This window comes from Pristiophorus japonicus, chromosome 7 (assembly GCF_044704955.1).
Source record: "Pristiophorus japonicus isolate sPriJap1 chromosome 7, sPriJap1.hap1, whole genome shotgun sequence".
Lineage (NCBI taxonomy): Eukaryota > Metazoa > Chordata > Chondrichthyes > Pristiophoridae > Pristiophorus > Pristiophorus japonicus.
This window is the reverse complement of record NC_091983.1, coordinates 209,463,699-209,607,877: the sequence shown is the minus strand read 5'-3', so window position 1 is coordinate 209,607,877 and position 144,179 is coordinate 209,463,699. Positions and strand designations below refer to the sequence as shown.

At 44.8% G+C, this 144,179-nt stretch overlaps 1 protein-coding gene across 2 annotated transcripts; it reads left to right on the top strand.

The window, feature by feature from the left end:
- The first annotated feature begins 24,290 nt into the window (after window positions 1-24,290).
- On the top strand, window positions 24,291-119,936 carry tmem87b (transmembrane protein 87B). 2 transcript variants are annotated; one of them, XM_070885749.1, is made up of 21 exons: window positions 24,291-24,702; window positions 40,410-40,470; window positions 48,311-48,402; window positions 49,143-49,283; window positions 49,379-49,432; window positions 59,860-59,928; window positions 60,133-60,174; window positions 60,726-60,825; window positions 71,222-71,283; window positions 73,176-73,359; window positions 74,681-74,780; window positions 82,372-82,465; window positions 83,779-83,854; window positions 98,219-98,323; window positions 98,418-98,476; window positions 99,468-99,571; window positions 101,696-101,763; window positions 102,182-102,249; window positions 116,574-116,623; window positions 117,185-117,215; window positions 117,807-119,936. In XM_070885749.1, the coding sequence occupies exons 1-21, from the start codon at window positions 24,562-24,564 to the stop codon at window positions 117,846-117,848; spliced, it is 1,743 nt and encodes a 580-aa protein (XP_070741850.1). In that variant the 5' UTR covers window positions 24,291-24,561; the 3' UTR covers window positions 117,849-119,936. The 2 variants fall into 2 exon arrangements, with proteins under 2 accessions (XP_070741850.1, XP_070741851.1); XM_070885750.1 differs by lacking the exon at window positions 60,133-60,174.
- The last annotated feature ends 24,243 nt before the right edge of the window (window positions 119,937-144,179 follow it).

Genomic DNA, 144,179 nt, shown 5'->3' with positions numbered 1-144,179 from the left:
AAACGTGGAACACGGACTCTTCCAGACCGCAGAAATTGCAGGCGGCCTGGGAGCCTGTGAACCGGCTTAAAAATTTGTTGCACCACCCTCCAGACCAAGTCCCCGATAAATAGTGGGAGGACTCCCACGTAGAGTGCCCTCTATCGGGGACCCCCGCCTCGTCCGGACGGCAAGATGGTACGCCATGGCGTGTCCGGATGGCAGACGAGGATGGCAAAGTTGAGAGTGTGCAGGAGCAGCCTGTACAGGAAACCCCTCCACGCAGAACTGAAAGGCACGGAGGGGATTTCCCCGAGGCGGCTCAAGTTGTGAGGTGCCGGCTCCCGAGGCAGGTTCCGGGGTTTGGCGCCAATGAGGAATTCCATCCGGACGGGGGTCAGTTCGGACAGGATCTCCCCACGTGCTTGAGCCTCCTCGACACACCTAACGGAGTCAGGGCCCAGAGCTGTTTTTAGCGACTCGATGGCATCGGCCGCCATCCAGCCCGCTCCTCCGCCATCGAGCAGGTCCCTGACCCTGGTCACCTCACCAGCCACAGCCCTCTCGTCCGACTGCCACCTAAAACCTCGGTCGTGGAGGTACGGATTCCCAAGCAGCGGCTCCTGCAGGACGGCCGCCACTCCAGCCGGTGGAGAGCTGCGCTTGGTGGAGACTTTGTTTCAGACCCTGGTGAGTTCCTTGTAAAAGACAGGCAGCTCCTGGATGGCGGTCCTGACGCCCCCCAAGCTCACAAACAGGAGCTGCGTGTCATAGTTGAGGCCGTGCTGCTGGCGGAAGAAATACCTCGCCAGCGCACGCCACCTAGGAAGGGGCTCAACATAAAGGTATATCTGCAGGGTCTGAAGACGGAAAGTCGCGAGCTGGGTGCTGACGCACACCAACGACTGACCGCCCTCCCCAAGCGGGAGACTCAAGACCGCGGCAGAGACCCAGTGCTTCCTGTTGTTCCAGAAGAAGTCCACCAGCTTCTTCTGTATCTTGGCGACAAACGCAGGGGGAGGGGTCAAAGTGACCAGCCGGTATCACAGCATAGCGGCCACCAGCTGGTTTATGACTAGCGCTCGACCCCTGTAGGACAGCACTCGGAGCAGTCCTGTCCAGCGCCCTTGGTGAGCGGAGACCTTGGCCTCCAGCTCTTGCCAGTTCGCCGGCCAGGCTTCCTCGTCAGGGCTAAGGTAGACTCCCAGATAGAGGAGATGGGTCGTGCTCCAGGCAAAAGGCCTGAGCTCCTCCGGCAGGGAGTCCACCCGCCACTGACCCACCAGGAGTCCGGAACATTTCTCCCAGTTGATCCTGGCAGAGGATGCGGCCGAGTAAATCTCCTGGCACTCACGCATCCTCCGCAGGTCAATGGGATCCTCTACCGTGAGGAGCACGTCATCGGCGTAAGCCGAGAGGACAACCTCCACGCCCTGCCCTTGCAGAGCCAGTCCCGTCAACCTCGTCCGCAGGAAATGCTCCACGCAGATGGCATATAACTGGCCGGACATGGGGCATCCCTGGCGCACACCTCTCCTGAAGCGAAGGGGCGCCGTCAAGGACCCGTTAACCTTAATCAGACACTCCGCGGCAGCATACAAAAGTCGGATCCGGGCGACGAAATGCGTCCCGAACCCGAAAGCGCGCAGAGTTCCGAACAGATAATCGTGATCCACCCTGTCGAACGCCTTCTCTTGGTCGAGGGATAGGAAGGCGACCGACAGACCAGCCTCCTGGGAGTGATGGATGAGGTCCCGGACCAGATGGATGTTATCGTGGATTGTCTGGCCCGGGACCGTGTAGGACTGGTCGGGATGGATCATGTGGTCCAGCACGGCGCCAAGGCGAGCAGACATCGCCCTGGCGAGGATTTTGTAGTCCGTGCTGAAGAGGGAGACTGGGCGCCAGTTCTTAAGTAGGAGGAGATCGCCCTTCTTAGGCAGCAGGACGATGACTGCCCTGCGCCAAGAGAGGGGCATGTCCCCGGTCGCCAGACTTTCCCCCAGGACCCGCGCATGACGTCCCAGAACGCCCTGTGAAACTCCACGGTCAGCCCGTCCAGCCCCGGGGCTTTTCCCCTAGAGAGCCGGTCGAGGGCGCCGGTCAACTCTGCCAGGCGACCTTCAGCAGGTCCTCCCACAAAACTCTACGCGCTTCCTCACTGGACGGCTCCGGAGAGAAAAGAGCCCCGTAATATTCTTGGGACCTGTTGTTGACGCCCTCCGGATCCGAGATGAGAGAGCCATCGTCGGCCAGCAGCGTCAAGAGCTGCTTACGGACACCCTGTCTTTTTTCCAGCGAGTAGAAGAAGGGGGAGCCGCAGTCCAGATCCCGCAGGAACCGAATCCGCGACCTCACGAACGCGCCTCGGGACCCGACGAACTGCAGGTCCTTCAGCGCGGCCTTCTTCGCTTCGTACAGCGTCCGCAGGGCCGGGTCCTCGACGACTTGACCGAGACGGGATTTCAGGTCGAGCACCTCTTTTTCTAGGTGCCCGACCCTGGCCACCCGCCTCTTGGTCGACCCCCTCGCATACTCTTGACAGAAGACGCGGACGTGAGCCTTGCCCACGTCCCACCATAGCCTCAAGGAGGGGAAGCTCTCCTGCTTCCTTCTCCAGTCGGCCCAGAAACGACGGAACGAGTCCTGGAACCGCACGTCCTCCAGCAGCTGGTTGTTAAAATGCCAGTACGCGGACCCCGTCCTCGAGCGAAGCGAGCTCCACCCACACCAGGTGGTGGTCCGAACACAGCACCAGCCGCATGGAGGCCGCCAGGACGCAGGAAACGTACGCCTGAGACACGTAAAGACGGTCGATTCTGGACCATCCTACTCCAAGCCTCACCCAAGTAAAGGCGCTGGAGTCGGGATGGAGATTTCGTCAGATGTCCACCAAGTCGAAGGACCCGACTAGGTCCCTCAACTTCTCGATCGCCGTCATGCTCTGCGGGGCACAGGAGCGGTCCCTCGCCTCGAGGGTGCAGTTAAAATCCCCCCCCCCCCCCCCCCGAGGACAATGCAGTCGCCGACGTCGACGGAGCCAAGAAGAGCGGACACTTCTTCGAAGAAGAAGCGCGTTTGCTGCGGGCCGGGCTGAGGGGCGTACACGTTCACGAGATGGAGCGGCACGTCCCCCAGGCGAACCGTGATGTGCAGCAAGTGGTCTGGCACGGGCTCCTTGACCCCCAAGATCTCCGGCTGAAAATGCGGAGCCAGCAAGATGGCCACCCCACAATAAGTGGCGGTGAGGTGGCTCATGCGGACCTCTCCTTGCCATTCCAGGAGCCACGTGGCTTCGTCTCCCAGAACCGTGTGGGTTTCTTGCAGGAATAACACCGCATATTTCCCCTCCTGCAGGAGCGAAAAATTGTTAAATCTACGGCGTGCCCCTCTGCCGCCGTTGATGTTGAGGCTGGCTATGGTTATCTTCATGACAAAAGCATAGTGCAACCTCTACTTAACCTATTGTGGGGAGCGTGGCGTGGAGTCGTTTGTTGACCTCCACTCCCTCAGCAGCCCAGCGAGGAACGCCTTGAGCCGGCGCAGCTCAAGGCTTTGCGCCTTTTGATAAGGGCCCACCCGCGGCCATGGTTTTAGCGGCGGCGCGGTCGGACGTGATGAGCAGTGCCGGCTCGGACCATTTTTCCAGGGCCAGATGGGCTCGGTTGCGGCGACCCTGGCTCTGGACCATAAAGTCCCGGAGTTCCTTTACGGGAATGAGGGGGGACTCAGCGGCGGGCACGAGGAGATCCACCGCCTCACTGGCGATGGACTCCAGATCTTCTCCCGCGTCCTCCACTGAGTCCCCGTCCCCCACTGGGAGGTCGCCGCCAGCAGCCGGTCCGTCAACCGCATGAGGTACGGCAAACGGCTCGGCCGCTCCATCCGGCCCGAGCTCTGCCCCGATCCCACCCCCAGGATTGTCGGCAGAGGAGTCCCCACTGGGCTCTTTTACTTGTGGTGCTGGGTCAGGAAGCGGCAGCGGAAGGGGTTCATCCTCCGCCCCAGGAACCGGGGATCTTGGAGAGACCTGGTCAAAGAAATGCTCCAGGTCCTCAAATTCCCCCAGCTCCAAAGTTGGGGCGAGGGTTGGTGTTCTTCCCCCTCCCCGCCGCCACCCCCCGGCCCAGCGTGTGCAGATTCATTAAAATCAATAAAATGTTCATTATCTGTCGGATCGAGCAAGTCCCGGGGGAAGTTGGATAATGGCTGGCCGGGCTCAGGTTTGCCCTTTTTGGCCCCGCCCGCCTCAGTCCCCGGGACGCTCGACCCAGCGGCAACGCATTCCTCCGCCGGCCCCACGCACCCCACAACAGGCAGATCTTCCTCGCCATCCCTGGGAGGCAGAGGCTGGGCAGCCTCGACTGTCTGACCCTCCCCGGGGACAGACTCCCCCCACCTGCGGCGCAGTTTGGGGGTGCTGGTGCGGGACGCGGGACACGTGACGGGCACCGACTCCTCCACGGAGGGATGTTGTTCCCCCTCCGCCTCATTGGAGCGGCGCCTCCTTTTTTTCCTGAGGGGGCGTGGAGGCAGGAAGACCTCCATGTCTGCCGAGGCCTCCTGCTCCACTCCCCCCTTTTGCTTTTCTAGCCCACGCCCGAGCCCCTCTGCGGTATTGGTCGAGGGCTCGGGCACGGGCTCAGGGCACCCCGCGCTCGCCGGTGACAGGGTTGGGCCGAGCACTGTGATGGGACTGTCCGGTGCACTGAGGGGACCCGCCTCGAGGTGTTTCGCCTTCCTCCGCGCCTTCCTTCCGCCCGGACGCTCTCCCTCCCCCCCGCTGGAGGCCGTGAAGACAAATGCCTCCGACGATGCCCGCGCACCTACGGCTCCCGGTACGCGGACGCTACTCGGGGGAGGGGTGGCGGCGGCGCCAGCCTCGGCCGCCTTTGGTGGTTTTGCGGCCTTGGAGGCAGGGCAGTTCTTGCGGACGTGCCCCACCTCCCTACAGGCATGGCACCGCACGCCGTCCGACGTCCAGAAGACGCGGTAGGCAGTCCCCTCGTGCACCACGCTAAAGGTGCCCTCCGTCGTCTCCTCCTGTGCCAGCTGGACAAAGAGCTGGCGGCGGAAGGAGAACACGTGACGCAGGCTGTTCTCCCTGAGGCCGAGCGGTATCGGGTTAATCCCTGACCTTGCCTCCTCCAGTTGATGTAGGTGAGGGAGGAGGATGTTCCGGCCCTCGAGAAAATCTTCTTTTCTCCCCCCACCGATAAAACAAAGTCTTTTCAGGGAGTGCACCAAAATACACCCAGCTGTAGAATATTAGTGGCTCTCCCTCCTTCCACACTGGATGTTGTTCTTTTCCCCCTCTCTCCAACTCTCTAGTAGTATTAAAGATGAATTCTGCTCTCCTCCTCTCCCTCTGGATGTTGTAGAGTAGTAAGCCCCTTCCTCCTCTTTCTGGGGTGTTGTACAGGGTGTTCTCCAGGCCTCAGGCAGGAGCTAAAGCAGGGAGCTCCTTCCCTCACTGCACCAAGCTCCAAATGATTAGGCCACGCCTCCAACAGTTCATCAAACCTGTGAGCACACTCAGGTGCATATATTGCAGATGTCAAGATGTTAAAAATTGGCAGAGGACCTAGCTAATTACCCCTGTGGTAAGTGCACATCTCTCCCTGACTGCCTATGCATCATCATCATCATAGGCAGTCCCTCGGAATCGAGGACAACTTGCTTCCACTCTAAAAATGAGTCTGTAAAGTCCTGTCCTCTCAGTACAGATTCGCACGAGGCATGTAGTGAAAATGTGAATGTTTAAAAATGTATAGAGACATTGAAGTTGAGAACGTGGGAATTGTATAGGGACAGTATAAGCTAACAAAGAATTCATGGAGGAATAGCCATGACATCTCAGACTCAAGACTGCGAAATGTTACAACACTAACACATATTGAAACAAAACCCACAGCTTGCAGAAAAACCTCAAGGTCTTATTAAATCATGTTACTAACCTGAAACATTAACAGAAGGTCTTTGTTTAAAATCAGACCATACTTAGGTCGGCTTATGAGTGGACAAAGGGAAAGAGGGATCAAAAGGGATAGGCTGGACTAGGATGTCACTCTAGCCCTATCTTGTTACCTTTTGCCGAAAATGTATAACCGTCGTCCCTTTACAATGTAACGTCACTTTGTCCGTAGGAAGTGGGTGCGTTCTATCAGAGTTGCATTCCTTCTGTCTGATAAGGTCCCCGATCGGGATTTGCTTTTTAAATAAAAGCTTGCTTTGTTTAAAGCACAAACGGTATTCGACTCAGTAATTTTGCTGAACCAGATTGAGGTAAAAGAATCCAGAAATCAACAAAGTCAAGGTCACTCTGGATCTGCACCTTTATTTCACAGCTCTGGAATGCTGCACTTGCCTGAGACCTGTCCTGATATACCTGTCTCTTGCAAGTGCACCCCTGGTGGTAAGGTATGCTGGTGGTTACAGGTCATATCTTATTACAGTCATGTATAGTATGTTAGGATATAGTTATATATAATAATGTAAGATACATGACAGAGTCCTTAGGTGGCTGAACAGTCCAATACGAGAACCACAGTCCCTGTCACAGGTGGGACAGGTGGCACAGGTGCAGCATGCAAGTAGGTCTGGTGGCAGTGCAAGTTATTTATATGCTGTATAAAAATTGAGTTCTGTCTTTTTTCTGCAATTGTCTCGAAAATAGGAAAGCTTGTTTGGATGCTCTGCATGTTTCCTCCTAGTGTTCTATGCTCCAATATTAATAAAGTATGCACTTACTTTGTATTAAACATCTTCCTCATTTGTATCCAGGTCTTAAGGATATGTGAGATTCAATTCACTCTCTACTTCCATCCGTTCAGCTTGCCCCTCTGCTTTCACTGGAGGATGACCATATCCATTGTAGAGTTAACTGTCCTCACAGCTCTACTTTCTAACAAAATATTGTGGTGTCTTAGAATCTGTTGGGTATCGGCGTTTCGAAAATCCAACATTTCTGATAACTATTATACGATCTCTTCAAACATCATCCTTTACAGTAGAGGACACTAACAATATTCCAATAGTGGATAGTCAAGGGGCTATAGGGGGGGAGGAACTTAACACAATCACAATCACTAAGGAGGTGGTACTTGTCATGTATTCAACCAGCATTGTAACCCATGTGCAAGGGTCAATGCGGCCAGTAATGGGGCCATCAACACCTGTTAATGGTGCACTCAAGGACAATAACAAGGGCAGTCAGGGTCGATCGACTGGCAAGGGACTTTTTGTTTCAAACCGCAACTCATGCTGGAGGCGTGGAGGCATACACTCAGCCGGAGTTTGCAGAGATGAGCAAAATACCTGCAGAAATTGCAGAAATGGACACTGGGGGAAATCGCTGGAAGCTGAAGTTCAGCGAGTTCATGTGGAGCACGTATACAGTTCATACACCAGGATGCCACTGATAATGATGAAAGTGCTCCTCAATGGCATCCCAGTATCAATGGAGTTAGACACGGGTGCCAGCCAGTCCCTGATGGGTATCAAACAGTTCGAAAAGTTGTGGGCATCCAAGGCCAGGAGGCCAAAATTATCGCCGATTGACGCACAGCTACGGACTTACACAAAGCAGATCATTCCGGTGCTTGGCAGCGCCACGGTAGTCATGATCCACAAAGATTCGGAGAACAGACTGCCACTCTGGATTGTCCCAGGGGACGGTCCCGCACTACTGGGGAGGAGTTGGCTTGCTGTCATGAACTGGAAATGGAGCGATGTCAATGCAATTTCCTCTGTGGAGCGAGTATCATGCTCACAGATCCTGGAGAAATTTGACTCATTATTTCAACCCGGCATTGGCACTTTCATGGGGGCCAAGGTAGTGATTCACATAAACCCGGACGCCAGGCCAGTACACCACAGGGCCAGAGTGGTGCCGTACGTGATGCGGGAAAAGATAGAAAGCGAATTGGACCGCCTGCTGAGGGAAGGCATCATCTCGCCAGTCGAATTCAGTGACTGGACGAGCCCGATTGTGCCGGTGCTCAAGGCGGATGGGTCGGTCAGGATATGTGCCGATTACAAGGCCACCATCAATCGGTGTCACTCCAAGACCAATACCCGCTACCGAGAGCGGATGACCTCTTTGCGACGCTATCCGGTGGAAAACTTTTTTCAAAATTGGACTGACCTCAGCTTACATGACCCAGGAGCTGGCGAGTGAGTCGAAGAAGCTGACCACCATCACGACACACAAGGGGTTGTTTGAGTACAACAGATGTCCGTTCGGGATTCGCCCGGCCGCCACGATCTTCCAACGAAATATGGAAAGCCTCCTCAAGTCGATTCCAGAGACGGTGGTTTTTCAGGACGACATCCTCATCACGGGTTATGATACTGAAGAACACCTCCACAACCTGGAGGAGGTACTACGCAGACTGGACCGGGTAGGTCTACGACTGAAAAAGGCGAAGTGCGTCTTCCTAGCTCCAGAGGTAGAATTCCTGGGGATGAGGGTAGCAGCAGACGGGATCAGCCCTACTGCGTCCATAACGGAAGCGATCCAGAGAGCACCCAGACCCCGTAACACGACGGAGCTGCGTTCGTTCCTGGGGCTCCTGAACTATTTTGGTAACTTTCTTCCCAAATTGAGCACGCTGCTAGAGCCGCTACACGTGCTCCTACGCAAAGGTCGTGAATGGGTCTGGGGGAACAGCCAGGAAAGGACTTTTAATACAGCACGCAATTTGTTATGTTCCAACAATCTGTTAACGCTATGTGACCAATGTAAGAAACTTGTGTTAACGTGCAATGCGTCGTCCTATGATGTCGGGTGTGTGTTGCAGCATGTGAATGCCAAGGGTCAGTTACAGCCGGTAGCTTATGCCTCCAGAAGTTTGTCCCAGGCAGAAAGGGGCTACGGGATGGTAGAAAAGGAGGCGCTTGCATGTGTATATGTGGTAAAGAAAATGCACCAGTACCTGTTTGGCAGGAAATTTGAACTGGAGACAGATCACAAACCCCTAACGTCCCTTTTGGCAGACAACAAGGCCATAAATGCATCGGCCCGCATACAGAGGTGGGCACTCACGTTAGCCGCCTATGACTACACAATTCGGCACAGACCAAGCACCAAAAACTGCGCCTATCCACTCAGCAGGCTCCCACCAGCCACCACTGAGGGGGCTACCGAGCATGCTGCTGAGATGGTCATGGCTGTTGAAGCTTTCGGAAGCGAAGGCTCACCCGTGACAGCCTGTCAGATTAAAGTCTCGACAAATAGAGACCCGCTATTGTCTCTAGTCAAGAAATGTGTCCTGAATGGGGACTGGGCAGCCACGTACAGGGCATGCTCTGAGAAATTTAAACCATTTCACAGGCGCAAGGATGAACTCTCGATTCAGGCCGATTGCCTACTGTGGGGAAACCGCGTAGTCATGCCCCAGATGGGCAGAGAGGTGTTCATCAGAGAACTCCACAATGGGCACCCGGGCATTGTCACGATGAAGGCAATTGCCAGGTCACACGTTTGGTGGCCAGGGATAGACGCAGATCTGGAACTTTGTGTTTGCAGGTGCAACACGTGTGCCCAGCTGGGCAATGCGCCCAGGGAAGCCCCCCTTAGCCCCTGGCCATGGCCCGCCAAGCCTTGGTCACGCATCCATGTGGACTACGCAGGTCCTTTCATGGGGAAAATGTTTTTGGTTGTAGTAGACGCCTACTCCAAATGGATCGAGTGTGACATTTTAAATTCAAGCACATCCTCTGCCACGGTGGAAAGTCTACGGGCAATGTTCGCCACCCACGGTTTACCAGACATCTTGGTCAGCGACAATGGCCCGTGCTTCACAAGCACTGAATTCGAGGGCTTCATGGCAGGCAATGGAATTAACCATGTTAGAACGGCACCGTTCAAGCCGGCCTTAAACGGCCAGGCAGAACGAGCAGTGCAGATAATCAAACAGGGGATGCTCAGAATCAAAAAGGGGTTCCCTACAAACCCGCTTATCACGCCTCCTGTTGGCCTATAGATCCCGACCACACTCGCTCACAGGGGTTCCACCCGCAGAGCTACTAATGAAAAGGACTCTCAAAACCCGGTTATCCCTTATACACCCCACCATGAAAGAAACTGTCGAGAGCAGGCGCCAATCACAATATGACTACCATGACAGGAATGCGAGGGCGCGATGTATTGATGTAAATGATCCTGTTTTTGTCCTCAACTACGCTGCAGGGCCCAAATGGCTCGCAGGCACTGTGGTTGCCAAAGAAGGAAATAGGATTCTGGTAGTTAAACTTACCAATGGACAAATCTGCTGCAAACATGTGGATCAAACAAAAAGAAGGTTCAGCAACCCCATAGAAGAAGCAGAGGAAGAACACGATATAGAGTTCACTCCACCACAGGTAACCGAACACCGGAACCAAAGGGAGGAGACCCCAGTCACTGTGGGAAATCCGGACAGGCCTGAGGCACCGCAAACAGCAGACACTCAGGCCAGCGCCCAACAACCGGAGCCCCAACTCAGGCACTCTACAAGGGAGCGTAAACCACCAGAGAGACTCAACCTGTGATCCCAATAAGACTTTGGGGGGGAGGTGATGTCATGTATTCAACCAGCATTGTAACCAATGTATAAACTGACCTAAGTTGTACACCGTGAGAACACTGACCACTAGGTAGGAGACACTCCTAACCTGGACCTTCAGTTATAAAAGGGGAAGCTCCACCCACCTTCATCACTTGAGTGCTATGGAATAAAGGACAGGTCACAGACTGACCTTCTCTCAAGCATGGGCCTCGTGTGCATTTATACTGTATAGTAAGGACGTATCAGTACTCAGTAAGATAATGGGACTAAAGGCAGATAAATCCCCTGGACCTGGTGGCTTGCATCCTAGGCTCTTAAGAGAAGTAGCGGCAGAGATTGTGGATGCATTGGTTGTAATTTACCAAAATTCCCTGGATTTTGGGGAGTGACAGCAGATTGGAAAACTGCAAATGTAATGCCCCTATTCAAAAAAGGCGGCAGACAAAAAGCAGGAAATTATAGACCAGTTAGCCTAACATCTGTGGTTGGGAAAATGTTGGAGTCCATTATTAAAGAAGCAGTAACAGGACGTTTGGAAAAGCAAAATTCGATCAGGCAGAGTCAGCATGGATTTGTGAAGGGGAAGTCATGTTTGACAAATTTGCTGGAATTATTTGAGGATGTAACGAACAGGGTGGATAAAGGGGAACCAGTGGATGTGGTGTATTTGGACTTCCAGAAGGCATTTGACAAGGTGCCGCATAAAAGATTACTGCACAAGATAAAAGTTCACGGGGTTGGGGGTAATATATTAGCATGGATAGAGGATTGGCTAATGAACAGAAAACAGAGAGTCAGGATAACTGGTTCATTCTCTGGTTGGCTACCAGTAACTAGTGGGGTGCTGCAGGGATCAGTGATGGGACCTCAACTATTTACAATCTATATTAACGACTTGGAAGAAGGGACTGAGTGTAACGTAGCCAAGTTTGCTGACGATACAAAGATGGGAGGAAAAGCAATGTGTGAGGAGGTTACAAAAAATTTGCAAAAGGACATAGATAGGCTAAGTGAGTGGGCAAAAATTTGGCAGATGGAATATAATATTGGAAAGTGTGAGGTCATTCACTTTGGCAGAAAAAAAATCAAAGAGCAAGTTATTATTTAAATGGGGAAAGATTGCAAAATGCTGCAGTAGAGCTGGACCTGGGGGTACTTGTGCATGAAACACAAAAGGATAGTATGCAGGTACAGCAAGTGATCAGGAAGGCCAATGGAATCTTGACCTTTATTGCAAAGGGGATGGAGTATAAAAGCAGAGAAGTCTTGCTACAGCTATACAGGGTATTGGTGAGGCCACACCTGGACTACTGTGTGCAGTTTTGGTTTCCATATTTACAAAAGGATATACTTGCTTTGGAGACAGTTCAGAGAAGGATCACTTGGTTGATTCCAGAGATGAGGGGGTTGACTTATGAGGAAAGGTTGAGTAGGTTGGGTCTCTACTCATTGGAATTCAGAAGAATGAGAGGTGATCTTAGAAACATAGAAACATAGAAATTTACAGCGCAGAAGGAGGCCATTCCGGCCCATCGTGTCCACGCTGGCCGACAATCAGCTGCACGGCCCTTGGTCAGCAGCCCTAAAAGTTACATGTAAACCTATCAACAATGACGGAAAGGCAAAGAGCACCCAGTCCAACCAGTCCGCCTCATACAACTGCGAAACATTCTACACGCCACTCCAACCGGAGCCATGTGATCTCCTGGGAGAGGCAAAAACCAGAAAAAACCCCAGGCCAATTTAGGGAGAAAAAACCTGGGAAAATTCCTCTCCGACCCATCCAGGCAATCAAAACTAGTCCAGGAGATCACCCTGGCTGTATTCTATTCCCTGCAGTACTTACCATTTTATCTGCGCCGTCCAACAAAAGGTCATCCAGGCTAATCCCAATTATCAGCTCAAAGTCCGTAACCCTGCAGGTTACTGCACTTTAAATGCCCATCCAACCATCTCTGAAGCATAGTGAGGATTTCTGCATCCACCTCTTTTCCAGGCAGCGAATTCCAAATCCCCACAACCCTCTGCGTAAAGAACCCCCCCCCCCCGTCAAATCCCCTCTAAACCTTCCACTATGCCCCCTCATAATAGACGCCTCCACCAATAGAAATAGGCCCTTACTATCCACTATGTCCAGGCCCCTCAATATTTTGTACACCTCAATGAGGACTCCTCTCAACCTCCTCTGTTCCAATGAGATCAAACCCAGCTTATCCAATCTGTCCTCATAACTAAGATTCTCCATTGCAGGCAGCATCCTAGTAAATCTCCTCTGCACCCTCTCTCGTGCAATCACATCTTTCTATAATTCGGCGACCAGAAATGCACGCAGTACTCCAGTATTATACAATTTAAGCATAACCTCCCTGCTCTTATATTCTGTGCCTCGGCCAATAAAGGCAAGCGTTCCGTATGCCTTCTTAACCACCTTATCCACCTAGCCTGCTACTTTCAGGGATCTGTGAACAAGCACTCCAAGGTCCTTTTGTTCATCTACACTATTAAGTGGACTACTGCTTAATGTGTATACACTTTCCTTATTAGCCTTCCCTCACACTGTTCTGAATTAAATTCCATTTGCCACTGCTCTGCCCACCTGACCAGTAGATTGATATCCTCCTGCAACCCATGACTTTCCTCTTCATTATCAACCACACAGCCAATTTTAGTGTCATCTACAAACTTCTTAATCATATTCCCTATATTCAAATCTAAATCGTTGATATATACCACAAGAAGCAAGGGACCCAGTACTGAACCCTGCGGAATCCCACTGGAAACATCCTTCCAGTCACAAAAACATCTATCAATCATTACACTTTGCTTCCTACCTCCAAGCCAATTTTGGATCCAACTTGCCACTTTGCCCTGTATCCCATGGGCTTTAATCTTCATGACCAGTCTACCATGTGGGACCTTATCAAAAGCCTTGCTAAAGTCCATATATACTACATCGTAAGCACCACCCTCATCAGCCCACTTGGTTATCTCCTCAAAAATGTAATCAGGTTAGTCATCTTATCGAAATGTATAAGATTATGAGGGGGCTTGACAAGGTGGATGCAGAGAGAATGTTTCCACTGATGGGGGAGACTAGAACTAGAGGGCATGATCTTAGAATAAGATGCCGCCCATTTAAAAGTGAGATGAGGAGAAATTTCTTCTCTCAGAGGGTTGTAAATCTGTGGAATTCGCTGCCTCAGAGAGCTGTGGAAGCTAGGACATTGAATAAATTTAAGGCAGAAATAGAGTTTCTTAAACGATAAGGGGATAAGGGGCTATGGGGAGCAGACAGGGAAGTAGAGCCGAGTCCATGATCAGATCAGCCATGATCTTATTGAATGGTGGAGCAGGCTCGAGGGGCCAAATGGTCTATTCCTGTTCCTATTTCTTATGTTCTTATCATTAGCAGAACTGAGATCGCTGTTCTTTTCTTGCTTTTCAAAATATTATTACGGCAGTTCGGTGGCTTTATGTAAATGTGTGTCTGGGCAAATAAACTAGCAGAACCATTTTTTTCCTTCCAACCTTTGAGTGTGTGATTCTAAACCTCTGTAGATCACTAGTGAAGTCACATTTGGAATGTATTAAATTTTAGGCATATTACCTTCAAAAAGACATTGCTGTATTAGAGTTCAGAGAACAACTTGAGGCTCTAAGTTATGAGTTGCAAGGTCGAATTTTTTTTTTTATTGGGCCAAAAACCGATGGCGGGGGAGAGGGGGAAACATGATCCAGATTTTTTAAATGCTGAGAGGCATAAATAATGTTGATTCAAGTGCAGAACTAGGGACAGAGCTTGAAAGTCAACACTTTTTCTGCACTGCAGCATCAGAGGACTGAGTTATGAGGAACGGCTGGAGCCACTTGGGCTTTTCAGTCCTGAAAGGAGGTGTCTGAGAGGTGATGGAAGCAGATCCTATTGTAAGTTTCAAAAGGGAATTGGATATATACTTGAAAAGGAGAAATTTGCAGGGCTACGAGGAAAGAACTGGAAAGTGGGACTAATTGGATAGCTTTTTTGAAGAGCTGGCATAGGCACGATGGGCCAAATGACCTCCTTCTGTACAGTTTGATTCTATCCTACAGCGATGTACAATGGGTAAATCCAGAAAATTACTTTAAATTAAACTACAACAGTTAGACAAGAGGTCAGTGGTTCAGACTAGTAAAAGGTGAATTTACGTCGGATGGATATCAGGAAGTTCTTCTTTACAAAAAGAGTAATCAATACATAGAATGATCTCTGTTTAGAGTAATGGAGATGAAAACCTTCACAGAATCATTTAAGAATGAATTGGGGTGGGCAAGAAAGGGTTTCAGGGTCATTATAGATGAATAAATTAAAGATAGGTTGAATAAACTTCCTCATCAGCAAGTATCTTGTGATCAGATTCTCAGCAAGAGCAGTTGACACTTTGTATTCCTTTAAAAAAAGGGAGTAAATTTCTGAATGGGAATTAAAAGTTTCAGAGATAGTAAAGGTTTTATAAGTGAGACAAAAATGAGTTTTCTTAATCTCTCTCATTGCTGTTCTCTTGGTTCTTTTGTTTATTGATTCCCGTGATGTGGGCATCACTAGCAAGACCAGCATTTACTGCCGATCCCTAATTGCCCTCGAGTAGGGGCTGGTGAGCCGCCTTCTTTAACCGCTGCAGTCCATGTGGTGAAGGTGCTCCAACAATGCTGATAGGTATGGAGTTCCAGGAATTTGACCCAGCGACAATGAACGAATGGTGATATATGTCCAAATCTGGATGGTGTGTGACTTGAAGGAGAACCTGGAGTTGAGATGGTGTTCCCATTCACCTGCTGGCCCCATGGCATTATTTTGAAGAAGAGCAGGGGCATTCTCCCCAGTGTCCTGGCCAATATTTATCTCTCAATCAATATCACTAAAACAGATTATCTTGTTATTATCATATTGCTGTTTGTGGGACCTTGCTGTGCGTAAATTGGCTGTTGCATTTCCTACATTACACTTCAAAAGGTACTTCATTGGCAGTAAAGTGATTTGGGCTATCCTGAGGTCATTTGGCCCATTGTGCCTACGCCAGCTCTGCATATAGATTGGGCTAACCAAACTGGTAGCAATACAGTGGAGCAGGATTTCCTGGAGTGTATAAGGGATGATTTTCTCGACCAATACGTCGAGGAACCAACGAGAGAGCTGGCCATCCTAGACTGGGTGTTGAGTAACGAGAGGATTAATTAGCAATCTTGTTGTGTGAGGCCCCTTGGGGAAGAGTGACCATAATATGGTAGAATTCTTTATTAAGATGGAGAGTGACACAGTTAATTCAGAGACTAGCGTCCTGAACTTAAAGAAAGATAACTTCGAGTGTATGAAACGTGAATTGGTTCGGATAGACTGGCGAATGATACTTAAAGGGTTGATGGTGGATATGCAATGGCAGACATTTAAAGATCACATAGATGAACTTCAACAATTGTACATCCCTGTCTGGCGTAAAAATAAAACGGGGAAGGTGGCTCAACCGTGGTTAACAAGAGAAATTAGGGAAAGTGTTAAATCCATGGAAGAGGCATATAAATTGGCCAGAAAAAGCAGCAAACCTAAGGACTGGGAGAAATGTAGAATTCAGCAGAGGAGGACAAAGGGTTTAATTAGGAGGGGGAAAATAGAGTATGAGAGTAAGCTTGCAGGGAACATAAAAACTACTGCAAAAGCTTCTATAGATATGTGAAGAGAAAAAGATTAGTGAAGACAAATGTAGAAATGTAGGTCCCTTGCAGTTAGAATCAAGTGAATTTATAATGGGGAACAAAGAAATGGCAGACCAATTGAACAAATACTTTGGTTCTGTCTTCACTAAGGAAGACACAAATAACCTTCTGGAAATACTAGGGGACCGAGGGTCTAGCGAGAAGGAGGAACTGAAGGAAATCCTTATTAGTCAGGAAATTGTGTTAGGGAAATTGATGGGACTGAAGGCTGCTAAATCCCCAGGGCCTGATAGTCTGCATCCCAGAGTACTTAAGGAAGTGGCCCTAGAAATAGTAGATGCATTGGTGGTCATTTTTCAACATTCTATAGACTCTGGATCAGTTCCTATGAATTGGAGGGTAGCCAATGTAACCCCATTTTTTAAAAAAAGGAGGGAGAGAAACCAGGGAATTATTGGCCAGTTAGCCTGACATCAGTAGTGGAGAAAATGTTGAAATCAATTATTAAAGATGTAATAGCAGTGCATTTGGAAAGCAGTGACAGGATCGGTCCAAGTCAGCATGGATTTATGAAAGGGAAATCATGCTTGACAAATCTTCAAGAATTTTTTGAGGCTGTAACTAGTAGAGTGGACAAGGTAGAACCAGTGGTTGTGGTGTATTTGGACTTTCAAAAAGGTATTTGACAAGGTGCCACACAAGAGATTAGTGTTCAAAATTAAAGCACATGGTATTGGGGGTAATGTATTCACATGGATAGACAAGTGGTTGGCAGACATGATGCATAGAGTAGGAATAAACGGGTCCTTTTCAGAATGGCAGGCAGTGACTAGTGGGGTACTGCAAGATTCAGTGCTGGGACCCCAGCTATTTACAATATACATTAATGATTTAGATGAAGGAATTGAATGTAATATCTCCAAGTTTGCAGATGACACTAAGCTGGGTGGCAGTATGAGCTGTGAGGAGGATGCAAAGAGGCTGCAGGGTGACTTGGACAGTTTAGGTGAGTGGGCAAATGCATGGCAGATGCAGCATAATGTAGATAGGCAGAACCAGAACCAATGTCCTAGGGAGAGTGTTTGCTAGTGCTGTTGGGGAGGAGTTAAACTAATATGGCAGGGGGATAGGAACCAATGCAGGGAGACAGAGGGAAACAAAATGGAGACAGAAGCAAAAGACAGAAAGGAGATGAGTAAAAGTGGAGGGCAGAGAAACCCAAGTCAAAAAACAAAAAGGGCCACTGTACAGCAAAATTCTAAAGGGTCAAAGTGTAATAAAAAGGCAAGCCTGAAAGCTCTGTGCCTCAATGCGAGGAGTATTCGGAACCCAGGAGAGGGCTCTGAGCTAGTTAGAGTGGGTGAGAGCTCAGATGAACAGGACCCCAAGAAAGAATGCAAAAGGCAGAGGGCAACAGAGCAGAGTAGCACTGGAGTAAGTGTAAACCACAAGGTGATAGGAAGGGACAATATGTATGAATATAAAGGGGCTGCAGGAGGGGTAAAAACTAAAAATCATGGTTTTAAAAACTAGTATTAAAAAACTCTACCTAAATGCACACAGCATTCAAAATAAAGTAAATGAGTTGACGGCACAAATCATTACAAATGGGTATGATTTGGTGGCCATTACTGAAACGTGGTTGCATGGTGGCCAAGACTGGGAATTAAACATACAGGGGTGTCTGACAATTCAGAAAGATAGACAAGAGGGGAAGGGAGGTGGGCTGGCTCTGTTAATGAAGGATGATATCAAGGCAGTTGAGAGAGATGATATTGGCTCTAATGAACAAAATGTTGAATCATTGTGGGTGGAGATTAGAGATAGTAAGGGGAAAAAGTCACTGGTGGGTGTAGTTTATAGGCCCCCAAATAATAACTTCACGGTGGGGTGGTCAATAATCAAGGGAATAATGGAGGCACGTGAAAAAGGAATGGCAGTAATCGTGGGGGATTTTAACCTACATATCGATTGGTCAAATCAAATCGCACGGGGTAGCCTTGAGGAGGAATTCATAGAATGCATACGGGATTGTTTCTTAGAACAGTATGTTACAGAATCTACAAGGGAGCAAGCTATCTTCGATCTGGTCCTGTGTAATGAGACAGGAATAATAAACGATCTCCTAGTAAAAGATCCTCTTGGAATGAGTGATCACAGTATGGTTGAATTTGTAATACAGATTGAAGGTGAGGAATAGTGTCTCAAACGAGCGTACTATGCTTAAACAAAGGGGACTACAGTGGGATGAGGGCAGAGTTGGCTAAAGTAGACTGGGAACACAGACTAAACGGTGGCACAATTGAGAAACAGTGGAGGACATTTAAGGAGCTCTTTCATAGTGCTCAACAAAAATATATTCCAGTGAAAAAGAAGGGCGGTAAGAGAAGGGATAACCAGCCGTGGATAACCAAGGAAATAAAGGAGAGTATCAAATTAAAAACCAATGCGTATAAGGTGGCCAAGGTTAGTTGGAAACTAGAAGATTGAGAAAATTTTAAACGACAGCAAAGAATGACTAAGAAAACAATAAAGAAAGGAAAGATAGATTACGAAAGTAAACGTGCGCAAAACATAACAACAGATAGTAAAAGCTTTTACCGATATATAAAACGGAAAAGAGTGACTAAAGTAAATGTTGGTCCCTTAGAAGATGAGAAGGGGGATTTAATAATGGGAAATGTGGAAATGGCTGAGACCTTATACAATTATTTTGCTTCGGTCTTCACAGTGAAAGACACAAAAACCATGCCACAAATTGCTGGTCACGGGATTGTGGGAAAGGAGGACCTTCAGACAATCACTATGACTACGGGGGTAGTTCTGGACAGGCTAATGGGATTCAAGGTAGACAAGTCCCCTGGTCCTGATGAAATGCATCCCAGGGTATTAAAAGAGTCGCGGAAGTTATAGCAGATGCATTCGTTATAATCTACCAAAATCCTCTGGACTCTGGTGAGGTACCATCGGATTGGAAAACAGCTAATGTAATGCCTCTGTTTAAAAAAAGGGGGCAGACAAAAGGCAGGTAACTATAGGCCGGTTAGTTTAACATTTGTAGTGGGGAAAATGCTTGAAGCTATCATTAAGGAAGAAATAGCAGGACATCTAGATAGGAATAGTGCAATCAAGCAGACGCAACATGGATTCATGAAGGGGAAATCATGTTTAACTAATTTACTGGAATTCTTTGAGGATATAACGAGCATGGTGGATAGAGGTGTACCGATGGATGTGGTGTATTTAGGTTTCCAAAAGGCATTCGATAAAGTGCCACACAAAAGGCTACTGCAGAAGATAAAGGTACGCGGAGTCAGAGGAAATGTATTAGCATGGATCGAGAATTGGCTGGCTAACAGAAAGCAGAGAGTCAGGATAAATGCGTCCTTTTCCGGTTGGAAATCGGTAGTTAGTGGTGTGCCACAGGGATCGGTGCTGGGACCACAACTGTTTACAATATACATAGATGACCTGGAAGAGGGGACTGAGTGTAGTGTAACAAAATTTGCAGATGACACAAAGATTAGTGGGAAAGCGGGTTGTGTAGAGGACACAGAGAGGCTGCAAAGAGATTTGGATAGGTTAAGCGAATGGGCTACGGTTTGGCAGATGGAATACAATGTTGGAAAATGTGAGGTCATCCACCTTGGAAAAAAAACAGTAAAAGGGAATATTATTTGAATGGGGAGAAATTACAACATGCTGCGGTGCAGAGGGAGCTGGGGGTCCTTGTGCATGAATCCCAAAAAGTTAGTTTGCAGGTACAGCAGGTAATCAGGAAGGTGAATGGAATGTTGGCCTTCATTGCGAGAGGGATGGAGTACAAAAGCAGGGAGGTCCTGCTACAACTGTACAGGGTATTGGTGAGGCTGCACCTGGAGTACTGTGTGCAGTTTTGGTCACCTTACTTAAGGAAGGATATACTAGCTTTGGAGGGGGTACAGAGAAGATTCACTAGGCTGATTCCGGAGATGAGGGGGATACCTTATGATGATAGATTGAGTAGACTGGGTCTTTACTCGTTGGAGTTCAGAAGGATGAGGGGTGATCTTATAGAAACATTTAAAATAATGAAAGGGATGGATAAGATAGAGGCAGAGAGGTTGTTTCCACTGGTCAGAGAGACTAGAACTAGGGGGCACAGCCTCAAAATACAGGGGAGCCAATTTAATACCGAGTTGAGAAGGAATTTCTTCTCCCTGAGGGTTGTGAATCTGTGGAATTCTCTGCCCAAGGAAGCAGTTGAGGCTAGCTCATTGAATGTATTCAAATCACAGATAGATAGATTTTTAACCAATAAGGGAATTAAGGGTTACGGGGAGCGGGCGGGTAAGTGGAGCTGAGTCCACAGCCAGGTCAGCCATGACCTTGTTGAATGGCGGAGCAGGCTCGAGGGGCTAGGTGGCCTACTCCTGTTCCTAATTCTTATGTTCTTATGTTCTTATTATAAATGTGAGGTTATCCACTTTGGTGACAAAAACGGGAAGGTAGAATATTATCTGAATGGTGACAGATTAGGAAAAGGGGAGGTGCAATGAGACCTGGGTGTCATGGTACATCAGTCATTGAAAGTTGGCATGCAGGTACAGCAGGCGGTGAAGAAGGCAAATGGCATGTTGGTCTTCATAGCGAGAGGATTTGAGTATAGGAGCAGGGAGGTCTTACTGCAGTTGTACAGGGCCTTGGTGAGGCCACACCATGAATATTGTGTACAGTTTTGGTCTCCTAATCTGAGGAAGGACATGCTTGCTATTGAGGGAGTGCAGCAAAGGTTCACCAGACGATTCCTGGGATGGCAGGACTGACATATGAAGAAAGACTGGATCGAGTTGGCTTATATTCACTGGAATTTAGGGGATCTCATCGAAACATATAAAATTCTGATGGGACTAGACAGGTTAGATGCAGGAAGAATGTTACCGATGTTGGGGAAGTAGATGAGGAGACACTTCTTCACTCAGAGAATTGTGAACATGTGGAATTCTCTACCACAGAAAGTTGTTGAGGCCAGTTCGTTAGATATATTCAAAAGGGAGTTAGATGTGGCCCTTATGGCTAAAGGGATTAAGGGGTATGGAGAGAAAGCAGGAATGGGGTACTAAAGTTGCAAAAATTATCAGCCATGATCATATTGAATGGTGGTGCAGGCTTGAAGGGCCAAATGGCCTACTCCTGCACCTATTTTCTATGTTTCTATGAAAGGCGCTTTATAATTACAAGCCTTTCTTTTAATGTTTCCTCAACAACAACTTGCATTTATATAGTGCCTTCAATATAATAAGACGTAAAAAGGTGCTTCACAGGAATTTATCAGACAAGATTTGACACTGAGCCACGAAAGAGATATTAGGACAAGTGACCAAAAGGTTGGTCAAAGAGGTAGGTTTTAAGGAGCAACTTATGGGAGGTTGAGATGTTGAGGCAGAGAGGTTTAGGGAGGGAATTCCAGAGCTTGGGCTGCGAAGGCATGGCCGCCAATGATGGAGCGATGCAAATGAAGGATGTGGAAATGGCCAGATTTGCTGTATTTCTCTCTCATTGCTGTTTCTCTCGCAGCTCCCTGCCGTTGTTTCTCACACTTTCCTTGTTGCTGCAGTTTCTCAAATCTGTGTCATCATTAATTTCTTGATCTCTGATAAGGAAGAAATGAAATTATTTTCCACCAATACTGCACTTGACTGAGGCTGTGAATATTTTATTATTGGAGATAGGTTTAATATGGTACAACATAAACATGCTAAATACAGCATCCTATTTTAAATGCTCGACATATAAAGGGTAAATACCAATATATTTCTTACACAATTTGTGGACAGTATTCTCCAATTCTCCCTCTCTTAACGTATGCCTGGGTTCAAAAATTTGACATTTCAATGTTAACAGGGTGTTCACATTAATCAATCCTGCAGTATGTTATGTGGGATATCTGCAATTTGGAGCTCAAGATGGTATGAACAGTCAAAAATAAGTGTCCCAAATCTCTCTCTTTTTTCCATTTTTGCAGGCTGTGTCTCCTATAGCTTGGTTCAGACAAGTCCCCAACAAGTAGTGGGTGCAGAGCGGGGAATCGAACCGGCAACAGCTGCTCCTTGTTTCTCACGCTACTGCTCTTCAGTGGGAAGAAGATTTGCAATGATATAGCGCCTTTCATAACCACCCAACATCCCAAAGCGCTTTACAGCCAATGAAGTACTTTTTGAAGTGTAGTCGCTGTTGTAATGTAGGAAACGCCAGCAGCCAATTTACTGACAGCAAGCTCCCACAAACAGCAATGAGATAATGATCAGATCATCTGGATTTTTTTGTGATGTTGATTCGAGGGATAAATACTGGCTTCAGGACACCCGGGAAAAAACTCCCTTTGTTCCAACTCGCAATAGTGGCCGTGGGATCTTTGATGTCCACCTGAGAGGGCAGACGGGGCCTAAGGTTTAACATCTCACCCGAAATCATAGGCAGTCCCTTGAAATCAAGGAAGACTTGCTTCCACTCTAAAATTGAGTTCTCAGGTGACTGAACAGTCCAATACTGGAATTATAGAGCCCAAGTTTCCACATGATTTGCGCCTGATTTTTAGGAGCAACTGGTGGAGAACGGACTATCTTAGAAATCACAATTCTCCACATTTTTCTTTCTGCAGTTCTAGTCAGGTAGAACAGTTCCACTTTGGAACAGAATTTTTTCTTCAAAAGGGGGCGTGTCCGGCCACTGACACCTGATTTCAAAGTTTCCACAGTGAAAATGTACTCCAAACTAACTTAGAATGGAGCAAGTGAAGATTTTTGTAGAACTGAAAAAACCTGTTCTACACATTAAAAAATCAGGCGCAGGTTACAAATTAGGCGTCTAGAACGAGGTGGGGGGGAAGTCTATAAATTCTATAATAAATCCTTATTTATACTTCTACAAATAAATCCAATCTGAATAAACATTTATAAGCAAAGAAAAGATTAAATAAACCATCTTCCTACCTGTGTGAAAGTGCTTCAGCCATTGTTCGTTCCGCGGAGGGGGGGGGGTGGGCGGGGAGAGCCATTCCATTCGTTCCCGCGGGGGGGGGGGGGGGCGGGGAGAGCCATTCCATTCGTTCCCGCCGGGGGGGGGGGGGGGGAAGCCGTTCCGTTCGTTCCCGCGGGGGGGGGGGGGGGTGTGGGGTGGTGGGGGGAGCCGTTCCGTTTGTTCCCGCTGGGGGGGGGGGGGAGCCGTTCCATTCATTCCCGCGGGAGAGGGAGGGGGGTGGGGAGCCGTTCCGTTCGTTCCCGACGGCCGGCGGGGGTGGGGAGGGAAACGGCTGCCTCAACTTTGAGGCTTCCTGCACCTTCTCACTGCTGCAAGAAGCCTCAGTGCTGATCATGGAAGGGCAATGTGCTTTTATTAAAAAAATTTTCAAAAATTAAACAGCTACAAAGAACTACAAAAATGGCCGAGTGACAATGTTTCCTTCACACTGCGCGTGCGCGAACGCTCCAACGCGCACGCGCAGCGTTGCCGGCAGGAAAAAAAACTAATTTAAACGGTACCCGCCCCCTCCCACTTACAAAATCAGCGCGAGTGTAGGCTCCGCCCCCCCTGGGCGCCGCACCAAACAGACAAGGAGCTGCAGGGCGCTCCAGAATAGCGCGTTTTTTTTTTTAGGCGCCGTTTTAGGCGCGAAAAACGGGCGCCCAGCTCGGAGGGGCGCCCGTTTTTTATCGTGTGGAAAATTGGGCCCATAGTCTCTGTCACAGGTGGGACAGACAGTGGTTGCAGGAAAGGGTGGATGGGGAGTCTGGTTTGCCGCACGCTCCTTCCGCTGCCTGCGCTTGATTTCTGCATGCTCTCGGCGACGAGACTCGAGGTGCTCAGCGCCCTCCAAGATGCACTTCCTCCACTTAGGGCAGTCTTTGACCAGGGACTCCCAGGTGTTGGTGGGGATGTTGCATTTTATCAAGGAGGCTTTCACCCGAAAGTGCACCTGACGAGTCTCCAGCAACCAATCGCGGGAGTTAAAAAAAAATCGAGACGTGGACGCGCGTGCGCACACGCAGCCGGGCCGGCAGTTACTCTTTTTTTTTAAAAAAAACCTCAAACAAACCCCATTGTGAGCACGAGAGAGGCTGGTGCGCCGGGGCGGGACTGAGCTCGAGGCCAGGCAGCGCCGCGCGCCGCTCTCTCTCTGTCTCTCTCTGTGTCTCCGCCCCCTTCCATCCAAGAGCCCCGCCTCCCCGTCCCGTCTGGTGCAGGCAGGTAAAGCGTATGACGTCACTGGGTGACAGGTGAGCAGCAGCGAGCGAGCCCGCCGCCCCTGCCCCCGCCCTCGCCCTCGCCCTCGCCCGGGAGTCGCAGTCCGCTCTCGGCGGAAATAATGGCTTCAGGCGGGCGGCCGGGACTCGGAGAGGCACTGCAGGCCCGGCTCCTCTCGGCTTTTTACTTTTACGCCTTCTCTCTTGTCCGCGGCGTCGAGGCGGTACCGGAGCCCGGTTTGTGGAGCCAGACGGTGGGGCCGGTGAGTGTTGACCGATTATGATCGTCATAAATATTTAATGTGGTGTTGCTGATGTGTTCACTCCCCAGTGCCGGCGGCGGCGGCGAGTCAGTGGCTTGCTGTGCTCAGACTCGGACTTATCCCCAGCCTGGCGGTCCGAGCCGGCCTGCGACGCAGAGAGAGAGAGAATGTGTGTATGTGTGTTGGCACAGCCTAAACCCAGGACTGGCCGCAATGATTCCTGAAACAACGTTGAGGATGGTGCAGACAGTTGGTCTGGGGTTATTCGGGGTGATGAACTGGAAGGGCTGTCTGCAGCTAATCAATCACATGCACAAGAGTCACAACCAAAACACTTCCCATCAATGTTGTCCTGACCATTTAAATCATGCATTTTAAATATAAGTATATGAATGTGTGTGAGTGCAAAATAGACGTCCATAAGTAGGAACAACTTCCTCAAGATGAGAAACCATGGCGAAAAGCCATCCAAGAAGGTGCCTTCAACGATGAGGCCTGTCAAACCCCAGATGAGGAAATCGCACTTTAAAAATCAAGATCTTCAACTTGATGTATCCAGCATCCGCTGTTCAATCTGCAGAAGCTCATTTCAAGAAAAAATGGGTCTCATCAGTCACCAGAGAACTTGGCTGCACAAAGTAATATCCTGGTTGTCTTTGATATATAACTCAAACCAGACACTGTCGTGTTCAGTAGCTGTTGGATAATATTTTGGAGTGCCATTCGATTTTGAGACGTTTTAAGTAGTGTTGCGATGTAGTTCAGAAGCATTGGTAGGAGTGAATTGATTGCTGAGTTTAATTCCAGGAATGTGCTCGACTTGTAATTTGTGAGTGGCAGACATGGGTGAAGATTGTAGCGATCTTTCTCGAGTGAAATTATCCTAATTGTGCATTGGTAATGGTATTATGTGGTATTATGCCAGGCAACCCAATTGTGCCCCCCCCCCCCAAAATTGTTTCTCCTGGTCAATTCATATAATGGATATAGTATCATACAATACAGAAGCAGGCCATTTGGCCCATCGTGCCTGTGTCAGCTCTTTGAAAGAGCTATTCAATTAGCCCCAGTCCCCTTCCCTTTTCCCATAGCCCTGCAAATGTTTCCTTTTTTGAATCTTATTATTGAATCCTTGTATTAATATTTCAGAAACCTTTGTATGTCATTTAACAAGCGTGGAAAAAGTAGGATGTCATTGGCAGGGTGGTATAGGTTTTATCTTTGTGGTCACATAGGTACATACCATGTAGCCTGAAGGACACAAAGATTAAATCAATTTTCCCGTTCAATTCAATATATATCCCTGCCTGACACTAACAGATCTTGGTGTCCAGATTTAATATCTATCCATTACGGAAAAATGGTGCTAAAAACTGCCCTCTTCAATTTCTTGGATCATAAAATTCAAACGGGGCAACCAGAAAATAATAAATATAAATGTAAATAGGACTGAGTTGCCTGGGCTTTGAGAGACAGATTGCTAGGAATGGAAGGCTGCACATTTGACACTCGTGACGCAGGGCAGGGGAATTGAATTTCAGCGTGCCTAAATCATTAATGGCATTGGCCATAATCTTCGAAGTTCACAGCACAGCAGATGGCCATTTGGTCTATTATGTCTGCTAGAGCATTCCAACCATTCCCTATGACAAAGATTTTTGTGCTCCAACAACTCTTTGTAAAATAATTTTATTCTAACCTCTCATCATTCTCTTAGTGACAAATTTAAAGTGACGACACTTCATCACTGGCTTCCAAGCAGAGGAAATAGTTTTCCCCTGTTCATTCTGTCAAAACTCTTCATTACTTTTAAAACTGCTATTAAACCCTCTTCGTCTTTTCTATACCAGTGGAAATAGTCCCAGTATCTCAAGGTTCTACTCATGACTATAGTTTACAGTTTTGGTAAATTTGCGCTGTACACTCTCTTGGGCTTTCTACTTCCACCTCTTACACTGTGCACCTTCACTCCTGCCTCAGCCCATCTGGAACATAGGAACAGGAGTAAGAAAGACATTCAGGTCTGCTCTGCTATTCAGTTAGATCATGGCTGATCTGTACCTCAGCTCCATTTTCCTGCCTTTGCTGCACATCCTTTGATGCCTTAACCTAACAAATTTCTATTGATCTCAGTCTTGCAAGCTCTAATTGATCCAGCATCCACTGCTTTTTGGAGGAGAGTGTTCCAAATTTCTAATGCACTTTGTATGAAAAAGTGTTTCCTGAGTGACCTAGTTCTACTTTCTCCCACCAGAGGGAAATAGTTTCTTTGTATTTACCCTATCAAATCCTTTTAACATTTTAAACAACTTGATCAAATCACCCCTCAATCTCCTAGACTCAAGAAATACAAGCCGCGTTTATGGATCCTGAATTCATTTAATCCTCTAAGCCCTGGTATTTTTTTAATTTATTCATTTACGGGCTGTGGGTGTCACTGGCAAGACCAGCATTTATTGCCCATCTCTAATTGCCCTTGAGTGGCATGCTAGGCTATTTCAGAGGGCAGTTAAGAGCCAACCACATTGCTGTGGGTCAGGAGTCACATATAGGCCCGACCAGGTAAGGACAGCAGATTTACTTCCCTGAAGGACATTAGTGAACCAGATGGCTTTTTATGACAATCCAATAGTTTTATGGTCACCATTACTGATACTAGCTCTTTATTCCAGATTTATTTAATTCATTGAATTTAAATTCCACAGCTGCCATGGTGGGATTTGAACTCGCGTCTCTGGATTATTAGTTCCAGGCCTCTGGATTACGAGTCCAGTAACATGACTGTGTGCTGCACCCCCTCCAAGGCTAATAAATCTTTCCTGAGGTGCGGTGTCCAAAACTACAGAAGGCATCTAACCAAGGGTCTATATAACTGAAGCATAACTCCCCCACCCCCATCAATTGAAATAGCTAACATTCCATTCGTCCTTTTTGTTTGCTTTTTGTATCTGTTTATTGACTTTTAATTTGTGTACTTGGACTCCCAAATTTCTTTACTCCGACAATTCCTAGTTTCTCACCGTCTGCTGCTGAAATTCTCATCCTTTGTCACTTCCAGACTTGACTGCTGTCCAGGCCGGCTTCAAATCCTCCATGCTCTGCAGACTTCTGATAATTCAAAACTCTAATTCAAAACTCTGTTGCCTATATATTATCCCATATTAAGTCCTTCTCGCCCATCACTCCTGTCCTCGCTGAGCTACAATGGCTACGGACCCGCAGCACTTCTAGTTTAAAATTCTCATCCTCATGTTTAGATCTTTAATGGCCTTGCCCATGCCTATCTCTAAGCTCCTCCATCCCTACAACCCTGCCCAGAACTGTTTGTCTGACATATGCCTCCTTGCATCCCCCCCCCCCCCCATTGCCCCGCCATTGGTGGCTGTGCAATGCTCATGCTCTGGAATTTCCCCCCTCAAATACTTTGCCTCTCCGCCTCCCTCTACTCCTTTAAGATTCTTTGTACGTCCCGTCTCTTTAACCAAGCTTTTTGTCACCACCTCCTTTTAAGACGTTTCTTTCGAGTTACCTCTTTGACTAGCCTTTTGGTCACCAGGTCTAACATCTCCTAATGTGGCTCGATGACAGACTTTTTCTGATAACGCTCTTTTGAAGTGCTTTGGGACATTTTACTATGTTAAAGGTGCTATATAAATGCAAGTTGTTATAATGGGGCACCCAGAACTGTGCATGGTACTCTTAACTGTGACATAAACATTTTTCTGTAAAAATTATTACTTTACTCTTGGCCCCATTTATAAAACCCAGAATTCTATTGGCCTTTATGACTTTTATCTATCTGCATGTCTTTTCAGGAAATTATACAGTTGAACTCCCAAGGTGTCTTAGTTCATCCCATATCCTTCATTCTCTTTCCATTAAGTGTATACTCCCATTTCTTGTCTTTCCTCCCAAAACATATGACCTCCTACTTAGAATCCTGCAGTACAGAAGGCCATTCGGGCCATCATGCTTATACCAGCTCTTTGAAAGAGCTATCCAATTCGTCTCACTCCTCTGCCCTTTCCCCATAGCCCTGCAATTTTTTCCATTCAGGTGTTTATCCAATTCCGTTTTGAAAGTTATTATTGAATCTGCTTCCACCACCCTTTCAGGCAGTGCATTCCAGATCGTGGCAACTCATGTTTAAAAACAAAAATCCTGATCTCGCCTCTGGTTTTTTAGCCAATTACAGTACATCCATGTCTTCTGGTTGCCAACCCTTCTGCCATTGGAAACAATTTCTTCTTATTTCCTCTATCAAAACCCTTCATGATTTTGAACACCTCTATTAAACCTTCTCTGTTCAAAGCAGAACAGTCCCACAATATCTACATTAAATTGCACCTGCCACTTTCTGTGCCCATCTACTTTTGTGTCATCAACACATTTTGAGACTGTTTGCTGACGCAAGTCCTGATCATCTATATGTACCAATAACAAAAGTGCACCCGGCACTTTCAGCCTTTCTTCAGTCCGAGCAACACCTATTTACCCGAACTTTTTCTTTCCTGTCTGTCAACCAACCTTTTATCCATACTGCTATATTTCCTCTTAGACCTTATGCCTGCACTTTTCAAACAAGCCTCTTGAGACATCTTATCGAATGCCTTCTGAAAATCCTTATACACTATGTCTATTATTTCCATGATCTATCCAGTCACTTCTGAAGAAAAAACGCTTACATTTGTCAAACAGACTTTGCCTTTGAGAAATCTGCTGATTGTCCTTGATTTACTCATGGCTTTCTTTAAATGGTTACTAACTTTATCTTGAATTTTGGATTTTAAGACTTTGCCCATAACTGATGTTAGACTCACTGGTCTAGTTACCCAGTTTATCCTTTTATCTCTGCGAACAAGGATCTTGCATTGGATAGGCATGGTTTACATATTTTAGGAGGATTGCAAATTGATGTCCATCTGCTATCTCCTCTCTGACTTCTTTCAATAGCTGATGATGAATCAAGGCACGGTGATTTTGTTTCCACCTTGAGTTTTGCTGCATCTTTCAGAACCAATTTATTTTCTACACATGGCTCTATCAGTTGTTTTACATCCTCCTCTTTGATAAAGTGCCACTTACCAGCAAAGTTGAAGCCCACGGAATAAAAGGGACAGTGGCAGTATGGATACAAAATTGAGTAAGTGACAGGAAACAGAGTAGTGGTGAGGCAAGTATACAGTGGTGTTCCCCAGGGGTTGGTTCTAGGACATATATTAATGCCTTGGACTTGGGTGTACAGGGCACAATTCCAAAATTTGCACATGATACAAAACTTAGAAGTACAGTGAACAGTGAGGAGGATAGTGATAGACCTCAAGAAGACATAGATAGGCTGGAGAAATGGGCAAACACATGGCAGCTGAAATTTAATGCAGAAAAGTGCGAAGTGATACATTTTGGTAGAAAGAATGAGGAGAGGCAATATCATTGTTGGTGGAAGCAGATTCAATAATAACAGAGCAGAGTAGCACTGGTGTAAGTGTAAACCACAAGGTGATAGGAAGGGACAATATGTATGAATATAAAGAGGCTGCAGGAATTCCTAAAAATCATGGTTTAAAAACTAGTATTAAAATACTTTACCTAAACGCACGCAGCATTCGAAACAAAGTAAATGAGTTGACCGCGCAAATTATTACAAATGGGTATGATTTGGTGGCCATTACTGAAACGTCATTGCAGGGTGGCCAAGACTGGGAATTAAACATATATGGGTATCTGACAATTCGGAAAGATAGACAAGAGGGGAAGGGAGGTGGGGTAGCTCCGTTAATGAAGGATGATATCAGGGCAGTTGTGAGAGACGATATTGGCTCTAATGAACAAAATGTTGAATCATTGTGGGTGGAGATTAGAGATAGTAAGGGGAAAAAGTCACTGGTGGGCGTAGTTTATAGGCCCCCAAATAATAACGTCACGATGGGGCGGACAATAATCGGGAATAATGGAGACATGTGAAAAAGGAACGGCAGTCATCATGGGGGATTTTAACCTACATATCGATTGGTCAAATCAAATCGCACGGGGTAGCCTTGAGGAGGAATTCATAGAATGCATACGGGATTGTTTCTTAGAACAGTATGTTACAGAACCTACAAGGGAGCAAGCTATCATAGATCTGGTCCTGTGTAATGAGACAGGAATAATAAACGATCTCCTAGTAAAAGATCCTCTTGGAATGAGTGATCACAGTATGGTTGAATTTGTAATGCAGATTGAAGGTGAGGAAGTAGTGTCTCAAACGAGCGTACTATGCTTAAACAAAGGGGACTACAGTGGGATGAGGGCAGAATTGGCTAAAGTAGACTGGGAACACAGATTAAATGGTGGCACAATTGAGGAACAGTAGAGGACTTTTAAGGAGCTCTTTCATAGTGCTCAACAAAAATATATTCCAGTGAAAAAGAAGGGCGGTAAGAGAAGGGATAATCAGCTGTGGATAACCAGGGAAATAAAGGAGAATATCATTAATTAAAAACCAATGCGTATAAGGTGGCCAAGGTTAGTGGGAAACTACAAGATTGGGAAAATTTTAAACGACAGCAAAGAATGACTAAGAAAGCAATAAAGAAAGGAAAGATAGATTACGAAAGTAAACGTGCGCAAAACATAAAAACAGATAGTAATAGCTTTTACCTATTTTATATATAACGGAAAAGAGTGACTAAAGTAAATGTTGGTCCCTCAGAAGATGAGAAGGGGGATTTAATAATGGGAAATGTGGAAATGGCTGAGACCTTAAACAATTATTTTGCTTCGGTCTTCACAGTGGAAGACACAAAAACCATGCCAAAAATTGCTGGTCACGGGAATGTGGGAAAGGAGGACCTTGAGACAATCACTATCACTAGTGGGGTAGTGCTGGACAGGCTAATGGGACTCAAGGTAGACAAGTCCCCTGGTCCTGATGAAATGCATCCCAGGATATTAAAAGAGATGGCGGAAGTTATAGCAGATGCATTCGTTATAATCTACCAAAATTCTCTTGACTCTGGGGAGGTACCGCAGATTGGAAAGCAGCTAATGTAACGTCTCTGTTTTTTTAAAAAAAAAAAGGGGGCAGACAAAAGGCAGGTAACTATAGGCCAGTTAGTTTAACATCTGTAGTGGGGAAAATGCTTGAAGCTATCATTAAGGAAGAAATAGCAGGACATCTAGATAGGAATAGTGCAATCAAGCAGATGCAACATGGATTCATGAAGGGGAAATCAAGTTTAACTAATTTACTGGAATTCTTTGCGGATATAATGGGCATGGTGGATAGAGGTTTACTGATGGATGTGGTATATTTAGATTTCCAAAAGGCATTCGATAAGGTGCCACACAAAAGGCTACTGCAGAAGATAAAGGTACGTGGAGTCAGAGGAAATGTATTAGCATGGATCGAGAATTGGCTGGCTGGCAGAAAGCAGAGAGTCGGGATAAATGGGTCCTTTTCGGGTTGGAAATCGGTGGTTAGTGGTGTGCCGCAGGGATCGGTGCTGGGACCACAACTGTTTACAATATACATAGATGACCTGGAAGAGGGGACAGAGTGTAGTGTAACAAAATTTGCAGATGACACACACATTAGTGGGAAAGCGGGTTGTGTAGAGGACACAGAGAGGCTGTAGAGAGATTTGGATAGGTTAAGCGAATGGGCTACGGTTTGGCAGATGGAATAAAATGTTGAAAAAATGTGAGGTCATCCACCTTGGAAAGAAAAACAGTAAAAGGGAATATTATTTGAATGGGGAGAAATTACAACATGCTGCAGTGCAGAGGGACCTGGGGGTCCTTGTGCATGAATCCCAAAAAGTTAGTTTGCAGGTGCAGCAGGTAATCAGGAAGGCGCATGGAATGTTGGCCTTCATTGTGAGAGGGATGGAGTACAAAAGCAAGGAGGTCATGCTGCAACTGTACAGGGTATTGATGAGGCCGCACCTGGAATTCTGCATGCAGTTTTGGTCACCTGACTGAAGGAAGGATATACTAGCTTTGGAGGGGGTACAGAGACGATTCATTAGGCTGATTCTGGAGATGAGGGGGTTACCTTATGATGATAGATTGAGTAGACTGGGTCTTTACTCGTTGGAATTCAGAAGGATGAGGGGTGATCTTATAGAAACATTTAAAATAATGAAAGGGATAGACAGGATAGAGGCAGAGAGGTTGTTTCCACTGGTCGGGGAGACTCGAACTCGGGGGCACAGCCTCAAAATATGGGGGAGCCAATTTAAAACCAAGTTGAGAAGGAATTTCTTCTCCCAGAGGGTTGTGAATCTGTGGAATTCTCTGCCCAAGGAAGCAGTTGAGGCTAGCTCATGAAATATATTCAAATCACAGATAGATAGATTTTTAACCAATAAGGGAATTAAGGGTTATGGGGAGCGGGCGGGTAAGTGGAGCTGAGTCCACTGCCAGATCAGCCATTGGATAAATACCTGAAGGAATAAAAATTGCAGGGCCACGGGGAAAGGACGGACGTGTGACTAACTGAAATGTTCGCAGAGAGCCAACATGGGCTCGATGGGCTGAATGACTTCTTTCTGTGCTGTAACCATTCTATGATTCTAGTCCACTTCTCCCATAATTTATAAAAACGGATGTAACATACTTATTTAATATCTCTGCCATGCATATATCCTCCACAATTATAATCTCTTTCTTCCCTAAATAGTCCTACCCTCTCTAACTATATTTGTCAGGAGGATCATTATTACCGTGCATCCCATGCAACTTCATATGGCCTCATGCGGATCCATAGAAACATTGAAAATAGGTGCAGGAGTAGGCCATTTGGCCCTTCGAGCCTGCACCGCCATTCAATGAGTTCATGGCTGAATATGCAACTTCAGTATCCCATACCTGCTTTCTCGCCATTCCCCTTGATCCCCCTAGTAGTAAGGACTATATCTAACTCCTTTTTGAATATATTTAGTGAATTGGCCTCAACAACTTTCTGTGGTAGAGAATTCCACAGGTTCACCACTCTCTGGGTGAAGAAGTTTCTCCTCATCTCGGTCCTAAATGGCTTACCCCTTATCCTTAGACTGTGACCCCTGGTTCTGGACTTCCCCAACATTGGGAACATTCTTCCCGCATCTAACCTGTCTGAACCCGTCAGAATTTTAAACGTTTCTATGAGATCCCCTCTCATTCTTCTGAACTCCAGTGAATACAAGCCCAGTTGATTCAGGCTTTCTTGATATGTCAGTCCCGCCATCCCGGGAATCAGTCTAGTGAACCTTCGCTGCACTCCCTCAATAGCAAGAATGTCCTTCCTCAAGTTAGGAGACCAAAATTGTACACAATACTCCAGGTGTGGCCTCACCAAGGCCCTGTACAACTGTAGTAACACCTCCTTGCCCCTGTACTCAAATCCCCTCGCTATGAAGGCCAGCATGCCATTTGCTTTCTTAACTGCCTGCTGTACCTGCATGCCAACCTTCAAATGAAAGGATCCAGTGAAAGGGCACCAATGCAATGGGAATAGCTGATTGCTGATCAATTTATCAGGTGTCAGTCTTAGTTCATTGAGTTAGAAGGTCGTGGGTTCAAGGCCCTCTCCAGAAACTTGAGGTCATAATTTAGTGCAGTATAGAGGGAGTGCTGCACTGTTGGAGGTGCTGTCTTCCAGATGTGATGTTAAACTGAGACCCTGTCTGCCCTCTTAGGTGGTTGCAGAAAATCACATGGTTCTATTTGAAGAAAAGCAAGGGAGTTCTCCTGATGTCCTGACCAATATTTATCCCTCAACCAACATCACTAAAAAAGAACAATCTTATTGCTCATTGTGGGATCTTGCTCCTTGCAAATTGGCTGCTGCACTTCCCTACATTACAATAGTGACTACACCTAAAAAGTACTTCATTGGCTGTAAAGTGCTTGGGACATTCTGTAGTCACAAAAGGCATAGTATAAATGCAAGTTAATTTTTCTTGTCAACTTTTTATATAACCTACTGCAACCATGCCTTTTCATGATCGTACTTGTGCCGTATTGACACCAGATTAAGTAGGTAGCATTTAATATCTGTCGAATATAATGCACAGGGCTCAACAGTCTTTTCATGGCCCATGTAAGACAAATGTCGTTCCTGATTCTTGTCCATTTCACATGTTTACAAAAACACTTACTATTTCAGTTTCACATTGTCTACAAAGGTCCAGATGTATTTACATAGAAAGTACAGGATGAAGACTTAAAAAAGACTAACCTGTAAGCTAATCTAGTTCACTGCCATTAATGATTATGTAGATGTGCTTCAAGGAGATCCTTTTGCACTGTTATCCTAGTGCACCTGCTGTTGTGAAGTGGGTGTCCATGCAACTCAAAAGCCTTGTCAATATCTAAAATTGAACTGATTGAAACTGATTTTTAGAGATATCTGGGACAGGTTCTTGCTCTGGATGTTCTTGTATTTCTTTAAATGTATAAAAAGATAATCCTGTACATTTAAAACAAAATTAAACTATCAACAGGAGCATTGATTTCAAATTGCTCAAATTTCTGTATCTAACTTGCTGCCTAGGTAAATACAGGAAATTGTGAATTGAATTATGTGAAGTGAGATGATGGTAAATAGAGTTAGTAGTGTGCTATTTGGCTTTAGGTGAGTGATGTAAGTTTTAGAATTGCTAATCCCGAAATTCTGTTGCATTCTACAAATCCAAATACCCTGTTTCATGGTGGTGCTGCACACTGGAGCACAATATGGCTTCTTATTACAGCCACATGGGTTGCAGGCTTAACTTTTCCACCCTATGGAACAGAGGGAGAGTTTTCCCCACTTCCCAAGCTTCCTGACAGTAGTTGAGAACAACAGAATGAAATAGTGGGGAGAAAATTGCAGTCGGAGACTTCCTTTGTACGAACGCCTCCAACCCCCAAAAAAATCTACGAAAGTACCTAGTGGTCCCGGAGGAACATAGGATTCCGGTTGGAGGCCTAGATTTGCTGTGCATGCAACGGGAAGATGTCTTTCATGTACGTACGCTGGAATCACATGGGCCTGGACCACCAGTCACTATGCAGTATTGATAAAAATGGGAACTCTTGTTTGTACGAGTTCCCATTACTATCAATGAGAATAACTCACTAAAACACCGAAACACAGCGTAATAAATAAATAAAACACCTTACATATTTAAAATTAATTGAAATTAAATGTTTTAGAAAAAATATTTATTTGGGGGAATTTTTTTGTGTGTTTTAATAGTGTTAAAAATCAACTTGCCTTAATGGACAGGGTTTTTAATATAAAAATGAGTGATTCAATTTAATTTTTATATGTTTTAAAACTCTTATGCTGGTAAAAGTAAGCTTTGCGCTTGCTTTTACCAGGCGTAAAAGTTTGAAGGACATTCGCTGGGCAAACAGCCCAATCTCTCCTGTGCGAATGTCCTTCTCCCGGGGATGCGGAGGATCTGTCTAGATAAATCTTGACAGATCGGAAAAGCTGGTTGACGGCGCATGTGCATCAGGCCCCGAAAACTGGCTTTTGTGAGGCCCCGCCGGGTCCATGCGCACTTCGTACGGCTGAATATTTAGCCTTATGATTAAAAATGAAAGTTCAGTAGGTTGAAGTCTGGATGAGAAGTGTTCAGGGATAATCTTTAATGCTTCTTGTATTGGTAGAGAATTTGTGATAAACTACAAGAATTGGAAGTAAACGTGGCTAATAAAAATGTTGAAGTAATTGAAATCGGTTCGAGCCGTACTTGGAAACGGTGTTGAATGTTATGCAAAGCTGGATCTTGAGATAAACGGAGAAGTGATATTATTGGAGGATGACAAAATAGTCATCAACAGGGAATATGGGACAAGAGAAGCAGTATTGGTAAAATAAATAATTGGGACACCAAAGTAAAAATTGTCAATTGATATCAACTGCCAGTTTAAGATAAATAAGTCCGGTGGAGAGAGGTTCTCAGGAAAGTAATAAAAACTACAGGGAAATAATCGTGGGATTTTGGTATCCCAGAGGTATATTTAGAAAGACCAGGAATTAAAGAGAGGAGTAAAACCGTGATCAATTTCATAGTGTTACTGTGCAACAGCTTCCTAACACTGCGCGTGAAGCAGAGTATTATAATGGATTAAGTTTGCCATTTAACAATCCACTAAAAATGATCAACTAGGAAGTGCGAGAACATTTGTATTGAAACGATCATTGTGGAGTTAGTTAAGTTTAACGTTGCTGAGGCTCATGCTAAAAACAGCAGCCTATTAAACTAATCGTTGAAATTAATAAAGCTACTTTTGACAAAATTACAATGTCGTTTTGAATAATATGTTCCAGAAAAATTCTGTGCCTAGGTGTGTACGGTGGACATTTATCTGCATCAGTTGATAATTCTAGTTTTTAAATTGGCTCATACAAACCATCTGCAAAATTGTGTTTTTTTTCAAAATTGTAATGCTGCCATTTATATATGAAGAAGTCACGAGAAATTAAAAAATTTTTTTTGATAACCCTCGCATATTTTCCAGGTATGTCAAAACTCTTGCAAATTTTCCAAGTATGTGGAAAAAGTGATCTCTTTTAACCTGCTGAATAGATTTAGATCAATAAGATCTTCAGCGTTTATTCACTCGTCAAGAAACAATGAACGAATTTTACCATAAGCAAAAATCCACGATTTCTGTAGCAAACCTCAAAACATTTTTGGGTATTATGTACAAAGAGGAAACTGAGACAATTTTGACACATTTCACTACTTTACACCAAGGAATTTGAAGAGCTCAACTAAGGCTGCTAAAGGGATACAATTGTCAGTAAAATATAATTGGTTCATTACTTTTTCTGTGTTTGCCAATAAACTAATGCTACTGTAAGGTTTGTACCTGTACATGACTTTATTTTGTTGCAAAATCATGGGCATCTTTTCTGTACTGTTTCTCTCCCTGAAATGCAAACAAACATAGAAACATAGGCCCCAAGTTTCGCCATGATTTGCTCCTGATTTTTAGGAGCAACTGGTGTAGAACGGAGTATCTTAGAAATCGGAATTCTCGCCATTTAGTTTGCTCCAGTTCTAGTCAGTTAGAACAGTTTCACTTTGGAACAGAATTTCTTTTTCAAAAGGGGGTGTGTCCGGCCACTTACGTCTGTTTTCAAAGTTTTGTCAGTGAAAACTTACTTCAAACTAACTTAGAATGGAGTAAGTGAAGATTTTTGTACGCTCGAAAAAACCTTGACTACACTTTAGAAAATCAGGCGTAGGTTACAAATTAGGCGTAGGGAATGGCAGGGGGCGGGGGGGAGGGGGGGAAGGGAAGTCATTAAATTCTACAATCAATCCTTAGTTATACTTATACAAATATGATACAAATAAATCAAACTTGAATAAAAATTTATAAGCAAAGAAAATATTAAATAAACCATCTTCCTACTTGTGTGAAACAGCAGCAGCATTCGAGCTGCTGTGCTTCAGGCAGGCCTTTCATGTTGGAGACAGGCAGGGGTGTGGCGTCATTGTCTCGACGGCAGCGGTAGGCGGGAAGCAGCCTTCGAGCTGAGCTGCGGTGCTTGAGGCAGGCCATCCTTCATCTAAATCATTGATGTATATTGTAAATAGCTGGGGTCCCAGCACTGAACACTGCGGCACACCACTGGTCACTGCCTGCCATTCTGAAAAGGACCCGTTTATTCCGACTCTCTGCTTCCTTTCTGCCAATCAGTTCTCTATCCACATCAATACATTACTCCCAATACCATGTGCTTTAATTTTGCACACCAATCTCTTGTGTGGACCTTGTCAAAAGCCTTTTAAAAGTCCAAGTACACCACAGCCACTGGTTCTCCCTTGGTCACTCTACTAGTTACATCCTCAAAAAATTCCAGGAGGTTTGTCAAGCATGATTTCCCTTTCATAAATCCATGCTGACTTGGACCGATCCTGTCGCTGCTTTCCAAATGCACTGCTATTTCATCTTTAACAATTGATTCCAACATTTTACCCACCACCAATGTCAGGCTAACCGGTCAATAATTCCCTGTTTTCTCTCTCCCTCCTTTTTTAAAAAGTGGTGTTACATTCGCTACCCTCCAGTCCATAGGAACTGATACAGAGCCAATAGACTGTTGGAAAATGATCACCAATGCTTTCACTATTTCTAGGGCCACTTCCTTAAGTACTCTGGGATGCACACTATCAGTCCCTGGGGATTTATCGGCCTTCAATCCCATCAATTTCCCTAACACAATTTCCTGACTAATAAGGATTTCTTTCAGTTCCTCCTTTTCGCTAGACCTTCAAACTCCTAGTATTTCCGGAAGGTTATTTGTGTCTTCCTTAGTGAAGACAGATCCAACCTCCTTGTAGATCAATAAATTCTACTACCTGGAGTTTAGAAGAATGAGAGGTGATCGAATTGAAACATACAAGATTCTTGAAGGGGATTTACAGGGTAGATGCTGAGAGGTTGTTTCTCCTGGCTGGAGTGTCTAGAACTAGGGGGCACAGTCTCCGGATTAGGGGTAGGCCATTTAAGACAGATGAGGAAGAATTTCTTCACTCGGAGAGTTGTAAATCTTTGGAATTCTCTGCACCAGAGGGCTGTGGATGCTGAATCTTTGAATATACTCAAGGTAGATAGATAGATTTTTGGAGTTTAGGGGAATCGAGGGATTTGGAGATCGGACGTAAAGTGAAATTGAGGTTGATGATCAGCTATGATCTTATTGAATGGCGGAGCAGGCTCGAGGGGCCATAGGGCCTAGTCTTGCTCATATTTCTTATGTCTTAATTGCTAATTTTAAATCAGAGATTTACATTTTTGTTAAAGATATTGAGGGATATGGGACAAAGGCAGTTGTAACAATAACTTGTATTTATATACCGCTTTTTAATGTAGCGAAACGTCCCACGGCACGTCACAGGAGTGTTAGGAGATTTTTAAAAAATTGACACGAGTTGCATCAGTAGAAATTAGCGCAGATGACCAAGAGCTTGGTCAAAGAGATATGTTTTATGGATCGTCTTGAAGGAGGAAAAAGAGGTAGAGAGGCGGGAAAGTTTAGGCAGGGAGTTCCAGAGCTTGGGGCCTAGGCAACAAAAGGCACGGCCACCAGTGGATGAGTGATTATAATTGGGGATGCTCAAGAGGGCAGAATTAGAGGAGCGCAGATATCTCGGTGGTGTGGTGGAAGGGGGCTGGGGCTGAAGGACATTAGAGATAGGGAGGGGCGAAGCTATGGAGGGATTGGAAAATAAGGATGAGAATTTTGAAATCAAGGCGTTTCTTAACCAGAAGCCAATGTAGGTCAGCGAGCGCAGAGGTGATGGGTGAGTGGGACTAGGTGCGAGTTAGGGCGTGGGCAGCCGACTTTTGGATCACCTCTAGTTTCCGTCGGGTAGAATGTGGGAGGCTCTTGAGTGTTGTGGAAGCTGCATTCAAACAGGCAAGTGGAGGCTATTCTATCACACTCCTGACTTGTGCCTTGTAGATGGTGGAAAGTCTTTGGGGAGTCAGAAGGTGAGACACTCGCTGCAGAATACCCAGCCTCTGACCTCTTGTAGCCTCCACTTATATTTATGTGGCTGGTCCAGTTAAATTTCAGGTCAATGGTGACCTCCAGGATGTTGATGGCAGGGGATTTGACAATTGTACTCTTGTTGAAGACCTAGATATATATTGTGTGCTTGTGTAAGATGCTTTTTCTTTCCTGTCTTGGTATTTTTGACCAATGCTTATGATTCAATTTTTCCTTTCAGAACCATAAACCACTGGTGTTTACAAAAACAATGTTTAACGAAACAGAAATAGCACTTCAAGGTAAGTTAGGTTTAACTTGAACCTAGCTTGTGCTTTTTTTTCCAACGGATAGTTAGTGTGTATACAGCAGTTAAGTAGTCAACAATAATAAGTTGCATGTGCAGACATGGCAGCAGGCAAATGTTGTTTTAAGCCTTTTTTGGTTTCTTTGTAATTTTGCAATGAAGACCTAAAATCCTGTTTAGTCATGCAAATCGTAACTTCTGTGAAAGGACTTGATATTTTTTGCATTCCCTTTTTAGCTGTCTCTCTTGGCTTCTTCAGCTGCTCGATGTGAAACAAGTCTTTCTAAGCCTGGTAGTTTTGAACCTGCAATCTACCATTAGTGAGAACTTGAATTCTAGAAAGAAAATTCAACATCTAACTATTTTATTCAGCTTGTATAGTTTCTTTTTAATTATAATTTTGTGTTTCAAAAGAAACTACTCTCAGTGATAGCTAAAGTACTCGAGTCCACCAGTTTAGAATTTTTATAAGATTAATTGAGAGAGAGAAGATATTTTTCTTAAATTTTAATTATTTTGGTGAAGTTTATGATTAAAGTGAAAGATGTCTACACTGGGAAAGTTGAGTCGAGAACTCTATTGAGGTATAGATTATAGCTCAGTCTTGCTGTGGGAATACTTTGTGCCTGTGCTACTTCCCGCTTTTTCTTGAATTACCTGAAAAATATGGCACTCTTTAGCTGAGAGGAGGGCACAGATGACCTGCTCCCATCTCTGCTAATGACACTCTAACCAGTCAATAGGTATGCGAGAATGACTTGCGATGATTTGCTTCCTTTTCTCCATCGTGTGACAGTATCGTCCTCATCCTCCTCAACATCTCTGCAGCTTTTGACACGGTTGACAGCACTAAACTCTTATAATATCTTTCCTACGTTGTCCAGCTCAGTGGGACTGCCCTTCCTCTGTTCCATTATTACCTTTCCAACCGTAATTGAAGTATCTCTACCAGTGGCTTCTCTACCCACCTCCTGTATTGTTGCCTCAGGAGTCACCAAGTCTGTATCCTTAGCCCCCACCTCTTCCTCATCTGCATGTTACCTCTTGGCAACATAATCTACATACGGTCAACTTCCACATAAGAACATAGCAGGCCATATGGCCCCTTGATCCAGCTCTGCCATTTAATACGATTATGGCTGATCCGATCATGGATTCGGGTCCAATTTCCTACCCGCTCCCCATTACCCTTTATTCCCTTATCGGTTAAGAAACTGTCTCTCTCTGTCTTACATTTATTCAATGTCCCAGCTTCCACAGCTCTCTGAGGCAGCAAATTCCACAGATTTACAACCCTCTGAGGAAATAAATTGCTTCATATCTTGGTTTTAAATGGGCGGCCCCTTATTCTAAGATTATGCTCTCTAGTTCTAGTCTCCCCCATCAGTGGAAACATTCTCACTGCATCCATCTTGTCAAGCCCCCTCATAATCTTATATGTTTCAATAAGATCACCTCTCAATCTTCTGAATTCCAATGAGTAGAGGCCCAACCTACTCGACGTTTCCTCATAAGTCAACCCCCCTCATCTCCGGAATCAACCTAGTGAACCTTCTCTGAACTGTCTCCAAAGTAAATACAGAAACCCAAAACTGCACGCCGTATTCCAGGTGTGGCCTCACCAAAACCTGTATAACTGTAGCAAGACTTCTCTGTTTTTATACTCCATCCCCTTTGCAATAAAGGCCATTGTTGTTAATTTAAGGGTATCTAAGGGTTAAGTCATAGCAGGAGAGCTCGGTCACGTGATATGCTCCTCCTCTACCATGTGGGAACTCGGGGACACTTCCGGTGTCCCTGACGACTACATCCGCCTCCAGCTCCTGACGGACCGCATTGTGGAGTTGGAGCTGAGGGTGGATTCACTCTGGAGCATCCACGATGCTGAGAATGACGTGAGTAGCACGTGTAGCGAGTTGGTCTTATCGCAGGTGAAGGGTCCACAGCCAGATAGGGAATGGAAGACCAGCAGGAAGAGCAGTGCAAGGACAGATACACCGTTTTGAGTACTGTTGAGGGGGATGACTCATCAGGGGAGGGCAGCAGCAGCCAAGTTCATGGCACCGTGGCTGGCTCTGTTGCACAGGAGGGCAGGAAAAAGAGTGGGAGAGCGATAGTGATAGGGGATTCAATTGTGAGGGGAATAGATAGGCGTTTCTGCGGCCACAACCGAGACTCCAGGATGGTATGTTGCCTCCCTGGTGCAAAGGTCAAGGATGTCTCGGAGCGGGTGCAGGACATTCTAAAAAGGGAGGGAGAACAGCCAGTTGTCATGGTGCACATTGGTACCAACGACATAGGTAAAAAAAGGGTTGAGGTCCTACAAAACGAATTTAAGGAGCTAAATTAAAAAGTAGGACCTCAAAAGTAGTAATCTCGGGATTGCTACCAGTGCCACTTGCTAGTCAGAGTAGGAATCGCAGGATAGCGCAGATGAATACGTGGCTTGAGCAGTGGTGCAGCAGGGAGGGATTCAAATTCCTGGGGCATTGGAACCGGTTCTGGGGGAGGTGGGACCAGTACAAACCGGATGGTGTGCACCTGGGCAGGACTGGAACCAATGTCCTAGGGGGAGTGTTTGCTAGTGCTGTTGGGGAGGAGTTAAACTAATATGGCAGGGGGATGGGAACCAATTCAGGGAGACAGAGGGAAACAAAAAGGAGACAAAAGCAAAAGACAGAAAGGAGATGAGGAAAAGTGGAGGGCAGAGAAACCCAAGGCAAAGAACAAAAAGGGCCACTGAACAGCAAAATTCTAAAAGGACGAAGGGTGTTAAAAAAACAAGCCTGAAGGCTTTGTGTCTTAATGCAAGGAGTATCTGTAATAAGGTGGATGAATTAACTGTGCAAATAGATGTTAACAAATATGATGTGATCGGGATTACGGAGACGTGGCTCCAGGATGATCAGGGCTGGGAACTCAACATCCAGGGGTATTCAACATTCAGGAAGGATAGAATAAAATGAAAAGGAGGTGGGGTAGCATTGCTGGTTAAAGAGGAGATTAATGCAATAGTTAGGAAGGACATTAGCCTGGATGATGTGGAATCTATATGGGTAGAGCTGCAGAACACCAAAGGGCAAATAACGTTAGTGGGAGTTGTGTACAGACCTCCAAACAGTAGTAGTGATGTTGAGGAGGGCATTAAACAGGAAATTAGGGGTGCATGCAATAAAGGTGCAGCAGTTATAATGGGTGACTTTAATATGCACATAGATTGGGCTAGCCAAACTGGAAGCAATACGGTAGAAGAGGATTTCCTGGAGTGCATAAGGGATGGTTTTTTTAGACCAATATGTCGAGGAACCAACTAGGGGGGAGGCCATCTTAGACTGGGTGTTGTGCAATGAGAGAGGATTAATTAGCAATCTCGTTGTGCGAGACCCCTTGGGGAAGAGTGACTATAATATGGTGGAATTCTGCATTAGGATGGAGAATGAAACAGTGAATTCAGAGACCATGGTCCAGAACTTAAAGAAGGGTAACTTTGAAGGTATGAGGCGTGAATTGGCTAGGATAGATTGGCGAATGATACTTAAGGGGTTGACTGTGGATGGGCAATGGCAGACATTTAGAGACCGCATGGATGAAATACAACAATTGTACATTCTTGTCTGGCGTAAAAATAAAAAAGGGAAGGTGGCTCAACCGTGGCTATCAAGGGAAATCAGGGATAGTATTAAAGCCAAGGAAGTGGTATACAAATTGGCCAGAAATAGCAGCGAGCCCGGGGACTGGGAGAAATTTAGAACTCAGCAGAGGAGGACAAAGGGTTTGATTAGGGCAGGGAAAATGGAGTATGAGAAGAAGCTTGCAGGGAACATTAAGACGGATTGCAAAAGTTTCTATAGATATGTAAAGAGAAAAAGGTTAGTAAAGACAAACGTAGGTCCCCTGCAGTCAGAATCAGGGGAAGTCAGAACGGGGAACAAAGAAATGGCAGACCAATTGAACAAGTACTTTGGTTCGGTATTCACTAAAGAGGGCACAAACAACCTTCCGGATATAAAAGGGGTCAGAGGGTGTGGTAAGGAGGAGTAATTGAGGGAAATCCTTATTAGTCGGGATTGAAGGCCGATAAATCCCCAGGGCCTGATGGACTGCATCCCAGAGTACTTAAGGAGGTGGCCTTGGATGCATTGACAGTCATTTTCCAACATTCCATTGACTCTGGATCAGTTCCTATTGAGTGGAGGGTAGCCAATGTAACCCCACTTTTTAAAAAAGGAGCGAGAGAAAACAGGTAATTATAGACCGGTCAGCCTGACCTCAGTAGTGGGTAAAATGATGGAATCAATTATTAAGGATGCCATAGCAGCGCATTTGGAAAGAGGTGACATGATAGGTCCAAGTCAGCATGGATTTGTGAAAGGGAAATCATGCTTGACAAATCTTCTGGAATTTTTTGAGGATGTTTCCAGTAGAGTGGACAAGGGAGAACCAGTTGATGTGGTGTATTTGGACTTTCAGAAGGCTTTTGACAAGGTCCCACACAAAAGATTAATGTGCAAAGTTAAAGCACATAGGTTTGTGGGTAGTGTGCTGACATGGATTGAGAACTGGTTGTCAGACAGGAAGCAAAGAGTAGGAGTAAATGGGTACTTTTCAGAATGGCAGGCAGTGACTAGTGGGGTACCGGAAGGTTCTGTGCTGGGGCCTCAGCTGTTTACACTGTACACTAATGATTTAGACGAGGGGATTAATTGTAGTATCTCCAAATTTGCAGGTGGCAGTGTGAGCTGCGAGGAGGATGCTATGAGGCTGCAGAGTGACTTGGATAGGTTAGGTGAGTGGGCAAATGCATGGCAGATGAAGTATAATGTGGATAAATGTGGGTTATCCACTTTGGTGGTAAAAACAGAGAGACAGACTATTATCTGAATGGTGACAGATTAGGAAAAGGAGAGGTGCAACGAGACTTGGGTGTCATGGTACATCAGTCATTGAAGGTTGGCATGCAGGTACAGCAGGCGGTTAAGAAAGCAAATGGCATGTTGACCTTCATAGCGAGGAGATTTGAGTACAGGGGCAGGGAGGTGTTGCTACAGTTGTACAGGGCCTTAGTGAGGCCACACCTGGAGTATTGTGTACAATTTTGGTCTCCTAACTTGAGGAAGGACATTCTTACTATTGAGGGAGTGCAGCGAAGGTTCACCAGACTGATTCCCGGGATGGTGGGACTGACCTATCAAGAAAGACTGGATCAACTGGGCTTGTATTCACTGGAGTTCAGAAGAATGAGGGGACCTCATAGAAACGTTTAAAATTCTGACGGGTTTTGACAGGTTGGATGCAGGAAGAATGTTCCCAATGTTGGGGAAGTCCAGAACCAGGGGTCACAGTCTAAGGATAAGGGGTAAACCATTTAGGACTGAGATGAGGAGAAACTTCTTCACCCAGAGAGTGGTGAACCTGTGGAATTCTCTACCACAGAAAGTAGTTGAGGCCAATTCACTAAATATATTCAAAAGGGAGTTAGATGAAGTCCTTACTACTAGGGGGATCAAGGGGTATGACGAGAAAGCAGGAAGGGGGTACTGAATTTGCATGTTCAGCCATGAACTCATTGAATGGCAGTGCAGGCTAGAAGGGCCGAATGGCCTACTCCTGCACCTATTTTCTATGTTTCTATGTTTCTATTCCATTGGTCTTCCTGATCACTTGCTGTACTTGCATACTTTTGTGTTTCATGCACATGTACCCCCAGGTCTGCTGTACTGTGGTACTTTGCAATCTTTCTCCATTTAAATAATAAGTTGCTCTTTGATTTTTTTCTGCCAAAGTGCATGACCTCACACTTTGCAAGATTATACTCCATCTGCCAAATTTTTGCCCACTCACTTAGCCTGTCTATGTCCTTTTGCAGATTTTTTGTGTCCTCCTCACGCATTGCTTTTCCTCCCATCTTTGTATCGTCAGCAAATTTGACTACGGTACACTCTGTCCCTTCTTCCAAGTCGTTAATATAGATTGTAAATAGTTGGGGTCCCAACACTGATCCCTGCGGTACCCCACTAGTTACTGATTGCCAACCTGAGAATGAACCATTTATCCCGACTCTCTGTTTTCAGTTCGTTAGCCAGTCCTCTATCCATGCTAATGTATTACCCCCAACCCTGTGAACTTTTATCTTGTGCAACAACCTTTTATGTGGCACCTTGTCAAATGCCTTCTGGAAGTCCAAATACACCACATCCACTGGTTCCCCTTTATCCACCATCTATGCTAATGCCACCCAGCTGTACTTCCAGACCAATTGTCTCGACGCCTTTCACTACCTCTATGTTGTCAGACTGCTTGCTCAGCATCCAGTTTTGACTAAGATTCACTTTTCTCCTCCTAAACATTGGGAACACTGAAAACATTGACCCCTGCCACAAGCTCTGTACCTTTGCTACCGACCCCATCTCCCTTAGACAGATCGCAACCTCTGCTTCCTATTCAACACTGAATTGAGCTTCCAACCCCATATCCTCTCCTTCACAAAGACGGTCTGCTTCTATCTCTCTACCATCATCTACCTGCACCCCTATGTCAACTCATCTGCCACAGAAACCTTGACCACTTTCTGATTTGATTACTCCAGTGCTATTAATGTTGATACTGGATTCTTTTCCCTTCAATCTGTTTCAGCGAATTCACTGACACACGAACCCTTTTACTCTTAGCAACATAAGACCTTTATTCTGTAGATACTCCGCCGGAACCTGTCAAGATAAAAGGGAACACTCTCGATTCGAGTCTGTCCACCTCTCTCCTGACAAGTTACGTAACAGTACAAAAACTCAACACTTATACATTGTTACAGCAGAACACATTTGAGTGACACTCAGTTTATACAATCATTGGTCGATTTCCCCCATAGCATACCCAATTGCAGGCTAACAACTCTCCAAATAAGGCGGGCCCTATGGATGTGTTTACAGTTTTGGTCTTACAAGCATTTCCCTATTTTACGGCTGGTTATAGCAGCCCCTCGTCTGACTCATGTCTGACTTTTGCTTTTTCGCGTAACTCGTGTTTGACCACAACTCTGAGTAACCCCTTTTTGTGCTGACATTGTAGTTATCACAGCTTGACATCTTTGGTCAGCCATTTACCCATGATTCTTTCTAAAAGCCATTCTACACAAACTATTCTTCATAAACTATTCTCTTATTGCCTCTTCTCCTTCGATACACGTTCGCTGCCTTGCTATATACATTCTCATTCTGACTGACCTCTGTCCTCTTTTTGTCACTCCTGATATCTCTTGGGCTTGACTTCTATTTTTTCATATGCCGCTAAGTCCCTTGGGATGGTTTACTGTGCTAAAGTACTATTTAAATGCAAGCTGTTGTTATAATCAAGTTTCATAATACTTTGGAAATTAGAAAATAAATTTACATAGTGACATACTGGAAAATTGGTTTGTATTTACCCATTTTTCGGAACTCCTCGTGGTACCGGAGTAATTCAATATTTGTAATGGAGATCGAAGGTCAGTAGATATCTGTCGTGATAATCTTTACTCTTAACATACCTGTGTAGTTTAACATTTCACCTGGGTGGACATCCAAGTTATACAACCATTCAGGTCATGCTAACCAAATACAAAGTCACTCTTGTATTCAGTTTCGCTCAATTAATTGTGTGGCTGGAATCCTTAACATTGATGTTGGTTACAAGCTAGATGGTGATTTGATATTGATGTCAGTTATATCAACTGGTAATTTTGTTTCCTCAATGCTTAATTTCCTGAATCACCTTTATTCCACCTTGTACATACGTGTAGAACTTTGTGGTTTGTGGTATTCTAAAATGTCCTTTTATAATTTTCTTTTCCCCCTTTATAGTTGTTTCATTCAAATGCCCTGAAGCAGTATCGTTAACTGTTGAATGGTACCTCAGATATTACCCCTGCCTCAATGAATTTAATAATATTAATGTAAGTATTCTTAGAAAATATTTTGTGTGCAGACTTCGAATGCAGGAAGTTCTTATCCCTTTTATATACAGTCTCCTCTTTCCAATGGGAATGCAAACAACCTGAGTAAATATCCAAAGTACAACACAGTAGTAATGTTATATGAGACACTAAATTTAGATAAGGAATATCTGACTTCTGTGAATTGTTAACAATAATATTTTGGACCAAGATTACAATGTGAAACGTCTTGCTATATTAACCAGTAATACTATATCTGCGAGCGTTTGGAAAGCACAATCTTGAGGGGGCAGAATGGTTGTAGGGGCATAGTCTTTTGTAGGTGCAAGGTACTCTTGTTAGGAATTCATGCCCATGAATCACCAAAAGATCCACACCAATTAGTTAAAGGGGTTAATTGGAAAAAAGTATTTATTATTCAAATATTCACCGTTCAAAGGAGGTCAGGTTACTCAGAAGCTCTTTCTCTAGACTGGAGTGCAAATTTCTTTAAAAGTAAATCTGAGTTTGGTTGCACACACTAAACCTGAAATTCTAACCACAGTCTGGAGCATGTTGTGAAGTCGACAAGTGATAATTACAACTGGCAAGTGATTATAAGATCTCCCATAACTTGATTCATATTACTTTTTTTTATTTTTTTGGAGCACTTCAGCAGTCAGTGAGATTTGGTACCTTATTGCAAAGAGCACAATTTATGACCGATCTAGTTGGCTTTCTATGTTCTTTCTCTTTGTTAGGATATATATGACAAAAGATTTTACAGCAGTGATATTAGCAATAGTCTTGAACCTCACCCATTAAGTAAAGGACAATACATTGAACGCAAGACTGAAAATATTGTTTGCAATGAAGAAATTCAGGTCTTCCCTAAATTTAATGTGAGTATATGAAAGAAGTGTTAAATTTCATTAATTATTTAAATTGGGTCCTGTCCTTCAGTCCAGCATATCTTAATTTTACACCTCTGTTTCAGATGAGCAAAAGTCTTCCAAAATCTGTGGTGGTACAGACTCCAACTACAAATGAGGTAATGCATTGGCTTTGTTTTTATTTTAGCCACAACTGTGTTCCAGTTGGGGGATGCCTATTTTATAGCCAACTTTAACTCTTAAAGTACTTTAAAAGGTGTTATGGCCGGGATTTTGCTGTAATAATAACGGCGAAGCTATGATCAGCCTGATGGCATCTTCTGGCATCCGCACATGCACAGTTAAATGTGGAAATCCAGACATTGCTGTCAGATACCTTGCTCCTCCGCCGGGTCTGTTGTTGCAGTCCTTGCTGATAGACTCTACACTGAAATCATTGTAATGGCGTGAACTTGGGATCTAAGGACATAAGAAATAGGAACAGGAGTAGGTCATATGGCCCCTCGAGCCTGCTCCGCCATTTAATAAGATCATGGCTGATTTGATCATGGACTCGGCTTCACTTCCCCGCCCGCTCCCCATAACCCCATATTCCCTTATCATTTAATAAACTGTCTATTTCTGTCTTAAATTTATTCAATGTCCCAGCTTCCACAGCTCTCTGAGGTAGCGAATTCCACAGATTTACAACCCTCCGAGAGAAGAAATTTCTCCTCATCTCAGTTTTAAATGGGCGTCCCCTTATCCTCCGATCATGCCCTCTAGTTCTAGTCTCCCCCATCAGTGGAAACATCCCCTCTGCATCCACCTTGTCAAGCCCCCTCATAATCTTAAATGTGGGATACTTACCCACTAGTTCCACACTAAAGATGGCTGAAAAAGATGGTTTGTGCATTAACAGTAAGTGAGATTTTAACAGTGTAATGTGATAATTACTGCAGAACAACCTCACTGGCCATGAAAAATTAATTTCACAACTGTGGAGTCTCATGCCCTCAGAAGAAAATTAATGTTGCAGATTTTAAAAAAATTAAATGATTTGAAAAAAAACTTTGTTTGTCTATGATCTCTTTCCCTTAATCCCATCTGTATTTCCCAATTTTTATTTTGCTTTCTTTATATAATTTAAATCTAATTTATATTTCCTATTTTATACTTTATGAACTCTGTGTGCATCAGTCAGGATGGTTGAAGAGCCCCGCTGTATCTTGCCCTGTCCACAGAAGCCACAAATCTCCTGGAGAAGGCGCTGCGCTGAAACAGACTCTCCATCACAGGAAGTCTCCTCTCTAAAGCCTGTCAAAACATTGTGGGCACCTGTCAGTGAGGTGAACGATTAGTGCCGCTCCTTCGCTGCTAACAGGAATATATGGGCCAAAGTTTCGGGCTTTCTCACCCCTCTTTATTTGTGTTCCATCATCAGACCTGTGTCCCCTTATGATTGTAAACTTATCATCTTGGATGAACTGTGAAGGAGGTTGGCAATATGACTCTTTCATTGAGATAATTTGCACAGGATGCCACATGCCATCCTGCCTCCAATAGGTGGAAAAATAGTACATAGTCTAGTTTTATTTTTCAGGCTATTTATTTCTAAGAATTAGGATTATACAGAAACTGATTAAAACAGTAGGAAACTAATTAACACTCGTAAAACACAACACACATTTGACTTCTCAGAATAACTTAATATCTCCTTCACAGTCCCATAAAGTGAAAGACTTCCTGTTGTGATGTTTGTACGTGGGTGGATTGATATTCCTAATCTAGCTGTCTCGGAGAATGAAGCAACATTAATAAGTGAACTAGAGATGAGTGGCTGTGGTAATGCTTTTATGTCAAAAGAAACCTTTCAAGTTATAGGTGTTAATTTTGAAACATCATCAATTTTCCTTTCCAAGTACCCCTGATGGGTCAGCCAATACTGATACTGACTTTGTCTACTTGAACAAATGCAAGTTTATAATTTTTAAACATTTCAAAACAACAAGAAAACTCTTGATGCACTTATTAATTGACTGCAACCCCCCCTGCTCCCCACCCCAACTTGTGGGCAGTTAGTCAGCTAGATTGTCCCATCCAGACATGTCTGTAATGGCTGAACAATTGTGTTTTTGCTTTGACTCACTCCATCTTCCGAACACTTTTCCTTTCAGAAAACAGCTAACTGAAGCCCTGTTTAAATTATTAATATTTGGCCGAGCTAAAAATTCATCTGAGAAGGTGTACTGCAGAAATTTTATAATGTGAACCAGGAAGACGTTCATAAAATACAGTTATAGAGTTGCACTGGACTCTCTCGCGCTCAACTATATTTGGAGGTGGCTATTCATTGTTCCATATATTCCATGTCAAACATTTGTTAATTCTTGTTATTTGATTCTTGTGCTCCAGTTCAGTGCAGCAGGATTGATCTCTTAATTGTGATGTCACTGTAACACTACACCTTGTGCCACTACCCCCACCCCCCACCCCCCATTTAAGGGACAACAATAGTTGTGGAAATGTGCACTTTAAGTTCCATTTTTTTTCCATAGACAAATGTGTAATCTAGTGATTTAGTTGTGCTGCCAAAAAATTTATTTGGGATGAAGGGCTAGACTTTCCATCAGTTTTGCCTCGCTACTGCCTATTTAACCGTTGAGATGAAGTATAACGTCCATTTATCGCCCATTTTCCCTAAAAATGGAACGTCCATTTATCACCAGCGTTGTTTCGGCATCAAGTTAACGCTGAGAATTAGTTAGACTGCCTGCCCATATTTGTTACAATGTCAACAATAGTGCACCACCCAGAATACAGTTTTTAAAGGAAACGAACGGCCAGAAACCGCCCAGAATACCGTCGAGCATTACGATCGTCATCTCGCCCATATATCGCCGAAAAAATCGCTCACCCAAAAAAACGCTGAAAAAAGCTGCACTCACCTGATCTTAACCCAGCGGTATGGGATCCATTTTGTAAATCGAAGGACTTTTCATATAAAAGGCTGCTTCAAGTTCAGGGTAGTTTTAATTTAATCTGAGAGTTATTTTAAGGTGAACATAAAATCTGAAGAAACAGCTTATCATATTGTGGGCGAATTGAATTTCTTTTGAGTTTTAGGTGGAAAATTTATGATTTCTAAAGAATACGTATAATAGTAATTGTAGTGGGGCCTGTAATTTCTCAGCCAGTATTGATAACTACTCACATGCTGTAGACTAGAGATGGGAGAAGGTATATTGAAGAGCATTATGTGCCCAATCAGAGGTGGCAGACTGAGGAGGAGGAGAACTTACACTTGACGTACTTATAGGGAGAAGCGGTCTTGCTTGAACTTGTCCGAGAACACATGCCTTAGGTGACGGCGCTTCCGAAAGGAGGCCATCAGTGTGATATGCCAGCTCATTAGGGGAGATCTGCAGCCTAACAGCACCATCAGGACCACACTGTCCTTTGAGGTCAAGTTTACTCCGGCACTTTCCTTCTATGCATCGGGCTCCTTTCAGGCCTCAGCTGGCGACATCTCTCAGCATGCCACACATTGCTGCATTCGACAAGTGACTGAAGCTCTTTACGCTCGAAGGATGGACTTTATAAGCTTCCCTATGACCAGGGAGGCACCGAGTGAGAGGGCTTTAGGTTTCCTGAGAATAGCAAACTTCCCCAAGGTGCAGGGAGCAATAGACTGCATGCACATCGCCATACGAGCACCTTTTCAGGATGCAGAGGTTTTTCGGAACCGATAGGGATTCCACTCCCTGAACGTGCAACTCATTGTCGACCACAAGCAAATAATCATGGCAGTAAATGCAAAATTTCCAGGCAGCATCCATGAATCGCGCAACTTGCACGAGAGCATTATATCTGATCTGTTTAAGAGTCGGCCAAAGTACACGGTTGGATACTTGGTGACAAAGGATATGGCCTTACCAGCTGGCTGATCCCCCCCCCCCCCACCCCCCCCCGCGTAAGCCCCAGACAGAAGCCGAGAAGCGATATAATCATAGTCACTTGCAATATCGTCGAAAAGACAATTGGAGTGCTTAAGCAGCGCTTCAGATACCTGGACCACTCAGGAGGCGAATTACAAAACCACGCTGAGCAGGTCACTCAATTCATTGTGGTGTGCTGTATGTTGCATAACTTGGCTATCAGGAGGGGACAAGAATTGCCAGATGGGACTGCCGGTCCACCTCGGGAGAGAAGGGAAGAGGAGGTGGACGATGACCTCTGGGAAGACAATCAGGCTGACGTTGAAACCATGCCCCCACACCCCTCTCGACCGCAGGAAAGGGCCCGTGGTGGCTATGCAGCTGCAAGACTGTTGCGTTAGCAGCTTATAAATTAATGCTTTGCTTGAAATAATGTTGGTAGTTAGGCAGCCGCAAGACTGTTATGTCTACAGTTCATAAATGCACGGTTTGCATTACAGTGGTGACGGTTACAGTTGATTTACGTTATGTTTAATGTTTGCCTTTCATGGTGGTATGGACTTGCAAGTGTTTAACGTTACAGCTATCTGAAGACAATGCACAACAATGTAAAGTTGAATAAAAATGTTTTAATAATAAAGAATATTTTAAATTCAGAAACATAAAACAACACAAGTGCCCTCCTCCCCCACCCCAAATTTTGAACATTTTAACATCTCCGTAAATAACAAATACAGCAAGGATTTTAATAAAAACACTTGCAACCCCCCATCCCCCAAACCATCTCAACAGTGAAACATTGAAAAACAACAACAAACAATTTAACCAACCCATCCACCCAACAGGCAATAATTTTTTTTCAAGTAACCAAACCCCCCCCCCCCCCCACTCTCTCCCTCCCTTCCCTCCCTCCATCCCTACCTGCGGCCACGCCCCTCCTTTCCTTTTCTCCATCCTCCCTGCTCCCCCCATTTCTGTACCCCACCTCTTCCCCTTTCCCTACCAACTCCAAGCCACTTTGCTCCAGTGCACCTCAAGCGCTGCTTGGGTGGTGGGGGTGCCAGCAGATCCGTTATTTGGGCTGATGATGGAGAGGATGTTTCTGAGCCAGAAACAAGAGCTTTCTCCTGGCTCACATGTTGTCTTTGGCAAGGGGGTTGTGGCACCTTGGAGTGCAGTGCTAGATTCCAGAATCACTGACAAGCCTCTGGCACCAGTGTTCCTGGTCCCACACAAGAGATTGGTGTGCTTTGATTTTGCACATGGTATTCGGGGTAATATACTGACCTGGATAGAGAACTGGTTGGCAGATAGGAAGCAGAGAGTCGGGATAAAGGGTCCTTTTCAGAATGGCAGGCAGTGACTAGTGGGGTGCCGCAGGGCTCAGTGCTGGGACCCCAGCTCTTTACAATGTACATCAATGATTTGGATGAAGGAATTGAGTGTAATATCTCCAAGTTTGCAGATGACACTAAACTGGGTGGCGGTGTGAGCTGTGAGGGGGACGCTAGGTGGCTGCAGGGTGACTTGGACAGGTTATGTGAGTGGGCAAATGTGTGGCAGATGCAGTATAATGTGGACAAATGTGAGTTATCCACTTTGGGGGCAAAAATGCGAAGACAAAATATTATCTGAATGGCGGCAGATTAGGAAAAGGGAGGTGCAACGAGATCTGGGTATCATGGTTCATCAGTAGTTGAAAGTTGGCATACAGGTACAGCAGGCGGTGAAGAAGGCAAATGGTATGTTGGCCTTCATAGCTAGGGGATTTGAGTATATAGGGGCAGGGAGGTCTTACTGCAGTTGTACAGGGCCTTGGTGAGGCTTCACCTGGAATATTGTGTTCAGTTTTGGTCTCCTAATCTGAGGAAGGACGTTCTGGCTATTGAGTGAGTGCAGCGAAGGTTCACCAGACTGATTCCCGGGAAGGCAGGACTGACATATGAGGAGAGACTGGATCAACTGGGCCTTTATACATTGGAGTTTAGAAGGATGAGAGGGGATCTCATAGAAACATGTAAGATTCTGACGGGATGGGACAGGTTAGAAGCGGGTCGAATGTTCTCAATGTTGGGAAAGTCCAGAACCAGGGGTCACAGTCTTAGGATAAGGGGTAGGCCATTTAGGACTGAGATGAGGAGAAACTTCTTCTCTTAGAGAGTTGTTAACCTGTGGATTTCCCTGCCCCAGAGAGATGTTGATGCCTGTTCATTGGATATATTCAAGAGGGAGTTAGATATGGGCCTTACGGCTAAGGGGATCAAGGGGTATGGAGAGAAAGCAGGAAAGGGTTACTGAGGGAATGATCAGCCATGATCTTATTGAATGTGGTGCAGGCTTGAAGGGCCGAACGGCCTACTCCTTCACCTATTTTCTATGTTTCTATCTCCAGGGCCACCGCTATCTGCGTCAACTTCTCATTGATGTTTGCGGAAGAGTGGGAACCTGGCCAGATAAACCTCCTATTGCCTGAGGAGCTCCTGACCGATTTCGACACTCTTCCTGGACAAGTTTACCATGTCCACACTAAGATCTACCACACTTGGAGCAGTCCGACTGCGCCGAACCAACCTCCGCGGGGTCGGCGCCGGCATGGAATCACTCTGGGTGCCCTGCGGCAAAGTGCTTGGCCCCGCTACCTCCTCGGTCAAGGAGGACGTGGCCGCGAGGACGTGGCCGCAGGAACACTGGATGCTACTGCTGCAGCTTCTCCTCCATCTCTTCACTGTCCTCAGTGGAGTGGAGCACCTGCAGCGAGATGGGCGAGATACGGGGCTCCTCGCCCGGAGAAACAATTAACACCGCCGGATCCATAGGCGCCTGCAGTTCCTGCAAGGCCTGTGCTCTTGGCTGAGCTAGAAAACATAAATGAAGTAATTAGGAGAAGGGAGTGCTAGGGTCACATGGGAATCCAGGGTCACAGGCATATGCACGAGAGCAACACTACTGCTATAGAAATAATTACAGCCATCACATTTAATGGACATCATGATAGTAAACAATCTGCATTACAATGATTTTCATGATCCCATCATTAATTACATAACATCACGTAACATAACATTGCATCAATAAAATACATCTCATCAATCATATTATACAGATATGAGTGGCATTAATTTACTTTACATTACCCAATGGTTTATACTTTACTCACGTGGCATGAGGACAGGTTCCGATACAGCATGGGTGGCCGACCGATTGTGGATACCCACAAATGCCGGCGCCCGCTCCACCAGATCAGCGAGGGTGCTAAGGTCTGCTGGGCCGCCACCCGTGCACCGCTGCTTGGCCCTATTCGAAAGTTTCTTCTGCAAAAGGTGACAACAGCATGGAATAAGATCATTGCTAGGTACTGTCACAGATCCAACAGATAGCAGATTACTGACAGATTTATTATTAATAATAATACGTAACACAACACACATGGTCGTCCACCGTACACATCATACAGATCGCATGCATGGTTAAATCTACCATCTGCAAATAACTTGTTTAAGATCGAGGTTTGAATTAAATGATTGCCGGTCTAACTACAATATATCAGATCTGTAATATATATGTAAGAACATAAGAAATAGGAACAGGAGTAGGCCATATGGCCCCTCGAGCCTGCTCCATCGTTCAATAAGATCATGGCTGATCTGATCATGGACTCAGCTCCACTTCCCCACCCACTCCCCAGAACTCCTTATCCCCTTATCGTTTAAGAAATTGTCTAGTTCTGTCTTAAATTCATTCAATGTCTCAGCTTCTACAGCTCTGAGGCAGCGAATTACAACCCTCAGAAGAAATTCCTCCTCATCTCTGTTTTCAATGGGCGGCCCCTCTAGTTCTAGTCTTCCTCATCAGTGGAAACATCCTCTCTGCATCCACCTTGTCAAGCCCCCTCAATCTATATGTTTCGATAAGATCACCTCTCATTCTTCTGAATTCCAATGAGTAGATGCCCAATCTACTCAACCTTTCCTCATAAGTCAACCCCCTCATGCCTGGAATCAACCGAGTGACCTTTCTCTGAACTGCTTCTAAAGCAAGTATATCCTTTCGTAAATATGGAAACCAAACCTGCATGCAGCATTCCAGGTGTGGCCTCACAATACCTTGTATAGCTGTAGCAAGACTTCCCTGCTTTTATACTCCATCCCCTTTGCAATAAAGGCCAAGATGCCATTGGCCTTCCTGATCACTTGCTGTACCTGCATACTATCCTTTTGTGTTTCATGCACAAGTACCCCCAGGTCCCACTGTACTGCAGCACTTTGCAATCTTTCTCCATTTAGGTAATAAGTTGCTCTCTGATTTTTTTTCTGCCAAAGTGCATGACCTCACTTTCCAATATTATACTCCATTTGCCAAATTTTTGTCCACTCACTTAACCTATCTGTCCTTTTGCAGATTTTTTGTCTTTCTCACACATTACTTTTCCTCCCATCTTTTTATCGTCAGCAAACTTGGCTACAGTACACTCGGTCCCTTCTTCCAAGTTATTAATATAGATTGTAAATAGTTGGGGCCCCAGCACTGATCCCTGCGGCACCCCACTAGCTACTGATTGCCAACCAGAGAATGAACCATTTATCCCAATTCTCTGTTAGTTAGCCAATCCTCTATCCATGCTAATATATTACCCCCAACCCCGTGAACTTTTATCTTGTGCAGTAACCTTTTATGCGGCACCTTGTCAAATGCCTTCTGAAAGTCCAAATACACCACATCCACTGGGTGCCCTTTATCCACCCTGCTCGTTACATCCTCCAAGAACTCCAGCAAATTTGTCAAACATGACTTCCCCTTCATAAATCCATGCTGACTCTGCCTGACCGAATTTTGTTTTTCCAAATGTCCTGTTACTGCTTCTAATAATGAACTCCAACATTTTCGCAACCACACATGTTAGGCTAACTGGCCTATAGTTTTCTGCTTTTTGTCTGCCTCCTTTTTTTAAATAGGGGCGTCACATTTGCAGTTTTCCAATCTGCTGGGACCTCCCCAGAATCCAGGGAATTTTGGTAAATTACAACCAATGCATTCACAATCCCTGCCGCTACTTCTCTTCGGATGCAAGCAATCAGATCCAGGGGATTTATCTGCCTTTAGTCCCATTATCTTACTGATTAGTGATTGTGTTAAGTTCCTCTCTGCCCCCCAACCCCCATAGCCCCTTGACTATCCACTGTTGGAATATTGTTAGTGTCCTCCATCGTAAAGACTTCTACAAAATATTTGTTCAGAGTTTCTGCCATCTCCATGTTCCCCGTTACTAATTCCCCGGTCTCATCCTCTAAGGGACCAACATTTAATTTAGCCACTTTTTTCCTTTTTTATATACCGATAGAAACTCTTGCTATCTGTTTTTATATTTTGTGCTAGTTTACTTTCATAGTCTATCTTCCCCTTTCTTAATCATTTTTTTAGTCATTCTTTGCTGGTTTTTAAAAGCTTCCCAGTCTTCTGTCCTCCCACTAGTTTTGGCCACTTTATATGCCCTTGTTTTTAATTGGATACCGCCCTTTATTTCTTTAGTTAGCCACGGATGGCTATCTTTTCTCTTACACCCTTTCCTCCTCACTGGAATATATTTTTCTTGAGAGTTGTGAAATATCTCCTTAAATGTACACCACTATTCATCAACCATCCTACAATTTAATCTATTTTCCCAGTCCACTTTATCCAATTCTTCCCTCATACCTTTATTTAAGCTTAGTGCACTTACAAATATAAATGTAATATTTACTCTTCCGGAACCAACAAGGTCGTTCCAGCGCTTGTGGCACTGGTCCGGCTCACGGACCTCATGTCACTGACGAGACCACTTCGGCAATCTCCGCCCATATTCGCTGATAAACCCTGGGGAGTGGTTTCCCACGACCACCCTGGGTCAATTGGGCCCAACGAGTTTCTACCTCGTGGACGAGGGCAGCATTGGCCTCCTCAGAAAAATGCTTTGCACGCCTTCTGCCCATCTCCTCTCCCACCTCACCCAGATCACTGCCTTCACCTACCTCCTTAGTCTCTACGACATCATCCAGCACCTCCTCTGTGCTCCATTATTTAGTTTTAATTTTTTTGCAATCATGTTTGGCCAAAAATCAATTAATCACTATTCCTCAAAACCAGCTTTCCAACCACAACCACACTCTACTCTCTCGCTCGCTCTCTGTCTCTCTGTTCTGCGCATGTGCAAATGACCCCTGACCTCCTGAAACGTGGGAAAAGACCGTTGCTATGGACGCCGGCCATGCACAACTGAAAAAACTGCTAACGCCCATTTCACATCGCTACGGCGGCTCAAATTATAAAGTGGAAACTAATGGGTTTGAAAATGGGTGATATTCCGGCGATCACAAAACCCAATATAAATGCTAACACTGGAAATATCGCCCACTTTTGGGCGATCTGAACACTAATATAACGTCTAGCCCGAAGACTTTAAGGGAGTTATTGTCCCTCATTGGATTATTTTTTTATGTCCTTCCAAGCATGTTCTCCAGTATAATCATGTTGTGGAAGAAAAATAAGACACTTGTGACTGTTATATTTTTGATTTTGATGCTGTTGCAGTCTTAAAAAGTGAATACAACTAGATGCTAATTTATGTATCTCTTGTTCAGGAGCTATAATCGATGTGGGTAAACCCATGTCTAACTTTTTTATATTGTTTCAAGAATGTAGAGGCAAAAGATAACTCTGATGTCAAGACCACCGACAGTCTTCATGTGTCCGAAGGTGACAAGGTATTGCATGTATTATTTCACAGCGTTTTAATTGGACGTGCCTCCTGATTTTAATGCAAGTTAAGAATTTATTTTCCATTTTTTAACACTATATCTGTACCATTATATATAAGCTTCACCTTTACAAATATGCAATGGTGACTGATTCAAAATAATTAACAAGGCATCTAGATGCAATTTAGAAAAAAATAATTTTTTTTTTAGATTCTTCATTCTTTGTGGAAAAGAGACATCACAGCTAAAAAGGTACAACGTTACTTGTGGATATTACCGTATTAAAGTCACTTCAATTTTATACAAACTTGATGCTACTAATGCAAATAGTTCATATGAACAAACTTTACACTCTACTTTTGCTAGCAGTGTCAAACAAAATGTACAGGACTTTTGTTTTATCTCACCAATTTTCTTCTCTCAACGCTTGAAAATGTTGACCCCTTGCTATAAGGTACTGTTCATAGGGCACAGGTTATCCTTCACTAACTTTTCCAAATGGTGAATATACAAGTGTGAAGACTTGTCAGTGAGTCTTGACTTGTCTTCACCAAACATCCACTTGTACATTTCCACCAGAGGTCGTTGGATAGCAATCTGAAGCAGGACCTGTGGATTTTCCCACAGCTAACCAAGGATCACTGACCTGTCAAAGATCAGCGAAATTGGCACAGACCACAGATTGATCTGGCTTTTCTCTGCTGAGCTCCCAGGCAGCTGAACAGATTTAGGATTATATATGTAAATGTTTACAGATGAACTCTTTTTACTGGTTGATAAGTAATAGTTTTTTTTGTTCTTAGTATGATGTCATAGCGCAGACCTGGAGAGATGGTCCATATCTATTCATTGTCTCAATCAAATCTCTCAATGAAAGAATTGAGAGCAACTGGAATTTAACAGGTGAATTTCAATCTATGCAAATGTTTTATTTTTAAAAAAATGAATGAATGAAGTAGCTTTCATTTTAAAAATGTATCTCCATATATTTATATCAACTTCATTTTGCCTATAATAATACATTATATGAATAAAATAATATAATACAAAATAAGTTTTGCAGCACATTTAGCCCATTGCACCTGTATTGGCTCTGTGGAAAAACTATCCACTTAGTTCAGTTCCACTGTCCTTTCCCCATGTCCTTTTTAAATGTTTATTTTTATTAAAAATAATGTTTGCTCTTTTATATTAAAAGCCATTATAGATTCTGCTTCTGCCACTGTTTCTGATTGGGCATTTTGTGTCCTAAAAACCCTCTGATTAAAAAAAAACTTCTTTTGATAACTTTATGCCCTCTTGTTACTGATTCACCAACCAAAATTAATGTAAAGATTTACATTTTATGTTTTGCCAGCTGATCTTTTTTGTTTAGAACTAAATTTACTGACGTTTAAATATTTCAGATACATTAATACCATTAACCATATAATTAATTTGCAGCACCAGGGCATTTAATGGCATCTGCCGTTAGTTAGACTTGACCATGCATGTTTAGGTTTTTAAATTTTTTTTTGCGTGGCAAGTTACTGAAGATGCAAGCTGATAACAGTACAATAAGGGAAATGGGGCATCTGGAACCTGAGTGAACAGGACATGCAACTGAGTACCTCCTTAACCAATCAGATTGAAGGATTGTGAAATTAACTGCACAAGGACCGAAGGAAGTGTAAATTTGAGTGGGTGAATTCAATGTCATATCGGGTACAGAAAGAGAAATAGAGAGAGAGGGAGAGAGAAAGATTGGTTCATATCTTCCACACAAATAATGCACTTCAATGGGGAGCCAGACAACAAAAGTAACATGGAGCAGCGCAACTTAGTAACTTTTGGAGTGTAACCATGCCTGAAGTTGCGCATAAATAACAGCTAAAGCCATTAGTCTCGCCGTTATTTTGACGACAAATTTTGGTCCACTATTTATTTCCTGGTACTTAACTTTTTCTTCTTGTACTATTCTGTTCCATTTTTTTCTTCCTGTTCTCTTATTTCTGCCTATCTTTTATCTGCCTCTATGGGGCCAAGTTTTGGTCTGAGTTGCTCCTGTTTTTTTTTTGGAGCAACTGGTTTAGAATGGAGTATCTTAGAAATTGCAATTCTCAGCTTTTAGTTTGCTCCAGTTCTAGTCAGTTAGAACAATTTCACTTTGGAACAGAATTTTTTTTTCAAAAGGGCGCCTGTCTGGCCACTTACGCCTGTTTTCAAAGTTTACGCAGTGAAAACTTACTTCAAACTAACTTAGAATGGAGTAAGTGAAGATTTTTGTACGCTCAGAAAAACCTTGCCTACACTTTACAAATCAGGCGTAGGTTACAAATTAGGCGTAGGGAACGAGGGGGAGGTGGGGGGGTGAAGGGAAGTAATTACATTCTACAATCATTCAGCAGTCATACTTATACAAATAAAGATCCAACCTGAATAAAAATTTATAAAGAAAGCAAAGATTAAATATTCCATGTTCCTACCTGTGTGAAGCATCAGCAGCCTTCGAGCTTTGGTGCTTCAGGCAGGCCTTCCTTCCATCAGTGGCTGGACGGCAGCCGAAGAAACATCAAGCAGCTTTCGAGCTGCGAAGGGGACTGGGGCCATTCGGCCACGCGATAGGGGCGGCGTCAGTGGCTGGACGGCAGCCGAGGAAACAGCAAGCAGCCTTCGAGCTGCGAAGGGGACTGAGGCCCTTAAGCCAAGGACAGGGAGAGGCAGACAGATAGACACTTTTAAACTTAAATTTGCAGAATGGGTGCTGTATTCTCAACACCACGTATTATGCAATGGTTCGCCATCAATTCACTGCATAGGAGAGAATTGATTCGAGCTCACCGCACCAGGAACGTCATAGCCCGCAGGTTGATGGGCAGGAGACCTAACCCACGTCGACAATATCGAGCCAGGCGCTCGTACCTGGACATGAGCGAGGCTGATTGTGTCAAAAGGCTGCGTTTCCGCAGAGAAGTTGTCGCTGAGATCTGTGATATGCTGAGAGCAGATTTGCAGCTCAGAAGCAGAACGCCAACTGCCTTGTCTGTGCACTTTCTTTCTATGCCTCGGGATCATTTCAGGCTACAACTGGAGATGTGTGTGCCATCTCTCAACATGCAATACATGCCTGCATTTACCAGGTCACGGCTGCACTGTATGCGCGAAGGAATGACCATCAGTTTCCCAATGACCGCACAAGCGATCCATGAGAGGGCTGTGGGCTTCTTCAGGATTGCTGGCTTCCCAAAGGTACAGGGCTGCATTGATTGTACCCACATAGCCTTGTGAGCACCTGTGGAGGATTCTGAGCAGTACCGAAATAGGAAAGATTTCCACTCTATCAATGTGTGACGACAAGCAGCGCATCATGTCAGTCGATGCGAGATAACCTGGCAGCACCCACGATGCATTCATCCTACGCGACAGAATGATATCTGACATGTTTGAGCAGCAGCCAGAAGAGCAGAGCTGGCTACTGGGAGACAAAGGGTACGGCCTGACCACCTGGCTCATGACGCCCCTACGTGTGACACGGACAGAAGCTGACAGTCAATACAACATGGCGCACATTGCAATGCGCAGCATCATTGAGAGGACCATTGGCACATTGAAACAGCGATTCCGATGCCTGGACCATTCCGGAGGACACTTGCTATACTCTCCTCAGATTGTCGGTCATTTCACTGTTGTATGCTGCATGCTCCATAACTTAGCCATCATGAGGCAGCAGGAGCTGGTAGTGGAACCAGAATACCTACGTGAGAGTCCAGTGCATGATGATAGTATTACGGAACAGCAGAATGTGGATGATGACGACGATCAGGAAAGCATGCAAGTGCCTGATGCCGGAGCACGAGGTCGGAGGAGGGCCGTCCATCGTGCTTCTTTAACGATTGCTCGAGCCTTGCGCCAGCAGCTCATCCGTGAATGCTTCAACGACTGATGCCTGAGGACTACTGTTGCGCATTGTTTATTCTTTGCAGTTGTTCCTACGTTGTGTTGTGTTGTGTTGTGTTAATGGAACATGAAACAGTTTTAATGAAAAAATATTTTATTGAAAAGCTAATGTCACTGTAATAAAATATTTTTGGTATCAAACTTTACTACTTAATATCACTCTTGAAGATCACAAAGACTTTAAGATCACTTGTAAACTTGCAAAGTGTCAAAGTGTAATAAAAAGGCAAGCATGAAAGCTCGGTGCCTCAATGCGAGGAGTATTCGGAACCCAGGAGAGGGCTCTGAGCTAGTTAGAGTGGGTGAGAGCTCAGATGAACAGGACCCCAAGAAAGAATGCAAAAGGCAGCAGGCAACAGAGCAGAGTAGCACTGGGGTAAGTGAAAACCACAAGGTGATAGGAAGGGACAATATGTATGAATATAAAGGGGCTGCAGGAGGGGTCAAAACTAAAAATCATGGTTTAAAAACGAGTATTAAAACACTCTACCTAAATGCACGCAGCATTCGAAATAAAGTAAATGAGTTGACGGCACAAATCATTACAAATGTGTATGATTTGGTGGCCATTACAGAAATGTGGTTGCAGGGTGGCCAAGACTGGAAATTAAACATACAGGGGTATCTTACAATTCGGAAAGATAGACGAGGGGAAGGGAGGTGGGGTAGTTCTGTTAATAAAGGATGATATCAGGGCAGTTGTGAGAGATGATATTGGCTTTAATGAACAAAATGTTGAATCATTGTGGGTGGTGATTAAAGATAGTAAGGGGAAAAAGTCACTGGTGGGTGTAGTTTATAGGCCCCCAAATAATAACTGGGGTGGACAATAATCAAGGGAATAATGGAGGCATGTGAAAAAGGAACGGCAGTAATCATGGGGGATTTTAACCTACATATCGATTGGTCAAATCAAATCGCATGGGGTAGCCTTGAGGAGGAATTCATAGAATGCATACGGGATTGTTTCTCAGAACAGTATGTTACAGAACCTACAAGGGAGCTAGCTATCTTAGATCTGGTCCTGTGTAATGAGACAGGAATAATAAATAATCTCCTAGTAAAAGATCCTCTTGGAATGAGTGATCACAGTATGGTTGAATTTATAATACAGATTGAGGGTGAGGAAGTAGTGTCTCAAACGAGTGTACTATGCTTAAACAGTGGGATGAGGGCAGAGTTGGCTAAAGTAGACTGGAAACACAGACTAAATGGTGGCACAATTGAGGAACAGTAGAGGACTTTTAAGGAGCTCTTTCATAGTGCTCAACAAAAATATATTCCAGTGAAAAAGAAGGGCAGTAAGAGAAGGGATAACCAGCCGTGGATAACCAAGGAAATAAAGGAGAATATCAAATTAAAAACCAATGCGTATAAGGTGGCCAAGGTTAGTGGGAAACTAGAAGATTGGGAAAATTTTAAAAGACAGCAAAGAATTACTAAGAAAGCAATAAAGAAAGGAAAGATAGATTACGAAAGTAAACTTGCGCAAAGCATAAAAACAGATAGTAATAGCTTTTACCGATATATAAAACGGAAAAGAGTGACTAAAGTAAATGTTGGTCCCTTAGAAGATGAGAAGGGGGATTTAATAATGGGAAATGTGGAAATGGCCGAGACCTTAAACAATTATTTTGCTTCAGTCTTCACAGTGGAAGACACAAAAACCATGCCAAAAATTGCTGGTCACGGGAATGTGGGAAGGGAGGACCTTGAGACAATCACTATCACTAGGGGGGTAGTGCTGGACAGGCTAATGGGACTCAAGGTAGACAAGTCCCCTGGTCCTGATGAAATGCATCCCAGGGTATTAAGAGATGGCGGAAGTTATAGCAGATGCATTCGTTATAATCGACCAAAATTCTCTGGACTCTGGGGAGGTACCAGCGGATTGGAAAGCAGCTAATGTAACGCCTCTGTTTAAAAAAAAAGGGGGGCAGACAAAAGGCAGGTAACTATAGGCCGGTTAGTTTAACATCTGTAGTGGGAAAAATGCTTGAAGCTATCATTAAGGAAGAAATAGCAGGACATCTAGATAGGAATAGTGCAATCAAGCAGACGCAACATGGATTCATGAAGGGGAAATCATGTTTAACTAATTTACTGGAATTCTTTGAGGATATAACGAGCATGGTGGATAGAGGTGTACCGATGGATGTGGTGTATTTAGATTTCCAAAAGGCTTTCGATAAGGTGCCACACAAAAGGTTACTGCAGAAGATAAAGGTACGCGGAGTCAGAGGAAATGCATTAGCATGGATCGAGAATTGGCTGGTTAACAGAAAGCAGAGAGTCGGGATAAATGGGTCCTTTTCGGGTTGGAAATCGGTTAGTGGTGTGCCACAGGGATCGGTGCTGGGACCACAACTGTTTACAATATACATAGATGACCTGGAAGAGGGGACAGAGTGTAGTGTAACAAAATTTGCAGATGACACAAAGATTTGTGGGAAAGCGGGTTGTGTAGAGGACACAGAGAGGCTGCAATGAGATTTAGATAGGTTAAGCGAATGGGCTAAGGTTTGGCAGATGGAATACAATGTTGGAAAATGTGAGGTCATCCACCTTGGGGGGGAAAAAAAACAGTAAAAGGGAATATTGTTTGAATGGGGAGAAATTGCAACATGCTGCGGTGCAGAGGGACCTGGGGGTCCTTGTGCATGAATCCCAAAAAGTTAGTTTGCAGGTGCAGCAGGTAATCAGGAAGACAAATGGAATGTTGGCCTTCATTGCGAGAGGGATGGAGTACAAAAGCAGGGAGGTCGTGCTGCAACCGTACAGGGTATTGGTTAGGCCGCACCTGGAGTACTGCGTGCAGTTTTGGTCACCTTACTTAAGGAAGGATATACTAGCTTTGGAGGGGGTACAGAGACGATTCACTAGGTTGATTCCGGAGATGAGGGGGTTACCTTATGATAGATTGAGTAGACTGGGTCTTTACTCGTTGGAGTTCAGAAGGATGAGGGGTGATCTTATAGAAACATTTAAAATCATGGAAGGGATAGACAAGATAGAGGCAGAGAGGCTGTTTCCACTGGTCGGGGAGACTAGAACTAGGGGGCACAGTCTCAAAATACGGGGGAGCCAATTTAAAACCGAGTTGAGAAGGAATTTCTTCTCCCAGAGAGTTGTGAATCTGTGGAATTCTCTGCCCAATGAAGCAGTTGAGGCTAGCTCATTGAATGTATTCAAATCACAGATAGATAGATTTTTAACCAATAATGGAATTCAGGGTTACGGGGAGCGGGGGCAGGTAAGTGGAGCTGAGTCCATGGCCAGATCAGCCATGATCTTATTGAATTGCGGAGCAGGCTCGAGGGGCTCGATGGCCTACTCCTGTTCCTAATTCTTATGTTCTTATGTTCTAAAGTTACAAAACAATCTCATTGTGAAAAATCTTACACTCTTAAGATCACTTAAACTTCAGGATCCCTTTTTATGTGCAAAATTAAATAAGTTACAGAATGTGAGAGCATTTACACTATAAGATCACTTATAAGTTGTAAAGTTACAAAACTTTAAGAACAATTTCAATGTCAAAAACGCTACTACAGCTACATCAAGACCAAAAAACAAAAGCAGCAAAGAAAGGCTGCAACCATGTCTCATCCACATCTCAGTGAATGTTCACTTCACTTCTTCATGGGGGTTTTGTTTGATTCGCGGGAATGTGTGCCATTATTGCAGCAGCTACCTCTATGACGGCCTGTGCCACCACTTGCATGCCCTCCCTGACGTCCTGTGCCGTCGATTGCACTCCCTCGGACATTCCCTCCCTAAGTTCCCGTGTCATTACTGCTATTTCTCCCGTCAGGACCGTCACCTCTTCACCCACTGCATTGACACCACCGATGAGTGATCGGGTAAGCTCATTGGTCTCCATACCCAATGCCACAACCTGAGCCGCATCTGTTGCACGCTGCATCTCAGGAGAGCGTGTCTCCAATCTCCTCCTCTGCCTGAGTTTGCCTCGTGGCACCACTGCACAGGGAGGCGCTGGCACGGACGGTGGGACGCTCTGTGTTCCAGATGGCAGTACTGGAGAGAGAGGCTCGGGCTGGGAAGGTGGGGCGCTCGGTGTTCCAGATGACAGCACTCGCGTGCGAGCCGTGGGCTGGGATGGTGGGTGAGTGGGCATAAACTGCTCCATGATGTTACCAGCAGCACTGGGACCCGCAAAGTCGGAATCAAAGCCATAGGTGGAACCAGAACCTATGCGACTGAGAGGCACAGGCTCGGACGGTAGTGCACTGACTGTAGACTGCTGCACTATACCAGCAGCACCACTGGGACCCACAACATCGGAATCCAAACCGTGGAAGGTAGAACCAAAACTTATGCTAGGGGTTGAAACTCTGATGCCCCTTGATGGGGGCTCATAAACATTAATTTGGAAGCTCTCCCCTGCAGACATTTCAGTCATCGCTGCCATCATCCAGTCTGGATCGTCCGCATCTGGTTGTACTGGTTCTTGTTCTGTATCTTCAGGATCCTCAGGGTTGGCAGCAGCAGCAGCATCAACATCATCATCATCATCATCAACATCATGTTCTGTAAAATACATCAGAACAGTCAAATGTTTAACAGCAAGGGAGGGGGCAGGATGGGTGGCATGAGTACTCTCACACATAGCAGGCCAGGCAGCAGGTTGATTTGAAGGGCCACGATGCATTTTCAGGACTTACCCTCTTCCTCGCGTGTTGTACTGATTGCTTTTCTCCATGTACGGCTCATCATAGCAGCTAGCCTCTGTTCCAAGGGTCTCAGTGGATGCAGATTGGGTGTGCCTCCTCTTGTCCGAGTTGCTTCCCTTTTGTGGGCCAATTTCTTCTGCAAAGAGTAAAATATAACTTTTTAACAGAGTGCGTCTTTCTGCAAGGTGGGACATAGATAGTCACGTTACAATTACGCTTACATTAAAAATGGAAAATATTACTTACACTAACTACTTGACCAAGGTCATGCCATTTCTTTTTACACTGGCTTCCAGACCTAATGGTATGCACCACTGCGCAGTAATCTTACGCAACTTCCAGCGTTTCTTCATTTCTTTAGGTGGCACTTTTATACGACCTCTGTTGCTGGTATCTAACTCCTGCCATCTCTGCTCAATGACGTTGACTAATATCTTCACTTCCTCATGCAAGAAATTCTTTATCCTTGGTGGACGTTGTTCCATTGCAAAGTTGAATTGACACTCTTATGTTTCAAAACACACAGTCCTTAATTTGCATGCAACAATGCAGCACCTGTTCTACAAGTTTAGCAGCTAAAAGCTGCACTCACTGATTTCAGCTGGTGATTTATTCAACAGTGCTGCTAAAAGCACTCCTTCAGACACAAAAAAAAATCACAAATTAAATCACAAGCCTTTCTTGGGGTCCACGAGACAAATCTTCACTTTTCCTCTAGTCCCTTTAAAAATGACCGAGTGCCAATGTTTATGTGTCATGCGCACGCGCAGGGTTGCTGGCACGCGTTGCCTTATTTAAATTAGCCCCGCCTCCCACTACTTGTAGAATCGGAGCGAGTCTGTTGCTCCGCCCCCCCGCTGTTCTGTGCACGCCGCTCCAAGCTGCTGAAGACCTCCAGGGAGCCACAGAATATTCAAGTATTTTTTCGGCGCACTTTCCAGCGCGAGGCGCGGCCCAAAACTTGGGCCCCGTATTCCTATCCTCACAGACATTCAGATTCAATTGCTTCTCCATCAAAACCCACTAAGCATCTGACCGTGAAAACAACACTGAAGGAACAAAGTCTAACAACGTCATTAAATCATGCCTTCAATTTCAGTCAAGATTGATTCAGTCAGTTATCCTTTTTGAATCATATTTCTGTGAAGAAATAATTGTGTGCGAAGTATATTCTAAAATACTTTTAAATCACTCATGCTGTGGCACAAGCTTTGTATCTGCATATTGCCTTTTATGGGGCCAAGTTTCGGCCTGAGTTGCTCCTGTTTTTTTTGGAGCAACTGGTTTAGAATGGAGTATCTTAGAAATTGCAATTCTCGGCATTTAGTTTGCTCCAGTTCTAGTCAGTTAGAACAGTTTCAGTTTGGAACAGAATTTTTTTTTCAAAAGGGGGCGTGTCCGGCCACTTACGCCTGTTTTGAAAGTTTAGGAAGTGAAAACTTACTCCAAACTAACTTAGAATGGAGAAAGTGTAGATTTTTGTATGCTCAGAAAAACCTTGTCGACACTTAGAAAACAGGTTGGGTCCAGTCCGGGTGGGTCGGGTCCGGTCCGGGGGCGGGGCGGGGGGGGTGGGAGGGGAGAAGCGGGAGTTGGGTCGGGTCCGGGGGCGGCGGAGGACGGGGGGGATGCGGGAGTTGAGTCGGGTTGGGAGGAAGCAGGAGCTGGGCGTAGGAGGCAGCCTTATGCACGCAGCCCCAGTGAGGCCATTCGGCCAGGGCTAGGGGCTGCGTGCTTCGGGTCCCTCCCACACAGTTTTAGTGCCTGGAGCTACTGCACATGCGCGGCCACTGTAGTGCGCATGTGCAGAGGTCCCGGCACTGTTTTTAGCGCAGGGACCTAGCTCCACCCCCCACAGCTCGTGCTGCACCGCTCCAGAGGACCAGCAGGTAGCCAGAGAATCTAAGTTTTTTTTTAGGCGCACTTTGTGGCACGAAAAACGGGCGTCCAGGTCGGGGCTGCGCCGTTCTAGGCACGTCCCAAAACTTGGGCCCTCTATTTCTGGGAATTGAGCCTCACTACAAACTCTCTGAAAAGGCAACAATCGTCTTTTATTTAAGAGCTTTTACATAAACATTGCCGTGCGCCAGTGCAACTAACAAGAATTGATTACTTGGCGGAGTGAGAGCAACTTATAAATGAGTCAAAAAAAATTTAAACAGTTGAAACCTGTGCTTCAGCTTTTCTGTTCTTATTCCTGCACCAGACTGAGGTTGACGTGCCCTGTTGGCTTTACCAGTCAAACCTGTGTTGGTATGTAATTATGGGCTGGTGCCGTCTTTCGAATGAGACATTAACCCAATGCCCTCTCTGCGCGCTCAGGTGGATGTGAAATATCCCAGGGCATTATTTTTAAGAAGAGCAAAGGAGTTCTCCCCGGTGCCCTGACCAATATTTATTTGGTCATTCTCTCATTTTTGTTTGCGGCCTAGCTGATCACTGTCAATTATTGAAATAAGTTAATGAACTTAAATAACCTATTACATACATGTTAAGATAATGGGATCTGAGTTCGGACTAGCATAGTGGCTTCCTTCTTTGCTGTAGTTGATCTAATCTGAAATGTGATCTGGTTTATTTAGAAAATGATTTTAGCTGTTAGAATTCAATTTAGTTTCAAATAATTTTACATATTCAGAATTTCATAAATAATTGAAATATCTTTGCAGTGATGGTATTAATGAAAGGTTCCCATGGATTCATTTCAGCAACTGAATTTCCACTGATGATTGTAAGTATGGAGTATCTGTTCTCAATTTGTAATAGTTGTCTATACAGTAATTCCAGATTTTTGGCTGCGGCTTACTAATATTAAATCAAACTTCAAAAGTATGAGGATTTTCACTTTGAAAAAATTCACAATGCCTGCAATATTTAATGTACATAAAGACATAATGCCATTTTGGGTTCAGATGACATTTTATAAACTAATTAGTATCAATTTCATGACTTCTTCCATTTAAACTCCTTGCAAATATCAACATTTTACAGATTGTTTATTTTGTTTTAAGTCTCAAGTCAAATAGTGTAGATGTTAAATTGGTCTGCATAATGCCAGTTTTTCAGACATTGCACAGCACCCTAAGCCCCAAAATGACTGGCAGGAAGTGCACGCATACGTCCGACTGGAAATGTGTCGTTCGCCATATTGGCAAGATCAAATAGGAGGCGTCCTTTATCCACACCTGCCGATTATGCACATAAGCAGCTTAATGCCTGCTCCAGGTCCCCACTGCAACATTGATTTGCCCTGACCTCTGGGTAAACCAACCCTAAACATCGGCTACATTTTGTTTTAAAAAGGTTAATACTTACTACAATCACCATCCCAATCACTGCTGCTCCTGGATCCAAGGTCCCCTGACCACAGACTGAAATCACCCTGAAACTCTTTTAGAGTCTACCTGCAAAACATAAAACATTAAACCGTGCCACCCGACCTGGGTGACACACCAGACATTTACAAGGCCCTTTTTTTTCCCTTTTTTTTTGTGTTTTTCTTTTTTTTTTTTGTTTTTTTTTGGGCACTAAAATCACAATTTTTCCCCAGTGCCCCCTATAAAAGGGAAGGGGACACTAAAAGCACCGGCAATTAAAACAAATTAAACTTTAAAACGTAAAATCAAATTAAAATTTGGTTGCCGGGCGTGATGATGCACTCCATTCCCTCCGGTGCCCACCTCTTTCGCGGAAGGCCGCGAGCGTACCGGTGGACACCTGAAATCACCCTGATCCCTGGTGCCGCCCCAACACCTGAAGTCTGATCTCTCCGGCCCCCGATCCCTTCCCAGCGTTGGAGGTCTTGATACCTCTCTCTTGTCCCCTGAGCCACCCAATTGCTTGCAAACTCAACCCCATTGCCTACCTGCTAGTGCAACGGCCCAAACTTGCAGCACTTAATTGCCTGATCACCTCCTGCAGCGCCATCTTCAGTATTATGAGGTCGGAGGCTCAATATCCAGAGCTCCTGTACCTCACCATTTTGAGTAAGGCGGAAGGCGGGGGGAATGCTAAATTTTTCCCCTTCTGTGTATTTAGAATGTATTGTTTCTAATTTAAAACATTCTTGCTTCTAAGATGAAAATTTTGTACAGGCAACTCTCGATTATCCGGGTCCCTCGGGGATTGGGCTATTCCGGGTAAACGATTTTTCCGTTTGGGCGAGTTTACATTTATAAGTTAAAACTTTAATGAATCAATACAGTCAGCTACAAACAGTAAGAAAAGATGGACATTACCAGCATGCATGTACACCTGTTCTGTGCCGGTACTGCCCCCGTTCCCAACGTCAGCGGCGGCCGCGAGTGACAGCGGTTGCAGCAGTGTGCGCACACATCAGCAAAGCAAGGGCAGAGGAGGGTGATTTTTTATGGTGAGAGAGAGAATGTGCGAGTGTGTGTGAGAGAGAGAGAATGAGCAAATACAAACAGTGTTTGGAAGGCGATTTTTCAAAATTATTTGGAGCTGTCTTTTCACTTGTTAGCAACAGAATTTTAAATCCCGTTACAACGGTTTCCCGTTGGATCCGTGTACGGATAATCGAGAGTTGCATGTAGTAACTGTTTGGTCACTTATTCTGATTTTAAATGTAGTTGAATTTGTGCATTTGTTTTTCTCTTGCAGTTTTACATGGTGATGTGCATCATATACATACTTTATGGCATCCTGTGGCTGTTCTGGTCTGCATGTTACTGGAAAGACCTATTAAGGATCCAGTTCTGGATAGCTGCAGTTATTTTTCTTGGAATGCTGGAAAAAGCTGTTTTCTATGCAGAATATCAAAACACTAATGCTTGTGGAATATCTGGTATGTTTAGCTCTTGCACTGCTCAAGAAATGGGAATTAAGTTGGCTAGAATATTGAATGTTACACAGTGACTAATAAGTAAAATTAGTACACAACACATTATTCAGTGATAGAATAATTTGGGAAAATATCACCAATTTTAGGATCTGATCTTTAATAACATGAAGTTTCTCTCCAGTGTATTTAGATATTGAGTGCACCTCCTGCAGGTTTAAGTGCACCTTTGTCACTCTTGATGATAGGCATAAAAATGACACTGGCATAAGCCTCGGTGCTGTTTTTTTGTCCCCCATCTTGACTAGATAATAGTATTTAGCTGGAGAGGGATTTAAGTTAAATGGTGCATCAAGTTTCTTAAGATCACAATCATTCTACAAGCCAAGTATTTCTGCCAATGCAGTTGCAATGATGCTTTTTCTCTGCTTGAGGGTAACTGATGCAGATGTGTTTGTGGAGCTCTTTGTCTCTCACTTCTCGTAGCTGTATCCTGTTTCAACAATGATGAATGCGTGTACGCAAAATGAAGAGAGATCTGAATAAATCTGTAGATGACACATCTTCATTTTTGCAAGAAAAATTGCAAATATGGTTTTGTACATCTGAATTGAAGTAAATGAAATGCCAGTTTTTTTTTTGGAAACAAGGAAGACTTTTATTTCAAAATATCTATGCCACTTCAAATACTGTTTGGTTCGGTGAGGTATCGATATAGTAACACTGGTCACTCTCAGAACATGAGCACATCACTTAATAGAGATGTTTAATCAGATTATCATCATTCATTCTTTTTCTATTGAAATTGAATTTACTTTCTGTGGTGTCTCTAAATGGTGAATTCATAACATTAAAACTGAAGCATTTTAAAGTTCTTGATTGATCGCAAATAGTGTTGATTTCCTTTATTGAGAAAAACATTTGGGAGTTGGAAATGAAAGTCAAATCAAGTTCAGCAGATCCAATAATCTTTATCAATTCATTGCAGGTTTTATTTGTTTAGCCGTAATTTTATTCAGCATCCTGGTTTTTTTTATTTGAAGAATTTTGGGCTACAAAGTAACGACTTGCTCCCTGGGTTTTGCGACTTTTGCTTCACTAAGCTATCACGAGGTGGTGTGTGAAAGTAGCTGTCACTTGCTTCTGTTTTCCCTTGTCTGTAAGGATGAACCTGACCTCCAGTTCCTGCTTCCCTACTTCATTGATATTAAAGTATGTTGGAGCATGAAGGCACTGTTTACCATAGTAAACTATTTTCAAATGTTGGCACTGAAATTGTACATGAAAAGTTCAAAAGGTGCCTAATGGGTTATTTCTTTTCCTGTAGTACAAAGTCTCCTAGTCTTTGCAGAACTTATTTCTGCCGTGAAAAGGACGTTGGCTCGACTCCTTGTGATTATTGTAAGCTTGGGATATGGAATAGTTAAGTAAGTATTTATTCAAAGCACTTCAGTATAAATTCCATTGAAGACTTGTATGGGTTTCCTAAACATTGGGACATTGTTAGATCATGGCTGATATGTACCTTTGCTCCATGCCCCTTGTTGCACTTACCCAACAAAAATCTCGGTCTTGAAAATGTCAATTGACCCAGCATGCACAGTTTTTGGGGAAGGAAGTTTCAGATTAGCATTGTTGCTTGCATGAAAAATTGCTTCCTGATTTCAGTTCTAAATTGCCTAGCTCTAATCTTTTATCCTGGGTTCCCCCACCAGAGGTAATAGTTTCTCTCTCAATCCTATCAATTCCCTTTATTGTTTTAAACACCTTGATATTATCACCCCTCAACTTCGAAACTCGTGGGAATGCAAGCCAAGTTTATGCAACGTATCCCCATGATTTAACCTTTTAGGCCCTGGTATCATTCTGGTGAATGCACTGTACCCCCTCCAAGGCCAATCTATCTTTCCTGAGGTTCCGTGTCCAAAACTGAACTCCGTACTTCAGGTGGGATCTGACCAAGGCTCTGTAGAACAGAAGCATAATTTACTCACTTTTTTTGAATTCCAGTTCTCAAGATAAAGACCCAATATTCTATTGGTCATTTTTGCTTATATTTTGAACCTGTACACTAGCTTTTAGCACTTTAAGGCCCTTTACTCCTCCACAACTCATAGGGCCCAAGTTTCCACACGATAAAAAACGGGCGCCCCTCTGAGCTGGGCGCCCGTTTTTCGCGCCGAAAACGGCGCCGGAAAAAAAACACGCGATTCTGGAGCGCGCAGCGCTCAGGGGGGCGGAGCCTACCACTCGTGCCGATTTTGTAAGTGGGAGGGGGCGGGTACCATTTAAATTAGTTTTTTTCCTGCCGGCAACGCTGCGCGTGCGCGTTGGAGCGTTCGCACATGCTCAGTGTGAAAAAAAACATTGGCACTCGGCCATTTTTGTAGTTCTTTGTAGCTGTTTAATTTTTGAACATTTTTTAATAAAAGCACATTGCCATCAGCACTGAGGCTTCTTGCAGCAGTGAGAAGGCTGCAGGAAGCCTCAGAAAGTTGAGGCAGCCGTCCCCCCCCCCCCCCCCCCCGCCGCGGGAACGAACGGCTTCCTCCTCTTCCCCCCCCCTCCCCCCGCCGCGGGAACGAACGGCTTCCTCCTCTCCCCCCCCCTCCCCCCGCCGCGGGAACGAACGGCTTCCTCCTTCCCCCCGCGGGAACGAAAGGCTGCCTCAACTTGTGAGGCTTGCTGCAGCATTCTCCCTGGCTGAAGCACTTTCACACAGGTAGGAAGATGGTTTATTTAATCTTTTCTTTGCTTATAAATTTTTATTCAGGTTGGATTTTTTTGTATAAGTATAAATAAGGATTTATTATAGAATTTAATGACTTTTCCCCCTCCCCCCCCACCTCATTCTGGACGCCTAATTTGTAACCTGCGCCTGATTTTTTAATGTGTAGAACAGGTTTTTTCAGTTCGACAAAAATCTTCACTTGCTCCATTCTAAGTTAGTTTGGAGTACGTTTTCACTGTGGAAACTTTGAAATCAGGCGTCAATGGCCGGACACGCCCCCTTTTGAAGAAAAAATTCTGTTCCAAAGTGAAACTGTTCTAACTGACTTAGAACTGCAGAAAAAAAAATGTGGAGAATTGCGATTTCTAAGATAGTCCGTTCTCCACCAGTTGCTCCTAAAAATCAGGTGCAAATCATGTGGAAACTTGGGCCCCTAGTCTCTCACTTCTTAAAGATGTTCTATAACCATTTAATGTGTTGCCCGGTTTTGTTTGCCGATCGTGTTTAACAGTTCAGTATTTTTTTAAATTTAAATATAAAATTGTTTAATGTTCCTACCACAACTTTTGTTGGCTTAACGTTCTCCAGGGCCTATCTTTTAATTGTCCAAATGGAATTAATCTGACATGATCCGCTTAAACATTAGAAACACTTTTATAAAATAACCATCACTTTTATTTGAGATACCAGAAATTGTAATAATATGGACCTGAATTGACAGAATACTGGCAGTTGCCAATCGACTCGCCTTCCACAGGAAACAAACACTGCCCTTATGCAGCACCTGGTGACTGAATCTCCTGATGAGGAATGGCCCTGACCCTGCCTACTAAATGTGAAGAATGGTATAGCTGCACAGGCCCCTGGGTGTGAATATCTAGGATGAGAGACACCATGGAAAGTAAATTAAATTTCAATAGAAAAAAATGCTGCAAGATGGCTATTATTTTGTAGTTTTAAATTCCTCACACTGATTAAATCCTTCCATGGTCTTGGCCCACCCTGTCATTCAGATCTATGCTCTTCCTGCCCCCCCCCCCCAACTCCACCCTGACACTCTGTTCCTCTGACTCTGGCCTCTTGTGTATCCTCCCTTTCCTTTGTCACTTCCTTTGATCGTCGAAACTTCAATGGGCTGGGTCCTACTGTTGGGATCTACTCCCCTACCTCCCTCTCTTTTAAAACCCATCTCTTTGACCAAGCCTTCAGTGAACCTATCCTAACTCCGCCCTTCCTGGTTTGGTGTTTGATTTCGTTGCTCTCATCTGTGAATTGCTCTGGGGCAACCTTTACGTTAAAGAAGACAAATAAATGCAAATGGTTGCTGTTATTGTTCTGCCATAATCCAAGAAAAACTAATTTTGGATGGAATATGTGGTGGGGGGAGATTTCTGCAAAAAAAATCAAAGTAAAATAACTTGATAAAAATTAGATTTCATAATTTCCGGACTTGTTTCTCTTTATCTATAAAGGTAAAAGTTTGTTTTTCTCCCGAGTAGCCTTGGTCCTGCTGGCTAAACGACAGCTGCGACTGAGGGTTGGCAGGGGACCTGCTCCCACATGCATGTTTAAGTTCTCCAGTTCCCAAGCTTCTGGGAGTTGGGCAACAGCAACCTAATGACAGCTCTCGACATCACAGGGCATCATATCCAATCAAATTAGTAATCCTTTAATGCCTAGGTGCTCTGACACAGCAATGCATCATAAGAATATATGTAATTTAATGAGGGAGCTGGTGCAGCACATTGAGTTCAGGGAATTGGTAAACCACGGTTCATACCTACACAGTGTTGAGTGAAGGCTAAACATCTTATTAAGGTGGGTGGTAGGAGGAGGAAGATTTACCTGGGACCACTTTCGCTCACCTAATCGCCTGTTTAAGAGTGACGTGAACAGGTTCCTGTCCCTCTGGGCTTGGATGCTATGTGGTTTGGAGAGATTCATGAAGAGAAAATATTTGAACCTTAAAATTTGCATTCAGTGCATTTGGTCAAATTCCCTGGCTTGGTATTCAGATGCTACTAATTTTACTATCATATGCTGCAAATTGCCTTATTTCAGAACAACTTAACACTAAACCGGCTCCATCAATGGCCGTAAGAGTAGCTTTTGGAGGAAATAGAGAAGATTCATGAGAAAATATTTGAAATATTCGTGTGGTGGAGGTGTTAACAGCATTAACATACCTCTGCCCACTTGGGTCAAACCTGTAGGTGTGCATTTTTGGCACTTCATTTAACTCTGGGGTGAGCTGTTGACCCCACATTTGTCCATCTCTAACACTGTTACCTTCCACCTCCAGGACACCAAATATTTATATCCATTACTGAAACTCCCACCCAGATATTCAACCCTAGGGTACTGATTTCTCAAGCGCCCTCCACTGTAGTCTCCATTACTACACCCTTCACAAACTTTTAGATAGTCCTTTCCTGCACATCCATTTATCGTCCAGCTGCATTGGCTCCCTATGCCTCATATCAGTGGGCAAACATTTGGCAGATGGAGTTTAATGTGGGAAAGTGTGAGGTTATCCACTTTGGCAGGAAAAATAAAAAAGCTAATTATTATTTAAATGGAGAGAGATTACGAAATGCTGCAGTACAGAGGGACCTGGAGGTCCTTGTGCATGAAACAGAAAAAGTTAGTATGCAGGTACAGCAAGTAATCAGGAAGTTAAATGGAATGTTGGCCTTTATTGCAAGAGGGATGGAGTATAAAAGCAGGGAAGGCCTGCTACAACTGTGCAGGGTATTGGTGAGACCACACCAAGAGTACTGTGTACAGTTTTGGTCTCCTTATTTAAGGAGGGGTATACTTGCATTGGAGGCAGTTCAGAGGAGGTTCAGGTTGATTCTTAAGATAAGGGGTTGACTAATGAAAAAAGGTTGAGCAGATTGGGCCTGTACTCATTGGAGTTTAAAAGAATGAGAGATGATCTTATTGAGACGTATAAGATACTGAGGGGGCACTTCAAGGTAGATGCAGAGAGGATATTTCCACTTGTGAGGGAATCTAAAACTAGGGGGCATAGAAACATAGAAAATAGGTGCAGGAGTAGGCCATTCAGCCCCTCGAGCCTGCACCGCTATTCAACAAGATCATGGCTGATCATTCCCTCAGTACCCCTTTCCCGCTTTCTCTCCATACCCCTTGATCCCCTTAGCCGTAAGGGCCATATCTAACTCCCTCTTGAATATATCCAATGAACTGACATCAACAACTCTCTGCGGCAGGGAATTCCACAGGTTAACAACTCTCTGAATGAAGAAGTTTCTCCTCATCTCAGTCCTAAATGGCCTACCTCTTATCCTAAGGCTATGTCCCCTGGTTCTGGACTTCCACAACATTGGGAACATTCTTCCCGCATCTAACCTGTCCAGTCCCGTCAGAATCTTATACGTTTCTGAGATCCCCTCTCATCTTTCTAAACTCCAGTGAATAAAGGCCCAGTTGATCCATTCTCTCCTCATATGTTAGTCCTGCCATCCCTGGAATCAGTCTGGTGAACCTTTGTTGCACTCCCTCAATAGCAAGAAAGTCCTTCCTCAGATTAGGAGACCAAAACTGAACACACTATTTCAGGTGAGGCCTCACTAAGGCCCTGTACAACTGCAGTAAGACGTCCCTGCTCCTATACTCAAATCCCCTCGCTATGAAGGCCAACATACCGTTTGCCGCCTTCACCGCCTGCTGTACCTGCATGCCAACTTTCAATGACTGATGAACCATGACACCCAGGTCTCGTTGCACCTCCCCTTTTCCTAATCTGCCGCTATTCAGATAATATTCTGCCTTCGTGTTTTTGCCCCAAAATGGATAACCTCACATTTATCCACATTATACTGCATCTGCCATGCATTTGCCCACTCACCTAACCTGTCCAAGTCACCCTGCAGCCTCCGAGCGTCCTCCTCACAGCTCACACCACCACCCAGTTTAGTATCATCTGCAAACTTGGAGATATTACACTCAATTCCTTCATCTAAATTGTTAATGTATATTGTAAAGAGCTGGGGTCCCAGCACTGAGCCCTGCGGCACTCCACTAGTCACTGCCTGCCATTCTGAAAAGGACCCGTTTATCCTGACTGCTTCCTGTCTGCCATCCAGTTCTCTATCCACGTCAGTACATTACCCCCAATACCATGCGCTTTGATTTTGCACACCAATCTCTTGTGCGAGACCTTGTCAAAAGCCTTTTGAAAGTCAAAATACACCACATCCACTGGTTCTCCCTTGTCCACTCTGCTAGTTACAGCCTCAAAAAATTCCAGAAGATTTGTCAAGCATGATTTCCCTTTCATAAATCCATGCTGACTTGGACCGATCCTGTCACTGCTTTCCAAATGCGCTGCTATTTCATCCTTAATGATTGATTCCAACATTTTCCCCACTAATGATGTCAAGCTAACCGGTCAGTAATTACCCGTTTTCTCTCTCCCACCCTTTTTAAAAAGTGGTGTTACATTTGCTACCCTCCAGTCCATAGGAACTGATCCAGAGTCAATAGACTGTTGGAAAATGATCACCAATGCATCCACTATTTCTAGGGCCACTTCCTTAAGTACTCTGGGATGCAGACTATCAGGCCCCGGGAATTTATCGGCCTTCAATCCCATCAATTTCCCTAACACAATTTCCCGCTTTATAAGGATATCCTTCAGTTCCTCCTTCTCACTAGACCCACTGTCCCCTAGTACATTCGGAAGGTTATTTGTGTCTTCCTTCGTGAAGACAGAACCGAAGTATTTGTTCAATTGGTCTGCCATTTCTTTGTTCCCCATTATAAATTCACCTGAATCCGACTGCAAGGGACCTACGTTTGTCTTCACTAATCTTTTTCTCTTCACATATTTATAGAAGCTTTTGCAGTCAGTTTTTATGTTCCCGGCAAGCTTCCCCTCTTAATTAAACCCTTAGTCCTCCTCTGAATTCTAAATTTCTCCCAGTCCTCCGATTTGTTGCTTTTCGAGCCAATTTATATGCCTCTTCCTTGGTTTTAACACTATCCTTAATTTCCCTTGTTAGCCACGGTTGAGCCACCTTTCCAATTTTATTTTTACTCCAGACAGGAATGTACAATTGCTGAAGTTCATCCATGTGATCTTTACATGTTTGCCATTGCCTATCCACTGTCAACCCTTCAAGTATCCTCTGCCAGTCTATTCTAGCCAATTCACACCTCATACCGTCGAAGTTACCTTTCATTAAGTTCAGGACCCTAGTTTCCAAATTAACTGTGTCACTCTCCATCTTAATAAAGAATTCTACCCTATTATAGTCACTCTTCCCCAAGGGGCCTCGAACAACAAGTGGGCCATAGTCTCAGAATAAAGGGTCGCCGATTTAGAACTGAGATGAGGAGGAATTTATTCTGAGAGTTGTAAATCCGTGGAATTCTTTTCCCCAGAGAGCTGTGGAGGCTGGGTCACTGAATATATTTATATTTAAGGTGGAGATAGACAGATTTTTGAACAATAGGGGAGTGAAGGGTTATGGGGAATGGGCAGGGAAGTGGAACTGAGCCCAAGATCAGATCAGCCATGATCTTATTAAATGGTGGAGCTGGCTCGAGTGACCAAATGGCCTACTCCTGCTCTTATTTCTTATGTTCTTATATCTATTTGAAGCTGCTTATTTTCAAATCATGGCAGAGCCTTGCTCCATTCTGTTTTCAAAATTTTCTCTTGCCATGCGCTTTAGTTCACACCTTCCGTTCCTCTAATTTTGGATTACTGGTTGTTCATGGCCCCCTCAAATGCACCCTCAGAGGCTGATCTTTCAGCATTTACACCTCTTCCCTTTGGAATTTTCTTCAGCAACCACTTTGCCACAACCATTTTTTCTTGACCTCCCAAGCCCTCCTAAAAACTATTTTACCTAAGTTTAACCTGATTTCCATCATGCCCATTCCTGCACATACACTCACTTACTTGCCCCTCCTGTAAATTACTCAAGAAGTTTAAATAGTGGCATATAAATATATTCAGATTGTGATTAGCACACTGTTCAAATATTCAAAAACAGCTCATTTTAGTCTAACCTGGTATGGCTTGATGCTAATACAAGAGAGATGATTTTCTGAATACCATGGGTGTACAGCCAAGATTTCCCAGTATGTGCTCCCCACCAGGGGCACCCATTCGGAAAATTAATTGTTGGGCAATAAAAATTGTTTCTTCCCCCAACACTGATATTTTTATCACTTTTTATGACCAAAACAGTTAATTGTTAAAAATAAGTCTGTTTGAAGTGTTTCTTTTAACGGTTGCATTATTTATACAGGCCTCGATTGGGCACAGTAATGCACAGAGTGATTGGTTTGGGAGCGCTCTACCTGGTTTTTGCAGCCGTCGAAGGAGTGTTGAGAATTACTGGGGTAAAGTGGAACAATTCTTTCTAATTTCAAACAGAGAATTGTCTGTTTTGTTTTCATTGCCTTGCATTTCAGCAAAATGGAGAATTGTCCATGCAGTTTGTGATTCACTCAGACTTTCTCGTGTATTTTTTCTCATTTCAAACAACCCAAATCCATGCAAGCAAGTATAATCTTGAAATGGGTAATATAAATTTAGTTGAAGGAGAAGGCAAAAGCCGAGTGTTATAAACAGCTACATGGTCCCAATCAATCTTAGAACGTCCTGGATTGGATGGAAATGCTCACAATGAGCCATTTATATTTTTATTTTAGGTGATCCTTTTTCTAATTTTTTTAACGTGATTTTTCTTCTTCAAAATTCATGCTCAACATGTCCAGTCACTGCAGAGCACTAATCAAAAAGACAGATACAATGCTGAACTATATCACTAAATCAGTAGAGTAAATCAGATGCAAACTGAGCCTAGTGCTCTGGTCAGACTGTATCTTTAGTACTGAATCCAATTCTCGTTGCCAAGACACACGAGGCATTCAACCCATAGAAGAGTTTGAGGAAGACCAACAAGACAGATCCCGAGTATCAGAGGGCTGAATTATAAGGAAAGACTGGTGAACTTTGGCTTTTCAACTTTGAAAGTAAGCAACTTGAGAAATAGCTTCAGAGGTATACAAGTCAGTAAATGGATAGAAAAGGTAGATTTGGAGCATGACAGTCGGACAAGGGTATACCGGTTCAAACGAGTAAAAGGCAAATTAAGGACTGATGAAGTTCTTCACATAATGATCAGTGCATGGAATGGGCTTATAGAACAGCGGATGTGAAAACACTGGAATTATTTAAACAGTTGAACGTGTAAGTTTAGGTTTTTGTGAATGGATGAGCTTCCTCATCTCTCTCTCCCTTGTGATATTTTCACTTTCCCTTCACTTTGTGATGCCTCTTGATGGTGTACCTATGACCAAGAACTTGTGTCAGGATGGTGGCCCAAGTCAGTGTTGTGCTGCTCCACAGCGTAGCAGTTTAAAGCACCAATATGTTGCCATTCTTGCTGGGTGAGGAGGGAGAGGGAAACACTTTATGTTGAAGTTACTACATCCTTATAGTTTCTGCCTGCTGATTCTTTAATTGGGGTCAGAGTTAATTTCCAAATGTATTATCGGCAGACATTAATCCCTTATCTATTTAGAAGTTTGTTTTGGTCTTCTATGAAAAGTAGTCCAGCATTTAGACTGACTCTAATCCTGTTATTTTTTTTTATCCTAGTGAAAGTAACTTTAAGAAAATCTAACATTTGCTTTCTTTAACACTGCAGGATCGAAGAAGTGTGCCAGTCTTGCTGGCCGATATAGTTTTAGCATTAATTGATTCCTGTTTTGTGTGGTTCATATCCTTCACAAGCTTAATGTTATCTGAAAATATATTGATCTTGAAATGACTTGTTCCTATATAGATTATGGACAGAGCTTTCAACTTCAGTACCAGCATAAAACGGACGATATCCGATCTGCTCTTTGTTTATACCCCCTCAGTGGAAAGGAAAATCGAACATTGTGTATAAGTCTGCCGATCCAATATCGTCAGTTGTACACCCCCACTGAAGTTGAAAGTTCAGGCCTATGTCTAAATATTGTAATTTAGTATGGTGACAGAATTATCCCTTTTCTTTCTGTCAGTTCCTGCTATGATTTCCAGACTACCAATAACACTTTATTCCTATTGCTGTGCTGGAGTTTAACAACGGCCCTGTAATAATTCTGTCTTCTGGTAGTGAAGCTTGTTCTAATTCTGAATCCCTCTTTGAGCCTCACTCCCGGTCCAAGCCCCATCACTCTCAGCTACTAAACCCTGCCAATTTATGCAGCAACTATTGCTGTCACATTTTTGAACCAACCATTTAAGCACCACAAATTTATGATCGATAAATGCCTTCCTCAAAACTCGCTATCTTGGTGCGTGGGCCAAACAAATAGCCTGCACTTCATGGCTGAAACTAAATGAAAGTGATGCTGTGTTGGTGGTATAGAGTTTTGTTCTGCTTGTACCACTTTTGCATTGATTTTTTTTTTGAAGGACAAAGTGTTTCTTGTTCTCACTATCTGACTATCTTAAATGTATCTTATGATCATCATGTTTAGTCTCACTCAGTTACTACCAGTCCAGAATGTTTATTATATGAAGCAAGTCTGAGCCCTGTTGCCAGCCAAATTCTTTGCCCACACAGATGGTTCCAAGGAAGTCTTGCCATGGGAGGGGTCCTATTTCTGAACCCAAGAATTCTGACTAGCATGAGATTTATTTGTCCATTTTTCAGTTTTTTTTCAAAATTTTGTTTAAACAGAGAGTATTGATATCTAGATATTGTTTGATTATAAGAGATATGAATTAATTATGAAGATGCAATTGTGAACCCAGATAAAGCAGCATCGACTATGGATGTAACTTTGGATTGTCTATTGACACCACTGTCAGCCACTGAGTTGGAGGAGAGGATTTACAGCAAACAAGTGTATTTTACAGCAAAGCAAACAAAGTCTATTTATAGGGCCCAAGTTTCCACATGATTTGCGCCAGATTTTTAGGAGCAACTGGTGGAGAACGGACTATCTTAGAAATCGCAATTCTCCACATTTTTTCTGCAGTTCTAGTGAGGTAGAACAGTTCTACTTTGGAACAGAATTTTTTCTTCAAATGACGCCTGATTTGAAAGTTTCCACAGTGAAAATGTACTCCAAACTAAAGTAGAATGGAGCAAGTGAAGATTTTTGTCGAACTGAAAAAACCTGTTCTACACATTTAAAAAATCAGGCGCAGGTTACAAATTAGGCGTCCAGAACGAGGTGGGGGGGGAGAGGGGGGGGAAGGGAAGTCATTAAATTCTACAATCAATCCTTATTTATACTTCTACAAATATTATACAAATAAATCCAACCTGAATAAACATTTATAAGCAAAGAAAAGATTAAATAAACCATCTTCCTACCTGTGTGAAAGTGCTTCAGCCATTGTTCGTTCCTGCGGGAGGTGGGGAAGGAAACCGGCGTTTGTTGCCGCGGAGGGGAGGGAGGGGAAGGAGACAGCGGTTTGTTGCCGCCGCGGAGGGGAGGGAGGGGAAGGAGACAGCGGTTTGTTGTCGCCGCAGAGGGGAGGGAGGGGGAGGAAACTGCCGTTTGTTGCCGTGGAGGGTGGGGAGGGGAAGGAGACAGTGAGAAGGGTAGCCTCAGTGCTGATGTGCTGATGGCAATGTGCTTTTATTAAAAAATGTTCAAAAATTAAACAGCTACAAAGAACTACAAAAATGGCCGTGTGCCAATGTTTCCTTCACACTGCGCGTGCGCGAACGCTCCAACGCGCATGCGCAGCGTTGCCAACAGGAAAAAAACTAATTTAAATAGTACCCGCCCCCTCCCACTTACAAAATCGGCGCGAGTGTAGGCTCCGCGCCAAACAGACAAGGAGCTGCAAAGCGCTCGAGAATAGCGCGTTTTTTTTCTGCCGCCGTTTTAGGCATGAAAAACGGGCGCCCAACTCTGAGGGGCGCCCGTTTTTTACCCTGTGGAAACTTGGGCCCATAGAGTCTATTAAAAGCGAGTCTCTGGGAAGTGCAGCAAACAAAACTCCTGCATGACTGAAACTGCAGCAACTTCTCTCGATTTTAAAAACATGGTGATTTTTCCACCAAAATGCAGCGAGTAGAGGATATTACATATATTTCTATTTATACATAATCCAAATTATGTGCGTAAAATCACTTACAGCCGTGCGGTCTCCCGGCATGATTTCCCCATCATCTATTCTGGCTGGCAGTAGTGATGTCACTATATGTAGCCATGGGATATAGTCCTCCAGCAAAAAAAATCCTTCAATCCGTACTTATTTTGAGACTTCTATTTTTGTGAACCTGGAGAAGTTATTGAAACATGACTGATTTCAATTTTTTGTCCTGTCTTTTATGTTGGTTCGGAAATTTATTGACTGATTTCCTACATCCTTGATAGCATTTGTTTATCAGAACATTTTACTAACAGCAGTGGATTGAGAATTTGATGGGTTGGCAGGAAACTGCAATATCGCCAGAAATAAAGCCAACCCGACATACTTGGAAGCAATAAAATAAGTCATGGCCAGCCTCTCGTACTGCTGTCCATGATGAATTCTATTTATATTACATAATTCAAAATAACTTTTTATTTGACATGACAAGCGTGGAATCTTTACAGTTCGAGACCACATGTGGGCTGTAATTATAAAAGCCATTTGATAGACAGTTTTATTTGTGGGCAACCCTGGATAGGACCTGTTATTTTATCAGTACTGTGCAACTAGTGCCTTAGGCAGTTTTCTCATTCTGCTGCTACACACTGGATTTTCTTTCAGCAAATCAATCTAACCAGAGAGAATCCTCGCTGCTGATCTGCCATATCACCCAGTTTGCATGTTATTGATTGGAGACTGATGCTTTTGTCTTTAAACTGTTTGCTTGCTTTCTCTAACTGGAATTGTTTAAATTTTGACTTTCTAGGAAAAGAAATCTGATCTTGAGCTTTTGGCCAATATCCCCTTGGCTTTGCTTGATTCTGGCTTGTGCTGGTGGATATCCTTTAATAAATCACCGCTTCTAGTCTAGTTGTCTTAACTTCACACCTGTTTTGCACTCTTAAGAATCTAAAATTCACACTAACATCCAGCTGTGCTCGCTACTTCTTAAATTGACAAGTAAAAGTCACTTCAATCTGGTTTGCAGAAAATATTTTTTCCTAGAAAGGCAACATCTAATTTCTGTCTGATAGCCAACAAAAGCCATTGTTAATTGTGTTTTTTTTTTAAAATCATTTATTTTGTTTCATGCAGCTTTTTGGACACTTGTCAATTTGGCTAAGTTAGTGTCGGTGTTGTCTCTGAATAAAGGATTAAAGCCTCACACCTGGACTCGAGCACATAATCTAGGATAACCGTGTAGTGCTGAATTGATGGCATTGTGGGATGAGACATCCCTGTATGTCTGTGTGTCTGTTCAGGTGGTGTGCAAGGGTAGTATTTGAAGAGGAGCAAGGAGTTCTCCCAGTGTACTGGCCAACATTTCCCCCAGCAAATGATTAGCAGGTGTGTTTATATTTTCTGTCTGAGATAATATTGTGTGTGCAAATTGGCTGCTGTGTTTACTCATACAAGAAGTGACTGCACTTCAAAAAGTAATTCATTGGATGTGAAGTGATTTAGGATGTCCTAGCAATGCAAGTTTGTTTGTATTTTTATTTCCAGCAACTGATGGTAGTTCTAGAAAGTAAGTAGGGTATGCTGCAACTTCATGATATTCAGAATTGTTCTTGGAAAGACACCACAAGGTGGTGCAGTACAATATTTTTGTAGCTTCGACCAGAGTTGCAAGCTGAGTTTGGCTCTGATTCCTTACACCAATGATGCTCAGTTCTACTGACTGGATATTCACTTAAAAAACATTAGTAGCTTGGGCCAAGTATTCAACAAGCCACCCTAAATTATCCATCCCTGGCCACTATACATGGAGACACAAAGGGACTACAATTACATGAGTGAATTTCAACATCACCACATGAGAAACCTGTTTGCCAGCCAATAAACAGACCTATTTAGAGTACTGACAGCAATTAAGATTTCTTAAGGCAATTTGTTATATGCCTTGTGCTGAATGTGATTTCAACTACTGAACACAAGCCACATCCTAGACAATTTCTAATACCTCACTCCAGGGAGGACAGTTTCAAAATACTGTCGCATGGAGGATAAGTTCAATGTATTACTTAATTCTTTACCTCAATTTGTGTATGGCCGTATCAGACACGGGCCCCACTCCTCTCCTTAGCGTCAATGCTTTCTTTACCTTAGTCGCTTTCATTTTGTTTTTATGGAAACATTTTCCATGTTTCAGTTTGTTACGAGTGGGTTAATTTATGTTTTTTTAAAATATAACTTACAAAATCTTTCCACACTGACAGTTAATCAAAGTTATCCCTGGTATCCTGGCCAATATCTGTCCCTCAATCAGCATAACAAAAACAGATTATAAACATAAGAAATAGAGGCAGGATACGACCATTTGGCCCCTCGAACCTGCTCCGCCATTTAATAAGATCACGCCTGATCTGATCATGGACTCAGCTCCACTTCCCTGCCCGCTCCCCATAACCCTTTATTCCCTCATCACTCAAAAATCTATCTCCGCCTTAAATATATTCAATGACCCAGCCTCCACAACTCTCTGGGGCAGAGAATTCCACATATTTGCAACCTTCTGAGAGAAGAAATTCCTTCTCATCTCAGTTTTAAATGGGCGACCCCTTATTCTGAGACGTAGGGCCCAAGTTTCCGCCCTCTGTGTGCCGACTTTCTGGAATAAAAAGGGCGCCGAAAACTTACCTTGTGATTCTCCGAGCTCCTCAGGACGTCTTCGGCCTCAACGTAGCGCAACACAAGGGGTGGGGGTTGTGGGGCCTGGGGAGGAGCCAGGTCCCGGCGCTGAAAACAGTGCCGGGACCTCTGTACATACACGCTGGAGTAACTCCTCAGCCGACGCTCTGCAGTTCAGCCTCCCCCCAGCTCCCCTCCCCCCACCCACCCCCCTCCCTCCACCCTCTACCACCCACCCCTCGCTGTCAGAAACACAGACACACACTGATAGAGACAGAGAGAGAGAGATGGGGGGTTGGGGGGTGGCCATCCCAGTTGCTGTTGGAGGGCTCCCGGTGCTGCAGTAGGTGATTAGAAACATAATTTTTTATTTCTTTATTTTTTAATTATTTCTTTATTTTTAATTTTTAAATTTTTTTAAATTTATTTATTGATTTATTTATCATTTATTATTGATGGCTCTTTATTTGTAAAAGTGAAGTGTTTAATGCTTGTAAATTTCTCTTACCCACCCCTCCATCTCTCGTTCCCTATTCCTGATTTATAAGTGTAGGCAAGGTTTTTCTGAGCGTACAAAAATCTATACTTACTCTATTCTAAGTTAATTTGGAGTAAGTTTTCGCTGCCTAAACTTGCAAAACAGGTGTAAGTGGCTGGACATGCCCCCTTTTGAAAAAAAAACTTCTAAAACGAAACTATTCTAACTCACTAGAATTGGAGCAAACTAAATGCTGAGAATTGCAATTTCTAAGATACTCCATTCTAAACTAGTTGCTCCAAAGAAATAGGAGCAACTTGAGCCGAAACTTGAGCCCTATGTCCTAGCTTTAGTTTCCCCTATGAGTGGAAATATCTTCTCTGCATCCACCTTGTCGAGCCCCCTCATTATCTTGTATGTTTTGATAAGATCAGCTCTCATTCTTCTGAACTCCAATGAGTATAGGCCCAACCTACTCAACCCATCTTCATAAGTCAACCAGATCAACCTAGTGAACCTTGTCTGAACAGCCTCCAATGCAAATATATCCTTCCTTAAATATGGAGACCAAAACTGTACGCAGTACTCTAGGTGTGGCCTCACCAATACCCTGTACAGTTGTAACAGGACTTCTCTGCTTTAATACTCTATCCCCTTGAAATAAAGGCCAACATGCCATTTGCCTTCCTGATTACTTGCTGTACCTGCATACTAACTTTTTGTGTTTCATGCACAAGAACCCCCAGGTCCCTCTGTACTGCAGCACTTTGCAATTTTTCTCTATTTAAATTATAATCTGCTTTTCTCTTTTTTTTTCTGCCAAAATAGATAACCTCACACTCACTTAGCCTGTCTATATCCGTTTGCAGATTTTTTGTGTCCTCCTCACAATTTGCTTTCCCACCCATCTTTGTATCATCAGCAAACTTGGCTACATTACACTCGGTCCCTTCATCCAAATCATTAATATAGATTGTAAATAGTTGAGGTCCCAGCACCGATCCCTGTGGCACCCCACTAGTTATAGTATGTGCAAATATTCTCTTCAAAAATCTCAGTAATGCTCATGCCAGCTGCAAGGGAGGTACACAAAAGCCTACTGGATTACTCACACTTTCATCCAGCAAAGCACCTCAACCCGGCTCACCATCTCACCTAGGCAACATCAAGAATTAATAACGTAGCCAAAGCTACTCAAATGGAAACCGGAAAATGAACCATTTATCCCGATTCTGTTTTCTCTTGGTTAGCCAATCCTCTATCTATGCTAATAAAATTACCCCCAACCCCGTGAGCTCTTATCTTGTGCAGTAACCTTTTATGTGGCACCTTATTGAATGCCTTCTGGAAATCCAAATACACCACATCCACTGGTTCCCCCTTATCCACCCTGCTTGTTACAACCTCAAAGAACTCCAGCAAATTTGTCAAACATGATTTCCCTTTCATAAAACCATGCTATCTCTTGAATTATGCTTTTCCAAATATCCTGTTACTGCTTCTTTAATAATGGACTCCAGCATTTTCCCAACATCCGATGTAGACTAACTGGTCCATAGTTTCCTGCTTTCTGTCTGCCTCCTTTTTTAAATAGGGGCGTTACATTTGCGGTTTTCCAATCTGCTGGGACCTCCCCAGAATTGCACCTATTTTCTATGTTTCTATGTTTCTATTACAATCAATGCATCCACTATCTTTTAAGACCCTAGGATTTAAATCATCAGGTCCAGGGGACTTGTCCACCTTTACTCTCATTATTATACCGAGTACTGCTACTTTAGTGATAGTGATTCCTCCCTATAGCCCCTTGATTATCCAATATTGGGATGTTTTAGTGTCTTCTATCTAGTCATTATCACATTGCTGTATGTGGGAGTTTGCTGTGCGCAAATTGGCTGCTGCGTTTCCCACATTTACAACAGTGACTACACTTCAAAAAGTATTTCATTGGCTGTAAAGTGCTTTGAGACGTCCGGTGGTTGTGAAAGGCGCTATATAAATGCAAGTCTTTCTTTCATTGAATTATTTTGGGTAATGTTCTGAAGTTGAGGCAGCAGTGTGGAAGCTGACTGAAAATGTGCTGGAGCAGTCAGTTACCTTCACTGATTCAGATTTCAAGACGACTTGTGGATTGTGGTCTGGCATTTGAGTAGCTTTGGCTACGTTATTAATTCTTGATGTTGCCTAGGTGAGATGGTGAGCAGGGTTGAGGTGCTTTGCTGGATGAAAGTGTGAGTAATCCAGTAGGCTTTTGTGCACCTTCCTTGCAGCTGGCATGAGCATTACTGAGATTTTTGAAGAGAATATTTGCACATAGTTGGGAATTACAGGTAAACAAAAACAGTAGGGAAGGGAAACTTGCCATTATTTTTTTTTTCCCCTCGTCCGTTTTTGTCCTTTGCCTTCTCTCCTAACTCCTTACTAGGAGGCAGTTTTGTCATTTTACTTGTTTTTGACAAAAATAAAAATACACCTCTGTCATGAGGATGGACTAAGCGCATTGAGCTTTGGAATCATTGTGATCCCTTTGTCCTTCCACCAGATTTGTTCTTTCTGATTGGAGGATGTGGTGTCAGGCAGCAATGAGATGAAGACTAGGAAGGTAGAAATTTAGAAATTTACAACGCAGAAGGAGGCCATTTCGGCCCATTGTGTCCGCACCGGCGGACAAAGAACCACACGGCCCTCGGTCAGCAGCTCTGAAGGTTACATATAAACCAATGAACAATGGTGGAAAGGTAAAGAGCATCAGGCCCAACCAGTCTGCCCCACATAACTGCAACATGTATCGCAACATTTTGCACTCCACCCCACCTGGAGCCATGCAATCTCCCAGGAGAGGCAAGAAAATCCATATAAATCCAGGCCAATTGGGGGAAAAAAATCTGGGAAAATTCCTCTCTGACCCATCCAGGCGATCAAAACTAGTCCAGGAGATCACTCTGGCCGTATTGGATTCCATGATGTACTTACCATCGTGTTTGCGCCAGCCAACAAGAGGTTATCCAGTCTAATCCCACTTACCAGCTCTAAGTCCATAACCCTGTAGGTTACAGCACCTCAAATGCACAACCAAGCACCTTTTAAACATAGAAAACATAGAACAATAGGTGCAGGAGTAGGCCCTTCGAGCCTGCACCGCCATTCAATAAGATCAGGACTAATCATTCCTTCAGTACCCCTTTCCTGCTTTCTCTCCATACCCCTTAATCCCCTTAACCGTAAGAGCCATATCTAACTCCCTCTTGAATATATCCAGTGAACTGGCATCAACAACTCTCTGCGGCAGGGAATTCCACAGGTTAACAACTCTCTGAGTGAAGAAGTTTCTCCTCATCTCAGTCCTAAATGGCCTACCCCTTATCCTAAGACGATGTCCCCTGGTTCTGGACTTCCCCAACATCGTGAACATTCTTCCCGCATCTAACCTGTTGCGTCCCGTCAGAATCTTATATGTTTCTATGAGATCCCCTCTCGTCTTTCTAAACTCCAGTGAATAAAGGCCCAGTTGATCTAGTCTCTCCTCATATGACAGCCCAGCCATCCCTGGAATCAGTCTGGTGAACCTTCGCTGCACTCCCTCAATAGCAAGAACGTCCTTCCTCAGACTAGGAGACCAAAATTGAACATAATATTTCAGGTGAGGCCTCACTAAGGCCCTGTACAACTGCAGTAAGACCTCCCTGCTTCTATATTCAAATCCCCTAGCTATGAAGGCCAACATACCATTTGCCGCCTTTACCACCTGCTGTACCTGCGTGCCCGCTTTCAGTGACTGATGAATCATGACACCTAGGTCTCGTTGCATCTCCCCTTTTCCTAATCTGCGCCATTCAGATAATATTCTGCCTTCGTGTTTTTGCCCCAAAATGGATAACCTCACATTTATCCACATTATACTGCATCTGCCATGCCCACTCACCTAACCTGTCCAAGTCACCCTGCAGCCTCTTAGCGTCCTCCTCACAGCTCACTCCGCCACCCAGTTTAGTGTCATCTGCAAACTTGGAGATATTACACACTCTTCCTTCATCCAAACCGTTAATGTATATTGTAAAGAGCTGGGGTCCCAGCACTGAGCCCTGCGGCACTCCACTAGTCACTGCCTGCCATTCTGAAAAGGACCCGTTTATCCCGACTCTCTGCTTCCTGTCTGCCAACCAGTTCCCTATCCACGTCAGTATATTGCCCCTAATACCTTTGATTTTGCACACCAATCTCTTGTGCGGGACCTTGTCAAAAGCCTTTTGAAAATCCAAATACACCACATCCACTGGTTCTCCCTTGTCCACTCTGCTAGTTACATCCTCAAAAAATTCCAGAAGATTCGTCAAGCATGATTTCCCTTTCATAAATCCATGCTGACTTGATCCGATCCTGTCACCGCTTTCCAAATGCGCTGCTATTTCGTCCTTCATGATCGATTCCGACATTTTCCCCACTACTAATGTCAAGCTAACCGGTCTATAATTACCCGTTTTCTCGCTCCCTCCCTTTTAAAAAAAGTGGTGTTACATTAGCTACCCTCCAGTCCATGGGAACTGATCCAGAGTCAATAGACTGTTGGAAAATCACCAATGCATCCATTATTTCGAGGGCCACTTCCTTGAGCACTCTGCGATGCAGACTATCAGGCCCTGGGGATTTATCGGCTTTCAATCCCATCAATTTCCCGAACACAATTTCCCGCCTAATAAGGGTATTCTTCAGTTCCTCCTTCTCACTAGACCCACTGTCCCCTAGTACCTTCGGAAAGTTATTTGCATCTTCCTTCGTGAAAACAAAACCGAAGTATTGGTTCAGTTGGTCTGCCATTTCTTTGTTCCCCATTATAATTTCACCTGAATCTGACTGCAAGGGACCTACATTTGTCTTTACAAATCTTTTTCTCTTCACACATTTATAGAAGCTTTTGCAGTCAGTTTTTATATTCCCTGCAAGCTTCCTCTCGTATTCTATTTTCCCCCTCCTAATTAAACCCTTTGTCCTCCTCTGTTGAATTCTAAATTTCTCCCAGTCCTCAGGTTTGTTGCTTTTTCTAGCCAATTTATATGCCTCTTCCTTGGCTTTAACACTATCCTTAATTTCCTTTGTTAGCCGTGGTTGAGCCACCTTCCCAGTTTTATTTTTACTCCAGACAGAGATGTACATTTGCTGAAGTTCATCCATGTGATCTTTAAATGTTTGCCATTGCTTATCCACCGTCAACCCTTTTAGTATCGTTTGCCAGTCTATTTTAGCCAATTCACGCCGCATACCGTCGAAGTTACCTTTCCTTAAGTTCAGGACCCTAGTTTCTGAATTAACTTTGTCACTCTGCATCTTAATGAGGAATTCTACCATATTATGGTCACTTTTCCCCAAGGGACCTCGCACAACAAGATTGCTAATTAAGTCCCTTCTCATTACACAATACCCAGTCTAGGATGGCCAGCTCCCTGGTTGGTTCCTCGACATATTGGTCCAGAAAACCATCCCTAATACACTCCAGGAAATCCTCCTCCACCGCATTGCTACCAGTTGGATTAGCCCAATCAACGTGTAGATTAAAGTCGCCCATGATTACTGCTGTACCTTTATTGCACACATCCCTTATTTCTTGTTTGATGCTATCCCCAACCTCACTACTACTATTTGGTGGTCTATACACAACACCCACTAGCGAATTCCGCAGCTCCACCCACACTGATTCCACATCATCCAGGCTAATGTCCTTCCTTACAATTGCATTGATTTCATCTTTAACCAGCAACGCCACCCCGCCTCCTTTTCCTTTCTGTCTATCCTTCCTAAATGTTGAATACCCTTGGATGTTGAGTTCCCAGCCTTGGTCCCCCTGGAGCCATGTCTCCGTGATGCCAATCACATCATATCCATTAACTGCTATCTGCGCAGTTAATTCATCCCCCTTATTCCGAATACTCCTTGCATTGAGGCACAGAGCCTTTAGGCTTGTTTTTTTTAAACACACTTTGCCCCTTTAGAATTTTGCTGTAATGTGGCCCTTTTTGTTTTTTGCCTTGGGTTTCTCTGCCCTCCACTTTTACTATTCTCCTTTTTATTTCCCTCTGTCTCCCTGTATAGGTTCCCATCCCCCTGCCATATTAGTTTAACTCCTCCCCAACAGCACTAGCAAACACTCCCCCTAGGATATTGGTTCCAGTCCTGCCCAGGTGCAGACTGTCCGGTTTGTATTGGTCTCACCTCCCCCCAGAACTGGTTCCAATGTCCCAGGAATTTGAATCCCTCCCTTCTGCACCACTCCTCAAGCCACGTATTCATCTGAGCTATCCTGCGATTCCTACTCTGACTAGCACGTGGCACTGGTAGCAATCCTGAGATTACAACTTTTGAGGTCCAACTTTTTAATTTAGCTCCGAGCTCCCTAAATTCGCCTCGTAGGACCTCATCCCGTTTTTTACCTATGTCATTGGTACCTATATGCACCACGACAACTGGCTGTTCACCCTCCCTTTTCAGAATGTCCTGCACCCGCTCCGAGACATCCTTGACCCTTGCACCAGGGAGGCAACATACCATCCTGGAGTCTCAGTTGCAGCCGCAGAAACGCCTATCTATTCCTCTTACAATTCAATCCCCTATCACTAGCGCGTTCCCACTGTTTGTTTTTCCTGCCCTCCTGTGCAGCAGAGCCAGCCAAGGTGCCATGAACTTGGCTGCTGCTGCTCCCCACTGATGAGTCATCCCCCTCAACAGTACTCAAAGCGGTGTATCTGTTTTGCAGGGGGATGACCGCAGGGGATCCCTGCACTAACTTCCTTGCACTGCTCTTCCTGTGTTGGTCTTCCATTCCCTATCTGGCTGTGTACCCTTTACCTGCGGCAAGACCAACTCACTAAACGTGCTATTCACATCATTCTCAGCATAGTGCGTGCTCCAGAGTGAATCCACCTTCAGCTCCAGTTCCGCAACGCGGTTCGTCAGGAGCTGGAGGCGGATACACTTCCTGCACATGTAGTCGTCGGGGACACTGGAGGCGTCCCTGATTTCCCATATAGTACAGGAGGAGCATAACATGTGTCCGCGCTCTCCTGCCATGACTTAACCCTTAGATACACTTAAATTGGCAACAACAATACTAAATATTACTCACTGATATAGAAAAAAAAAATGAAAAGCTACTTGCCAATCACTTACCCCCTTGGCTGTGACGCCACCTTTCGATTTCGTTCTCCTTTTTTGCCTTCTCCCTGTAGCTGCACAAGCACACCTTTTATAGGCCTCTGCCGATCCCCGGACTCACGCCTCGGCGACCACGAACTCCCGCTGCCTCTCGCGGCCTTTATAGGCCTCTGCTGATCCCCGGACTCACGCCTCACCCTCAATGTGGTGAGGGTTTCTGCCTCCACCACCCTTCCAGGCAGTGAGTTCAAGATCCCCACAACCCTCTGAGTGAAGAAGCTTCCCCTCAAATCCTCTCTGAACTTCCACCAACCACCTTAAACCTATGCCCCCTTGTAATTGACCCCTCCACCAAGGGAAATAGACCCTTGGTATATCCAGGCCCTTCAATATTTTAATTACCTCCAGTGAGGTTTCCCCTCAGCCTCCTCTGTTCCAAGGAAAACAAACCCAGCCTATCCAATCTGTCCTCATAGCTAAAATTCTCTATTCCAGGCAGCATCCTCATAAATCTCCTCTGAACCCTCTCCAGTGCAATCACATCTTTCCTGTAATGTGGTGACCAGAACGGCACGCAGTATTCCAGCTGTGGCCTAACTAATGTATTAGACAATTTAAGCATAATCTCCCTGCTCTTGTATTCTATTCCTTGGCCAATATAGGCAAGCATTCCGTATGCCTTCTTAACCACCTTAGCCACATGGCTTGCTACATTCAGAGATCTGTGGACAAGCACTCCAAGGTCCCTTTGTTCATCTACACTTCTAAGTGGCCTACCGTTTAATGTGTGTACCCTTTCTTTATTAGCCCTCCCCAAGTGCATTACCTCAAGCTTCTCCGATTTAAATTCCATTTGCTGGTGTATACTTTGTGGTTGTCATACTCGAGTATCAGACATTGTACATTGCACTACCCAATATGGTGGTAATTAAATCCCATGGATTTACAAAAAAGAAACTTGCACAACCATAGTTCTAATGTGAACTAGCTTCTTTCTACAATGGACAGTACCTACCTGGGAGTGGTTCATGCTCATATTTACATGAAGTTTGGAAGGGGTTAGCTAACAGATTCTGTTAGTTATTTGTAGAGCAAGTGGTGACGAAAGGAGATGATGGTAAGAAAAAGACAAGCCAAAAAAGAGATGGATAATCTTGAATGATCAAGGAAATTTAAAAAAAAAACAGCATTTGGAGCCCAAAGGAACTAACAAAAGAACAGGTGTGGTGAGAGAAGGGAATTCAGATGGTTCAGAAGATAAATCTACTTAATGTAGCCCTGAGCCATGCAGACCAATAAGGTCTTTATTTTGATCCCTGCTTTTTCTTGAGTTAGTCAATCTCGGCCAAGATGATGGTTAAAGGTGTTTCAGTTGACCTTGATATCCCCAGGCTAGGAGAAGAAAAAAAAAATCAGTCAGGTGATGTGTGTGGATGACTGACAAGTGAAAATAGGGTTAAGCTTGTTACAATGGCTCCCATTATTTAGTAGCCTCTGTGCACTATGTTCATGCATGAGGTACAGGAGAACTGCTGGTACCTGAGGAATTACATGTCTTCAAGAGTGAAGGAGAAAATTGGAATGGGGGAGGGAAGGTTTGGTTGTTGGGAATTTTGTGGTTTAGATTTCAGTGTTTTGGTGAATTAACATTTCAATGATGCATATAGTGATGTAATCCTTTAAAACTCAATGTTTTTGTTTCAATTCATGGTTATTGAAGCCATTTTCCTTAGCTTTTGTTACATATTTGTCAGCCTGGCTCAAACAATTAAGACTTTGAAATTAAGGAAAAATGCAGTGAAACTATCGCTATACAGACATTTTACCAATACGTTAATTTTGGCAATAATAGGTAAGTTCTTATTTTCAATGTATTCAGGTTCCTCAAGTGATTTGAACTGTTATAGATTCCTTTGTGTATTAATGCAACTGTCTTAATTTTCTAGCATCAGTTGGTTTTATGGTCTGGACAACCAAAAAGTTCAGATTGACGGCATGTCAGTCAGTAAGTTATTCAAATATTTTATTTATTAAAATGATTTTTTGTTTGCCCTTTTCAAAGTGTTGTGGAACCTGCTTAAGACTGAGTGTATTCAAAATTAATCTTAACAATTCGCAATAGAATATATTGGAGGCCTTATCTCACTTGGGTGCTAATGATTCAGAAGCAGAATTAGTGCTCCAGTGCTCTGCCCCACTGTGCCTTAAATACCAGTATCAATATTTGATACGCATAACCCTTTAGGCCCTTAAAAGCACAATTGTTGAGAGTTGGCAGAGGGACGGTCAACTGGTGCTACTGCCTACTTTGTCATGGGTTCCCTAATAAAGCAATGAAATATGGTCCTTATCATTAGTTGAGTGAACTGATTTGCTAATTTTCTTGTCACACAGGTTCCTGAAAAATAAAGATTATTTGCATTGTCTGTTAAATGACCGTGACTGTGGCAGAGTTCCCAATCCTGGACTTGCCAAATGCCCACACCAGTGTATAGTAGACAATGACAAAGAGTATTAACCGTGACCATTTTCTCCTGATTGTGCCAGAGATAGAGCTCACTTGTAGAACCCTGCTACCGCTGGCTTGGTTGAGATCAGCTAACTCTGCAAATACTGGGATCGAACCATGGACCACCTTAGTTTGTGTGGTTGAGCTTCTTACTTTTTCAGAGTGGAATTGGTGGAGGCTTAGAAGCAGATTACTTACTTGCCTTCAGTCAGGCATGGGGAGACACTGGACTTTAGAATTGAGTTGTTACTTCAATGGAGATTATAGTACAAACATGCAGTTTAGGAGGTTTCAAAATATGTGCTAGGTTGTAAACACTTGCCAAAAATCAGTCTTGTTGTGGCTGGACTGCATTAAAAATCTCTATCAAGGTAGAGTTTTACTCCATTTGATGGCAGTCCTCCACAATTGGGGTAATTTGAGTGTGTTTCTTATTCAAACTTCCAATTTGTATTGATTATATTTATCTGTCTTTTAAAATTAACAGGATTGGATGGAGCTATGGGTTGATGATGCTTTCTGGAGACTCCTTTTTTCTGTCATTCTCTTAGTCATAATGTTCCTCTGGAGACCATCAGCAAATAATCAGAGGTATCACTTTCTAATGTTTAATGCATATTTGAAATATTTATTTCCTCAATTTCTTTTGCCCCTTTGCCTTCCTTTAGTTTGTCCTATTGCCATCTACAGTTGCAGACAGGCAATCTGTTCCAAATCTCTTGACACTGTTGCCTTTTAAATGCCAGCTGGGTAGTGCATGAGTGCGACGTGGATGATTTAGCTTCCCTGTTTTCGGATTAGATAGTGATGGGGTGGGAATGCAGAGGGTAAACCACAGGAAAAAAAACTCCACAGTGAATTGGACTAAATTTCATGACAATTTTTCAGGCACGTTATTAAAACTATTAAACTTCCCCAGTGAATTGCTTTAATCAAGATTTCACTGCCGCCCAAAGTGGACATTTTGGTAATTTAATTCCTTTAGAAACTGTCTTAGCATTTCTGTATTAAAAAGAATACAAGGTGCCACATAAAAAGTTAGTGCACAGATAAAAGTTCACGGGGTTGGGGGTAATATATGAGCATGGATAGAAGATTGGCTAACAGAAAACAGAGTCGGGTTAAATGGTATAAATGGTTCATTCTCGGCTTGGCAATCAGTAACCAGTGGATGCTGCAGGGATCAGTGCTGGGACCCCAACTATTTACAATCTATATTAACGACTTGGATGAAGGGAACGAGTATAACGTAGCCAAGTTTGCTGTTGGTACAAAGATGGGAGGAAAAGCAATGTGTGAGGAGGACACAAAAAACCTGCAAAAGGACATAGATAGACTAAATGAGTGGGCAACAATTTGGCAGATGGAGTATAATGTTGGAAAGTGTGAGGTTATGCATTTTGGCAGAAAAAATCGAAGAGCAAGTTATTATTTAAAAGGAGAAAAATTGCAAAGTGCTGCAGTACAGTCGGACCTAGGGATCCTGGCACATGAAACACAAAAGGTTAGTATGCAGGTACAGCAAGTAATCAGGAAGGTCAATCTTGGCCTTTATTGCAAAGGGGATGGAGTATAAAAGCTGAGAAGCCTTGCTACAGATTAAAGGGTATTGGTAAGGCCACACCTAGAATACTGCGTACAGTTTTGGTTTCCATATTTAAGAAAGGATATACTTGCTTTGGAGGCAGTTCAGAGAAGGTTCACTAGGTTGATTCCAGAGATGAGGGGGTTGATTTATGAGGAAAGGTTGAGTAGGTTGGGTCTCCACTTGTTGGAATTCAGAAGAATGAGAGGTGATCTTATCGAAACCTATAAGATTATGAGGGGGCTTGACAAGGTTGATGCAGAGAGAATGTTTCACTGATTGGGGAGACTAGAACTAGAGGGCACGATCTTAGAATAAGGGGCTGCCCATTTAAAATTGAGATGAGGAGGAAATTATTCTCTCAGAGGGTTGTAAATCTGTGGAATTTGCTGCCTCAGAGAGCTGTGGAAGCTGGGACATTGAATAAATTTAAGACAGAGAGAGACAGTTTCTTAACCGATAAGAGATTATGGGGAGCGGGCAGGAAAGTGAACCTGAGTCCTTGATCGGATCAGCCATGATCGTATTAAATAGTGGAGCAGGGTCGAGGGACCGTATGGCCTACTCCTCCTATTTCTTATGTTCTTCTGAACTGCTGGTGTTATAAACTCCCAATGCACAATTCTTCAGTTTTACATTTAGCTTACAGCTGTTTTCAAAAAAAATCAGACATTTGAGATTTCTTGAGTTGTCAAAACTTGCAAGCAACATTAAAAATTCTTTTCAAGTCTAGTTTGAAAGTCACATGATTAAACCTATCATGCTGTAAAAGCCCAAGTTTCTCCTAAATACTCTGGATTAAAAAAAAAACAGCATGGTGTGTTACTGAATTTTATATTTGGATAAAGTGGCAGCAGTGTTGTGTGTTGAAATAGCCGCTTTAGGCCAGTGTGTTACAAAGGTGCTACATTTCACCTCTGTCTGCTGAGGTTCAGTTGTAATACCTTGGCCTTGAAGTGTCTAGGCTCATGCCGGAAGTGTTACTTGAGAGAGATAATGAGGCTGCTAGCAGCTATGGGACCATACCCCAGAATGAGTCGTTACTTTCCGGGGAGGAGGATTGATTTTTTCCAAAAATTGTCCATATATTTTTTGATTCGATATTTCTTTCTGGTGTTTTTCAACTTCAGGTATGCGTTTACCCCTCTTATTGATGATCCAGATGATGAAATTAATGAACTGATTGGAGAAAACTTTGGTATGTATGCATATGCACATAAACTTGCATTTCGATAGCACCTTATCACATTCTCAGAAATGGTTTGACGTACTTCATTTACATTGGATGTGCCGTTTAATTATAGGGAAATATGACAGCCATTGTTTGCTCAGCAAGATCCCACATAGTGTAGAACAAATATTAGTCATGTCTTATCACAAGATTGTTTAGCGCAGTGAAAATGATTAGAGATATACTGTATGCAAGTCTGTTCTGTATCTACATGGATTTTCTGAAGTTGTCACATACCAGTTGACCTTTTCCAAGAGTAGTAATTAGGAATTCCTGCTGTTCGATAAGCCAACTCATTGTCTATATTTTTTGTCTTTTTTTACTTAATGTGTACTGCTACATTTTATCTCACTCAAACGATCCATTTTTGTTGTGCACTCTATAGCTGATGGAATAAAGCTGAGATCATCCAAAGGGGAAATTAATGGGATCGCAAAATCAGCTTCACATATGGTGAGTTATGATGATCAAGTTGTGGACACAATACTTGTAAACATTCAGATGTAAATTATTGATCGTGGGTAGGTTTGAAATATATTGAAAATGTTCAACATTTGATTTTTCAGATGTCAAGGTGTGTGCATATTACTGTGTCCAAATCACTCCATGGCCTCACGCCTTCTTATCTCTAACATCTCCTGCAGGGGAAGGTGGCTCAACCGTGGCTAACAAGGGAAATTAAGGATAGTGTTAAATCCAAGGAAGAGGCATATAAATTGGCCAGAAAAAGCAGCAAACCTGAGGACTGGGTGAAATTTAGAATTCAGCAGAGGAGGACAAAGGGTTTAATTAGGAGGGGGAAAATATAGAGTATGAGAGGAAGCTTTCCGGAAACATAAAAACTGACTGCAAAAACTTCTATAGATATGTGAAGAAAAAAAGATTAGTGAAGATGAACATAGGTCCCTTGCAGTCAGATTCAGGTGAATTTATAATGGGGAACAAAGAAATGGCAGACCAGTTGAACAAATACTTTGGTTCTGTCTTCATGAAGGAAAACACAAATAACCTTCCAGAAGTACTAGGGGACCGAGGGTCTAGTGAGAAAGAGGAACTGAAGGATATCCTTATTAGGCGGGAAATTGTGTTAGGGAAATTGATGGGACTGAAGGCCGATAAATCCCCGGGGGCCTGATAGTCTGCATCCCAGAGTACTTAGGGAAGTGGCCTGAGAAATAGTGGATGCATTGGTGATCATTTTCCAACAGTCTATCAACTCTGGATCAGTTCCTATGGTCTGGTGGGTAGCTAATGTAACACCACTTTTTTTTAAAAGGGAGGGAGAGGGAAAACGGGTAATTTTGGACCGGTTAGCCTGACATCAGTAGTAGGGAAAATGTTGGAATCAATTATTAAAGATGAAATAACAGCGCATTTGGAAAGCAGTGACAGGATCAGTCCAAGTCAACATGGATTTATGAAAGGGAAATCATGCTTGACAAATCTTCTGGAATTTTTTGAGGATGTAACTAGTAAAGTGGACAAGGGAGAACCAGTGGATGTGGTGTATTTAGACTTTCAAAAGGCTTTTGACAAGGTTCCACACAAGAGATTGGTGTGTTAAATTAAAGCACATGGTATAGGGGGTAATGCACTGACATGGATAGAGAACTGGTTGGCAGACAGGAAGCAGAGAGTCGGGATAAACAGGTCCTTTTCAGAATGGCAGGCAGTGACTAGTAGGGTGCTGCAGGGCTCAGTGCTGGGACCTCAGCTATTTACAATATACATTAATGATTTGGATGAAGGAATTGAGTGTAATATTTCCAAGTTTGCAGATGACACTAAACTGGGTGGCGGTGTGAGCTGTGAGGAGGACGCTAAGAGGCTGCAGAGTGACTTGGACAGGTTAGGTGAGTGGGCAAATGCATAGGATAAATGTGAGGTTATCCACTTTGGGGGCAAAAACACAAAGGCAGAATATTATCTGAATGGTGGCAGACTAGGAAAAGGGGAGGTGCAACGAGACCTGGGTGTCATGGTACATCAGTCATTGAAAATTGGCATGCAGGTACAGCAGGCGGTGAAGAAAGCAAATGATATGTTGGCCTTCATAGCGAGAGGATTTGAGTATAGGAGCAGGGTTGTAGTTGTACAGAGCCTTAGTGAGGCCTCACCTGGAATATTGTGTTCAGTTTTGATCTAATCTGAGGAAGGACATTCTTGCTATTGAGGGAATGCAGCGAAGTTTCACCAGACTGATTCCAAGGATGGCTGGACTGACATATGAGGAGAGACTGGATCGACTGGGCCTTTATTCACTGGAGTTTAGAAGGATGAGAGGGGATCTCATAAAACATATAAAATTCTGACGGGACTGGACAGGTTAGATGCGGGAAGAATGTTCCCAATGTTGGGGAAGTCCAGGATAAGGGGTAAGCCATTGAGATGAGGAGAAACTTCTTCACTCTAGAGAGTTGTTAACCTGTGGAATTCCCTACAGCAGAGAGTTGTTGATGCTAGTTCATTGGATATATTCAAGAGGGAGTTAGATATGGCCCTTACGGCTGAAGGGATTAAGGTGTATGGAGAGAAAGCAGTAAAGGGGTACTGAGGTGAATGGTCAGCCATGATTTATTGAATGGTGGTGCAGGCTCGAAGGGCCGAATGGCCTACTCCTGCACCTATTTTCTATGTTTCTAACCCTCCAAAATTCTGTATTCTTCCAACTCTGGCCTATTGTGCCTTCCCCAAACCCTAACTCTACCATTAGTGGTCATGCATTCAGCTATCACGGCCTTAATGTCTGGAATTCTCTCCCTAAACCTCTGCGCTTCTCTTTTTTCCTTAAGATGCTCCTTTAAAAACTACCTTTATGTTCAAGCTTTTAATCACCTCTCCTAATATCTCCTTATTTGTCTGACTTACACTCATTTGAGGTGCCTTGGGATGTTTTACGATGTAAAAGGCGCTGTATAAATGCTCGTTCTCTTAAGTCTTTCCATTCCCTTCATTTCTCTTTCTAGTTAGAAACATAGAAAATAAGAGCAGGAGTAGGCCATTCAGCCCTTCGAGCCTGCACCTCCATTCAGTATGATCATGGCCGCTTCTCGATCTCAACACCATATTCCTGCTTTTCCCCCATACCCCTTGATGTCTTTTGTGTCTAGAAATCTATCTATCTCCTTCTTAAATATATATTCAGTGACTTAGCCTCCACAGCCTTCTGTGGCAGAGAATTCCACAGGTTCACCACTCTCTGAGTGAAGAAATTTCTCATCATCTCAGTCCTAAATTTCCTACCCCGTATCCTGAGACTGTGACCCCTTGTTCTAGACTTCCCAGCCAGGGGAAACATCCTCCCCGCATTCAGTCTGTCCAGTCCTGTCAGAATTTTATATGTTTCAATGAGATTTCCTTCTCATTCTTCTAAACTCATGTGAAAATCGGCTCAGTCGACCCAATCTTTCCTCATACGACAGTCCTGCCATCCCAGGATTCAGTCTGGCAAACCTTCGCTGCACTCCGTCTATGACAAATATATCCTTTCTTTGGTAGGAGACCAAAACTGCACACAATACTCCAGGTGCGGTCTCACCAAGGCCCTGTATAACTGTAGTAAGACACCCTTGCTCCTGTACTCAATTTCTTTTGCAATGAAGGGCAACATACCATTTGCCTTCCTAACTGCTTGCTGCACCTGCATGTTTGCTTTCAATGACTGGTGTACAAGGACACCCAGGTCCCTCTGTACATTGACATTTCCCAAGCTATCACCATTTAAATAATACTTTGTCTTTATGTTTTTCCCACCAAAGTGGATAACTTCAAATTTATCCATGTTATGCTGCATCTGCCATGTGTTTGCCCACTCACTCAACCTATCTAAATCACCTTGCAGCGTCTTTGCATCCTCCTCACAACTCTCAATCCCTCCTAGCTTTGTGTCGTCAGCAAACTTCAAAATATTACATTTGATTCCATCCAAAGCATTTTTTATATGTATTTAAGACCTGTTTATTCCTACTCTCAGGATATCAACCAATTTTCAATCCATGCCAGTATATTGCCCCCAATCCTATGTGCTTTAATTTTGCACACTAACCTCTTATGTAGAACTTTATCAAAGGCCTTCTGAAAATCCAAATACACTACATCCACTGGTTCTCCCTTATCTATTCTATTAGTTACACCCTCAAAAAACTCCAGTAGGTTTGTCAAACATGATTTTCCTTTCATCTTACCTTCATCTTAGTTCATCTAGAACATAAAGGAAATATTACTGCAATTATGCAGAGCACTTGTCAGACCTCAGTTAGACTCGTGTGTTCAGTTTTGTGCAGTGCTGGCCTTTTGAGAAAGTTCAAGCAGTGACTCTCAAGGATGATATTTGCGATGAAGGGATTAACCATGATGAGAATTTGGGTAAACTTCGATTATGTAGTGAGCAGGATAAGGGGTGATCTGAGTGTTTAAACAATGAAGGAAAATGACACGTTTGATAAGAAATGAGATAGTAGAGGAATCCAGAAAAGGATATCATAAAATTCAAACTAAGCTGATTCAAAGCAAATTTGTTAAAAATTCTTCAAGGTGAGAAATGTAGTATGTACTGCCACAGCAGGCCACAGATGCAGAATCAACTTGGGTGTCAAATGGGAGAGCTGATTTCGGAGGTAAGGACATCAAGGGGAATGGTGAAAGGGCAAGGAACTGAGATTTAAAAAATAGCTGCCATGGTTAACAAAATGACAGAGCAAGGTCAATGGGCTGAATAGCCATCTCCTGTTCTTGTGTTCCTGTCTATTGCCAATTGCTTTTGCCTCTTATGGGTACAGCAGTGTGGCATTTTGCCTCTTCTCGGAAAAAGCCTTCAGTATATCCCAGAAAGTATGGGACTGATTAGGAGAGTCATTGGAAGGTAAGAAATTCAGCAACCTTGAAGAACCAATGGGCTAGATTTTCCCCAAGTTTTATCGGCGCACTGACCTCAAGCACGCCGACTTTGCGCGCTGGAAACGGCGCCGGCAAAAACCCGCTTCATCCTGGCCGCTGCGTGCAGTCCTTGAAGCCCTGGCGTGGCTTCGATGTTGAAGTGGGGGACGGAGCCAAACGCCCGTGCCGAAAACACTGCCGCACCTTTGCGCATACGCAGTGGTGCAGGCCCCGACATGCGTGCATGCGCAATAGACAGCGATAGAAAGAAAACTTGGCTCCAGCAGCTGCAACTTCTCTCCCCTATCCCAGGCCGAATGGCCTCACACACAGGCTGGCCCGCTGCTTTTCCCAGGCAGACCTCCTCGGGTGGCTCGGCGGGCTCTCTTTCTCCTCCTCTCCCCCCCCCCCCGCCCCCGGCGATTAAACGTGCTGCAGCTCCAGCAGCTGCAACATCTCCGGTGCGTCTTCCCTCCCCTATCGCAGGCCGAATGGCCTCTCGCACTGGCTGGCCGGTTGCCTTTCCCGGGCAGACTTTAAAGATAAGGTAGAAACATAGAAACATAGAAACATAGAAAATAGGTGCAGGAGTAGGCCATTCGGCCCTTCTAGCCTGCACCGCCATTCAATGAGTTCATGGCTGAACATTCAACTTCAGTACCCCATTCCTGCTTTCTCGCCATACCCCTTGATCCCCCTAGCAGTAAGGACCTCATCTAACTCCTTTTTGAATATATTTAGTGAATTGGCCTCAACAACTTTCTGTGGTAGAGAATTCCACAGGTTCACCACTCTCTGGGTGAAGAAGTTCCTCCGCATCTCGGTCCTAAATGGCTTACCCCTTATCCTTAGACTGTGACCCCTGGTTCTGGACTTCCCCAACATTGGGAACATTCTTCCTGCATCTAACCTGTCTAACCCTGTCAGAATTTTATATGTTTCTATGAGGTCCCCTCTCATTCTTCTGAACTCCAGTGAATACAAGCCCAGTTGATCCAGTCTTTCTTGATAGGTCAGTCCCGCCATCCCGGGAATCAGTAGGATTTACTACTTCTTTTATTCTATTTGGTTTGAGCTTTTCCTTAATGTTTGCTGCCTGTATGTTGAGGTCCTCTCCAGTTCCCTTCCCTCCCCTATCCCTGTTGAATGTGCGCTGCTTTTTCTTAACTGCACGCAAGGTTTTACAGAGCTGGCCACATACGCTGACCTAAGTGGATCTGGAGTACGTTTTTGCTGGCCAAAGTGGCATAAATGGCCAAAACTGATGTAAGTGTCTGGGAACGTCCCCTTTTGGGGGGAAAAAAACCTGACCGAAAAAAAATCGTACATAACTGACTTACTCTGGAGCAAATGTGTCATGTATTCAACCAGCATTGTAACCCATGTATAAACTGACCTAAGTTGTACACAGTGAGAACACTGACCACTAGGTGGGAGACACTCCTAACCTGGACCTTCAGGTATAAAAGGGGAAGCTCCACCCACCTTCATCACTTGAGTGCTAAGGAATAAAGGACAGGTCACAGACTGACCTTCTCTCAAGCATGGGCCTCGTGTGCATTTATACTGTGTGGTAAGGACGTATCAATGGCGACAAGAAACTGGGATTTAAACCATGCGAGCATGGCCACTAGCAGAACAGATGAGAGGTACTGTATTAAGGAATGGTTGGGACAGAGATTCAACATTGTTAAAGCAGCACACAGTTCTCCAGGCAGACAAGGGCAGTCAGGCATGCCCCAACATGTAGTCGAACCCAGAGGGGGAGTTCGACCGAGACAATGGCAAGCTGAACAGCGATTCACGCCATTGCAAGGGACAATGCGGCCAGTAATGGGGCCATCAACACCTGTTAATGGTGCACTCAAGGACAATAACAGGCAGTCAGGGACGATCGACTGGCAAGGGACCTTTTGTTTCAAACCGCAACTCATGCTGGAGGTGTGGAGGTATACATTCAGCCGGAGTTTGCAGAGATGAGCAAAATACCTCCAGAAATTGCAGAAATGGACACTGGGGGAAATCGCTGGAAGCTAAAGTTCAGCGAGTTCACGTGGAGCACGTATACAGTTCATACACCAGGACGCCACCGATAATGATGAAAGTGCTCCTCAATGGCATCCCAGTATCAATGGAGTTAGACACGGGTGCCAGCCAGTCCCTGATGGGTATCAAACAGTTCGAAAAGTTGTGGGCATCCAAAGCCAGGAGGCCAAAATTATCGCCGATTGACACACAGCTACGGACTTATACAAAGCAGATCATTCCGGTGCTAGGCAGCGCCACGGTAGTCGTGACCCACAAAGATTCGGAGAACAGGTTGCCACTCTGGATTGTCCCAGGGGACGGTCCCGCACTACTGGGGAGGAGTTGGCTTGCTGTCATGAACTGGAAATGGAGCGATGTCAATGCAATTTCCTCTGTGGAGCGAGTATCATGCTCACAGGTCCTGGACAAATTTGACTCATTATTTCAACCCGGCATTGGCACTTTCATGGGGGCCAAGGTAGTGATTCACATAAACCCGGAAGCCAGACCAGTACACCGCAAGGCCAGAGCGGTGCCGTACGTGATGCGGGAAAAGATAGAAGGCGAATTGGACCGCCTGTTGAGGGAAGGCATCATCTCGCCAGTCGAATTCAGTGACTGTGCGAGCCCGATTGTGCCGGTGCTCAAGGCGGATGGGTCGGTCAGGATATGTGGCGATTACAAGGCCACTATCAAGACCAGTACCCGCTACCGAGAGCGGAGGACCTCTTTGCGACGCTATCCGGTGGCAAACTTTTTTCAAAATTGGACCTGACCTCAGCTTGCATGACCCAGGAGCTGGCGAGTGAGTTGAAGAAACTGACCACCATCACGACACACAAGGGGTTGTTTGAGTACAACAGATGTCCGTTCGGGATTTGCTCGGCCGCCGCGATCTTCCAACGAAATATGGAAAGCCTCCTCAAGTCGATTCCAGGGACGGTGGTTTTTCAGGACGACATCCTCATTACGGGTTACGATACTGAAGAACACCGCCACAACCTGGAGGAGGTGCTACGCAGACTGGACCGGGTAGGTCTGCGACTGAAAAAGGCGAAGTGCGTCTTCCTAGCTCCAGAGGTAGAATTCCTGGGGATGAGGGTAAGCAGCAGACGGGATCAGCCCTACTGCATCCAAGACGGAAGCGATCCAGCGAGCACCCAGACCCCGTAACACGACGGAGCTGCGTTCGTTCCTGGGGCTCCTGAACTATTTTGGTAACTTCATTCCCAAATTGAGCACGCTGCTAGAGCCGCTACACGTGCTCCTACGCAAAGGTCGCGAATGGGTCTGGGGGGACAGCCAGGAAAGGGCTTTTAATAGAGCACGCAATTTGTTATGTTCCAACAATCTATTAACGCTATATGACCCATGTAAGAAACTTGTGTTAACGTGCGATGCGTCGTCCTCTGGTGTCGGGTATGTGTTGCAGCATGTCAATGCCAAGGGTCAGTTACAGCCGGTAGCTTATGCCTCCAGGAGTCTGTCCCAGGCAGAAAGGGGCTACGGGATGGTAGAAAAGGAGGCGCTCGCATGTGTCTATGCGGTAAAGAAAATGCACCAGCACCTATTTGGCAGAAAATTTGAGCTGGAGACAGATCACAAACCCCTAATGTCCCTTTTGGCCGACAACAAGGCCATAAATGCAAACGCATCGGCCCGCATACAGAGGTGGGCACTCACGTTAGCTGCCTGTGACTACACAATTCGGTACAGACCGGGCACCGAAAACTGCGCTGATGCACTCAGCAGGCTCCCACTAGCCACCACTGAGGGGGCTACCGAGCATGGTGCTGAGATGGTCATGGCTGTTGAAGCTTTCGGAAGCGAAGGCTCACCCGTGACAGCCCGTCAGATTAAAGTCTGGACAAATAGAGAACCGCTATTGTCTCTAGTCAAGAAATGTGTCCTGAATGGGGACTGGGCAGCCACGCAGAGGGCATGCCCTGAGAAATTTAAACCATTTCACAGGCGCAAGGATGAACTCTCGATTCAGGCCGATTGCCTACTGTGGGGAAACCGCGTAGTCATGCCCCAGATGGACAGAGAGGTGTTCATCAGAGAACTCCACAATGGGCACCCGGGCATCGTCACGATGAAGGCAATTGCCAGGTCATATGTTTGGTGGCCAGGGATAGACGCAGATCTGGAACTTTGTGTTCGCAGGTGCAACACATGTGCCCAGCTGGGCCATGCGCCCAGGGAAGCCCCCCTCAGCCCCTGGCCATGGCCCGCCAAGCCTTGGTCACGCATCCATGTGGACTACGCAGGTCCTTTCATGGGGAAAATGTTTTTGGTTGTAGTAGACGCCTACTCCAAATGGATCGAATGTGACATTTTAAATTCAAACACATCCTCTGCCACGGTAGAAAGTCTACGGGCAATGTTCGCTGCCCACGGTCTACCGGACATCTTGGTCAGTGACAATGGCCCGTGCTTCACAAGCACTGAATTCCAGAACTTCATGGCAGGCAATGGAATTAACCATGTTAGAACGGCACCGTTCAAGCCGGCCTCAAACGGCCAGGCAGAACGAGCAGTGCAGATAATCAAACAGGAGATGCTCAGATTCCAAGGGGGTTCCCTTCAAACCCGCTTATCACGCCTCCTGTTGGCCTATAGATCCCGACCACACTCGCTCACAGGGGTTCCACCCGCAGAGCTGCTAATGAAAAGGACGCTCAAAACCCGATTATCCCTTATACACCCCACCATGAAAGAAATTGTCGAGAGCAGGCGCCAGTCACAATATGACTACCATGACAGGAATGCGAGGGCGCGATGTATTGATTTAAATGATCCTGTTTTTGTCCTCCACTACGCTGCAGGGCCCAAATGGCTCGCAGGCACTGTGGTTGTCAAAGAGGGAAATAGGATTCTGGTAGTTAAACTTACCAATGGACAAATCTGCCGCAAACATGTGGATCAAACAAAAAGGAGGTTCAGCAACCCCATAGAAGAAGCAGAGGAAGAACACGATATAGAGTTCACTCCACCACAGGTGACCGAACAACGGAACCAAAGGGAGGAGAGCCCAGTCACTGTGGGCAGTCCGGACAGGCCTGAGGCACTGCAAACAGCAGACACTCAGGCCAGCGCCCAACAACCGGAGCCCCAACTCGGGCGCTCTACAGGGGAGCGTAAACCACCAGAGAGACTCAACCTGTGATCCTAATAAGACTTTGGGGGGGGTGGTGATGTCATGTATTCAACCAGCATTGTAACCCATGTATAAACTGACCTAAGTTGTACACAGTGAGAACACTGACCACTAGGTGGAAGACACTCCTAACCTGGACCTTCAGGTATAAAAGGGGAAGCTCCACCCACTTTCATCACTTGACTGCTAAGAAATAAAGGACAGGTCACATACTGACCTCTCAAGCATGGGCCTCGTGTGCATTTATACTGTGTAGTAAGGACATATCAAAATGTTTGGTGGAAAATGGCATTTTCTAACTTACGACAGAAAAAACAACTTACTCCAAAAGAATTGATGCAAGTCATGGCCAAAATTGGGCCCAATAAGTTCAACGTCCATGTGCAAGAATGGAGGTGCCAGTAGTGATCCAAACTAGGGCATGACTAATTGTGAGCCGATCTTGAAGATTAGAATCGTAGCTAGTACCTTTGCATATAGAAAGTATATGTAAGGCAGTAGAGTGAGTATTCTGAATTGCTTGGGTTAACTAGCTCCACAAGTCCATCAGGGTCCATTGTTGTCTTTAAAACCAAGTGCTATTACTAATATTGATCAAATTGTACAGAAAGGCACAATTGACTAAACCTGTTGTTGGGGAAACGACTAAGAGATATGATGCACATCTTCAAAATAATGAACATAGGACTAGAGGACGCCAGTTTAAAAAAAATACAGTTACAACTTATAAAATATAATGGTTATATCGGAGCAACTGCCAGAGAAGGAAGTTGATTCGGATGCAGTTAACACCTTTGAAAAGGAACGGGATTGATATCTGTTGAGAAGGAGGATTAAGGGTCAGAGATATTTAAGAACAATGCTTAATTAATTTTATTTTCAGGGCAAGTCAAAAAAGTATAATAGTCGTCTGAATCATGGCATCTTGCAGCACAGAAGGTGGCAATTCGTGCCTGTGCCGGCTCTTTGAAAGGGTCCCACCTCTCTGCCCCCCCCCAACCCCCACCCACTGTTCTCCCATAACCATGCAAATGTTTCCTTTCAAGTATATCTATTCCTTCCTTCAAGTCATTGTCTTTCGTATAGTAGTAACAAAGCAAATTAAACATCAATATCTAAGTCTGAAATCCAGGCCAAAGCTCCTGGTGTAACAGTGGGATATCTTGTCGGTTGCTTGTGAATTTCCTCTGAGGGCAGTGCTCAATGATGTGCATCAGGAGCTCCAGTCGCAGGATGGGGATGCTTTAATTTTCCATCTATGGAGAAGGTGATAGCATCTACTATGACCAGTTCTCAGGCAGTTGATGTTTGTCCACTCTTTCGAGGACCGTTTAATCCTTCAGGTTGTACTGTGGGGTCCTCCATTCTGTAGGTCACAGTTCTTCCAAGAATTTCGGGATTGGTCATTAAGGCTGAGGGGAGATCGCTGTTGGGCTTCGGCCAAAATGGCCTTTTAGATTTGAGAAGGGTTGCTGATAGGTTGTTCAGGTCGGCCTGGATTGGCATGTCTTTGCTAGTGTAGCGGTTGTATTCTCTGGAGACTGCATATTTGCGGCGTAGGTGTGGTGTGCCTCACTCTGGAGTTACGAATAAAGGACCAAGGTCACTGCAGTTTGAGTACAACACATTGCCTCGTGGAGTCATTCATAAGTGCATTACAGACATAACAATTACCACTTGGTCGTAGCAGTTACAGCCGCTCCGGAAGCCTGCTTGCTCTTTAGGAAGGGTTGGCTCGATGGTGGAGAGGCTACTACTTCACAGACTAGTCGCCTTTCCAGCATTTTACAACAAGTGCAAAGTAAGGAGATCGGGCGGTAGCTGGAGGCATCATTTTCCAACAGTCTATCGACTCTGGATCAGTTCCTATGGACTGGAGGGTAGCTAATGTAACACCACTTTTTAAAAAGAGAGGGAGAGAGAAATCGGGTAATTATAGACCGGTTAGCCTGATATCAGTAGTGGGGAAAATGTTGGAATCAATTATTAAGGATGAAATAGCAGCGCATTTGGAAAGCAGTGACAGGATCGGTCCAAGTCAGCATGGATTTATGAAGGGGAAATCATGCTTGACAAATCTTCTGGAATTTTTTGAGGATGTAACTAGTAGAGTGGACAAGGGAGAACCAGTGGATGTGGTGTATTTGGACTTTCAAAAGGCTTTTGACAAGGTCCCACACGAGATTGGTGTGCAAAATCAAAGCATATGGTATTGGGGGTAATATACTGATGTGGATAGAGAACTGGTTGGCAGACAGGAAGCAGAGAGTCGGGATAAACGGGTCCTTTTCAGAATGGCAGGCAGTGACCAGTGGAGTGCCGCAGGGCTCAGTGCTGGGACCCCAGCTCTTTACAATATACATTAATAATTTAGATGAAGGAATTGAGTGTAATATCTCCAAGTTTGCAGATGATACTAAACAGGGTGGCGGTGTGAGCTGTGAGGGGGACGCAAGGAGGCTGCAGGGTGACTTGGACAGGTTAGCTGAGTGGGCAAATGCATGGCAGGTGCAGTATAATGTGGATAAATGTGAGGTTATCCACTTTGGTGGCAAAAACGCTTTTCCAGAATTGGTTGTCGACAGGGCTGCGTTTCGCTCGTCCAAGGTGAATGGATCAGACATAGTTGACTATCTTGGTGCTACTGAGTGGGCTAGCTGAGTGGGCAAATGCATGGCAGGTGCAGTATAATGTGGATAAATGTGAGGTTATCCACTTTGGTGGCAAAAACGCGAAGACAGAATATTATCTGAATGGCGGCAGATTAGAAAAAGGGGAGTTACAACGAGACCTGGGTGTCATGGTACGTCAGTCATTGAAAGTTGGCATACAGGTACAGCAGGCGGTGAAGAAGGCAAATGGTATATTGGCCTTCATAGCTAGGAGATTTGCGTATAGGAGCAGGGAGGTCTTTCTGCAGTTGTACAGGGCCTTGGTGAGGCCTCACCTGGAATATTGTGTTCAGTTTTGGTCTCCTAATCTGAGGAAGGATGTTCTTGCTATTGATGGAGTGTAGCGAAGGTTCACCAGACTGATTCCCGGGATGGCAGGACTGACATGAGGAGAGACTGGATCAACTGGGCCTTTATACATTGGAGTTTAGAAGGATGAGCGGGGATCTCATAGAAACATAACAATTCTGACGGGATGCGACAGGTTAGATGCAGGAAGAAGGTTCCCGATGTTGGGGAAGTTCAGAACCAGGGGACACAGTCTTGGGATAAGGGGTAGGCCATTTAAGACTGAGATGAGGAGAAACTTCTTCACTGAGTTGTTAACCTGTGGAATTCTCTACCGCAGAGAGTAGTTGATGCCAGTTTATTGGATATATTCAAGTGGGAGTTAGATATGGCCCTTACGGCTAAAGGGATCAAGGGGTATGGAAAGAAAGCAGGAAATGGGTACTGAGGGAATGATCAGCCATGATCTTATTGAATTGTGGTGCAGGCTCGAAGGGCCAAATGGCCTACTCCTGCATCTATTTCCTATGTTTCTATCACAAGCATTCTTCCCCTGCTTCAGGAAGACAATTATTTTTAGTCTCCCTCCAAATAGGTGGAATTTTACCAGTTGCCAGTACTTTCGAGAAGAAGGAGGTCAACCATCTTTGGATCCCTATGCTTTTAAGAATGCTGGGTAAACACCATCTGCAGTAGCAGCTTTTCCAGAATTGGTTGTCGACAGGGCTGCGTTTCGCTCGTCCAAGGTGAATGGATCAGACATAGTTGACTATCTTGGTGCTACCATCAAGTTTGTCAAAAGCTGCTACTTCATCTGGCGTCAAAATTCTTTGTCCACCGGAGCATTTGATGTTTGTATCAAGTGGGATGCAGATGGTCGTCCTCTGTTTATAGGCGGAATTTGCCCCGCCAAGTTGACGGAGCATGGCCCAGGCTTTTCTGCTGGAGTGAGTGAAGTTAATCTTCTCCATAAGGTTCCTCCACCTTTCACATCTCGCCAAGTTCAAAGACTCCAGCATTGCTTTGGCTGGGTTCTTGTTCAGCGAATATTCCTAGTAGAGAGCCCTGCATTCTTCTGTCCAACAAGGAATATATGTCTTTCTAAACCCCCAAGATATACTGCATTTTGTGGCAGCTTTAATATTTCCTATAAATTTGTTGAAGGCATTGGTGGTTGGTGGAATTCACCTGATGTTGGTGTCAACTGATCTTTGAAAGGTTTCCCACCCTGCTTTTTTGACGTTCCATGGTGATTCCGGTGATGATATAATGACAGGAATTTTGATGCCAACGTTGATGATTGAGGGCCTGTGTTGACTGTTGGGGAAGTCGTAGAGACGGTTCTGGAGGCGGTGATTGGGTTTTGTTTGCTGTCTTTAGCGAGAAACCGTAGGTCTGGGTTATATTCTGCCAACTTGACGAATGAAACATACCTCGATCTGCAACTGAAGTAGGGGAACAACGGGTAGTTTGGGAGTGAAGTCCAAGGTGCAATAATCATACATGAACTCTGGATGGAGTGGGCTTGATGAGCTTGAATCCTTTTCCTGCTTAGGATTTTCTTGTATTCTTATGTTAATTGTAATTAGGATTGCGTTTTTTTGTATTTGTGATGCTTGGTGAAAATTTTCCAATCCATCCGTTATTTACGCTAATCATACATACATTTTTTTTCCCAACAGACATTTTTAAATTTTGTACAAGTTTATATGCTTTTCCAGGGCATCATTTAATATATATATTTTTTTAAATAGGATGAAGATTTAAAGTGGGTGGAAGAGAACATCCCTTCTGTTACAGATGTGTAATTATCGGCATTTTATTAAATCTCTACAGCCTATCCTTTCTGATCTGATCTTTGCTTTGAGTATTTTAATTTTGTTATACTTGGTTTTTGTGCCATGCCCTGTGCCATTTCCTAAATGGCAGAACACAACCTGCTCCCTTGCCTCAGCCACTGCGGTTTCTCAACAGCATTAACAAGTGTACTGTGGTGACCTAAGACAACTTGTTTTATTTATTTGTGTGCCGTTTTACATCACATTTCAATTTTTAACTCGATTGTTTGTCAGATTTCTTGTGTTAGAACTTGTGTTAACGAACAAACATCTCTCTCCTCTCCCTTCACTCCATGACAAAGCAATGCCTAATTCAGTAATCTGACTGCACAGTTGTGTACTTGAATATCTGTTAAATTCATCTTTTTGTACCCTTTCTGTTAAACTTAGCTTGTAGCCAACCTTAAACAAAGGCCAGCTTCTCCCAAATAATGCTTCCTAATTAATTGCAGTCTGCTGTTGCAATATTGAAATATTTGTAGCAGTGCTATCCTCGTTGCCCAATGTAACTTTTATTTTTGTTTCAGTGCACTCCCCATGTTGTTGGATTCAGATGAAGTAAGTACACACTTCCTTGAGCATTATGTTCCATTAAACCTGGTTCACAGACAGGTTCGGCCAGTATCAGAAACATGCCTGTTCCTTCTCTCACTAAATAATATTGTTTAATTGCTAGATGGCTTGATGTTTACTAGACTAAGTGCTCAGCTGCAAGTAGCTCAGTAATGATGTCAACATTATGTGCTTGCATTACATTGAACTTATTGCTGAAGGAGGTCAGGGTACAACAAACTTTGCAATGTTTTCTGCCAAACAGTCACTGTACTGAGTTTTGGACAGGCCCCATACTTCCTAGGTACTGCTTGTATTTTGTAAAGATGTTCTGCGCATGGTCAAGAGCCGAGCTGAATTGCTTGGCTAAGATTGGGAACTTTTCATGTCGTGAATCAGCAATGCAAAGCTGTGTGAGTGTGTCTTGCCGGTATGCCATGGGATGGTTGTGATCGTGGAGCTGGCATGTACCAGATAAACCTGCCTGTCACATTCAAGGAGAGCATAGCAAAAGTGATTAAAGTAGGGATGATATTTGTTTGAATTATATTTAATGAAAACACCATTAATTTAAAATTTGGTCTCTTTTCAAATTAGGAAATAATGACAACCAAATACGAAATGTCAAAGATGGAATGAAGTTTGTGTGCAGTGCGAGTCTGTATTTTACTGTGAAACTCACTGTGACCTTGTGGCCGAACCTCTGCACGGCGTGCGGTCCAAGGGGAGTGAAGGAAGAAGTGTCGCAGATGGCTGGAATTGTTAAATGGGCCACCAGAGATAACACTAATGTGTTTGTTTACTTCATGTGCAATTCTCGCGTTCTAATTTTATTTTTAATTCTACCTTTTGAAGTGCATAAATGTGGAAGACCGCACCAGAAAATTAATAATCTATGCACTGCAAACAGACTTTACTACAATTCTCTTTCAAAACACTATCGAGACTTCAATTTTTTGTAATTCCTCCTTTCCCTCTTTCTCTCTCTTCCCCCCCCCCGCCCCCCCTCTCCTTTTGGAATGAAATACTCCTGTGGGTTGATGCAGATTTAGAATGTTGTCCTTGAGACAGTATTCCATTATGCCACCCTATATAGTGTAAGAAGTATCTTGAAATATTCTATTTACAGTTCCTTGGAAGTTTTAATTTCACCGACCCACCTATAAAGTTGATGTCTGTTCTGAGCAGTATTTTCCCACAGCATACTGAACAAACCATTTATAAATACAGTTGTCTTTTGCTTTTAATTGTAAAAATATGATATGGATACAATAGATACATATCACTATAGGGACATTCGTATCTTATTTTTTGTAAAAAAAAACTATTATTGTGACCATATCAGAAGAGAAACCATCGAAAATCTGGATTATAGAGAGCACCTGAAAAGTCATGCTCTATAGTACCTCGATTGTAATCTTTTAAAGATTATATCATGAAAATAATTGTATTATGAATGTCCAGGTTAGAGAACCAAATCTAACCAAGCAGGGGTCTCTCAAATGATGACACAAAAATATTTTGTGAATTTTATTTTTAACTTTGTACCCTTGTGTTTTGTATTGATCAACTTCTGTGGTTCCCCAAAAATGGTGTACAATGTAAAAAGTATATTGGAATTGCACACACAGTATAGTGGTACTGAATTCATTAGCGTATGGTTGACGGCACAAAACAAAATAAGTGTTCAGCTGATCTCTGAGGGCATGCAAATGTCTTCACTCTGTTTGGAGTAACAGCAATAGCTCCTGTCACAGTTTGCTTTTTTGATGCAGTCTAAGCAAAGATTTAAAAAAAATATTTGAAGTTATTTTTTCCCATGCCACAAAGCGTTGCCTGGGTTGGATAGGTGCAGTGCTGCCATTCTTCTGCTAATGTCCTTGATTCAAGTGGGTCCTTGATTGTTGATGGAGTGCAAGAGTGGCATCCTCGGGTTGCTGCCGATTCTCTTCCTTCGCTCCAGCCCCTGCCTCTGCTCAGTATCTTCTCCTCCTCTTCCCTTAACACTTACAGCAGCTGAGATCAGGGCCTTGTTACATGGGAATTGCAAGTCTGTCCTACCACTCTGGTAAAGCACATTGGAGCTCTAATGCACTGTTGTTATTGATGACGACCTTGTCAACAGATTTGATCTATTTTGGTGGCCTGCATATTGCCTAATGGTTGCTGCAGTCCTTATCTCTGCTTTAAAAGTGTTTCATACATGGACCTTAAGATGTAGTTCTCTTCTAGCATCAAAACAAACTGTGACATAGGCATACCGTTTGAGTAGAATAAGAGAGGTGTTATGGAAGGTATTTAATATGGTAAATTATTTTGAATAATTATGCAATAGATTTTTTTTTTGTTTACATGTCAAACTATTAACTAAATATGCAAATAACTGGTGATATTAGCAATCATTGTAAATATTGTATTTTTCAAAATTAAGGTTTTTAAACTGATGTTTGCATTTTGATAGTTGCAAACCTTCCACAAATCAGGATTTTCTTTTGTTAAAGGAAATATGCATTTTCATTATTTTCCCTTCAACAAACCATGTTAGTCTGCTTAAGATCAAATTATTCCTACAAACTGTCTGTTTCTACTGATTGCAGTCTGAAATGATTAATCTCAATTCCATTAGAGCAAATAGCCTGTAAAATCATGATTTTTATTCCCTCCTGTCCCTCTTCTGGTAAATATGTCAAGAGATTTTAAAGATGTAAAAAAGCCTTTTTACTCCATTAAATATAATACAAAAGCACAATTCCTGGACTGCTGTTTTTCTAATTTGGAAAAGGTGTTAAACTTGTTTTGGGCCATAAATACTCTGATTCACACAGCACAGCAAGACTTGGTATGGTAACCGCCAGCTGCTGCTAGATATTGCTCACTTGTTTAAGGGAGGGATTGGTTTAACCTAATAAGGCGCGTATGTATGAACACTGGAAGCAATTGCACAAGATGACTGAACTCCATTGTGCCATTTGGGAACTACAATGCAATACGGCTCTCAGAAGTATGTTTAGTACCCAGTGATGTTGAGCATAACACACAATGGGTTAGAGGAGTTATGAAGGACAGACTGGACAGGAAACCAGGTGGAATAGCTGTCAATCACCTGGGTGGTAGCCTGGCTGTAGAAGTTTGTAGTGTAAAGTGCGGAAAATTTTCTGTGCAGTGCTGTCAAAACCAAAGGAAGGCCAAGTTACCCTGAAGGGTTTAGGAAGTGGTGCTCGCAGTACAATCATTCTAAAGGATCGTAAGGAACATATTGGGCCGGAATTTGCGGTCCAGATGAAGGCAAACTGGCAACGTTCGCTTTCATTCTAACTTTGAAACTGACCACAACTTCAGGATTTGACGCATGCAGCAATCGGAAGTTGCGACCTGCCATTCACTGCTCCAACACAGGCTGTGCTGTGCACCCTCCCCACAGAGCCGTCAGTCATTCCCATCAGGGAAATTGGCTAAGTAACAGGGGAAACAGTCGTGGTGAACGATTCTTTTTCGTATTAGAGGCAGGTATACAGTGGCGTTCCCCAGGAGTCGGTTCTAGGACCACTGCTTTTCTTGATATATATTAATGACTTAGACTTGGGTATACAGGGCACAATTTCAACATTTGCGGATGACACAAAAATTGGAAATACAGTGAACAGCGAGGAGGAGAGGCATAGGCTTCAAGAACATAGGCTGGTGGAATAGGCGGACACTTGGCAAGTTATTGCGGAAAAGTCCGATGCATTTTGGTAGCAAGAACGAGGAGAGGCAATAAAACTAAAGAGTACAATCATAAAGTGGAAGCATGAACAGAGACCTGGGGATATATGTGCGCAAATCGTTGAAGGTGGCATGGCAGGTTGAGAAAGCGGTTAAAAAAGCATACGGGATCTGGGCTTCATAAACAGAGACGTAGAGTGCAAAAGCAAGGAAGTTATGAACCTTTATGAAACACTGGTTCGGCCTCAACTGGAGTACTGTATCCAATTCCGTGCACCGGATTTTAGGAAGGATGTGAAGGCCTTGGAGAGGGTGCAGAAAAGATTTATAAGAATGGCTCCAGGGATGAGGGACTTGGATAGAGTGGAAAAGCTGGGGTTGCTCTCCTTCGAGCAGAGAAGTTTGAGAGGAGACTTGATTGACGTGTTCAAAATCATGAGGGGCCAGACAGAGCAGATAGAGAAACTGTTCCCATTGGCGGAAAGGTCGAGAACCAGAGGACACAGATTTAAGGTGATTGACAGAAGAACCAAAGACGACGACAGGAAAAAATTTTTTTCGCAGCGAGTGGTTAGGATCTGGAATGCACTGTCTGAACGGGTGGTGGAGGCAGATTCAATCGTGGCTTTCAAAATGGAATTGGATAAGTACCTGAAGGGAAAAAAAAAGTCAGGGCGACAGGGAAAGGGCAGGGGAGTGGGAGTAGCTGAAGTGTTGCAGAGAGCCGGCACGGGCTCAACGGTCCTAATGGCCCACTTCTGTGTTGTAACCATTCTATGATTCTAACTTTGGCTCTTCTGCTGTAATTACGCTGTTAAATGCCCCACTACAAGTTGGACCCAAAGGAATTAAGTGTAACTGGGGTTTTAATGGGGCATTGACTGCTAAACAAAGGTTATGGGCCTGAAAAACTAATTTGAATTTTTGCAGTGTGAACTGTATCCATTTTAATAAAAAATTAAAATTTTTCAGAAAGCTTGTTCATCTTTATTTCAGGTTTGCCTTTTCCCCACGAGAGCCCCAATCTTTGTTTTGGTCTCTCTCTCTCTTAACAATTAAAAACATTCTCTGAGAAGTCAGCATTTTGAGTGGCTGCTTAGACAGCTTGTTGACGTCACAAGCAGCTCGCATAAGGGGATCCCCACTAATAGCTGTTGATTTGATTTGAATTGAACGTCAGAAAACTCGAAAGTTCTTGACACAGAGATTGCGAAATCTTTGTGCGAAGCTGACTGTAGAGCTAGTGGCAAACGTCTTCGCTTCCGGGCCAATATAAACTGGGATCATACAAGAAAGCTAGCAAAAGCTGACTGGCAGCCTCAAACAAGCTGATGGCTCATCAGTGGCTCTGACTGTATGCCTAAGACGTGAAAACATTGAAACATACAAAATTTTTGCGGGGCTTGAAAAAATACGAATACGTTTGCGAAAGCTCTTATTTACAATTAATTTCCTCGTGCACCTCATCGGGACAGTGGCACACCAGTAGTAGAAGCTGTAGCAGCACATCCATGCTTACACAGTGGCTTCTTACACAGTGGCATAAAGCCCATAACTCCAGTTCTAACGACAGGCACAAATGTAGGTCCCTTGCAGTTAGAATCAGGTGAATTTATAATGGGGGACAAAAAAATGGCAGACCAATTGAACAAATACTTTGGTTCTGTCTTCACGAAGGAAGACACAAATAACCTTCCAGAAATACTAGGGGACCGAGGGTCTAGCGAGAAGGGGGAACTGAAGGAAATCCTTATTAGTCAGGAAATTGTGTTCGGAAAATTGATGGGATTGAAGGCTGCTAAATCCCCAGGGCCTGATAGTCTGCATCCCAGGAAGTGGCCCTAAAAATAGTGGATGCATCGGTGGTCATTTTCCAACATTCTATAGACTCTGGATCAGTTCCTATGGATTGGAGGGTAGCTAATGTAACCCTACTTTTTTTTAAAAAAAGGAGGGAGAGAGAAAACACGGAATTATAGACCAGTTAGCCTGACATTGGTAGTGGGAAAAATGTTGGAATCAATTATTAAAGATGTAATAGCAGCGCATTTGGAAAGCAATGACAGGATCGGTCCAAGTGAGCATGGATTTATGAAAGGGAAATCATGTTTGACAAACCACCTAGAATTTTTTGAGGATGTAACTCGTAGAGTGGACAAGGGAGAACCAGTGGATGTGGTGTATTTGGACTTTCAAAAGGCTTTTGACAAGGTCCCACACAAGAGATTGGTGTGCAAAATCAAAGCACATGGTATTGGGGGTAATGTATTGACATGGATAGAGAACTGGTTGGCAGACAGGAAGCAAAGAGTAGGAATAAATGGGTCCTTTTCAGAATGGCAGGCAGTGACTAGTGGGGTACCGCAAGGTTCAGTGCTGGGACCCCAGCTATTTCCAACATACGTTAATGATTTAGATGAAGGAATTAAATGTAATATCTCCAAGTTTGCAGATGACACTAAGCTGGGTGGCGGTGTGAGCTGTGAGGAGGATGCTAAGAGGCTGCAGGGTGACTTGGACAGGTTAGGTGAGTTGGCAGATGCAATATAATGTAGATAAATGTGAGGTTATCCACTTTGGTGGCAAAAACACGAAGGCAGAGTATTATCCGAATGGTGACATTAGGAAAAGGGGAGGTGCAATGAGACCTGGGTGTCATGGTACATCAGTCATTGAAAGCTGGCATGCAGGTACAGCAGGCGGTGAAGAAGGCAAATGGTATGTTGGCCTTCATAGCGAGGGGTTTTGAGTATAGGAGCAGGGCGGTCTTACTGCAGTTGTACAGGGCCTTGGTGAGGCCTCACCTGGAATATTGTGTTCAGTTTTGGTCTCCTAATCTGAGGAAGGATGTTCTTGCTATTGAGGGAGTGCAGCGAAGGTTCGCCAGACTGATTCCTGGGATGGCAGGACTGACATATGAGGAGAGACTGGATCAACTGGGCCTTTATATACTGGAGCTCAGAAGGATGAGAGGGGATCTCCTAGAAACTTGCAAGATTCTGACGGGACTGGACAGCTTAGATGCGGGAAGAAAGTTCCCGATGATGGGGAAGTCCAGAACCAGGGGACACAGTCTTAGGATAAGGGGTAGGCCATTTAGGACTGAGATGAGGAGAAACTTCTTCACTGAGTTGTTAACATGTGGAATTCCCTACCGCAGAAAGTTGTTGATGACAATTCATTGGACATATTCAAGAGGGAGTTAGATATGGCCCTTACAGCTAAAGGAATCAAAGGGTATGGAGAGAAAGGAAATGATCAGCCATGATCTTATTGAATGGTGGTGCAGGCTCGAAGGGCTGAATGGCCTACTCCTGCACCTATTTTCTATGTTTGATGTACCATGACATAGAGTCATTGAAAGTTGGCATTGAGGTACAGCAAACGGTGAAGAAGGCAAATGGCATGTTGGCCTTCATAGCGAGAGGAATTGAGTATATGAGCAGGGAGGTCTTACTACAGTTGTACAGGGCCTTGGTGAGGCCACACCTTGAATATTGTATACAGTTTTGGTTTCCTAATCTGAGGAAGGACATTCTTGATGTTGAGGGAGTGCAGTGAAGGTTCACCAGACTGATTCCTGGGATGGTAGGACTGACATATGAAGAAGGATTGGAACGACTAGGCTTATATTCACTGGAATTTAGAAGAATGAGAGGGGATCCCATAGAAACATATAAAATTCTGACGGGATTGGACAGGTTAGATGCAGGAAGAATGTTCCTGATGTTGGGGAAGTCCAGAACCAGGGGTCACAATCTAAGGATAAGGGGTAAGCCATTTAGGACAGAGATGAGGAGAAACTTCTTCACTCAGAGACTTGTGAACCTGTGGAATTCTCTACCACAGAAAGTTGTTGAGGCCAGTTCATTAGATATATTCAAAAGGGAGTTAGATGTGGCCCTTACAGCTAAAAGGATCAAAGGGTATGGAGAGAAAGCAGGAATGGGGCACTGAAGTTGCATGATTAGCCATGATTATATTGAATGGTGGTGCAGGCTCGAATGGCCGAATGGCCTACTCCTGCACCTATTTTCTATGTTTCTATAGCAGAGCTGTGTTTAGAGCAGCATGCTGTGACTGAATCATTTTTTTGGACCGCCTCGCAACACTTGCCGGCTCGGAAATGAAAAGCTTGTGTGTGCCCACTTTACACATTATCCTGTGATAGAATTGAACTGTGGGTGGCCCAGGTGCAGTGCGAGGTCTGCCTCACTGAGCTTTAGTAAGGAAACAGTGCTGTGGTGGGTGTCTCGGAGCATGATTGTCTCTGGCACTGCTTGCAGCCTGGCCATCCGAGAGGTCTGTGCACGGATCTAGTATCTGACGGTAAGGCAGTCGCACTACTGGACACTTACAACTTTTAGGCCCTGGAAATTCTTGTATTCAAACAGAATTGGTGGTACATCAAGAAATCACAGGCTGTTTTGGATATGAACTTTGTAAAAATGTTTTTAGAAAGCTTAATATTTTCTCATGTACAAGTTTTTGTGCAGTCGTCATAACAGCATTTGTTAATTAACTTTTGCTCCTCCCATTTCTTGTCTTGTTGCTTTCCCCCTACACAGGCAGGCATAAATACGCACGTGCATCATATACACACGTTTCTATAATATATATATATATTCTATATACACAAACATGCACACGCGTGTGTGTGTGTGTATTTGCATGTGTTGCTGGAGAGAAAATGTGCCACTAATCATACGAACATGGGAAACTGATGAGCAGGAAAAGACCACCTGGCCATCAAGTCTGCCCCCCCCCCCTCACCCTGATGGTTGGAGCATCATCACTAAACATGTCCTTCTCCCCCCTCCCAATTCGCTAGTCTATTCATGTGTTTGTATGATCTTTTGTTGAATCTGCCAGTTTACTACAGCTATAAACTGACTAATGTATAACATTGGCTTTAAGTTCATTAGCAGATCTGCTGTGGTGGTGCACATGAGTTGTCCAGGACCTGGGGGATTGCTTCTGATATATACTGCAGTCCTAAATACAACAGTGACCTTCCCAATGCTGTAAAACAGCAAGCCCACTGAAGCAATACGTCACGTGGTTGACACATGGTGTAAATTGTACACAAATGACTGATATTAAAAGATATAGGGCTCACAGACACAACATTAGTAATATTATTTCCTTGCTATTTGTTATCCTGTACCCCATTTAAAATTGTAGCACTCAGTTCATGTTGCTACCAAAATGCATCACTTCACACATCTGTGTTAAATCTCATCCGCCATGTGTCTGCCCATTTCACCAATCTGTCTATTTCAGACTTCCAGTATCCGCAGTATTTTAGTTTTGCACCTGAGTTGGTGTGCTTCATTGCGTTGTATCAGAGGAGCTGTGCATTGCATTTAATGCATGCTGGATCTGTGTTGTTTATGCTTCGGGAACCAACTTAGATAGAGCTCTACACTGTATGTAACTCATGCTGCATCTGGCCTGGGAGTGTTTGGCAGGACACTGTCGAGGGAGATTTCTCTGTACCTAACCAGTACTGTAACCTGGCCTAGGAGTGTTTGATGGGACAGTGTAGGGGAGCTTTACTCTGTTTCTAACCCATGCTGTACCTGCCATGGGAGTGTTTGATGGGACAGTGTATAAAGAGTTTTACTCTGTATCTAACCCATGCTGTACCTGTCCTGGGAAGTTTAATGGAGCATTAGCCGATATCTAACCTGTGACCTCTACCACCGAGAAAGACAAGGGCAGCAGGCACATGTGAACACCACCTGTAAGTTCGCCTTCGAATGACACACCATCCTGACTTGGAAAAATATCACTGTTCCTTCATCGTCACTGGGACAAAATCCTGGAACTCCCTCTCTAACAGCACTGTGGGAGTACCTTCATCACACAGACTGCAGCAGTTCAAGAAGGCAGCTCACCACCACCTTCTGAAGGGCAATTAGGGCTGGGCAATAAATGCATGCCTTCCACAGCCAAAGTGCCCGATCATATCATTAGTTTCATATTAGTCCACCCAGACTCCCCACATACACCGAACAACTGGAGAAGGTATGGGGTTCACCTTGGACACACCTCTCTGTGCTGTCCTATGGAGGAGGAGGAGGAGGAACCGATTAATTTTCACACAATAAACTCTTGCTGCAGTCCCATCAGTAGACATTCCAGATATAAACGTTTGATCTCCTTTCCCTGGTGAATTAAACTACAGACGGCCAATCCCAGTATTGTTGTGGAGCCAGGAGATACGTTCCTGCTCCTTCAGGCTCCAAAAATATCCGGCCTAGAAATTCCAGTGAGCCGCACACATTTTTCAGCCACAAAACAGCTGCCAGAACTGAGGAATGGGGTTTCCCCCACACCGCCATTCCCCAATCTTTCCCTGAGCCCCCATTCCCCAGTCTCTCTCTCTCCTCCCCCCCCATCTGCCATTCCCCAGTCTCTCTCTCTTCCTCCCCCCTGATCCCCCATTCCCCAGTCTCTCTCCCCCCCAAGCCCCCATTCCCCAGTCTCTTCCCCCCCCAAGCCCCCATTCCCCAGTCTCTCTCTCCCGCCGAGCCCCCATTCCCCAGTCTCTCTCTCCCCCCGATCCCCCATTGCCCAATCTCTCTCTCTCTCTCTCCCCCTGAGCCCCCATTCCCCAGTCTCTCTCTCTCCCCCCGAGCCGCTATTTCCCAGTCTCTCTCTCCCTCCCAATCCTCCATTCCCCAGTCTCTCTCTCTCCCCCCCGATCCCCCATTCCCCAGTCTCTCTCTCTCCCTCCCAAGCCCCCATTCCCCAGTCTCTCTCTCCCCCCCGATCCCCCATTCCCCAGTCTCTCTGTCCCCCCCCAATCCCCCATTCCCCACTCTCTCTCTCTCTCCCCCCGATCCCCCATTCCCCAGTCTCTCTCCCCCCCGAGCCCCCATTCTCCAGTCTCTCTCTCTCCCTCCCAAGCCCCCATTCCCCAATCTCTCTCTCCGCCCCGATCCCCCATTCCCCAGTCTCTCTGTCCCCCCCCAATTCCCCATTCCCCACTCTCTCTCTCTCTCCCCCGATCCCCCATTCCCCAGTCTCTCTCTCTCCCCCCCGAGCCCCCATTCTCTAGTCTCTCTCTCTCCACCCCCAAGCCCCCATTCCCCAGTCTCTCTCCCCCCCCTGAGCCCCCATTCTCCAGTCTCTCTCTCTCCCCCCCCAAGCCCCCATTCCCCAGTCTCTCTCTCTCCCCCCCCTGAGCCCCCATTCTCCAGTCTCTCTCTCTCCCCCCCCAAGCCCCCATTCCCTAGTCTCTCTCTCTCTCCCCCCACGAGCCCCCATTCCCCAGTCTCTCTCTCTCCCCCCCCGAGCCCCCATTCCCCAGTCTCTCTCTCCCCCCCGAGCCCCCATTCCCCAGTCTCTCTCTCCCCCCCAAGCCCCCATTTCCCATTCTCTCTCTCCCCCCCCCGAGCCTCCACTCCCCAGTCTCTCTCTCCCCCCGTGCCCCCATTACCCAGTCTCTCTCTTCTCCCCCCCGAGACCCCATTCCCCAGTCTCTCTCTCTCCCCCCTCCCCAAGCCCCCATTCCCCAGTCTCTTTCTCTCTCCCCCCCCAATCCCCCATTGCCCATCTCTCTTTCTCTCTCTCTCCCTGATCCCCCATTCCCCAGTCTCTCTCTCTCTCCCCCAAGCCCCCATTCCCCAGTCCCCCTCCCCACCCCACTAGAGAAAAGGGAGGAGAGGTGACCTATTTCAAAGCCTTGCTTGTGCTAGCCTTTGGAAATAAAATAGAAAATGGCAACGAGTGGAATGCAATTGCTCCTAAGCTACAATATGAAGGTTTGGGAGACTCTGAATAGTTCACAATAAGAATTAAAAGAGGCTCTTGCTGAAAGAAGCCCTCCTAGATCTTGAGGTTCAATGCCCCAATTGTTGTGGATCCTCAGGTGATAAGATCCAATTCCCCAGTCTCCATCTCTCTCACCACATTCCCCCGCCCCCGACCCACTCAAGCCATTTGTCCCGACTCCCAGCACCCCACAGAAGCCACAGTAATAGAAACATAGACATTTACAGCGCAGGAGGAGGCCATTTCAGCCCATCGTGTCTGCGCCAGCCGCACGACCCTCGGGCTGCAGCCCAATGTTGAAGGAAGATGGGAAGCGCCGGAGCCTGCGAAAGGGAAACGAGATAAGCTTTAAAGTAGGTTCCCCCCACCGCGAGTGTGAGGGAGCACGTGAGAGCCTGTCTAACTGACCAGACACTTCTTTTGTCTGAAAGTGAATGCTGAGTGTTTTGAAGTGACGCAAATGCTTAAGTAAAACAGTGCTGTGCAGATGGACGGAGAGAGCCTGAAGGTTTCAGACAGGAAAAGAGGTGTCTGTGCCTTGGTGGCAACATAATACACGGTAAAGTTAATAGAGCAGCTTTGAGCTAATTTCTGTTTACCATCTGCTTACTCTCAAAGCAGGCTAACTCCTTCAAGCCAGAATTGAACCCAAGACTGACTTTGCCCTCTAATGCCACTATAATCCTCTGCTCTCCCAGCTGAGCTATCGAAGGGAAGCAGCAAAGGTTCCTTTGTCTGGGGATTGTTTGCCGTGCACCTTGTGATGCTCCCCGCCTGGTAGAGACCCGCATGCATCACAGGAGCTGACTCGGAAACTGCCCGTGCTGCCACGCCGTGGGATTGTGAGCTTCCAACTATCCACAGCCTGGGGAACACATCTGACTTACGGAGCAGAAGATTGTCGGTTTGACTCCGACCTCGCTCAGAGTTTGTTTGCAAACTATGCATTGTGGCTTTAAACACCTTGTGAATTAAAATTAAATCACTGATCTCCCGGGGCGGTGAGAGGCAGCGCTCTGGGGAGGAATTTTTTTGATTCATTTTTTAAATGGTGAGAGATTGGGAAATGTTGGTGTTCAGAGGGACCTGGGTGTCCTTGTACACCAATCACTGAAAGTTAACATGCAGGCACAGCAAGCAATTAAGAAAGCACATTTGCTGGTTGGTTTTGAGTATAAGAGTAAAGACACCTTATTGCAATTTTTTAGGCCCTGGTGAGACCACACCTGGAGTATTATGTCATCATCATCATAGGCAGTCCCTTGTATCGAGGATGACTTGCTTCCACACCAAAAAAAAAGGATGAGTTCACAGGTGTTTCAATGAAGGACCTAATATTCCAGATCCCGAACTACATGCTGAAGGGTGGAAGATGCCTGTGTGTGGATTGTTTTTAACGTGTGGTGGCTGTTGCACACCAGCCACCACACGGGAGTATTGTGTGTAGTTTTGGTCTCCTTACCTAAGGAAGGATATACTTGCCATAGAAGGAGTGCAACGAAGATTCACCAGACTGATCCCTGGGATGGGGGGATTGTCCTATGAGGAGAGATTGAGTAGACTAGGCCTATATTCTCTAGAGTTTAGAAGAATGAGAGGTAATCTCATTAAAACATTCACAATTCTTACAGAGCTTGTCAGGGTAGATGCAGGGAGGATGTTTCCCGTGGCTGGAGAGTCCAGAACCAGGCGTCACAGTCTCAGAATAAGGGGTCGGTCATTTAGGAATGAGATGAGGAGAAACTTCTTCACTCAGAGGGTGGTGAATCTTTGGAATTCTCTACCCCAGAGGGCTGTGGAGGCTCAGTCTTTGAGTATACTAAAGAAAGGGTAGGGCCTATTAGAGAGCATGAGGGTAATCTGTGTGTGGAGGTGGAAGATGTGGGTATGGTTCTTAATGAATACTTTGTGTCTGTTTTCACAAGAGAGAGGGGCGATGCAGACACTGCTATTGAGGAGGAGGAGTGTGAAATATGGTGAGAGAGGAGGTATTAAGGGGTTTAGCAGCTTTGAGAGTCCCCAGGCCCGGATGAAATGTATCCCAGGGTGTTAAGCAAAGCAAAAGAGGAAATAGCAGAGGCTTTGCTTTGTTTAAGAAGGGAGAAAGGGATGGACTGAGTAATTACAGGCCAGTCAGCCTAACCTCAGTTGTGGGAAAATTATTGGAAAAAATCCTGAAGGACAGGATAAATCTACATTTGGAAAGATACGGATTAATCAAGGACAGTCAGCACAGATTTGTTAAGGGAGGGCAGTGCATATAGAAATATAGAAAATAGGTGCAGGAGTAAGCTATTCGGCCCTTCGAGCCTGAAGCACCATTCAATAAGCTCATGGCTGATCATTCACCTCGGTACCCCTTTCCCGCTTTCTCTCCATACCCCTTGATCCCTTTAGCCGTAAGGGCTATATCTAACTCCCTCTTGAATATATCCAATGAACTGGCATCAACAACTCTTTGCGGCAGAGAATTCCACAGGTTAACAACTCTCTGAGTGAAGAAGTTTCTCCTCATCTCAGTCCTAAATGACCTACCCCTTATCCTATGACTGTGTCCCCTGGTTCTGGGCTTCCCCAACATCGGGAACATTCTACCCGCATCTAACCTGTCCAGTCCCGTCAGAATCTTATACGTTTCTATGAGATCCCCTCTCATCCTTCTAAACTCCAGTGTATAAAAGCCCAGTTGATCCAGTCTCTCCTCATATGTCAGTCCAGCCATCCCTGGAATCAGTCTGGTGAACCTTCGCTGCACTCCCTCAATAGCAAGAACGTCCTTCCTCAGATTAGGAGACCAAAGCTGAACACAATATTTCAGGTGAGGCCTCACCAAGGCCCTGTACAACTGCAGTAAAACCTTCCTGCTCCTATACTCAAATCCCCTAGCTATGAAGGCCAACATGCCATTTGCCTACTTCACCGCCTGCTGTACCTGCGTGCCAACTTTCAATGACTGGTGAACCAAGACACCTAGGTCTCGTTGCACCTCCCCTTTTCCTAATCTGTCACCATTCAGATAATATTCTGCCTTCGTGTTTTTGCCACCAAAGTGGATAACCTCACATTTATCCACATTATACTGCATCTGCCATGCATTTGCCCACTCACCTAATCTGTCCAAATCACCCTGCAGCGTCTTAGCATCCTCTTCACAGCTCACTCCGCCACCCAGTTTAGTGTCATCTGCAAACTTGGAGATATTACACTCAATTCCTGCATCCACATCATTAATGTATATTGTAAAGAGCTGGGGTCCCAACACTGAGCCCTGCGGCACTCCACTAGTCACTGCCTCCCATTCCAAAAAGGACCTGTTTATCCCGACTCTCTGCTTCCTGTCTGCCAACCAATTCTCTATCCGCACCAGTACATTACCCCCAATGCCATGTGCTTTAATTTTGCACACCAATCTCTTATGTGGGATCTTGTCAAAGGTCCTTTGAAAGTCCAAATACATCACATCCATTGGTTCTCCCTTGTCCAGTCTACTAGTTACATCCTCAAAAAATTCCAGAAGATTTGTCAAGCATGATTTCCCTTTCATAAATCCATGCTGACTTGGACCGATCCAGTCACTGCTTTCCAAATGCTCTGCTATTTCATCCTTAATAATTGATTCCAACATTTTCCCCACTACTGATGTCAGGCTAACCGGTCTATAATTTCCCGTTTTCTCTCTCCCTCCTTTTTTAAAAAGTGGTGTTACATTAGCTACCCTCCAGTCCATAGGAACTGATCCAGAGTCAATAGACTGTTGGAAAATGATCACCAATGCATCCACTATTTCTCGGGCCACCTCCTTAAGTACTCTGGGATGCAGACAATCAGGCCCCGGGGATTTGTCGACCTTCAATCCCATCAATTTCCCCAGCACAATTTCCCGCCTAATAAGGATATCCTTCAATTCCACCTTCTCACTAGACCTTCAGTCTCCTAGTACCTCCGGAAGGTCATTTGTGTCTTCCTTCGTGAAGACAGAATCAATGTATTTGTTCACTTGGTCTGCCATTTCTTTGTTCCCCATTATAAATTCATCTGATTCTGACTGCAAGGGACCTACGTTAGTCTTCACTAATCTTTTTCTCTTCACATATCTATAGAAGCTTTTGCAGTCAGTTTTTATGTTCCCGGCAAGCTTCATCTCGTACTCTATTTTCCCCCTCCTAATTAAACCCTTTGTCCTCCTCTGCTGAATTCTAAATTTCTCCCAGCCCTCAGGTTGGTTGATTTTTCTGGCCAATTTATATGCCTCTTCCTTGGATCTAACACTATCCTTAATTTCCCTTGTTAGCCACGGTTGAGTCACCTTCCCTGTTTTATTTTTACTCCAAACAGGGATGTTCAACTTTTGAAGTTCATCCATGTGATCTTTAAATGTTTGCCATTGCCTATCCACCGTCAACCCATTAAGTATCATTTGCCAGTCTATTCTAGCCAATTCACGCCTCAAACCATCAAAGTTAGCTTTCCTTAAGTTCAGGACCCTAGTTTCTGAATTAACTGTGTCACTCTCCATCATAATAAAGAATTCTACCATATTATGGTCACTCTTCCCCAAGGGGCCTAGCACAACAAGATTGGCAATTAGTCCCTTCTCATTACACATCACCCAGTCTAGGATGGCCAGCTCTCCAGTTGGTTCCTCGACATATTGGTCAAGAAAACGATCCCTAATACAATCCAGGAAATCCTCCTCTATCGCATTGCTACCAGTTTGGTTAGCCCAATCTATATGTAAATTAAAGTTGCCCATGATAACTGCTGTACCTTTATTGCACACATCCCTTATTTCTTGTTTGATGCTGTCCCCAATCTCACTACTACTACTTGGTGGCCTGTACACAACTCCCACCAGCGTTTTCTGCCCTTTGGTATTCAGCGGCTCCACCCATACCGATTCCACATCATCCAAGCCAATGTCCTTCCTTGCTATTGCATTAATTTCCTCTTTAACCAGCAATGCCACCCCGCCTCCTTTTCCTTTCTGTCTATCCTTCCTAAATGCTGAATACCCCTGGATGTTGAGTTCCCAGCCCTGGTCACCCTGGAGCCATGTTTCCGTGATGCCAATCACATCATATCCATTAACTGCTAACTGCGCAGTTAATTCATCCACCTTATTCCGAATACTCCTCGCATTGAGGCACAGAGCCTTCAGGCTTGCCTTTTTAACAACTTTGCCCCTTTTTTAAATTTTGCTTTTTGTTTTTTGCCTTGGGTTTCTCTGCCTTCCACTTTTACTATTCTCCTTTCGATCTTTTGCCTCTGTCTCCCTTTTATTTCCCTCTGTCTCCTTGTATAGGTCCCCGTACCCCTGCCATGTTAGTTTAACTCCTCCCCAACAGCACCAGCAAACACTCCCCCTAGGACATTGGTTCCGGTCCTTGCCAGGTGCAGACCATCCCGTTTGTACTGGTCCCACCTCCCCCAGAACCGGTTCCAATGCCCCAGGAATTTGAATCCCTCCCTTCTGCACCACTCCTCAAGCCACGTATTCATCTAAGCTATCCTGTGATTCCTACTCTGACTATCACGTGGCATTGGTTGCAATCCTGAGATGATTACTTTTGAGGTCCTACTTTTTAATTGAGCTCCTAGCTCCCTAAATTCGTGTCGCAGGACCTCATCCCGTTTTTTGCCTATATCATTGCACCACGACAACTGGCTGTTCCCCCTACTTTTTAGAATGCCCTGCACCCGCTCCGAGACATCCTTGACCTTTGCACCAGGGAGGCAACATACCATCCTGGATTCTCGGTTGCGGCCGCAGAAACGCCTATCTATTCCCCTCACCATTGAATCCCCTATCACTATAGCTCTCCCACTCTTTTTGCTGCCCTCCTGTGCAGCAGAGGCACCCATGGTGCCATGAACTTGGCTGCGGCTGCCCTCCCCTGATGAGTCATCCCCCCCAACAGCACCCAAAGCAGTGTATCTGTTTTGCAGGGGGATGACCACAGGGGACCCCTGCACTACCTTCCTTGCACTACACTTCCTGTTGGTCAGCCATTTACTATCTGGCTGTGGACCCTTTACCTGCGGTGAGACCAACTCGCTAAACGTGCTGTTCACGTCATTCTCATCATCATGGATGCTCCAGAGTGAATCCACCCGCAGCTCCAGTGCCGCAATGCGATCTGTCAGGAGCTGGAGGCGGATACACTTCCTGCATACGTAGTCGTCAGGGACACCGGAAGCGTCCCTGACTTCCCACATAGTACAGGAGGAGCATAACACGTGTCCGAGCTGTCCTGCTATGACTTAACCCTTAGAATAAGTTAATTTGACAACAACAATGCTCAATGTTACTTACTGAAAAAAAAGAAAAGCTACTTACCAATCACCAGCCAATCACTTACCCCCCTGGCTGTGATGTCACCTTTTGATTTCTTTCAACTTCCTTTTTGCCTTCTCCCTGCAGCTGCACAAGCTCCGCCTCTCCAACGAACTCCCCGACGCCTCTCGCATATGATGTAGTGTATATGGATTTTAGCAAAGCTTTCGATAAGGTCCCACATGGCAGATTGGTCATGAAAGTAAAAGCCCATGGGATCTAGGGCAAAGTGGCAAGTTGGGTCCAAAATTGGCTCAGAGGCAGGAAGCAAAGGGTAATGGTTGATGGGTGTTTTTGCGACTGGAAGGATGTTTCCAGTGGGGTTCCGCAGGGCTCAGTACTAGGTCCCTTGTTTTTTGTGATATATATCAATGATCTAGACTTGAATATAGGGGGTATGATTAAGAAGTTTGCAGATGATACAATAATTGGCTGTGTGGTTGATAATGAAGAAGAAAGCTGTGGACTGCAGGAAGATATCAATCAACTGGTCAGGTGGGCAGAACAGTGGCAAATGGAATTTAATCCAGAGAAGTGTGAAGTAATGCATTTCGGGAGGGCTAACAAGGAAAGGGAATACACATTAAATGATAGGACACTGAGCAGTGTAGAGGAACAATGGGACCTGGGAGTGCAGATCCACAGACCCCTGAAGGTAGCAGGCCAGGTGGATAAGGTGGTCAAGAAGACATATGGAATGCTTGCCTTTATTATTCTAGGCAGAGAATACAAGAGCAAGATAAGAAAATATGTGGAATGCTGCCTTTCCTACATTACAACAGTGACTGCACTTTAAAGGTACCTCATTGGCTGTAAAACGTTTTGGGACGCCCTGAGGTAGTGAAAGATGCGATAGAAATGCAAGGCCTTTCTTTCGAGTTATTTAAGATCAATGGCCTAGAAACCGCAGCAAAATAATCTAGAATTGTTTAGAAGTTTCCTCATTAAATGCGGGTCTCTGATGCTTCAATGACACAAAATAAACCATTGTGACTGACAGGGGACTGAATATAAAGGGTTCATAACTTGACCATAACGTGTAATGAGTAAGGATCACTCGGGTGTCCATATGATTGACAATCAAATGGGTCAATGAGAATCTATGTGCATTCTTCGGCAAGGTTCCGATGGGAATTCACTTTGCATCCAATTTCCCTCACCTTCATATGGTCCATCTCTGACTCTTCCCTTCCCTTCCTCGATTTCTCTGTCTCCATTTCTGGGGATATTCCCACAGCTACCTGAACTACACTTCCTCCCACCCCGCATCCTGTAAGGACTCCATTCCATTCTCCCAGTTTCTCCTTCTCCGTCACATCTGCTCTGATGACGCACCTTTCACACTAGTGCCTCTGACATGTCTTCCTTTTTCCTCAACAGGATTCCCCTCCGCCGTGGCTAACATGGTCCTCGACAGTGTCTGTTCTATTTCCAGCATCTCTGCTCTCACCCCTTCCCCTCCCTCTCAGAACCACAACAGGGTTCCCTTTGTCCTCACCTTTCACCCCACCAGCCTCCATTCAACCGATCATCCTCCGCCATTTCCGTCACCTCCAATCACATCTTCCCCTCCACTCCCCTCTCAGCATTCCGAAGGGATTGCTCCCTCCGCGACACCCTGGTCCATTCTGCAGTCACCCCCAGCACCCCCTCCCCTTCTCATGGTGTTATGTCCTTGAATGCTCTGATAATAAGGCAATGTGTTGTACTTGAACTGTAGTGACCTTAGTCCTTTATTGATTAACTCCAGAGTGAGGATCACACCTGGTGGCCTGCCTTTTATACTAGGCCAGGCACTCCTTGTGATAGTACAAACAGTAGCCATGTAGGATACATGACATCACTCTCTCCCAAGCCTTTAGTGCAAATTGCCTCTGCATCGTCTGTGCTCTGGGCTTCGCTCTATCTGGTTGACCCTTGGCGGTTCGTTTTAATCTTGGGTGAGTGGTTGGTGTTTCGTTGGCAGTAGAGTGCTGGTGGTTGCTGTTTGTGTGTGCCCCTGATCACTCCATTCTCCCCACATATAGATTATGCCGGAGGCTCATTGCATTCATATATATTCAAGTCCAGAAAACAAGCTTGGATTACATTTGTTGTTCAGTTGTGAGACAAGTACGTTAGACTGGTGAGGTACAATATCGGTGCGTAAAGACAAGCTAGTGCCAGAACTGCTGGATGGTGTTCAGGCAGTCTGGTGGCGGTGCGGTGCCCAGTGCTGGCAGTGGGAACCCGGTTGGCTCAAGTTGCCTGCTCTCGGGGCTGTTGCCGTGATCCCTAGCGTCGGGCAGGTTCACAGATGCCCGTGACCTCCCTGTCCTTTCTTTGCGCTCTGGATCGCTGCTGCTCCGTGAGGAGCTGTCATCCAGCAGTGCACAGGGAACTGCTGACTCGCTAGCCTGGGCATTGTTTGGTTTGAGATCCTGGCTGGTCCCCTTTGGGAGGACTGTTGCGGGTGACCCTTCATTCCTGGGTATGGCCTTGGTGACGATGGGGTCTGGGGGCTGCACCTTAGCACAGTTTGCTCTTTCAGGCTCGTGGCGGTTGGTGCCATCGGGTGCCTGAGAGGTGGAGCCGATCAGGGGCAGGGTATCGATACCAGTGCTGTTGTCCTCCTGAGATCGCTTGCTCTGCAGCTTGTATGTATGTATTGGCTGCTTGTGGCCACACTGCATGGTGCATAACTCTGGTCCCAGGGCCGCAGGCTACAGCGTTGGGTAGCTCGTTGGACCTGTGTGCTCCCGATGGGTGTTTGCCCGCTGCGTTGGCTGTAGTTGAAATCCTACATCGCACAAGGTTTCATTACTCATTGTGAATACCCTGTAGCTCCGATCGGGATCGCGTGACTTTTCCTTGCTTATTGCATGTACACAACTCTGATCATCACCAACACATTTTATCTCTAACTCACAGTTGCTATTACATTGGTTGAGTGTGTGGAACTGTCCCTTTAAGTGTGGTGGGTGGCAGGCCTCCTTTAAGAGAGCCTTGCTTTCTTTACCCCAATCCTCTTCTCCGTTTGGTGCCACGTGTTGCTCCATCAGCGCTGCACCTCGTGGTCTGGCCGCCGCCATCTTTTTCTTCAGCGCATCACCTCGTAGTTCAGGCACCATCTTTCCTCCATCCACGATATTGATTGCGGTGATCCTCTTCTCCCCAGGTTCTGCTTCCGAAGCTGGGAAGTCGCCTCTGGATCCGATTTTCTTCCTCCGGAGTCCTGCCACTGGAGCCTGGAAGGTGCGCTCGGGTCGTCCCAGTTGGATTAGCTCCACGCAGTCGTGCTGAGCGGTCTGTGCCTCGGGTGCTGTGCTGGTCTGCTCTCTGGTGCCGGAGCCAATCTCAGGCGAGGGCTTGCTTTGCCTCTGAGCGCAGAGGATGTCGATCGCTGGAGGGGTGAAATCTTCCCACTGCCAATGGATCTTCTCCATCCACCTTCTTCCATCACCTGCAACAATCCACAGAGGTGACTTGTGCACTGCGCCACCATGGAGTACCTTTACATCTGCACTACCAACGACTGGGATAAGTTCATCGGTGTAGGTGCGCAGCTTTGCCTGAACCGGGACCAGCTTGATTGTCCCATAACCTCTCAAAGGCTTCTTCATTCATTACTGACTGGCTCGACCCGTGTCCACTTCCATGAAGACTGGAATGCCATCTATCTCGACCTCCATTCTCAACGGGGAACACTCAGTGGTGCAGGTAAACAAGCTATATACCTCATCGTGGGGCTGAGCTGCCTCTCTGACTATCGTTTCAGAATCTGCGATGGCCATCTGCAAACTCTTCATTGACATTGTCATGTATCTTACATTATTATATATAACTGTATCCTAACATGCTATACATGACTGTAATAAGATATGACCTGCAACCACCAGCATACCTTACCACCGGGGGTGCACTTGCAAGAGACAGGTATATAAGGAGAGGTCTCAGGCAAGTGCAGCATTCCAGAGCTGTGAAATAAAGGTGCAGGTCCAGAGTGACCTTGACTTCACTAAATGCCTCGTGTGAATCTGTACTGAGGGGACAGGACTTTACAGTGGCGACGAGTTACGGGATTACAGAATCCACAGAATGGCGAACAACGGATCAGATGAAAAGTACAATGCGGGAGACAATTAGGAGGACTTTATAGAAAGGCTCCAGCAAAGCTTTGTAAGACTGGTTAGGCGACGATACGGCAGACAAGAGAAGAGCCCATCTCTTGACCAGTTGTGGCTCGAAAACATACGCTTTAATGAAGGATCTGTTGGCACCTGAGAAACCAGGAAGCAAGTCGTTTGAAGAATTGAGCACACTGGTAAGAGACCATCTGAAACCAGCGAGCAGCCTACACATGGCCAGACGCAGGTTCTACAACTACAGACGCTGTGTGGGCCAGAGCATACCCGACTTCGTGGCGGAACTTCGGAGGTTGGCTAGTTTATGTGAGTTCTCCGATGAACTGAGGAGAGAAATGCTGAGAGACTTTTTCATTGAAGGAATAGGCCACGCAGGCCTATTCCGAAAGCTCATTGAGACCAAGAACCTGACCTTAGAGGCAGCAGCACTGGTTGCACAGACATTCTTGATAGGGGAAGAAGAACCGAGGTTGATTTACAATGCAGGTACGACAACAAATGAAATATCGGAACAAGAAGTTCACAGCACTAAACAAGCTGCAACCCCCACACACAGACAAAACTGGGAGAACAGTCTCTCGACAGCAGGCAGAAGGGCCACAGGAACGGGTGGGCACTCAACAAGGGGATGTCGATTTCAGCAGGCTGTTTGCAGAAATTGTGAATATACAGGGCATTTGGCCTGCATGTGCAAAAAAACGGCAGCTCGGCTGGTATACATAGATACATAGAAAATAGGTGCAGGTGTAGGCCATTCGGCCCTTCGAGCCTGCACCGCCATTCAATGAGTTCGTGGCTGAACATGCAACTTCAGTACCCCATTCCTGCTTTCTCGCCATACCCCTTGATCCCCCTAGTAGTAAGGACTACATCTAACTCCTTTTTGAATATATTTAGTGAATTGGCCTCAACAATTTTCTGAGGTAGAGAATTCCACAGGTTCACCACTCTCTGGGTGAAGAAGTTTCTCCTCATCTCGGTCCTAAATGGCTTACCCCTTATCCTTAGACTGTGACCCCTGGTTCTGGACTTCCCCAACATTGGGAACATTCTTCCTGCATCTAACCTGTCTAAACCCGTCAGAATTTTAAATGTTTCTATGAGATCCCCTCTCATTCTTCTGAATTCCAGTGAATACAAGCCCAGTTGATCCAGTCTTTCTTGATATGTCAGTCCTGCCATCCCAAGAATCAGTCTGGTGAATCTTCACTGCACTCTCTCAATAGCAAGAATGTCCTTCCTCAAGTTAGGAGACCAAAACTGTACACAATACTCCAGGTGTGGCCTCACCAAGGCCCTGTACAACTGTAGCAACACCTCCCTGCCGCTGTACTCAAATCCCCTCGCTATGAAGGCCAACATGCCATTTGCTTTCTTAACCGCCTGCTGTACCTGCATGCCAACCTTCAATGACTGATGTACCATGACACCCAGGTCTCGTTGCACCTCCCCTTTTCCTAATCTGTCACCATTCAGATAATAGTCGGTCTCTCTGTTTTTACCACCAAAGTGGATAACCTCACATTTAGCCACATTATACTTCATCTGCCATGCATTTGCCCACTCACCTAACCTATCCAAGTCACTCTGCAGCCTCATAACATCCTCCTCGCAGCTCACATTGCCACCCAACTTAGTGTCATCCGCAAATTTGGAGATACTACATTTAATCCCCTCGCTTAAATCATTAATGTACAATGTAAACAGCTGGGGCCCCAGCACAGAACCTTGTGGTACCCCACTAGTCACTGCCTGCCATTCTGAAAAGTACCCATTTACTCCTACTCTTTGCTTCCTGTCTGACAACCATGTCAGCACACTACCCCCAATCCCATGTGCTTTAACTTTGCACATTAATCTCTTGTGTGGGACCTTGTCGAAAGCCTTCTGAAAGCCCAAATATACCACATCAACTGGTTCTTCCTTGTCCACTCTACTGGAAACATCCTCAAAAAATTCCAGAAGATTTGTCAAGCATGATTTCCCTTTCACAAATCCATGCTGACTTGGACCTATCATGTCACCTCTTTCCAAATGCGCTGCTATGACATCCTTAATAATTGATTCCATCATTTTACCCACTACTGAGGTTAGGTTGACCGGTCTATAATTCCCTGTTTTCTCTCTCCCTCCTTTTTTTAAAAGTGGGGTTACATTGGCTACCCTCCACTCGATAGGAACTGATCCAGAGTCTATGGAATGTTGGAAAATGACTGTCAGTGCATCCGCTATTTCCAAGGACACCTCCTTAAGTACTCTGGGATGCAGTCCATCAGGCCCTGTGGATTTATCGGCCTTCAATCCCATCAATTTCCCCAACACAATTTCCCGACTAATAAGGATTTCCCTCAGTTCCTCCTTCTTACTAGACCCTCTGACCCCTTTTATATCCGGAAGGATACGAATCGGATGGGTCGGAAAGCGGACCAGAAGATGGTGGGGACAGTACCCGTGACACCGATGTACAGCGTGTCAACACGATCAATGGCCGCTGTTCCTACAACTTGACGTCTCCTATAATGATGAGGGTCCTACTCAACGGGTTATCTGTCAACATGGAGCTGGATACGGGAGCGAGTCAATCTCTCATGGATGCTCAACAATTTGAACAACTGTGGCTGCATAAAAGAGACAGACCAAAACTCACAAGGGTCGACACCAAACTAAGGACCTATACCAAAGAAATCGTACCAGTCCTCGGCAGCGCCATGCTCTCTGTCACACACAAAGGGACAGTGAACTGACTTCCCCTGTGGATTGTCCTCAGAGACCCCCCCAGCACTGCTGGGGAGAAGCTGGCTGGCAAAACTAAACTGGAAATGGGATGATGTCCATGCCATGTCATTAAAGGAACGGACCTCCTGCTCAACAGTTATAAAGCGATTTGAACATCTCTTTCAGCCAGGTGTGGGCACTTTCAAAGGGGCCAAAGTCAAAATCTACATCACACAGGATGCTAGACCGGTCCATCACAAGGCTGGAGCTGTGCCCTATGTGATGAGGGAAAAGATTGAACACGAACTAGACAGGCTTCTGCGGGAAGGCATTATATCACCTGTGGAATTTAGCGACTGGGCAAGTCCCATCATCCCAATCATGAAGCCTGATGGATCCGTACAAATCTGTGGGGACTACAAATCTACCATAAACAGAGTCTCCCTACAGGACCAGTACCCGCTGTCCAGAGCAGAGGACTTATTTGCCACATTGGCTGGAGGTAAACTTTTCTCAAAATTAGACCTCACATCTGCGTATATGACGCAAGAATTGACCGAGGAATCCAAGCTACTCACCACCATCAACACACATCGAGGCCTTTTCATGTACAATCGATGCCCATTCGGCATCAGGTCGGCAGCTGCCATATTCCAGCGCAACATGGAGAGTCTGCTGAAGTCCATCCCGGGGACGGTTGTATTTCAAGACGACATACTCATCACGGGCAGGGACACCGACTCCCATCTCCGTAATTTGGAGGAAGTACTAAAGCGGTTGGATCGGGTAGGCTTACGAGTCAAGAAATCCAAGTGCCTATTTCTCGCACACGAGGTTGAATTTTTGGGCAGAAGGATTGCCGCTGATGGAATCCGCCCAACAGAGTCCAAAACAGAAGCATTTCGCCTGGCACCCAGGCCCCGGAATGTCTCAGAACTGCGCGCCTTTCTTATGCTACTCAATTACTTTGGGAACTTGATGCAGAACTTAAGCACGCTGCTGGAGCCTCTCCACATGCTACTCAGGAAGGGTTGCGATTGGTTTTGGGGGGACGCCCAGGAACGCGCCTTCAATAAGGCACGCAGCCTTCTGTGTTCCAACAGTGTTTTGACTTTCTTTGACCCCAGGTAAAAAGCTAGTTCTCACATGCGATGCATCAGCGTATGGGTCAGGTGCGTTTTGCAACATGTCAATAGTGTGGGCAAATTACAACCCATAGCTTATGCCTCCAGGTCACTTTCGCGGTTACGGAATGGTAGAGAAGGAGGCGCTCGCGTGCGTGTACAGTGTCCAAAAAGATGCACCAATACCTTTTCGGGGCCAAGTTCGCGTTAAAAACCGACCACAAGCTCCTCACGTCCCTCCTATCCGAGAGCAAGGCAATAAACGCCAACGCCTCGGCGCGAATTCAATGGTGGGCACTCATGCTGGCGTCCTACGACTATACCATAAGGCACTATAGCAAGGTACAGACCAGGCACAGACAATTGTGCCGACGCGCTCAGCAGGCTACCCCTGGCGACCACGGAAGGGTCTGACGAACAGGACTGTGAGATAGTCATGGCAATCAATGCCTTTGAGTCCACAGGTTCGCCCATGACGGCTCGCCAAATCAGAGCCTGGATGGCCAGCGACCCCACGTTACCCTTAGTAAAAAGATGTGTCCTAACCGGTGACTGGGCAGAGGCTCGCGATGCCTGCCCCGAGGAATTAAAACCCTTTCACAGGCGCATGCATGAGCTATCACTACAAGCAGACTGCCTGATGTGGGGCAGCCAAGTAATCATGCCTCTGCGAGGCAGAGAGGCATTTGTCCGGGAGCTGCACCGCGAGCACCCGGGGATCGTTCTCATGAAGGCCATAGCCAGATCCCACGTCTGGTGGCCTGGTATTGACGCGGACTTGGAGCTCTGCGTCTGAAGGTGCACCATTTGTGCCCAACTCAGCAATGCCCCCAGGGAGGCTCCACTGAGCCCCTGGCCCTGGCCTACCAAACCGTGGTCGCGGGTGCATGTAGACTATGCAGGCCCATTCATGGGCAAAATGTTCCTCGTAGTTGTAGATGCATTTTCAAAGTGGATCGAATGCACCATTTTAAACTCGAGCACAACCTCCACCACTGTGGAGAGCCTCACAACCATGTTTGCAACGCACGGAATCCCTGACACATTGGTCAGTGACAATGGTCCGTGCTTCACCAGCGCAGAATTCCAAGACTTTATAATTGACCACGGCATAAATCACGTCAAGACGGCACCGTTCAAGCCAGCCTCCAACGGCCAGGCGGAGAGAGCAGTGCAAATCATTAAA

What these genes read in the sequence shown, in the direction of transcription:
- tmem87b (XM_070885749.1), top strand. Translation starts at nt 24,562, where the DNA reads ATGGCTTCAGGCGGGCGGCCGGGACTCGGAGAGGCACTGCAGGCCCGG. An exon ending in TAATGCTTGTGGAATATCTG is followed by an intron (nt 73,360 to 74,680) that starts GTATGTTTAGCT and finishes CTTTTCCTGTAG; the next exon opens with TACAAAGTCTCCTAGTCTTT. An exon ending in GTTAATTTTGGCAATAATAG is followed by an intron (nt 98,324 to 98,417) that starts GTAAGTTCTTAT and finishes TTAATTTTCTAG; the next exon opens with CATCAGTTGGTTTTATGGTC.